The sequence below is a fragment of the Oncorhynchus clarkii genome, chromosome 15, assembly GCF_045791955.1.
Source record: "Oncorhynchus clarkii lewisi isolate Uvic-CL-2024 chromosome 15, UVic_Ocla_1.0, whole genome shotgun sequence".
NCBI classification, from domain to species: domain Eukaryota; kingdom Metazoa; phylum Chordata; class Actinopteri; order Salmoniformes; family Salmonidae; genus Oncorhynchus; species Oncorhynchus clarkii.
Window position 1 is genome coordinate 28159775 of NC_092161.1, and position 144179 is coordinate 28303953.

Consider the following 144179-nt stretch of genomic DNA (forward strand, 5'->3'; position numbering starts at 1 on the left):
TTTTTGAGGGTTTTTTTACACCTTAAAATGCCTTATGGGTAAAACCACATATGGGCAGATTGGTATAAGATACAGTATCTGCTCTGTTGTCAGGGCACATATTGACACGATGCTGGGGAATATATGGACCAGCTGAGCATTTGTGAACAGTCACCTCAGTGTAGCTCAATAAACAAACTAGGCGTTTTGTTATATTTCAGTCTTCTGTGATGTATATAAAGTGTAATATTGGGTTGCAAACTTACATTTCAACTCGACCATACATGGTACATATGTATTTCATTTAAACCCATAACCATGTGTGTGATGTGTATACTTTTGTCTCAAAGTAGATTTGTTAAAGAATACCAAGTAACGTTCTGTGTGGACCCCTGTTTAAGCCACAGGTTAATGGGACAATTCATGCTTATCCGCAGGGGCTCTTGGAAACGTAGCCCCTAATCTGAGTCAGGACCAAAAAACTGTGCCTGACGTTGCAGCAATATGTCCTCATTAAAATTCCGCGGCTGTACTCACGCCACGAAAATCCAACAGTCATTTAGTTCCTTGTGCACCCGCACAGTAGCCTAATCACATATGATGCGCCTCATATTTGCGAAGCCTGTTACCTCCACCAAGTGGTTATTTGCTAGCGTTGTCAGGTCCACGGATTTCAGTGGAGGCATCCCCGCCATCCTATTGTGTTGAAAAAAACTGAATGGCTCCTCCTGGGCAGCAACATAGAGCTCCCTCGGATTGAACATGGAGCTCATGTGACTTTCTGGTTCGGAACCAGACACGTGCGCGCGGCTTGTGTGACTGGAGTGGTGACACAGCGGCTTTTGGGGATTCATTTGACTGGGATACGCGGAGTGCCCGACGTACCGACGCACCTTGTGTAATAGGTAAGCCGAATCATTTGTGTGGCCCCTAGGCTATTATTTGCTCAAATTGTAACACGTTTCGTGCATTCGTGAGTCGATAGTCGATATATGCATCACTGGGTTATTAACCTCTTGTGTAGATGTAGCTACTCTGGCATTTGTTGTTACATTGTTACAACCGCGGTACAGTTATTTTCGCGCGCGTAGCCTATGTGAGTGCGATTGTCTGCGACTCTTGAATGTTTTCAGGAGACTCACTCTATCGGAGTAATGATATCAATAGGCCTCCAGGCTACTCGGGCAACTCTGTCTAATCAATTAATAACCCATTCATCAGCTATTAATTACAGTTCACGGTTGTGAGAGCCAAGGGAATACAATACACGAGTCATGGTTTAGAAACAAAGACGCTCAATAATTGGCTAAAAGACAAATTGTTGAGTTACTGTATCTGACTGTGGTGGTGTTGCCTCCGGTGTAAATCGGTTCTATTTCTAGTAGACTGTTGCAGCACTTGGCCTGTGGGAAGACGAACCTGATGTTCCACAGTATGAAAATAATTGGGGAGAGATACTGTAAAAGTACTGTACATTCCTGTTAAAAAGGATGCAGAGCAAACAATTGTGGGTATATTTCCACCATCATCAAATGCAATCGAACCATTTTATGTCGTATCATTGCCATTTCTTAGCCAAGTTAGAGATTCATCCATGCACGTGGCGACTTTGGGAGGTGGGGGGCACATGGACGTTTTCGTAATTGACCCTGAACTAATGACCAACCGGTGGTCTCAAGTATACACTGAATGCCGGACCTAAAACCCAACAGGAGTGGTGACAACCTACAGTAAGATCTAAAAGTACTGGGACAGTGCCTCTTTTTGTTGTTTTGGCTGTGTACCCCGGCACTTGGGATTTGAAAATAATACAATGACTATGAGGTTAAAGTGCTTTCATTTCAGGGTATTTTCACCCATGTTGGGTGAACGTTTAGAAGTTACAGCATTTTTTTTAATACATAGTCAACCCATTTTAGGGGACCAAAAATATTGGGACAAATTCATTTATCTGTATTAAAATAGTAACAAGTTGTATATTTTCTGTATTAAAATAGTAACAAGTTACATATTTGGTCCCATATTCATGGCATACAATGACTGCATCAAGATTGTGAATACACATTTGTTAGATGATGCATTTGCTGTTTGTTTTTGTTGCGTTTCAGATTATTTTGTGCCCAAAATAATTGAATGGTCAATAATGTATTAATTTCTAATGGGCACAAAATAATCTGAAACGCAACCAAAACAAGCAGCAAATGCATCCAGCAAATGTATAGTAACAAGCTTGATGTAGTCATTGTGTGCTTTGAATATGGGACCAAATACGTAACTTTCTACTGCTTTAATACACATAAGTGAATTTGTCCCAATACCTTTGTCATTGTCCCAATACTTTTGGAGCTCGCTGTAGGTCATGTTTACTGAACCCTGAACCATATTCATCATAACAATTAACACTTCATCTAATCTCGTCCCCAGGCTATTGCGTTTGGGCGAAAGTGTCTGGGAACGAGATTACACTTCATCAAACAGACTGTTTTACCACTTGACCGCTATTTCCATGTTGTAATCCATCCATTGTTGTTGTAGTTGACTGGTTGTGGAATGTATTATTCATGAAAACTACTGTGTATGTGAAACTGAGAAACCATTGAGAAGGAAGACATGGCAAAGACAGCAAGTACATTTTTCTTCCATTAAAGGGTAAATTCCCGCAGGACCGATGGAAGTGCATTATAAGCGGCACTCTCTTAAACAGCAAGACGATTATCTTCTCCCTCACATTGAAGACCTTTTTAGCTGGAAACTTTGGCTTTGTTTCCTCAGCAACAGTGAGGTAGTAAATTGTGTAGTTGTTAAGTGCGTGTTAATTGAGCCTGCTGGTCACTCTTACCATTGTTATTGGAATATTGGTCCCCAGTTCTCCACAGAACCCCCCCACCCTCTTTGTTCTGTGGATAATCCTCCACTGCTGTGTGCGGGGGAAGGGGCGGGGTCATTAAGGGGCATTGACATCTGTAACTGACAGCTTCCTTGGGGTCCATCTGACATGCTGTATGTGGATCGCAGAGACTGGTTAGTGAAATACACGAAGGACGCATCCAATCCAAGGGACTAAGTAAACAAAATAACCCGCAGGATGGCAGTCTCTTTAGAATTTAGATTGTCTGTCACCCTTGATGAGTTAGCTACATGAATTTGTCAAGTCAAAATGAACTGTTTTAGTACTGTTGTCCGAGATAAAGACCAAATGCTGTCATTGTTTACCATGACAAAGAACTAGAACCAAAATGTTGTGACTGGCTTTTATTCAACCCCAATGTTAAGCTGTCCTAACTGGAGGAGTGACATGTAGAGGACATGAACCATTCCATCTGGGAGATTTATGGGTTATCCCGGTCCAATCCCCCATGATCCTTTCTGATGTGCTTGTGATGGAGGGCAGACCTAGGAAAGTGTATCGACTGTCTGGTATTGACAGCAACTGCCTCCCACTTTATAGACCTATCTGTCTTCTCTCATCTAGAGGAGCGTCAGGGGACCAGTGTTTGGACATCCTGCGGTCTTATCAAAATTGTCAGGAAAAGTCTGCTTCAGCAGTAAAAAACACCCGGAAAGTATCTACTTTCCCATCCAAAACATCAGGCCCCCTCCAACAAAATTATCAGGGATGGTTCAGGAAAAGGAAAAATCTGGTGTCTGGCTCTGGGTTGTGGAGAAATACGGTAGTAGTGAAGCTCTGTGATTGCAAGACCGTGTGAAAGTGTTGGAATGTAGGCTAGTCACGGCACCAGGCTACATAACAGTTCCACAAGAGCCCCCATGACTGGCGGAGCATGGTACGACTAGGCCTTACAGCATGAGGTGGAATTTACCCCCCCTGAGTAAATGTGTCCCCCGCAAACTATACATGCTCAGGGTAGACTTAGAACTCACTACCTCTAGTGCTGACAAAAGCACCATGCTGGAAAAACAGGATTTCATAGAACAAGAGAGGGAAGGAAAAAACAGCCACCTGCTTCTCCTTTCCTCCATTTTCTAAATGTCACACAGCATTAGCGACTAGCGATGCGCTTTCAGACTCGGCTGCCTTAGAAATGAGTTTCGTTTAAGCCGAAAGAGTTGAGGGTTCACACACAAGAACCGCAGGAGTTGGTGACACGCTGAAGACTGTTTGTTTGGAACAGCGAAAGCGCTCTTCGAACCAGGAAGAAAAGTACATTTCCCCCTTAGCCACTTATGATCCTATCAGCTAGAGAGCGCTCCCATAGGAGATGGAGGAGCGTTGGCCAGCCAAGCAGAGCGGTTAGCCTCGCAAAAAAATGGCTCTCAATGGTGGTGACATTTCAAAAGCCATTACACTGTATAGAGACCAGTATCAGACTGAGGTCTGTCTGTGCATTGGGGGGTATCTGAGTGAACAGTGATATACCAACCACCGGACGCTTTAGGAACACAAAAGGCCAGGCCAGTGCTAGCAGAGGCCCCAGCTACACAATCACATCAGCAACTACAGGAAAAGCAGTGGTAATAGATAAGTAGCCATTATGTTGATTAAAGGGCCCGATGGGCACAGGGAGATAAGAGCGCAGGCAGCGGCCGGCCAAGCATGAAGACGACGTGTTTACATTGGGAATTCCTTACATTCCTCGGCTGCAGCCACGTCGATCCGATTCTACACCTCCACCCACTGACGCTCGGGTCGTTCATCCCCTGTGACAATGGGGTCCCCCAAGAGGAAGGGGCAGGGTCCTCTCCGGCCAACTTCAATGTGACAACAAGCTGGTCTTATGATCCTCTCTAACTTCCAATGGAAGCTCGGCTAAGTCATCTTGCGCAAGCACCCCTAGGTTAGAGAATATCTTCTTCATATGTTTTCAGTCTCTAAGGAAGTATCAGCAGCAGGTTGAAGTGATTGTGCCTTTAATTCCTCATACATCCTGTTTACTGCTTTTCAGCATGGTTGGCTGATCTTACTCTCCACAAAACACAAAAACAAGAGCTGGCTTAGATATTTAACCTGCTTATGTCAAACTCCCAGATGATCCCCAGTCCCTCTGGAGACTAAGGACCAGTAATTCCCAGTAGATTTCAACAGGTTTGGACGGTTATCTTAAAGAGCTGCGCTCAAGCCTATAAGACTATTGTCCAAGACAGTCAACAGATACTGTATATTTTCTAATCTAGCCTACATAAGGACTTTCAAAGCTAGAGTCCTTAGTTACATACATTTTTTGACTTAATTATATACAGTGCATTCGGAAAGTATTCAGACCCCTTCCCTTTTTCCACATTTGTTACATTAGCCTTATTCTAAAATTGATTAAATTATATGTTTTCCTTATTTATCTCCACACAATACCCCATAATGACAAAGTAAGTGAAAACAAGGTTTATATATATTTTTAAAAAATGTTTAAAAAAATATATTTAAAAAACTGAAATAACTTATTTGCATAAGTATTTAGACTCTTTGCTATGAGACTCAAAATTGAGCTCAGGTGCATCCTCTTTCCATTGATCCAACTTGATTGGAGTCCACCTGTGAAATTAAATTGATTGGACATGATTTGTAAAGGCACACACCTGTCTATATACAGTTGACAGTGCATGTCAGAGCAAAAGCCAAGCCATGAGGTCGAAGGAATTGTCCGTAGAGCTCCGAGACAGGGTTGTGTTGAGGCACAGATCTGGGGAAGGGTACCAAAAAATGTCTGCAGCATTGAAGGTCCCCAAGAACGCAGTGGCTTCCAACATTCTTAAATGGAAGAAGCTTGGAACCACCAAGACTCTTCGTAGAGCTGGCCGACCGGCCATACTGAGCAATGGGGGACAAGGGCCTTGGTCAGAGAGGTAACCAAGAACCCAAAGATCACTCTGACAGAGCTCAAGAGTTCCTCTGTGGAGATGGGACAACCATCTCTGCAGCACTCCACCAATTAGGACTTTATGGTGGAGTGGCCAGACGGAAGCCACTCCTCAGGAAAAGCACATGGCCACCTGCTTGGAGTTTGTCAAAAGGCACCTAAAGGACTCTGAAGCATGGTCAAATCAAATCAAATTTTATTTGTCACATACACATGGTTAGCAGATGTTAATGCGAGTGTAGCGAAATGCTTGTGCTTCTAGTTCCGACAATGCAGTAATAACCAACAAGTAATCTAACTAACAATTCCAAAACTACTGTCTTGTACACAGTGTGAGGGGATAAAGAATATGTACATAAGGATATATGAATGAGTGATGGTACAGAGCAGCATAGGCAGATACAGTAGATGGTATCGAGTACAGTATATACATATGAGATGAGTATGTAAACAAAGTGGCATAGTTAAAATGGCTAGTGATACATGTATTACATAAGGATACAGTCGATGATATAGAGTACAGTATATACGTATGCATATGAGATGAATAATGTAGGGTAAGTAACATTATATAAGGTAGCATTGTTTAAAGTGGCTAGTGATATATTTACATAATTTCCCATCAATTCCCATTATTAAAGTGGCTGCAGTTGAGTCAGTGTCAGTGTGTTGGCAGCAGCCACTCAATGTTAGTGGTGGCTGTTTAACAGTCTGATAGCCTTGAGATAGAAGCTGTTTTTCAGTCTCTCGGTCCCAGCTTTGATGCACCTGTACTGACCTCGCCTTCTGGATGATAGCGGGGTGAACAGGCAGTGGCTCGGGTGGTTGATGTCCTTGATGATCTTTATGGCCTTCCTGTGACATCGGGTGGTGTAGGTGTCCTGGAGGGCAGGTAGTTTGCCCCCGGTGATGCGTTGTGCAGACCTCACTACCCTCTGGAGAGCCTTACGGTTGAGGGCGGAGCAGTTGCCGTACCAGGCGGTGATACAGCCCGCCAGGATGCTCTCGATTGTGCATCTGTAGAAGTTTGTGAGTGCTTTTGGTGACAAGCCGAATTTCTTCAGCCTCCTGAGGTTGAAGAGGCGCTGCTGCGCCTTCTTCACAATGCTGTCTGTGTGAGTGGACCAATTCAGTTTGTCTGTGATGTGTATGCCGAGGAACTTAAAACTTGCTACCCTCTCCACTACTGTTCCATCGATGTGGATAGGGGGGTGTTCCCTCTGCTGTTTCCTGAAGTCCACAATCATCTCCTTAGTTTTGTTGACGTTGAGTGTGAGGTTATTTTCCTGACACCACACTCCGAGGGCCCTCACCTCCTCCCTGTAGGCCGTCTCGTCGTTGTTGGTAATCAAGCCTACCACTGTTGTGTCGTCCGCAAACTTGATGATTGAGTTGGAGGCGTGCGTGGCCACGCAGTCGTGGGTGAACAGGGAGTACAGGAGAGGGCTCAGAACGCACCCTTGTGGGGCCCCAGTGTTGAGGATCAGCGGGGAGGAGATGTTGTTGCCTACCCTCACCACCTGGGGGCGGCCCGTCAGGAAGTCCAGTACCCAGTTGCACAGGGCGGGGTCGAGACCCAGGGTCTCGAGCTTGATGACGAGCTTGGAGGGTACTATGGTGTTGAATGCCGAGCTGTAGTCAATGAACAGCATTCTCACATAGGTATTCCTCTTGTCCAGCATCATGCTGTGGGGTTGTTTTTCAGCAGCAGGAACTGGGAGACTAGTCAGGGTCGAGGCAAAGATGAATGGAGCAAAGTACAGAGAGATCCTTGATGAAAACCTGCTCCAGATCGCTCAGGACCTCAGACTGGGGTGAAGGTTCCCCTTCCAACAGGACAACGACCTTAAGCACACAGCCAAGACAATGCAGGAGTGGCTTCGGGACAAGTCTCTGAATTTCCTTGAGTGGCCCAGCCAGAGTGCTCCGCATCCAACCTGACAGAGCTTGAGAGGATCTGCAGAAAACAGTGGGAGAAACTGCCCAAATACAGGTGTGCCAAGCTTGTAGCATCATACCCAAGAAGACGCGAGGCTGTAATCACAAAGGTGCTTCAACAAAGTACTAAGGGTCTGAGTACTGATGTAAATGTGATATTTCTGTTTTTTAATACATTTGCAAACATTTCTAAATTTGAGCTTTTTCATTATGGGGTATTGTGTGTAGATTGTTGAGGGTAAAAAAACAATTTAGTTTTTCACAATTGTTAACACACGTTTGCTGGAACTACATCTCAGGTACTCAACTCTAAACACACAACATTTAGCCAATTTCCACAAGCCCCAAAGACATCTTGCAAAATGAAACACAGCAATCAAAATCATGTCCTCCCTGCATACAAATGAGACACACACATCAAATGAATCTAACTTAGTGACGAACGAGATCACACTAATGTGACATACTCAAAACCTGTTTCAGTGTAAAGACTAAGATTGTTGTTATACTGTATATTGTTTTGTGTGTACTCAAACAAGGAACGCAAAAATGTTTGTTTTATATTTCAACCTGACTCAGTACATGTCAAACCGCAAACATACAGTAAATATATTTAGCATATGCAAAATAACTACTGTACGTTAGATCAATTGTACGGAATAGATAAAGAAACTGTCAAAATACTCCATTGCGAAAAAACAAAATCAGTGTTGGAAAAAGGACCCAATTGTCATACTTGAGTAAAAGTAAAGATACCTTAATAGAAAATGACTCAAGTAAAAGTGAAAGACACCCACTAAAATACTACTTGAGTACATTACTTTCTTTAGGAAATAAAAGTTGTGAGAAATATTAAATGGTAATGTACAGATTCCCAAATAAACTACTTAAGTAGTACTTTAAAGTATTTTTACTTAATTGTTTTACACCACTGCAAAATCAGTCATGTCTGTTGTTTTGGTCCGGCCACAGATTTTCATCAACATCACAGGCGATATTCTCCTTGGCCAGACAGTTTGGAAAATAGCTTCTGGCATGACTCATCCACCCCTGACAGGACTCTGCTGGAATGTCACCACAGGCCTCCTCCATTGCCTGGAGAAGGGCCATACGTTCATGAGGTTTGCGATCATACACCTTCCTCCGCCATGCTGAAAACTACTCTTCAATGGGGTTGAGAAATGTGGAATATGGGTGGGAGATAGAGAATTGTAAACCTGGGATGGTCATGGAACCTGTTGCGGACCTGAGCAGCCCGATGGAAACTCACGTTGTCCCAAATTAGAACATGCATTTGCTGTTCAGGATCACCTGGCCCTCTCTGCTCTGTCTGAAAAAGATTGTAATTTAAGATGTTCAGGAAATTAAGGAGGTGGGCAGTGTTATATGGTCCAAGGGTGGCATGGCGGTGGAGGACCCCATTGTGGCTCATAGCTGCACATATAGTGACATTTACCCCACGCTGGCCATGTACCTCAATGATAGCGCATTGACCAATGATGCTCCTTCCTCTCCTTGTCTTCGCTAAATTGAATCTATGAGTATGAGTTCCTGGGGGATGGGACTTGTATCCAACTCCATGATTCTCTGAAATGACAGTAAATACTATAATTGCTGTATAGTAGAGTTCACTGGCAACAATGAGTCTAATGTTTCAGAGTGTAATACTAGTTAGTACATTACGTACGTGCACATATTCGTACCGTTTAACCTTCACTCTTTGAAAATTCCTTTCAAATGGGACTCTGTAGATTTGCTTCATCCTGGAGATGGTTTTTAAGGATGCGGGCTATGGTTGATAAGTTCACTCTGATGTTATGGAATATGGCATAGTTTTCAATAGCCTGTTGTTGGATTTCCCCACAGTCTTATGGCATTATTTTAAACTACCATTTGCCCAATGACAGCCTCCTGTTCATCTGTGAACAGACACGTTCTACCACCAAGTGGGGGTCGTCTTTCAGTTCTACAAACACAAAATAGCAGTAGTTCAGTAAACACTACAGTAATACAGTATACAAGATGAACATGTTACAAAGTAGTTTTGCTCCCAATTTCATACATACAGTAATACATTAAACATTTACTTTGTTTCCCCTTACAGTGTGTATTGGAATCTATGGTCTTTACTGTGCTTTATGTTGTTCTACTGTCAAGTAGTAAAAGTAGTAGAGAGGTTCAATGTATGGAGTACATACAGTTGAAGTCGGAAGTTTACATGCACTTAGATTGGAGTCATTAAAACTTGTTTTTCAACCACTTCAAATTTCTTGTTAACAAACTATAGTTTTGGTTAGGACATCTACTTTGTGCATGACACAAGTCATTTTTCCAACAATTGTTTACAGACAGATTATTTCACTGATAATTCACTGTATCACAATTCCAGTGGCTCAGAAGTTTACATACAAAAAAGACTGTGCCTTTAAACAGCTTGGAAAATTCCAGAAAATGTCGTCATGGCTTCAGAAGCTTCTGATAGGCTAATTGACATAATTTTAGTCAATTGAAGGTGTACCTGTGGATATATTTCAAGGCCTACCTTCAAACTCAGTGCCTCTTTGCTTGACATCATGGGGAAATCAAAAAAAATCAGCCAAGACCTCAGAAAAACATTTTGTAGACCACAAGTTTGGTTTATCCTTGGGAGCAATTTCCAAATGCCTGACGGTACCACGTTAATCTGAACAAACAATACTATGCAAGTATAAACAGCATGGGACCATCCGGCTGTCATAACGCTCAGGAAGGACTCATGTTCGGTCTCCTAGAGATGAACGTACTTTGGTGCGAAAAGTGCAAATCAATCCCAGAACAACAGCAAAGGACCTTGTGAAGATGCTGGAGGAAACAGGTACAAAAGTATCTATATCCACAGTAAAACAAGTCCTATATTGACATAACCAGAAAGGCCTCTCAGCAAGGAAGAAGCCAGACTACGGTTTGCAACTGCACATGGGGACAAAGATCATACTTTTTGGAGAAATGTACTCTGGTCTCATGAAACAAAAATAGAACTGTTTGGTCATTATGACCATTGTTATGTTTGGAGGAAAATGGGGGACGCTTGCAAGCCGAAGAACACCATCCCAACCGTGAAGCACGGGGTGGCAGCATCATGTTGTGGTGGTGCTTTGCTGCAGGAGGGACTGGTGCACTTCACAAAATAGATGGCACCATGAGGATGGAAAATTATGTGGATATATTGAGGCTATATATATATTGGATATATCAAGGTATTGGAGTGCCCATCACAAAGCATTGACCTCAATCCTATAGAAAATGTGTGGGCAGAACATAAAAAGCGTGTGCGAGCAAGAAGGCCTACACACCTGACTCAGTTACACCAGCTCGGTCAGGAGGAATGGGCCAAAATTCACCCAACGTATTGTGGGAAGCTTGTGCAAGGCTACCCAAAACATTTGACCCAAGTTAAACAATTTTAAAGGCAATGCTACCAAATACTAATTGAGTGTATGTAAACTTCTGACTCACTGGGAATGTGATTAAGGAAATTAAAGTTTAAATAAGTCACTCTACTATTATTCTGAAATTTCACATTCTTAAAATAAAGTGGTGATCCTAGGATTAAATGTCAGGAATTGTGAAAAACTGAGTTTAAATGTATTTGGCTAAGGTGTATGTAATCTTCCGACTTCAGTTGTACCTTTTCTCATTTTGGAACATCCGAATGCTATGGTGAAGTGGCTCAGATTGGGCTGCACTCTCTGCCCAGGCTCTCTCAAAGTCAAACCATGGTTCAGATTGGGCTGCACTCTCTGCCCAGGCTCTCTCAAGGTCAAACCATGGTTCAGATTGGGCTGCACTCTCTGCCCAGGCTCTCTCAAGGTCAAACCATGGTTCAGATTGGGCTGCACTCTCTGCCCAGGCTCTCTCAAGGTCAAACCATGGTTGACCACAGTTGCCTGATTTTCATCAGAGATTACTCTCCTTGTTCTTGATCTTGTTCTTGTTCTTCCTCCACCTTTTTCTGCCAAGTTTGCTTCCATTGTTCTCCAAACACAGGAGTATTCACCTGTGGCCTTTTTATCCAGACCAAAGGTTTGATTGCAAAGTGAACATTTACACGATTAGTGTTTGCACATGTGAAAGTGATTAATTGGTCATTGAGTTTAGCTTGTTATTAAACAGTGTTGCTTTTCAGTTGCTCACAAGATATTTTAGTTGTGAAGGTAGGCGCCAAAGGTAGAGAACTGTGTGTTGTGTTTTGCGAAACGTTTGTTATGAAATTGCAATCTGAGTGTAAAGCCAAACATATGCCAGTAGTATTGCAGATTTGGTGTATGGTTCTGCTAAATGAGTTACTGGTTTGGGTCCTTGTGCCTCATGGGCCAGTTTTAGTTCATAAACAATTAGGAAAACTTTAGTCCGTTTTAGAATAAGGCTGTAACGTAACAACATGTGGGAAAAGTCGAATGGGTCTGAATACTTGCCCGAATGCACTGTATACCCATTGATTCTTGAAGAATATAACTTTTGAATGCCCCAGGAGCTTATTTCAACAGTCGTACCACATCAGAACTCAACATATAAGCTTTTTTTACTCCACTGTTTGCAAACAATGTAAATGTAAACAAACAATGTGTAGTTAAAACTATAATTTCGACATGATGGATGGTGATTCCTTGCATCAATAGCTCTGTCTATGAGTTTGAGAGTGGTTGCATTTCTCCAGGCCCATCCCTCAGATTTTTACCGAAACAAGTGAGGTGACCACTTTGTTATTGTTTCAATTGAGGTAATTATTTAGCCAGTTTTAAGATTGTCCTGAAATAGTCATGGCCCTTCTTTCTGCTGTCTTTTTCAATGATTGTAGAGAGAGTTGTTTTTGCAGATCACGTGGACACAATTTGAGTCCAATTTGGTTATCGGAATTCGGCATTCCATGCCATATTGCTAAATCCCCTCAGGGTTAAGGGGTGCACAAATCTCTGGTACCCTTTGTACAAGGAAGTCATAAGGCTGGGCTTAACACTAGACTTTATCCCCCAGTTGTCTGAATTTTTCACCAGCTCAGTCTTTGTCACCCAGTTCATTGTTAGTTTGACAGGTGTTGCATGTTTGCCCTGAGAAACTCTAGACTTTTTTAAACCATAGATTCACTACTCAGCTTGAAGAGTTGATACCAAGCTTTGAAGTCAACCTGGTCTCAGAGCATTTCGTATTATTATAGCTGGCTAACGTTAGCTAGGCTAGGGGTTAGGGTTAGGCTTAAGGGTTAAGGCTAGGGGAAGGGTTAGCTAACATGATAAGTAGTTGCAAAGTAGCTAAAAAAGTAAGTAGTAAGTAGTTGAAAAGTTGCTAATTAGCTAAAATTGTCCGTGATGAGATTTGAACTTGCAGCCTTTGGGTTGCTAGACTTTCGTGTTATACGACCACCCATCCACCTCAACCAATGTTTTTGCCTTAAGTAACCATCTGTTTTATATAACCATACTAAACGTAACATATCGTTTTAATGTGAGTGTCCCGGATTTACGTTTACCATGTTACCTCTGAGACAGCTTCTCATGGTCAGTAATGGTCAATAATGGCTGCCTAAGTGTGAAAAGTGAAACGGAAAGACATTTGGAGGCATTTGTGAGTGAAGGCACAGCGAGGGCTCGTGTTCAGGATCGATCTGACCTTTTAATGTGGTACAGATGAATAGGACTAATAGGATTATAAAGAGGGCCTGGTGGGTGGAGAGGTGAAGGGGGACACATGCCAATCCTACCCCTGTGCTCTGGCCCAGGATGGTCACCCAGGGTCATGTGATGAAGGGGAACATGCTGGCAGGTGTCGCCCTCCCGATTTATTGAGGCTGGACTGGGCTCAAGCAGGAGGATTACTCCGACAGACCCACTAATGGTGGACAGGTTGTGACCCCTGTTGACAAGCAGTGCAATTAATGCCCTCATCACCTTTCTAAAGTGGCTTTCAATCTGAAGTTTTAAAAGGGTTAAATGGGCACTTCTGTTTCCTTGTAAACTCCTTTGGATAGATCTCTTTCTAGTGAGCCTGAAATACTGTGGCCGATATACAAAAGGAACAACATTTCTCTTTTCTCCGCTTTACTTCAGAACATTTAGCTCCTTTCGACAGCAAAACTCAAGCCATAGCAGCGGTGCCCATGCAGGCCGGGCTCATCAGAGACGGGCTAAAGATTAAACCATGCACCATATGCTGAGGAGCCAGCCCAGGGTGACTACTGATTAGTGTGCTCCCATGTCACTGTCGCCTGCTAATCGGTTGGGGAGATGCCCCTCTCTTCCATCTTTACCCTTAGCAGTGTCCTTCCACAAATCCCAGCTTTCATCCTTCCTCCCCAACCCAGCTTTGGCGTTTTAGACGGTTGCCGGTTTTGCTATTGTGGGTTAACTGAGAGTTCCCTGGGCTAAAGTGATGATAGCCTGGCTGTCTATAGGATACAATGGATAATGGTAGCCATTTCTCTTCTCGTCGTTGCTTGGTTCATAAAACATTCCTTTTCTTCTGACAGTAAGTATATGCTGCTCGTCCTTTCTCTACTACACGTGGCTCATTTCATGATTGAGCAGCCATCTGATTAATTGGCTCAGAAGGAGCAGGCTGATGTTAGCTAGCTAGGGTCACCTAAGGGAAATTAGACGATAGCAGAGGATGAAGGGCACTGAGAGTGCCTGCAGGAATGGCCTGAGCAAAAAGCTCTTCAGGAGAGACAGATTGAGAGGGATGAGGGTCTTCAGAAGGCTGGTTTTAGAAGAGTATCCAGGTTTAGAGATGAGTTTGTTTGGAAACCCAGAGTCTATCCTGTTTTAATAGTATGGATTATTAACTGTTCTCCTCATGTTATTGCTCTCAATGTATCACTCGGGCTCCCGAGTGGCGTAGTGATCTAAGGCACTGCATCTCAATGCTAGAGGAGACACTACAGACCATGGTTCGATCCCGGGCTGTATTACAACCGGCCTGTGATCGGGAGTCCCATAGTACGGCGTACAACTGGGTTAGGGGAGGGTTTGGCAGGGGTAGGCTGTCATTGTAAAATAAGAATTTGTTCTTAACTGACTTGCCTAGTTAATTAAAAAGTAGCTGACATTTCACCAAAATCCCTGAATTAGCCACCTTCGCAAGCACAGTACTAGTCAAAGGTTTGGACACACCTATTCATTCCAGGTTTTTTCTTTATTTTTACTATTTTCTACATTGTAGAATAATAGTGAAGACATCAATACTATGAAATAACACATATGGAATCATGTAGTAACCAAAAAAGTGGTAAACAAATCAAAATATATTTTAGATTTTAGATTCTTCAAAGTAGCCACCCTTTGCCTTGATGACAGTTTTGCACACTCTCGGCAGTCAATCAACCAGCTTCACCTGGAATGCTTTTCCAACAGTCTTGAAGTTCCCACATGCTGAGCACTTGTTGGCTGCTTTTCCTTCACTCCGCGGTCCAACTCATCCCAAACCATCTCAATTGGGTTGAAGTCGGGTGATTGTGGAGGCCAGGTCATCTGATGCAGCATTCCATCACTCTCCTTGGTCAAATAGCCCTTACACAGTCTGGAGGTGTGTTGGGTCATTGTCCTGTTGAAAAAAAAATGATAGTCCCACTAAGCGCAAACCAGATGGGATGACGTATCGCTGCAGAATGCTGTGGGAGCCATGCTGGTTAAATGTGCCTTGAATAATAAATAAATCACAGACAGTGTAACCAGCAAAGCACCCCCACACCATCACACCTCCTCCTCCGTGCTTTATGGTGGGAACCACACATGCGGAGATCATCCGTTCAACTACTCTGCATCTCACAAAGACACGGCAGTTGGAAGTAGTTAGTAGTGGTTTCTTTGCAGCAATTCATGAAGGCCTGATTCACACAGTCTCCTCTGAACAGTTGATTTTGAGATGTGTCTGTTACTTGAACTCTGTGAAGCATTTATTTGGGCTTCAATCTGTGGTGCAGTTAACTTTAATTAACTTATCCTCTGCAGCAGAGGTAACTCTGGGCTTCCTTTCCTGTGGCGGTCCTCATGAGAGCCAGTTTCATTATAGCGCTTGATGGTTTTTGTGACTGCACTTGAAGAAACTTTTAAAGTTTTTTACATTTTTCAGAATTGACTGACCTTCATCTCCTAAAGTAATGATGGGCTGTCATTTCTCTTTGCTTATTTGAGCTGTCCATAATATGGACTATTTGGTAAAATACTATCTTCTGTATACCACCCCTACCTTGTCACAGCACAACTGATTGTTTCAAATGCATTAAGAAGGAAAGAAATTCCACAAATTAACTTTTAACAAGGCACACGTGTTAATTGAAATGCATTCCAGGCAACTACCCCATGAAGCTGGTTGAGAGAAGGCAAAGAGTGTGCAAAGCTGTCATGGAGGCAAAGGAAGATTTGAAGAATATAGTATTTTTTTGGGGGGGGGGTTACCACATGATTCCATAAGTGTTGTTTCATAGTTTTGATGTCTTCACTATTATTCTACAATGTAGAAAATAAAGAAAAACCCTGGAATGATTAGGTGTGCCCAAACTTTTGACTGGTACTGTATGTCTATTCAAATAGAGACTTTTGGCACTTGTCTTTGTCAATTAGAGAGTACTTTATATGGTTCTTTCTCTCGCTCTCTCTCTTTCTGCTCTAAAGAGATCCCAACTCCCTGGGGGTTGGAGTAGAGCCGTCTGGTAATCTGAGGCGGCATTAATATTGAATAAGATGGAGAGAGGCGTCAGCCCCACAATTAATTTCCATATACAGAGCTGCTGACAATAATGAATAAAGCCTCAACAGAGTAGGGAAAAAACACAGACACTGCAAAACGACACACTGGGATATTGTCTAGAGAGAGAGTGTGTGTGTGTGGGGGTGGGGGGTGGGGGGGGGGGGGGGGGGGGGGCATCTGTACAAGCCACATCACCATGGAGACAGTGGATTCAATGGATCTTGGGAGGTCTCTGGAGTGGACACAGCTTGGAAACAACACAGGAGGGGGCATCCAGATAATAAACATAGTAACACATGAAACAAACTCCCAGTCACACAAACACAGCTACTCCCAGTCACACAAACACAGCTACTCCCAGTCACACAAACACAGCTACTCCCAGTCACACAAACACAGCTACTCCCAGTCACACAAACACAGCTACTCCCAGTCACACAAACACAGCTACTCCCAGTCACACAAACACAGCTACTCCCAGTCACACAAACACAGCTACTCCCAGTCACACAAACACAGCTAATCCCAGTCACACAAACACAGCTACTCCCAGTCACACAAACACAGCTACTCCCAGTCACACAAACACAGCTACTCCCAGTCACACAAACACAGCTACTCCCAGTCACACAAACTACACCGTAACTCATTGGCAGAAAGAACAACTGGGCAGCCATTGGGATATGTCTGCTTAGTAAGCTGTCCTTCGCTGTGTCTGCCTTCCTGGCTGCTGGCTTTTATGTTATGGCTGAGAGGGGGGGGTGGGGGGTTACGACACATGAGTTATGGATATGATTCTGGACTTGTTTCCATCGCCCATATGTTCTGTGTTCTCTCCCAGATTTCCTAGCTAAGTGTTCCGACTCTATGGAAGATAGACTCTGTTCTGGATGACAGCCCTGAGCCAAATGAAATGGCCCTACTGTAGCTGCTGCCTGCCTGCTGGACAGTCCGTCTTCTTTAGCCGCGTCTTTGAGACAGAGATGGAAGCATTTCAGGTTCATCTGAAGGTGCACCTAAATTGGACAAGTGGTTGTGGTGCAGACTGTTTGTGCCAGTAAAATCACTGCAGTTCATTGCAGTGCACTACAAGTCAGACATGCCTCAGAAACGTTGATGATTTATTCTCTGTGTGTTTGTGTATAGAACATGTACTGTCTGTGACACTACTTTTAAACTACTGGTATTATGGTGTTAGCTTCTTCTTCCTTTCACACACACACACACACACACACACACACACACACACACACACACACACTCTGTTGTCCGCGGTGCTGCAGTCATCCCCTCAGGAAACTGTCACCACAGCAGCTCTTAAAATAATGTTGTTGAGGAGGCTTGGCTCTACTCCTCCAATCTTCCACCCTCCCCTGCTCCATTAACTTCATTTTTCACTCTTTCGCTAATAATAGATCCTGCTGATCATACTGCCTCGTTGTCCCGCGCACAGCACTTCACAGGAGAGCGTGATAAAGGAACAAGAGAGAGAGCAAAGAGACACCTGCGAGTTTCTTGCTCTTTGTCTGCAAACTCTCCCCTGGGCCAAGCGTTTGACATTTAACTACCACAGCCATAAACTGGCGCTGGAATGCCATTGACATTCATTTTGTCTAGCACGCACGGTCTCTCGCTGGGTGCGTTTTGTCTCCTTACCTTACTCTACCAAGATCCATCACAGCTCAGGACAATTTCTAGTGCACACAATGGATCTCTCTCAAGTGTTGGGGGCTTACCATTTTTTTACTATTTAACAAGGCAAGTCAGTTAAGAACAAATTCTTATTTACGTTGACGGCCAAACCTGGACAATGCTGTCACCCTATGCGACTCCTAATCACGTCCGGATGTGATGCAGCCTGGATTCAAACTAGCGACTGCAGTGACACCTCTTACACTGAGACGCAGTGCCTTAGACCGCTGCCCCACTCGGGAGCCCATTCACCAACACAACTGTGTAGAGGAGGACATTCACCCTATAACATGTTTTATTAACACGGTGAATATCAAGACGGGATGTAAGTGAACTTTCATTGGTGGGGCACAATCGTAATTTGTTCAAATCTTCTCTCAGCCGACACGTCTGTCTTCCAAGTAGAGCAGCAAAAAAAACATCACCTTCCACCAAAGCAATGTTGCCACTGCACATAAGCAAAAAGACTGAGAATAATACACTTCAAGCAAGCTTCGCCTCCAGCCTAGCGCTGGACCGTGCGCTGCATTCATCCATATTAATAAACAGTTCTGACTGTGTGGGTTTGTGATCTCTCATGTTATTTCTGAGCCGCTGGTCCTTCCATCCACTATACAAACCATGCTGGGGGCCTGCTATGCTAGGTACCTCCTCCTCTGTTTACCTATTCATTTATTCAGCCGTGACTGATGACACGTACAGGCCAACCGTAGCTCTCGTCGTCTTTTGGTAATTAAACATCTGTTGGGGGTCGTTTTCCGCCTTGAAATCACTCTAAACACAGACACACACACACACTCACTGCGTCGGTGCCGGCAGAAACAACTTGTCCCGGTCGAGCAGGCTAGCGTTTGGTCATTAGTGTGTTGAGTGGTCGCATTGATTACTTCATTAGTTGATTGATGCTGCGAGTTTGACAGTAATACATGCGAAAGCTCCTTGAAATTGCACTATGCAGAAATCGCTCCGCCCTTTGCTGTTTGCTAAAACTCATAGTTCGCCTGATTTCAGTTTATGTGACAAAATAGTGTAGAGCAGTGGTTTCCAAACTTTTTATAGTCCCGTACCCCTTGAAACATTCAACCTCCAGCTGTGTACCCCCTCTAGCACCAGAGTCAGTGTACTCGCAAATGTTTTTTTTGTTGCTATAATTGTAAGCCTGCTACACACACACACACATACGATATATTTATTGAACATAAGAATGAGTGTGAGTTTTTGTCACAGCCCGGCTCATGGGAAGTGACAAAGAGCTCATATAGGACCAGGGCACAAATAATAATATAATAATAATCAATAATTTTGCTCTTTATTTAGCCATCTTACATATAAAACCTTATTTGTTCATCAAAAGGTTAATAAGAAGGGTGTGCTTGAAAGGATGCACATAACTCTGCAGTGTTGGGTTGTATTGGAGAGAGTCTCATTCCTAAATAATTTTCCACAAAGTCTGTGCCTGTATTTCGTTTTCATGCTAGTGAGGGATGAGAATCCACTCTCACATAAGTACAGTTGAAGTCGGAAGTTTACATACACCAGTCCACAGATTTCTTGTTAACAAACTATAGTTTTGGCAAGTTGGTTAGGACATCTACTTTGTGCATGACACAAGTACTTTTTCCAACAATTGTTTACAGACAGATTATTTCACTTATTATTCACTGTATCACTATTCCAGTGGGTTAGAAGTTTACATACACTAAGTTGACTGTGCCTTTAAACAGCTTGGAAAATTCCCGAAAATGGTGTCATGACTTCAGAAGCTTCTGATAGGCTAATTGACATAATTTGAGTCAATTGGAGCTGTACCTGTGGATGTATTTCAAGGCCTACCTTCAAACTCAGTGCCTCTTTGCTTGACATTATGGGAAAATCAAAAGAAATCAGCCAAGACCTCAGAAAAATAACTGTAGACCTCCACAAGTCTGGTTTATCCTTGGGAGCAACTTCCAAATGCCTGAATGTACCACGTTCATCTGTACAAACAATAGTATGCAAGTATAAATACCATGGGACCACACAGCCGTCATACCGCTCAGGAAGGAGACGCGTTCGGTCTCCTAGAGATGAACGTACTTTGGTGCGAAAAGTGCAAATCAATCCCAGAACAGCAGCAAAGGACCTTGTGGAGGACACAAGTACAAATGTATCTATATCCACAGTAAAACTAGTCCTATATCGACATAACCTGAAAGGCCGCTCAGCAAGGAAGAAGCCACTGCTCCAAAACCGCCATAAAAATGCCAGACTACGGTTTGCAACTGCACATGGGGACAATATCATACTTTTTGGAGAAATGTCCTCTGGTCTGATGAAACAAAAATAGAACTGTTTGGCCATAATGTTATGTTTGGATGAAAAGGGGGAGGCTTGAAGCCGAAGAACACCATCCCAACTGTGAAGCACGGGGAGGGCAGCATCGTGTTGTGGGGATGCTTTGCTGCAGGAGGGACTGGTGCACTTCACAAAATAGATGGCATCATGAGGCTGGAAAATTATGTGGATGGAAAATTGTGGATAAATTGAAGCAACATCTCAAGACATCAGTAAGGAAGTTAAAGCTTGGTCGCAAATGGGTCTTCCAAGTGGTCAATGACCCCAAGCATACTGCCAAAGTTGTGGCAAAATCGCTTAAAGACAACAACATCAAGGTATTGGAGTGGCCATCACAAAGCCCTGACCTCAATCCTATAGAACATTTGTGGGCCGAACTGAAAAAGCGTGTGCGAGCAAGGAGGCCTACAAACCAGACTCAGTTACACCAGCTCTGTCAGGAGGAATGGGGCAAAATTCACCCAATTTATTGAGTGTATGTAAACTTCTGACTCACTGGGAATGTGATGAAAGAAATAAAAGCTGAAAAGTCATTCTCTCTACTATTATTTTGACATTTCACATTCTTAAAATAAAGTGGTGATAACTGACCTAAGACACGGAATTTTAACTAGGATTAAATGTCAGGAATTTGTAAAAAACAGAGTTTTTAAATGTATTTGGCTAAGGTGTATGTAAACTTCCGACTTCAACCGTACTTTAAAGTACTACTTAAGTAGTTTTTTGGGGTATCTGTACTTTACTATTTATATGTTTGCCTACTTTTGCTTCACTACATTCCTAAAAAAAATATGTTTTATTTTACTCCATACATTTTCCCTGACACCCAAAAGTACTCGTTACATTTTGACAGGAAAATAGTCCAATTCACACACTTATCAAGAGAACATCCCTACTGCCTCTGGTCTGGCAGACTCATTAAACACACATCTTTGTTTGTACATTTTGTCTGAGTGTGTACCCCTGGCTATCCGTCAATAAAAAACAAAAATGAGCCGCCTGGTTTGCATAGGAATTTGAAATTATTTATACTTTTACTTTTGATGCTTAAGTACATTTGAACAATTACATTTACTTTGATACTTAAGTATATTTAAAACCAAATACTTTTAGGCTTTTACTCAAGTAGAATTTTACTGGGTGACTTTCACTTTTATTTGAGCCATTTTCTTTTAAGGTATCTTTACTTTTCCTCAAGAATGACAATTAAGTACTTTTAATTAGTAGGCACTCAACGTGCTTTGCTGTTATTACTCTACAGTAGGGCTACCGTCCTATAGGTTTTCACCCCAAGCCTAATCTAGCCCACCTGATTCTAACAATTAGCTGGGTTGATGACATGAATTAGGTAAGTTACAACTGGTGCTGGAGTGAAAACCTAGAGGAAGGTAGCTCTCCAGGAACAGGGTTGGAGAGCCCTTCTCTAGAGTAATGGCGATGATACCATCACAATTAAAGCCTGAATTCAATCCTCAGATAGAAGCCTGGCTGGGAGGAATGAAATTAAAGTTTTTTTTGGGGTTCATCATGGCCTTATTGCTTTGTTAAGACCATTTACTTCAAAGTACGTCACCTGAAGTTATTGGCGTGTTTGCCCATTGCTAGCTAAACACGATGATGCTTGCTGGACAATGTCTTGGTAAATCCTCAACTTTGAAATCAATGTTTCCGTGATGGCGGAGCTTTCAACGTTTTCAAAGCACTCAACAGAAACCCATAGATAATGGAACTAACAAACAGTAAACTATCCAGGGGTGCAAATAAACCTTGAATAAACGCCCGAACAGCATGGAGTCACGCTCACTTTAACATGGCCAGACACCAGAGAGATGTAGGACAAAGAGGTTTAGATATGATCTTCAAATCAATTGATAGGAAGTGCAATCTCCTCTTCCGATCCAGCCAAGTTATCTGTGCTGATGCGCTCTAAAGGGCGTAATGAATTTGTAAAGTGCATGGCAGACCCTTTGTGTTGCTTCAGGCACTGCCAGTCAGATGAGGCCAATCACTGCTAGGCATGCTCTGATTGAGCAGTGCCTGTATGGATGTTTATTAGCTGCTTATCCAATAATCGTGTTCCACCCTTAGATTGCTCTCTGGGCTGGGTTATAGCACCTAATATGTCTGAACTGAGCCCATCCGACACCTATTCTACTGGTCTGAACTCCCAGCAGAATCACATCTCCTATAATAACCAATCTGCCTAGACAGAGTCCACACCCTATATGCCCTCATATCTGCTGTCTGTCTGTCTGTCTGTCTGTCTGTCAGGTCAGGTAAACAAACACCTCTCCATACCCACAGGGACTGGCTCATTCACTAGCTCCATGCTGGCCTAGGATGCCCTGCTCCCACTCATTTGTCATAAACTAGTACAGCCAGGGTTCTCCACAAATTGCAACTGCTTTAATCATGGATCTCCTTCAGTGGATGTGGGGAAAGGTCATCTCTAGCCTAGTAGTACCCAGGCAGTGGATAAGGCTGCAGGGTATAAGAATTTTAGTTCTGCCACTTCCAGCTCTGGTGAATTACTCTCAGTGGGTGTCAATCATGAACACCCTCGGTCAGCCAAACCACTCCAACTCAGACCCACTCCACTGTATGGGAAGAATCCGACAGATGAAGGACCAGTAGGATGTAAATAGAACACAGTGCAACCAGCAACCAGACAATGACACTGCAGCCATGAGTAAGGGATCCTCAGTCATCATTACAATCCTCGTGTTCTCATACGCAGACTGTCTAGCATCTGCCTTTGACTGTCATGTCATAATCATTGTGTAATTAACCAAGCTTACAGTGGCTGATTGTGCACATGTTTGGAGTGTTGTGCTTCCCTATGGGTGTGGGTGAGTGTCTGTTTGCATGTGTGTGTGTTTGTGTGTGTGAGCGCCGAAGCCAGACATGCTTCCATGGGCAGCCGCTTTCTTGGAGTTAATCCGCCTCACTAATAGCGGGGGTTGGAGTAGAAGGAGAGGGGGAGAGAACAATGCAGCATCTCTCCTTCTTAGACGCTCTTGGATGCTCTCCCGGCCGATGCCTGTTCTCCCGCTCATCTCACAGCTGTGTCTTTAAAGTCCCTGGTTCGTGTTTCGACAGTCAAGGAAATCCCCCCCACCGCCCACTACCCTGCGTTCCTGCCATTGTCACCATGACAAGCGCAGTCTGCGTCAAGAGGTAAAATGTTGTGTGTGTAGAGTATGGAACTTCCTGGACTTGTCGTTCCTGCATTTCTTCGTTACTTTATGTGTGTATCTGTGTGTGCCAGACAGATTTTAAAGAAGGAAGAGAGAGGAAGTGTAGACACATTGGAGAGTTGTTATTTCCCACACAATGCAGGTTATTTTGGTTATCTCCACAGACAGGCTTGCTGAGGCACCCTCATGGAAATACTTGGGCTTTCAAGAAGGTCTTGTACCGGACATAGCATTGGAGTGGGTCATAGTTTCAAACATGGAGAAAGAATAGAGATTAAATCCAGATCAAATCTCTCCGTAAAGTACAAATACCATAGTTGGTCATCATTGCTTGTTCTTCCAACCATCTTGGATACCATGTTTTTGACTCATACTAATAATTCACATGAGCTTTAATAACAAATACTGTTGCCTCATGCTGTATGTCTTTACAGGGGCGTTTATCTAAGCCTAGTCTGTATGGTGTGTGTGTGCTGTGTCACTCCTGATGCCTTGTGAAAGAGAGCATTAGTCCATGAGACTGGTTTTGAGTCACCCCCTTTGTGGTAAATATTTAGCATGTGTATGTCAAAACCCATCCCCATGTTGAAATTAACATGGTGACATGTTGTCTGTCATCTGTTTATCTGAGCAATTAAGTATGTTGGTGTTATTATGTTCACTCTGTTGGTGTGTATTAGACCTTTTATGGAGAAACATCAAACGCAACCCAAGTAGCATGCTTCAGTTCTATGGCTGCATAATCTATGTTAACCCAGAAGTAAAATATCACCTAATTTGGTCAGCTGCGTGATGAACTTCTGTGTTCATACGTGTTAAAAATGGAGAGTTCCAGCAAAAACTAAGTCACCACCCTCGCAAAAAGAAACTCTCAGCCAAATAACACTACATGACCAAAAGTATCATTGAACATCTCATTTCAAAATCATGGGCATTAATTAATATGGAGTTTCTCCCCCCCCTTCGCTGCTATAAAAGCCTCCACTCTTCTGGGATGGCTTTCCACTAATGTTGGAACAATGCCGCGGGCCCTTGCTTCCATTCAGCCACAAGAGCATTAGTGAGGTCGGGCACTGATGTTGGGTGAATAGACCTGACTCGCAGTCGGCATTCCAATTCAGCCCAAAGGTGTTCGATGAGGTTGTGATTAGGGCTCTGTGCAGGCTAGTCAAGTTCTTCCACACTGTTTCTCGACAAACCATTTCTGTATGGACCTTGCTTTGTGCACGGGGGCATTGTCATGCTGAAACTGTAAAGGGCCTTCCCCAAACTGTTGCCAGAAAGTTAGAAGCACAGAATCCTCTAGAATGTCATTGTATGCTGTAGCGTTAAGAATTCCATTCATTGTAACTAAGGGGCCTAGATCGAACCATGAAAAACAGCCCCAGACCATTATTCCTCCTCCACCAAACTTTATAGTTAGCACTATGTATTCGTGCAGGTTGCGTTCTCCTAGATTCTGCCAAACCCAGATTAATCCGTCGGACTGCGAGATGGTGATGCGTGATTCATCACTTCAGAGAACGCATTTTCACTGCTCCAGAGTCAAATGGCGGCGAGCTTTATACCACTCCAGCCGACGCTTGGCTTTGCAGATGGTGATCTTAGTCAGGTGTGCAGCTGCTTGGCCATGGAAAACCATTTCATGAAGCTTCTGACAAACAGTTATTGTGCTGACGTTGCTTACAGAGGCAGTTTCGGTAGTGAGTTTTTAATGTGCTACGCTGCGTACTTCAGCACTCGGCCATCCCGTTCTGTGAGATTGTGGCGCCTTTGCGGCTGAGCCGTTGATGCTCCTAGACTTTTCCACTTCACAATAACAGCACTTACAGTTGACCAGGGCAGCTCTAGCAGGGCAGAAATTTGACAAACTGGCTTTTGGAAAGGTCTCATCCTTTGACGATGCCACGCTGAAATTCACTGAGCTCTTCAGTAAGGCCATTCTACTGCCAATGTTTGTCTATGGAGATTGTATGGCGGTGTGCTCTATTTTATACACCTGTCAGCCACGGATGTGACTGAAATAGCCGAATCCACTCATTTGAAGGTGTGTCCACATACTTTTGTATATATAGTGTAGTTTAAGCGTGGCCTTCCCCCAATCCTGATACGTCCAAATAACCCCAAAACCGGAACTAATGTTGGTTGGATCTCACCCATCGCATTAATTCTGGTAGATTCTCTTACACGCAATCTGCCCACGGGAGATTAATGGCAGTAGAATACAGCCTTTATAGCATATTACACCATTACATTATTAATCTCTCATGCAGATAGATACCCTAAGGGCCACTAAAATTGTGTTAATGTTAATGCATTATACTTTATCATTGCATGAATCATTTAGACAAGCAGCAGGATACTTCCACTGTCCTCCCAATCTTAGAGGAATTCTCAATGTGTCTGAAACTTGAATGTGTCTGGATACAAGGCCAAGTCCCCTAACCACTACACTTTGCTATCCTCTACACACATGACTCACCTCTCCTTCATTGATGAGCAATAGGACCACGGTTACCATGGGTACCTCATAGGCTCATAAAAACATCCAATTGACAAACACCTTGACAAACCTTCCGACTCAATTACATGCTCTCAACTGCCAGTATTACGGTCCTCGAGTGTCACTTCTCATTTGGTTTTGTCAGGGAAAAGCATTGTTTTTCCTTGTACTACTTCTCCCCATCCATCACGGCTGGCTGTGTCAGGCTGTGTATAACAGTGTGCACCACAGTGTGTCAGGGCAAGAGGTGCCAGGGGAGGGCTCACCGGGTAACTGCAATGCCCACTGGGATGTTGAAGGATAGATAGTCGTTGACAGGTCCCCTGGCGTTGTGGCGCCAGCCGCTGCTGCTTTGTCATGCTACAGCGTGGGCCATGGGACGCTGGGTTGTTTGTCTCCATTTGACATCACTAGTGAGAAGACTCATCTGATACTGCTGTGTCTCTGGGGCAAAAAATATCCCGCACCGGGTTGTCCGACCAATCAGAGTTGAGGAAGGGCTGGACAGTGAGGTCTCATTGGTCAGGACATTGTCCCTCCCATGGTGCTCTCTGACTTACCACTGTCTGTCCCCACGGTATTGAACTATGTGAGCTCAACTGAATCTAACACAGCTGGATCTGAGAGTTTTTAATTCCCTCATTAATATGACCTCCACACTCTTAGAAAAAAAAATGCTATCTAGAACCTTAAAGGGTTCTTTGGCTGTCCCCATAGGAGAACCCTTTTTGGTTCCAGGTAGAATTGTTTTTGGTTCCAGGTAGAACCATTTTGAGTTCCATGTAGAACCCCTTCTACAGAGGGTTCTACATGGAACCCAAAAGGATTCTGACTGGAACCAAAAAGGATTCTACCTGGAACCAAAAAGGGTCCTCCTATGGGGACAATTAAAGAACCCTTTTGGAACCCTTTTTTCTAAGAGTGCAGTGCATTTGTTTAACATAAATTGTGTTGTCTTTCAACCACCTGTCTGCTTTCAAGTGAAATTTGAATGAGCCAGCACCCTTTACCAGTAATACATTCCTTATTATTGTGCTAAACTTATTCCATGCTGCATTGAGTTCTGTGCTAAAACCTTGAAGACAGTAAATAAGTTCCTAGCCTCCTGCATGCTTGTCTGTGGTGTGGACCTTCAGTAATGTTCCCTTGCAGTTGAGTTGATGATTAGTTTACCCCGCAAGTGCTTGTTCTCAGAACGTGTCAGACGGTGCAGAGAGACAGACACCAACGGGGTTAGCTGTCACACACAGCTGCAGCCGGAGACAGGGAGGAGTGACAGGTGTCGGGCCCGCCGCACATTGACTGTCAGATCATTCGGGGACACACATGTTCGTGGTCTTACAGGAAGTCTCATTCGTTGACACACACGCACACGCACACACACATGCACATACACTGCATTCAGACAGTATTCAGACCGCTTGACTTTTTCCACATTTTGTTACGTTACAGCCTTATTCTAGAATGGATAAAATCCAAATATTTCCTCATCAATCTATACACAATACCCCGTTAAGACAAAGCGAAAATAGGTTTTTAGAATTTTTTGCTAATTTATTTACAATACAAAAACTGAAATCCCTTTACCTTTACAAGTATTCCAACCCTTTGCTATGAGACTCAAAATTTAGCTCATGCATCCTGTTTCCATTGATCATGCTTGAGATGTTTCTACAACTTGATCCATCTGTGGTAAATTCAATAGATTGGCCATGATTTGGAAAGGCACACATCTGTCAATATAAGGTCCCACAGTTGAAAGTGCATGTCAGAGCAAAAACCAAGCCATGAGGTCGAAGGAATTGTCCGTAGAGTTCCGAGACAGGATTGTGTCGAGGCACAGATCTGGAGAAGGGTACCAAAAAATTTTCACAGCATTGAAGGTCCCCAAGAACACAGTGGCCTCCATCATTCTTAAATGGAAGACTCCTAGAGCTGGCCAAACTGAGCAATTGGGGGAGAAGGGCCTTGGTCAGGGAGGAGAATAAGAACCCGATGGTAACTCTGACAGAGCTCCAGAGTTCCTCTGTGGAGATGGGAGAACATTCCAGAAGGACAACCATCTCTGCAGCGCTCCACAAATCAGGCCTTTATAGTAGAGGTGCCAGAAGGAAGTCACTCCTCAGTAAAAGGCACGACAGCCTGCTTGGAGTTTGCTAAAAGGCACGTAAAGGACTCTCAGACCATAAGAAACAAGCTTCGCTGGTTTGATAAAACCAAAATTGAACTATTTGGCCTGAATGCCAAGCCTCACGTCTGGAGGAAAACTGGCACCATCCCTACGTTGAAGCATGGTGGGGGCAGCATCATGCTGTGAGGATGTTTTTCAGCGGCAGGGCCCGGGAGACTAGTCAGGATCAAGGGAACAATGAACAGAGCAAAGTACAGAGAGATCCTTGATGAGAACCTGCTCCAGAGCACTCAGGACCTCAGACTGGTGCGAAGGTTCACCTTCCAACAGGACAATGACCCAAAGCACACAGCCAAGACAAGGCAGGAGTGGCTTCGGGACAAGTCTCTGAATGTCCTTGAGTGGCCCAGCCAGAGCCCTTACTTGAACCCGATCGAACATCTCCGGAGAGACCTGAAAATAGCTGTGTAGCGCAATCCCCATCCAACCTGACAGAGCTTGAGAGGATCTGCAGAAAACAATGGGAGAAAGTCGCCAAATACAGGTGTGCCAACATTGAGGCGTCATACCTAGGGCTGTGGCAGTCACAAAATGTTGTCAGCCAGTGATTATCAAGTGATTGTCAGTCAAATAACTGTTGGGCTCACAGTTATTGACCGTTAATTAACATAAACACATTTAGCCTCTTCCGGCATCCACACATAACCTACAAGCCACTGATGCAGACCTTTGGAACATCTACTTTTAAAGTCTTCCTAAATCCATGTAATATAACCTACACCTTCACAATAAATCCATTGTTTATTTTAGACAGGTCTAAAAAAGCATGATATGAAGAAAATGTAGTCTATTTCAGAAGATCAAAATGGCATACTCTGAGTTGTCCTTATGTTAGGTCCTAATCTGGCTATTCCAAATGGCTTTGGGCTACACTAGTTCATTTAGCAGACATAATTTGCTTAGAATTCCGTGACATTATTTTATAGTATGAAGAATACAATTGAGCAAAGCTGAATAAAATAGAAAGGATATTTTCTCCAAACGATTTGAGGGAATGTGCACCTAGAATATGTGGACATCTATAAGTACCTAGGTGTCTGGCTAGACTGTAAACTCTCCTTCCAGACTCATATCAAACATCTCCAATCCAAAATCAAATCTAGAATCGACTTTCTATTTCACAACAAAGCCTCCTTCATTCACGCCGCCAAACTTACCCTAGTAAAACTGACTATCCTACCGATCCTCAACTTCGGCGATGTCATCTACAAAATAGCTTCCAATACTCTACTCAGCAAACTGGATGCAGTTTATCACAGTGCCATCCGTTTTGTTACTAAAGCACCTTATACCACCCACCACTGCCTGTATGCTCTAGTCGGCTGGACCTCGCTACATATTCGTCGCCAGACCCACTGGCTCCAGGTCATCTACAAGTCCATGCTAGGTAAAGCTCCGCCTTATCTCAGTTCACTGGTCACGATGGCAACACCCACCCCTAGCACGCGCTCCAGCAGATGTATCTCACTGATCATCCCTAAAGCCAACACCTCATTTGGCCGCCTTTCCTTCCAGTTCTCTGCTGCCTGTGACTGGAACGAATTGCAAAAATCGTTGAAGTTGGAGACTTTTATCTCCCTCACCAACTTTAAACATCTGCTATCTGAGCAGCTAACCGATCGCTGCAGCTGTACATAGTCCATCGGTAAATAGCCCACCCAATTTACCTAGCTCATCCCCATACTGTTTTTATTTATTTACTTTTCTGCTCTTTTGCACACCAGTATCTCTACCTGCACATGACCATCTGATCATTTATCACTCCAGTGTTAATCTGCTAAATTGTAATTATTCGCCTACCTCCTCATGCCTTTTGCACACATTGTATATAGACTCTTTTATTTTCTCTTTTCTTTTTTTCTACTGTTTTATTGACTTGTTTATTGTTTACTCCATGTGTAAGTCTGTGTTGTTGTCTGTTCACACTGCTACGCTTTATCTTGGCCAGGTCGCAGTTGTAAATGAGAACTTGTTCTCAACTAGCCTACCTGGTTAAATAAAGGTGAAATAAAATATATACAAATATTCTGTGTTGCGCAGTTAACAAAGAAATAGGTATTCCTATATGCTTAATTTAGAGTTGTTAATGTAACTTTAGTTGATCTACAAACGTTGGGCTATATGATTAGATTTTGAATACATTGTAAGGCTGCATGATGTGACTCTAATGAAAGGCTTGAGCTTTGCTTTGCATCAGTCACTCATTCACAATTTCACAAGCACTTGATAATGCCTAGAATTTCTCAGCGGCATCCCCTTTGTGTGGCCTTAATGCACCCTAAAAAAATCCATGCCTTTTTCGGGCCAGTAGGCCATTGTGCGCGCTCCATCACCTTCACTTCTCACAGGCTACAAGTGAAGACAGGCACATCGGGGACGCAACTGTGCGTGTTCTTATTCAATTCCGAGGTGCATATTGAAGATAACTGTCCACATTTACTTTTCGTCAGCCAACAAGATGAGTAGGCCTAACGAACAGCAAAAGCACTAGCCTATGTCAATCTACTATCCCCCATAGTACAAAGGTCAACCTATTCTGTGTGAGAAATAAATATTCCAAACATAGTCTGGGACAGTTGTAGGATGCAATAGATAGCCTACTACCATGTGTGCAATGTGGCTGATGCAACAGATCAGAACGTTTAGCTTAAAATGTTGATAAACTATTAGGCTATTTCTTCACATTATACACGCAGCAATGCACACATGGCAGTAGGTTATAAGTGCCAATGTTCCATTAGCGGAAAACACCATTATCAAAAGTGACCGCAAATGCAATTATGCATGTAATGCTTTTATTATAAAAGGTGCATTTTTAAAGTGGAAATGATCATCCCCAAACTTGAAACTCACTCGCTGCTTATGTATGCCAGTTAGGCTCTACACCTCTTGTAAAGCGGATTAATGTGCTTCATTTTAAGAAGTTAGTTACTTTAGTTGTGATGCAAACCTTATCAAAACATATAGGCCTATGGGCTAGGCTACATTATAATATATAATTCACAAGTGATAGGCTAATATTGTCACCCATCAGACTATTCTTGATCTTGTCTTTACATATATGGGGTGGCAGGGTAGCCTAGTGGTTAGAGCGTTGGACTAGTAACCGGAAGGTTGCAAGTTCAAACCCCCGAGCTGACATGGTACAAGTCTGTCGTTCTGCCCCTGGAACCCACTGTTCCATGCCGTCATTGAAAATAAGAATTTGTTCTTAATTGACTTGCCTAGTTAAATAAAGGTTAAAAAAAATACTTTTACTTGCTATATTGTATTCACTTTGCCACCATGGCCTTTTTTGCCTTTACCTCCCTTATCTCACCTCATTTGCTCACATCGTATATAGACTTGTTTATACTGTATTATTGACTGTATGTTTGTTTTACTCCATGTGTAACTCTGTGTCGTTGTATGTGTCGAACTGCTTTGCTTTATCTTGGCCAGGTCGCAATTGTAAATGAGAACTTGTTCTCAACTTGCCTACCTGGTTAAATAAAGGTTAAATAAAAATAAATAAATAAAAAACTCTGTTTTCTCGCGCAATTGCATAGCCTATTGAAATATTGTGCAAAATGAGCTCATGGGCTCTCATGAAGTGTTTGATTAGATTTTCTAAAACAATTTGCATTGATGTCAGAGTGATTAGAGGGACAATAGAGTGCTGAGTACCAGGCATTTTGCAGGCTACTAATGACCATCAGCAGCATCAGAGCCTAATTACCGTGACTAAACGGTCACATGGAATTTGACTGCCTTCATGACTCGTGACCGCCGGTGTGGCGGTAACACGGTCACCGCAACAGCCCTAGTCATACCCAAGAAGACTTGAGGCTGTAATCGCTGCCAATGGTGCTTCAACAACGTACTGAGTAAATGGTCTGAATACTTATGTAAATGTGATATTTCCGTTTTTTATATTTTTTATATATACATTCCCCTAAACAGGTCAAATAGCAGATAATACATTATAATAAAATGTGTGAAGAAGTTCAGGAGTCTGACCAGAGGCTGACATATAGTTCCTCTTTAGGACATCCTTGTGATTCCATGATTTGGTATCGCCAGACAGTTATGAAGAATGAACTGCACATTTCAAAGAGGATTTTTCTGTGATGTTTGGTGCTGTGATGTTAAAGTCCCAGAAGTGGTGCATGTCCTAGTATGATAATTGTTTAAGCATTGCTGCTGTACATGTCAGGTAATGATCGTTTCTGAGCGTCAATACAAGTCAATACAAGTCAATACAACAGAGAGTTAGGACATGGAGTCATCAATCTTGTCTATGGAAGATAGAGAGCGAGATAGAGAGAGCAAGAAAGAAGGCGGTCGTACGGATGAAAGTAGGAGTTCTAAAGGAGAGAAGACCAAGGGGAGATGGGAGACGGCAACTTTAAACCATGTTTACCGCTATAAGATCAGATCATGGTGAAGCGCTATCAAACCTCTCACAGTAGGTTTGTGAGTGGAAGCAGTCCCACTTCAGATACTCCGTCACCCACAGCCCCCCACTAGCTAAGAACCAAGCTTGAGGAACATAGCATAGAAACTACCGGGCTTATGCAGCTAACCAAGCCTCAAATGTCAACTCTAGCTCAAGCTTAACACCTCTAACAGTCAACCAACCGTTGCATACGAAGTACAACATCTACACCAAACCGCTGGGTTGTTGCATAAAGGATATTCAAAGTGCCAATCAAGCAGTTGTCACAGCTGAGTAGCTGCGGACACTGGGCGGCCAGGCGTTGGATAGATCAAGGGTAAATGGTTACATGCTTGCTCGTTATCTCCTACTAAGGTCTCATTGAGCGACCTAGTCAAATAATCCATTTTCTGACATGTCTGTCTGGCAGATCCAGCCAACGCTATGAACTTTAACGATTAGACAATCTGGGTGTAAGGGGGCTCATCTTGAACTAGACTAGAGCTGAAACGTTTGCCCTTTGCTTCAGAAATCTTTACACAAGGGACAAGAGGAAACACCATCTGTTCTAATCGCTGGTTGATGCTTTTGTTAAAGGTTGAGAGCTGTTGGAAGCATCCGTCTTCTGGTTCCTTGAGTTATTTGTCTGGAGATTTGAATTATTTCTCTCCTCTTTTCTTTTCTCTGGAACTTCATCTTTCACTTGGATGGGAGAAATTAAGTCAATTAGATTATCAACATAATTCTTATTCCCTTCATCATGAATCGACAGATACAGCATGAACAGTGGGGGGAATAAAGCAAAAGAGAGCAAAATACCTCACAATAAGCACAGCAAGTTCCCCAAATCGAGTGATTCTCTCTAGCTATATCATTCTGAGAGCGTTTTGCAGACAACATATACTTAAGCAATAAGGCCCGAGGAGGTGTGGTATATGGCCATATATCACAAACCCCCAAGGTGCCTTATTGCTATTATAAACTGGTTACCAATGTAATTAGAGCAGTAAGAATACATGTTTTGTCATACCCGTGGAATGCATTCTGGGCTCAAACCACCCAGTTTATAATTGTACTTTTTCCTCTCGACTGAAGCAGACCGCTTTTTTGTGGATGTTGTTTATTTTTTAGCGCGCCACCCTCTGCCCCCATGGGAGCCTTCTTATTACAAGCCTCCCTTTGGTGATCAAAGATGAAGATATTAATATCAGACGACTCTATGATGCGGTGGGGCAGCTGTAAAATTCCACTGCTAGCTAGGCTATTCCCACAGGGAGCCTCATATCAGACACAAGTGTTTGCTAGCCTATATAGCGATGCTAATAGCTAGCTCCTACCCAGGCTCTCTGTCTTTCGATGTTGTCATTCTGCCTTTTGCTGAGCTATAATACACTCATGTTCACTTCACTCCTGTCTAGTGTAGTCTCAGAAGTAGATTCGACTCTGAAATACTTCACTTTAAATGCTCCTGTCTTCACACTCTCCAGGGTGCATGCTGTGCCTACCGATTCAGGGACAGACTACTGAGTCTCCATCCCAAATGACACCCTATTCCCCACATAGTGCAGAGGGCTCTGGTCAAAGGCAGTGCACTATGCAGGGAGTAGGGTTCCATTTGGGATGCTACCAGACACTCCAGGAAATTCTGACAGGCGTCATCACGCTTTGTGTAAAGTGGTGAATTTAGGTGTCAGCCCCACGCTCTCTATTTTTCTGTGGTATTACTTTCTTAGTGATTGTGACAGGCGTAGCGGGACGTGGCGCGCTGCTAGCTTCACTTTACTGTTAGTCAGCAGCACCAGCACAACACAGCAGCAGTCAATTGTATCATTACTGTCTGCAGGGTCACACAAGGACAGATACAAGGTGGAGGAGAGGGAGATAGAGAGAGGGGGAGAAAGATGGGGATAGAGAGAGATGAAAGAGAAGGGAGAAAGAGAGACCGATCGAGGGAGAGAGATATTTACGATTGAGACGCTGCCAGAGAGAGAGACGCCCTGCATCCCGATCTCTGTCTTTACCGCTCGGCCCAGTAACTCCAAAGGGACAGAAGGCATGTTTGTGAAAATACATTTTCCCTTTAAATGACAGCCATGCTATGTCTGGATGTTGGGCGTCTCAGATTAATGTCAGAGATTGATAATAGGACTAGCACACTGAGTGTATGTGTGTGTGTGTCTGTGCACCCTTGCCTATATCTATATATATCCCATTATTGGTGTTGGCAATGTGCCTGCAGATCATTGCGATTGTTTGCCATTCTGTGGCATGCAGTGGGTCTGTTATTCACTCAGTCAGTGAGTCAGGGAGGGTTGACACCTTATGTAACGGTAACTCAGAGTGAACCTCCCATGGCCCCATATGTGTGTGTCACCTTGTGGCCCCTGTACTAAAGTGTGTGTTCCAGACAAACTGCAGCCTGTGTCACTCACGATGACACCCTGTTCCCTGTATAGTGACACTGTCCGTCTACACTCTGGGGGAGCCCCATCCTTCCCAATTGAATGCCCTATTACCCTGCTTGGTCATCTTATTAAGGTCCACAGCATCATCTTTGTGGCTAACCATAATACTATTTGAAGTCTATGGGAGCTGTACCTTACAATAGAATAAAACGTTATTGTCCATCCAGGATTACAAGTTTTCTTTGCCATCACCTTACATTAAAAAGGATCAAATACACATATATTCTCACATAACACACATTTAAACCAGTCAACCCATCATACTGCATAACCTAAAAACATAGAGGACTTTGATACATTTACTCACAACTGACCGCTGCCCTACACTGTTAAAATAGAGAAATAGATAAGTGCATATGCCGATACATGTTATGTTGCATTTAGTCGTCCAACAGCACAAGGAACGAATGAATGTTTGAACGCGTTCTTCTTGGCCATGGGCATTCTGAAGTGCCGGCCAGAGGGAAGCTCTCGAACGTGAGGGTGTGGGTGGGAGGGGTCGTCAACGACAGCCAGTGCCTTCCCTTTTGGTTGCCTGGTGGAACAGACTGCTCAACTGGGCCTGTGGTCGACCGATTACTTTGCTGGCTGTGTTTACTATTTTGGGCAGTTTGCTTTTGCTCCTCACGCTCAGATTGCCATACCAGACTGTCATATCGAACGTGAGGATGCTCTCCACCAGACTGCTGTACAACTTCTCCAGAACATCCCTTCAACCCGTCAATTTCCTGTTTAAAACAGGCGCTGGCATGCCTTAAAAAAATACATTCTGCATTCTCTGTAAATCCCAACTTTTAATCAATTTGTGTCCCTAGATATTTAAAACACTCAACCACCTCTACTGGTTGCTTGTTCAGAGAGAGTTGTTGGGACATTGGCAGGTCCTTGCCATTGATGATCAGCTCCTTTGTCTTGTCCACATTAATGTGGAAGGCAATTAACCGGCACCATTCTTGAAGGTTGTTGGCGCCTGTTTAAAACAGCTGTCCCCGTCTGACGTAGCATCTTTAAAAAATAGTCCCACCACAGCCATGTCATCTGCGTTCTTGAAAAGGCTCACATTGTTTCCTTTGGGTCTTTGTCTCGTTAGTGTAGATAGAGAACAACAGCGGTGAAAGGACACACCCCTGGGGCGCCCCTGTGTACAGGGTCAGTTCACCAGAGAGGGCCCCGTTCAGGAGAACCCTCTGTGGGCGGTCAGTTAAAAAGTCCTTGATCCAACCTGCGAGGCCACTGTTGACGTTCAGGTCCAGTCGTCGTTTCAGCAGTGTGTATATTTGCATTGTATTGAAAGCTGAACTAAAATAAATACATATAATGTGTGCATATGATTTAGCATGTTGAAAGTGACTAGACACCATGTTCACCAAGGTCAGGGTACTATCCTACAGTCCCACTCTGTGCCTTATAGGCAAACTGTAGCAGGTCCAGTTGACAGGGTGATAGGGTAAGGTGCTCCCTGACAACCCTCTCCATGCATTTGGCCAGCAGTGGCATGAGGGCAACGGGTCGAAAGTCATTTGGTGATTAGGCACCGGTATAATGGTTGACAGCTTCCAGGAGTTTGGCACTGTGCAGGTGCTCAGCAAGAGTTGAAACCATAGTGTGAGACGAATCAGACGCACCCAGGACCATGGTCACAGTTCCCCTGATGAATGGTCTTAGTCAGAGGACAGGCTTGGCTAGTGATTCATGGGGAGGATGAACATGTTGTTGTTGCACTCCCCTTAACTTTCCTTTCTACTGCAGGCAAGTACCGCTGTGGCTTTTACTGAGTGGAGGCAAGTGAATGAGTAAGAGACACATTCAGGTTGAGGTGTGTGTGTGTGTTTGTGTGTGTGTGTGTGTGTGTGTGTGTGTGTGTGTGCGTGTGCGTGCACGTGCACGTGTGTGGGGCGGGGGGGTATGTGTGGGTGGGTGGTTATGAGAGCTCAGCTGGCAGAGTCAGCCTGAGGAGCAGACCGCACACACACTGACACACACACTAAACAGGTGCCCACTCACTATTCTGCCATGCTCCATGTCACACGCATTGCTTTTGGCAGGTGTGTCATCTCTGGTGCTACACTGCTCTGCCTTGCATTACTGATGTTAACTTAGCCTCTAACCCAGGGAGAGGAATGGGAATTGACAGCCACAGCTCCGTGAATGTGGAACAGGGTTGTAACGGTTGTGTTTTATGGCAGTGGTGTCTCTTGGTGATTAATGTTCGTGCAGAGGCATTTTGCGCACTAATTACTGTGGCTATTACGATACGCTTCTTGTACGATTAGGACAGAGTTGCTACGTACGAGCCGCTGAGGGGACTATAGCAACGTTATAAAACAGCTGTTTCTACTCCTTTCTATCCATTTACTCTAAAGGGTGTGGACTGGTTTTGGAGATGTGCAGACAGACACACAGACAGACAGACAGTACAGCACAGTATGTGAGAATCCCCAATGATTAGGTAAGAGACTCATGTAGCCAGACCAGTTAGTCAGTAAGGGTGACAGGAAGTAATGATGTGTTCCCACCTCCCCCCCGTGGTGAGGTGAACGTCATGCTGACACTCCTTTTAATGGCCTGCCATGTATTAGCTGGGCGGCAGGGGTGGGGGGGGACTTGGTGGCGCTGATTGATGACCCGCGCAGCCGACACCAACCGCCACCAGCCTGCATGACACAGCAACCGCAACTCATGCTGCCATCAGGGCCATGGACGGCAGCGTCTACTCACAGCACTGACAGTGACTCAGCACCATAGCATCCTGCAGATACACATTTGGCGTGGTGGAGAGGAGAAATGGGATACTGAAGAACCAATACTTTCTTTCTATAGAGCTTGCGGTAAATACCTGGTGCTATATCACCAGGGACCGTTATTGGAGCAAATCGATACTGTAGTAAACATTACATTTGTTTTGTCTGACTGGCCAGCCAATTAAGTGATCGCAGCAGTACTCCAGGGGCACCAACAACCAATCGGCTGCTCTGTGGTTGAGTCACTGCTCACTGGCCCCAGCTGTTGTTGTGGCTCATGCTTGAAGAATAAGTGTTATTTGTTTCATAATGGAATTGTTCATTGTAATCAGGCCCCTGGTCTATTGCCCAGTGGGGATCAGCCTCAGCAGGGTCTTACTTGAATTCCTGTTATGAAAGCCCAGCAGCCTTTGGTCTACTGTGAGGTCACCAATAGGACAAGTAAGACTGAGGGGAGGAAGGCGAGGGAGGAGGGGCCCCAGAGATATCACTGCTCAGCACTACTAAGTCACCACAGCCCAAACGGAGGCCCTCTGAGGCCCCAAAGCCCCAACAACAACAGCACAGGAAACACATGGAGAGACAAGGCCTGATGTGTGAGGAGGTATCAGGAACTGTTTACTGATTCCCATCAAAGGAGCGAAAGAAACATAATCAAAGGGTGAATGCCATGAAGGCGCCTCACTTTTGTCTGGTCTGCTGGGAGGAGGAGATCGAGATAGACATCACGGTGTTGTTGCAATCACCAAATCCCTTGAGATTATGCCAATGAGGTCCACTGTAAATCCACTCCTCTAATGTTAACTGGTCTGTTTTCAAAATGTCATGCTATTCCCTTTATAGTGCACTACTTTTGACTAGAGTCCTATGGGTAGTGCACTGTAGAGAGTGTACTATATAGAGAATAGGGTGCAATTTGGGATTGAACCATTGTTTGTCCCTTGGGGCTGCCATGGTGGCCTTACTGTAAATGGACCTATTTATAACTCCACAGTGAGTTTGGATATTAAAATGGTGGAGAAATGGGAAAGTTGTTACCTCTATAACGTTTTTCAGCTATCTGAAAGAAAGAAAGAAAGAAAGAAAGAAGTCAATGTAACACCTCCACATTTTCTCAGATTTGTCTTACTTTATGACTGAGATTTGACTCAGGAGCATGTCTCCATTTCCCGACCGCCTTCACAGTGCCTGCGTCCCAAATGGCACCCTATTCCCGACACAGTGCACTACTTTTGACCGAACCCGTAGGGCCCTGGTCAAAAGTAGTGCCCTTAGGGTGCTATTTGAGACAGTGTGTTCATTCAAATACAGCTGGAACCAGCAGATGAACCTAGCCGTGAGAACATCGCATTGGAGGGAGGAAAATATCAGCTCCCATAAAAGAGTGTGATTAGGTCTTTGGGTTATCTGTGGGTTGTTATGAGAGCACAGCCCTGTCCACTCATTCAGTGACTCCCTTACTCCCTCCTTCCTTGCCCTCTTTCCTCCTTCGTTAGGGAAGGTGCAGATTCATGCAGGCGCCGAGCCAGATCCTTAGACGCTAGACCCCTACAGTAAAATAGAGGGAAGTCCAAAATGTAAAGGCATTGTTATCCTTGCGCGCTTGCACCCTGGTGGCGACAGAGTGACAGATTTATTTCATTAACCCGTCTCGAGTGACCTTGGCTGGGGCTTAAACTCTGTGCGCCCCTCCAGGTTCACTATTCAGAGCTGCACTCTCCAAGTCGCAGCAGCAGCAGCAAAGGCATTTTGGGGACCCAAAGGGCTGTCAACATGAGCCCAAACACAAAGACCGCTGCGTTGCTATGAGGAGAGGGATTGTTTCTGAAAGTCATATTCTCCCAGTCCCAATGGTGAGTGCTTTATTTAGTCTTTCTCTCTTAGAAATGATGGGATTATTGAATTTTTTTCTCTCTGATGGAGTCCCATTTGTCCTCGGCAAGGAGATTTGAATACAATGTACTATTAGTGTTGTCATGGCAATGGCCACGCTCTGCGTGTGTGTGTGTGTGTGTCAGTTGCCATGCAGTGGTTTGTTTGTTATTCTCCTGTAAAATGTTGGAATACCATGGAGCTGCTAGCTCTCCCTGACATAGGACACAGACCAACAGTATCTGTGTTGATCGGTGATTTACTCACCGTGTTTACATCTTTGGGTAGGTATCTTGAGTCATATTTCAACCCGGACGTAATCCTCTGTTTCTGGACTATTTGTCCTATCCAGCTCCTGGACTTTAAGGACATAATACATCATCTCTCTCTCTCTTACTCTCTGTGTCTAGCTGAACTCTGCCCGGGGTCTGAGGGGCTTTTCCCATACTCTCCTTTCCTCTATCGTAGTTAAATCCACAGCCTCTCCACATATCTCGCTCTCTCGCTCTCCCACTCTCTCTGTGTATGGACAAGTCGTGGCACGCACCTGTAGCTAATGTGCCATCATAGCAGGTGGATATGATTCACCGCTCACCCCTCCTCCCCCTCCTCTTTCTCTTCCTCCCCCTCCTCCTCCTCCTCCTCTTCCACCTCCTCTGCCCTGTGTGAATGAAAGGTAGTCTGGTAGCCAGTACAGGTGATGATGTGTAATCACTGTGGACACTGGAGAGGTTCAGCTGTACTCCTTAAACACTCACCACCACTCCGCTCATTAGCCCTGGAGCATGATGCTAATGCACCTAGAAAGAGGTAGAGAGCGGGGGGGGGGGGGGGGGGAGCAGGGGTTAGAGAGAGAGATGAGGGAGGTGAGAAGAGAGAGAGGGGGAAAGGAGGGAGAGAGAAAAAGAGGAGAGGAGAGAGACAACCCCCAGTAAATTGCCCAAAATGGGCATTCTCACAGTGGGCCAGTCTCTTGTTTTGGCATTCGACTGGCCAAATATCAATATGACTGGTAATTGAGTTGCAGCCTGCAGCGTGCGTATTTCAATCCAGTCTTTTATGAAAGGGATTATTTTCATAAGGAACAATACATTATGAAATTATCAGTGTTGCTGTGCTTGTTTGCTTATCCTTTCCCCTCTCATTGCGTTGCGCTTTCAGAGAAACACAGGGTGCGTCTCGAGTGGAACCTTTTTCCCTTTATAGTGCACTACTTTTGTAGTGGTGCACTATATAGGTGGTGCACTATATAGGAAATAGGGTGCCATTTGGGACGTATCCACAGGTTGCCCACATCCAGACCCCGTCGTCCTAGGGGGCACAAATCCAATTTCACACTCGCCACTGCCACCAGATTATTTATGCATTGGGGATTCACCTTAGGGGACGTGAAGGTGTGTTTATTCCCCAAAGACAGGGCAACACATGGAAATACAATCTCTCTCTCTCACATACACACACAGACACACACACACACACACACACACACACACACACACATACATACACAGGCAAGCTTTTCCAGAGGTGAAAATAATTTGTGTGCGCACAGCTCGCGCGTGTGGGCCTTTCCTTTCATTTATCAAGGTACTATCACTTCTGTCACTTCTAAAGACTACCCGTGGAAGTTAGCATACAGTCTAGTGATATATAGCTCAGTACACACTACACGCCCTACTGATCAATGTTTAACGACCCATGATTGGTTTTACTGACCAGCCTAGGCAGTGAGTGCAGCGTACTGCATTTCATACATAGCCAGTGTTCAGGAGCCAAATACACAATGACCACCCTGTACATTAATGGTCTAATCCAACCTTGATTTATGTTACTTTTCCATGGCTAAGTATTTATGCCTGTCATGGTGAATATTTATTATTGTTGTCAGAGGGGGGGGGTTTTGTTGAGTTCTTTCCTGTTTGTGACCTGACTGGGAATTGTAAACATCGTCTTGTCTGTCCTGATCTGTCACTGGCTGTATTTTTCTCTCTATATCAGTCTCTCTGTCTGTCCTCTCTGTCTCTCAATGGATATCCCCTCACCTGGCTATGTGATCAATCTCTTTCTCTCTCTCTTTCTCTCTCTTTCTCTCTCTCTCTCTCTCTTTCTCTTGCTCACTCTTCTTTCTTTATCTCTCTCTCGCTCTCTCTTCTTTCTTACTCTCTCTGTCTCTCTCTCGCCCCCCCCCCCCCCCCCTCTATGTCCTCACCTAATCACATCAGTGTCTGACCGTGCTTCCTGACCGCGGTGCCGTATCTCAGTCTGTCTCTCTGGTCTGGTTGTGTTCCACAGAGAACCATGAGCACTGTGGAGGAGGAGCCGGACCACATGATACCATGAAGAGAAGCCTGCAGGTCCTGCGCCGCCAGCTGCTGAGTGAGTAGACATGGCTGGGTCCTCATAGCTGAGATAGGATACAGTCAATATATCAGTAATGATATCAGTAATGATTTCATTACTGACACTCATAGCACACGTGACATGACTACAGTTCAGTACGAACAGCACAGCTAAGCTACGGGCTTACTGTACATTAGCCAAACTTGTAAAACTGCACATTAGCCACAGGTACGGGCCCAGTAGAATAGAGTCCAGTGAGACAGAAAACAGCTAAAGTGAAGGCACAATAACAGTGATGATAACAGCTACAAGAAAAGGACCTTCAAAACACAGTCTCAGCCGATTCCATGTAGACAGAGAACGGGTATTGTACTCGCAGTGTGTTACTCATCCTTATCTACCTCTGCGTTACATAATCATATCATACAGTATATGCTGATTAACATTCTAAGAATATTAGCAGGGCCGGGGGAGAGTGGAGTGGTGTGATTGTCTGGCAGGTGTCCAGAGCAGAATGTGGAACATGGGGTCAGGCTGAACCACTGACATTACCACAGGCTGTTAGTGGAGCAGGTTGCTCATCTCTACTATGATATGATTCACCCTGTGCCCCATGGCTCAGAACAGAGCAACAAGGTTAAAGGCTGGGCCTGACTAATCTAACTCAATCATATCACACAGCAGATACATGAAGGTTGTTGACTGCTCAGGAGGCCTCCTATAGGGTATGCTGTTGTATACTCAAGAACGGATGGTCCAGTCAAAGTGTCCCAATGCTGTACTATGTTCTCCAGTGGTGCTGGGTTGAGAACAGGGTACAGCCACGGAAATAATGGAAACTATTTCTTAGCATTCTCTGGCTCAGAAAGGTAGGATATGTGAAATCATAGAATGAGATGATTATTATTTTTTTCTAATTTTGCCGTTTGTTTTTGGTACCGCGTGGTTCTTCGTACCAAATGATCTGTCGCCTCTTTTTGAGAGGTTTCATCAGTTTTCTGTGGAACCCAACATTGACGGTCCAGGTGGTATTTTTCATTTAGATGTGCTGTGTGAGTCACAGCTGTGGCCTGCCTCTCCCCAGACTCTTCACACGCAACTCTCTGCATCCTAAATGTCACCCTATTACCTATATATTGCACTACCCTGTTCAAAAGTACTACACTATATAGGGAATAGTGTGCTATTTGGGGGGGTATCCTAGGTACCTTGTTCTTGTGTCTAGACAGAGAAGCCCACCAGAGACTCCTGCTGCCTTTCTGTAGAACAGACTATTCTCATTTCTCATTCTGGCCTGTACCTGCCAGCGGCGGCATGTAGCCTAGCGGTTAGAGAGGCGAGCTACTTTAGCAACTGGAGGGTTGCCAGTTTGAATCCCGGGTCTGGAGGGGTCTGCTGGTATCAAATCCTAGATGCCATTGCCTGCCATTGTGTCCTTGAGCAAGGCACCCCACAACAATTGCTCCATGGGTGCCCAGTGTGGGAGCCCCCTCTCCTACCTGTGTATGTGTGTCTTTCAGATAAGGTATAAGTCAAATTTAGGTTGGCCAAATAAATAAATTGGCAAATAAAATTATCGTAATATTAACCAGAGTTTGGGTCAATTTCAACTGAATTGAACAATGCTCATTGAGAATTCTTGGGAGTTAATTTTTGTTCATTTTATGAGTTGGCCTATAGCGTTGGTTGTGGAGAGGGGTTTCAGAGAGCACAGAGAGTGGGATGATATCAGGATATTATCACACTGTACTCCCATTTCCTTTGGTCCCAATCCTTCTTTCCTGTGGTGTTTTTTCTTCTCTGTTCTCTCTCTCTTTCCTTCCATGTCTCAACATGGTTGTCTGTACAGGCCCACCTGAAGCCACAGAAAACTTCCTGTTTGTTTTCAGAAAACGTTTGTTTTGCCCTCTGTCCTCAATCCAATTCCTTCCCAGTACGGCAATTCCTTCCATCTCCTTGACTCAAGTGCAAATTACATTGTGCCGTCAGCTCGTAAAATGCTTATCTGTGAGAGCGTTTAGAGTGATTTGCAAGCTATGAGAAATCTCCCTAATCTGAGTTGCAGGGCCGCGCTCCTCGCCTTTTGGTTGGGTTCTATTGTGGCACTACATTGTGCTTGTAATAATGTCATAACGCCGCCGTAATATCTTGAATAACTTATACATTACGTGTGAGCGGTACAGTGCTGCCGGTCTACTTTATTGCGTTGTTTTTCTCAGCCTTCGTGACTCAATGTTCTCCCCAGAGCCCGAATAACTTCCTAGTTTATGTCTTTCCTTCCTGTTTAAACCGACCGGACCTGGCCCTGTGGCCCAGTTGCTGTTACTGCCCCCAGTCAACCAGGCAACTACTGTCCTACTAAATCAATACCCCAGTAAACATCAGAGGGCCTTGCTATCCTCCTTGTCTCTCATTCCTCAGGTCTCTGACAGAGTGGATCTGGGATAAACATGTCCGTGTTGTAAAAGGTGTGGGGGGGGGGGGGGGGTAACCTAATCTGACAAGCTTTACAGAACATTCAAACAGGAAGATATCATCCCACTGTGTGATAGGATGAATCCCAACTGGCACCCTACCAACTGACCAGGGCCTACGGCACTAAGTAGGGAATAGGGTACTTTTTGGAACGGTACCATAGAATCTCTCAGAGCTCACGTCTGTGCCGACGTAACCCACCCCCCCCCCCCCCCCCCCCCCCCCCCCAGTCCCAGCGGTCCACAGGATGTGCCCCATCTATCCCTCAGCCCCCTGGGATAACCACTCTCCCCCATAGATTGGCAGGCGAGCCGGGCACACCCAACCAGCAGACCAGTGGAATTTGTCTGTTGACGCCACTTTTAAAGATGCACTCTCTTTACACCTCTGACTGACAGTTTGTTTAATTCCCGGCTGAAAACAATTGTTGTTCAAGAATAGTTCCTAATCTGAAAACAGAGTTCATTAAGGGTGATTGCACGTAGCTGCTAGAAATAAGTATGTTTGAATAAATGTATTGGACTTAAAGGAGAGATGCTGTTTACATTTTTGTTTGTATGATTTGACCCTCATCCCATTGTATATCCCCCGGACCCATACTGGGGATTAAACTGGAAATGGATGGAAAACCAGTCCCTTGTTTTGATGAGTCAAAATGTTTTTCTTATCCAGAGTGACTTACGAATACCAATACAATCTCCTCACCAATCAACTGTCAGATCACATACTGTATTGTAGGTGACATCAGTAACACCTATTGACTACTGCAGCTAGGTCATAATTGGATTAGCATGGACAGGCTTGATAATCAAATCCCGCCACAGGTCTGACTGGGGATAAGGGGCTTTTTGTGCCCCTGCTGTGAAGAATCTCATCAGTTTGATCTGTTGATCTGGTCTGTTCAGATTGCATGTTAAAGATGAGGTGAAATGCACAGGCTCTTCTCCACAAATCACATCGTCAAAAGAAGCCCAACATCTACCATTCATTCGACTCCGTCAAGCTTTATTTACAAATATGAGCTGAGTGTTTGTGTGTTTTTATTTAACCCTTATTTTACCTGGTAAGTTGACTGATAACATTCTCATTTACAGCAGCAACCTGGGGAATAGTTACAAGGCAGAGGAATGACCAATTGTAAGCTGGGGATGATTAAGTGACCGTGATGGTATGAGGGACAGATTGGGTATTTAGCCAGGACACCGGGGTTAACAGCCCTACCCTTACAATAAGTGCCATGGGATCTTTAGTGACCACAGAGAGTTAGGACGCCAATTTAACGTCCCATCCGAAAGACGGCACCGTACACAGGGCAATGTCCCCAATCACTGCCCTGGGCATTGGGATGCCCTTGGCATTGGGAGGACTGACCAGGACCAACCCTGCTTAGCTTCAGAAGCAAGCCAGCAGTGGGATGCAGGGTGGTATGCTGCTGGCTATGTTTGTGTGTGTGCGTGCATGTGTAGTTTGAGTTTTTTGAGATTTGAGATGGAACCTTATTGGTATTCTGATCGATGCTGTAGAGACAACCCTCCTAACTCCCGTGTGGACTCACAGAGCATCCCATGGACTTAGCATCCGCGGCGCACCATATTAGCAATTAGTATAAACGAGCCTTAACACAGTCCATAGGGGACTGGGCGGTGAGGGCATCCTTAATCGCTAACTGCTATGCATCAGTGCCCACAGTGTTTACAATACAATATCAACCCATGCATGTTTAGCCTATACACCAGCAGCTAATGATGTGATAATATGATTATTTGCACCTGTGGCATCACAGTGAATGATGTGCGTGTTAAGCTTGGAGAAGATGCCCCTTAGACACTGATCTTAGGTCAGTTTAGTGATTTGACCTACTAATGGTGAAGGTGAGGATTTGTAGAGGGTAAACTGTGCTGTGCAGTTTAGAAATAGCGCCTACAGAACAGCCACCGGGGATTGAATGTTGTCGATGGATGATGCTGCGTATTATAGGACCTATTTTGGGGAATGTCAGATTTCCTGGGATTTGCTAAATGAAACGCTGTGACTGACCGACCGACTACTGATGATGCAGCACAACTGGGCTCCTGCCACATAGGCAGACTGGAGATTTCTCCTTCAGAGAGCGAGAGAGAGAGTTAGAGAGAGAGAGAGAGAGAGAGAGAGTGAGAGTGTCTCTCTCTCATGATTGATTACATAGGTAGGCGAGGGATATCCACTGATCTGTTCTCCACTACACACACTAAGTGGATTCTCTTCTATGATTGATTAGCCTGGTCTGGTGGATATAGAATGCAGTACTGTAGGCTACATCTCACACTATTATCCCCCTACACCAGTTGGTACACTCTGTAGAAAAAAGGGTTATTTGGGCTGTCCCCATCGGAGAACCCTTTTTGGCTCTAAGTAGAACTCTTTTGGGTTCCACATCGAACCCTCTGTGGAAAGGGTTTTTACATGGAACCCAAAAGTGTTCTACCTGGAACCAAAAAGGGTTCTTCAAAGGGTTCTGCTATGGGGGACAGCCGGCCGAAAAACCCTTTTAGGTTCTAGATAGCACTTTTTTTTTAAAGAGTGTGGGCTTGGTAGCTTGAGTAAAGACTGACCAATGAGGATGTGGCAGAATGTAGAGGATTTGATCATTTTCTTCATTAGGATGCATTCATTTCACTAGGCCTCAAACTCAATAACATCCTATGCCCCGAGCAGCCATCTTGGCTTTCTAGGCCCTTGACTCTAATACTGAATGATGGAACGGGGACAGCAAGATGGGGGACAACGCTATTGGATCAAGTGCACAAGACGCAGCAGCCAGCCCAATGATTTATTAATGTTCCATTTCCCTCCATCTCATCAATGGAGGACTTATACATGAATATCACTAGCTTCTTATGCAAGTTTACTGCATAAATTGCCCATCCCCATGATAAATCTCTGGACTGGGTTAATGGAAATAGGTTTTTGGTTAATATCACTGACATAAATCAGAATGTCATTTTAACAGTCATATTTACCTTGTCTTTTTTTTCTAGCAGGCTGTAGCTTGCGATAGTGGCGTTAGCTGCCCACTTCCTAGACCTGTAGATGGTGTTGGTGTTGAGACAAGGTCTTTCACGCAAATGTACTAGCAACCTTAAAGCGAGTCAAGTACCTATGTGTCCTTTGTCTTGTGTTAGATGGAGTCAAGATGTACTGTATTTCATCTGAAACAGTCATTCGTCTCCTCAGCCACCTTACGTTTTACATGTACAGTTGAAGTCAGAAGTTTACATACACCTTAGCCAAATACATTTAAACTCAGTTTTTCACAATTCCTGACATTTAATCCTAGTAACAATTCCCTGTCTTAGGTCAGTTAGGATCACCACTTTATTTTAAGAATGTGAAATGTCAGAATAATAGTAGAGAGAATGGTTTATTTCAGATTTGATTTATTTTATCACATTCCCAGTGTGTCAGAAGTTTACATAAACCCAATTAGTATTTGGTAGCATTGCCTTTAAATTGTTTAACTTGGGTCAAATGTTTCGGTTAGCCTTGCACAAGCTTCCCACAATAAGTTGGGTGAATTTTGTCCCATTCCTCCTGACAGAGCTGGTGTAACTGAGTCAGGTTTGTGGGCCTCCTAGCTCGCACACGCTTTTTCAGTTCTGCCCACACATTTTCTATAGGATTGAGGTCAGGGCTTTGTGATGGCCACTCCAATACCTTGACTTTGTTGTCCTTAAGCCATTTTGCCACAACTTTGAAGGTATGCTTGGGGTCATTGTCCATTTGGAAGACCCATTTGTGGCAAAGCTTTAACTCCCTGACTGATGTGTTGAGATGTTGTTTCAATATATCCACATAATTTTCCATCCTCATGATGACATCTATTTTGTGAAGTGCACCAGTCCCTCCTGCAGCAAAGCACCCCCACAACATGGTGCTGCCACCCCCGTGCTTCACGAATGGGATGGTGTTCTTCGGCTTGCAAGCCTCCCCCTCTTTCCTCCAAAGATAACGATGGTCATTATGGCCAAACAGTTCTATTTTTGTTTCTTCAGACCAGAGGACATTTCGACAAAAGGTATGATCTTTGTCCCCATGTGAAGTTGCAAACCATAGTCTGGCTTTTTATGGCGGTTTTGGAGCAGTGGCTTCTTCCTTGCTGAGCGGCCATTCAGGTTATGTCGATATAGGAATCGTTTTATTATTATTATTATTTTTTTTAATTTTACCCCTTTTTCTCCCCAATTTCGTAGTATCCAATTGTTGTAGTAGCTACTATCTTGTCTCATCGCTACAACTCCCGTACGGGCTCGGGAGAGACGAAGGTTGAAAGTCATGCGTCCTCCGATACACAACCAACCAAGCCGCTGCTTCTTTAACACAGCGCACATCCAACCCGGAAGCCAGCCGCACCAATGCGCCGGAGGAAACACCGTGCACCTGGCCACCTTGGCTAGCGTACACTGCGCCCAGCCCGCCACAGGAGTCGCTGGTGCGCGATGAGACAAGGACACCCCTACCGACCAAGCCCTCCCTAACCCGGGCGACGCTAGGCCAATTGTGCGTCGCCCCACGGACCTCCCGGTCGCGGCCGGTTACGACAGAGCCTGGGCGCGAACCCAGGACTCTGATGGCACAGCTGGCGCTGCAGTACAGCGCACTTAACCACTGCGCCACCCGGGAGGCCCTGTAAAATTATTTTCTGAGGTCTAAGCTGATTTCTTTTTTTATTTTCCCATGATGTCAAGCAAAGAGGCACTGAGTTTGAAGGTAGGCCTTGAAATACATCCACAGGTACACCTCCAATCCACAGGTACACCTCCACCTCCACCTTCAATAAGAAGCTTCTAAAGCCATTTTCCAAGCTGTTTAAAGGCGCAGTTAACTTAGTGTATGTAAACTTCTGACCCAGTGGAATTGTGATACAGTGAATTATAAATGAAATAATCTGTCAGTAAACAATTGTTGGAAAAATTACTTGTATCATGCACAAAGTAGATGTCCTAACCTGCTTGCCAAAACTATAGTTTGTTAACAAGAAAATTGTGGAGTGGTTGAAAAACTAGTTTTAATGACTCCAACCGAAGTGTATGTAAACTTCCGACTTCAACTGTAAACCAAATCCTCAATAACTTAATGAAATCTATCTAGTAACCATTCCCAAACCATCTGTTCCAATGCAATCTCTTTGTGGACAAGTCCAGACTAGCTTGAGGATCTCAACCAGAGGGATGAGGAAAGAGAAGACAATAGACTATTTCCTCTGGAGTTTTGGAACAAAGGGGCTATTTTACACACACGCACACACGCACACACACACACACACACACACACACACACACACACACACACACACACGATATATTGCCTGAACATGTCTTTGTCCCACACCAGTTGGCTTTCTTTGCCTGACCACTGTTGCTTCAACCTCATCCATCAACCACCACACACATCCACCACTATTCTCCCTCTCATCTTCTCCTCAGCTACCTCCTTTGCATCTCCTCCTCCTCCTCCTCCTCCTCCTCCCTCTCTTTCTCATGTTACCATCTTACCTCAGCCCGCTCAATAATAGATGTTAATAAAATCCTGTTCACTCTTCTTGGCCTCTCGATCATCTCACTGGTTCATTTACTCCCAGTTCATTTCCTCTCACTGTACCACAGTGGAGAGAGCCAGGTTCTCTGTCTGTGTTTGTCCTGCTTGCTCATTCACTTCATCAGCCAGCCAGAGGAGCTCTGTGACAAATTACATGGCTCAATCTGCCACACCCAGCTCAACCCACTGCCGCATACAAACACACACATTAGTGGTACACACACATATCAGCAAATAGAAACAGAAACACACACAAGCCCATACCGGTGAACACGCACGCGCACACACACACGCACACACACACACACACACACGCAAAAACCCACCCGAAAGAAACAGCATTTACATTTGAGTAATTTAGCAGACTTATCCATAGTGACCTACAGAGCTCCTCTGCATTCATCTTAAGACAACCAACTATCAGAAAAGTGTTGGTTCATGATTTTTCATTGGGGGGGGATTATTTAAGATACTCTTTGAAGAGGTAGGGTTTCAGGTGATTTCGGAAGGGCAGCGACTCTGCTGTCCTAGTTTCAGTGGGAAGCTGGTTCCACCATTGGGGTGCCAGGACAGAGAAGAGCTCGGACTGGGCTGAGCGGGAGCTGCCCTCCCGTGAGGTCGGGAGGACCAAGAGACCAGCCGTGGCAGAACGGAGTGCTCGGTTTGGGATGCCATGCTTGGGGAGCTGTTTTATTCCATTCTGTATTGTAATGTACTGCTGTTTGTATTAGGTTCATGCCTCACCGTACCGCCTTCCATGACATAAACAGCACCATACTTTACACATGCTGCGTCCACTCTCTTAGAGGCCAGCAGTTTAGTTGACCACGGCTGAGTCCCAATTGACACCGTAATCCTTACATAGTGCACTGGGACCTGGTCAAAAGTAGAGCACTATATAGGGAATATATTGCCATTTTGGGATGCGGCCTTGGACACTTAGTCACAGTCTTCATAGGGAATCTTTAGAAGCAGGACATGGGTTATGAGTGGTGAAGGGCTCTCCCAGATATAACTGGAGGTCCATCGTAGTTGTCCTTGGTATTCACTAACCTTCAGCCCTGTGTGCAGTCACCAGTAGGCATACTCACATTTACCTTACTGTACGGAAGAGACACACATTTCAATTCAATTCAATAGATCTTTATTGTCTGAGAAGGAAAATTCACAATGAAATGGAAGAGGGAGGGAGAAGGGGAGTTTGAGATTATGGAGAATCAATACCATTTTATTCCTCTGATTCAGAGGGGCTGGGTTAAATACGCAAGACACATTTCAGTTGAAGGCATTCTGTTGTACAACTGACTAGGTATCCCCCTTTCCCATCTGTTTTTTAGTGTGTGTGAATGCATGTGTGTGCATGTGCTTCTCAAGATTAGATGTATTTCATTGATTGATTAACTCAACCACACATACTGTAGCCTTCCACACAAGTAATCTAGACACTTCACAAAATATTGACTATTCCTCGGGCTGACAAGGAACATCATGCAACATGTTTTGATGTTACCAAACTTAAAAAGTGTTTTGCCTCCTTTAATGTTTTAGATATGCTGCTCAATAAAACATGATGATCAGCAAGTTCCCAGATGAATATTAATAAGTATGTTTATTGCAGATGAGGAGGAGCACACCAGGGCTCTGTGTGTGTGTGTGTGTGTGTGTGTGTGTGTGTGTGTGTGTGTGTGTGTGTGTGTGTGTGTGTGTGTGTGTGTGTGTGTGTGTGTGTGTGTGTGTGTGTGTGTGTGTGTGTGTGTGTGTGTGGAAGTGTTTAACTATTCTTCAAGAATAGTAAACTAACAAAAAGTTGATCAACTGGGGACATTAAGTTAGCCCCCACAAGGTCAAATGCTATTTCCAGGGGGTTAAGGGTTAGCTTTAGGGTTAGGAACTAGGGTTAGGGTAAGAGCACAGGTTAGGGGTTAGGGAAAATAGGATTTAGAGTGGGACTGAATTGTGTCCCCACAAGGTTAGCTGTGTGTGTGTGTGTGTGTGTGTGTGTGTGTGTGTGTGTGCGTGTGCGTGCGTGTGCGCGTGCATGCGTGTGCATGTTTGCGTGCGTGCGCACCACTTTGTTGCCAGTGGAGCAGGAGCTCATGTATTATTCAGACTTTTCTGACTGACCGGGCCAGGTTGCCAGGTTGTGTTGTGACAGGGGGGTTAGATCCTGATTGAGGGTGTGACTGAGGCCAAACCACAGCATGGCAAACAGTGTCGCTATCACAATCACACTCTATTGGCCTGTAGTACAATGCTTTAGTCTATAGCAGTAACACAGTAGCATAAGCTGTCTACTAACAGCCTCCCACCATCAACATTATAGTTATCAACTCTACTCTGCGTGGATGGAACTATAGCTATATGTCACAGAAAAACATGCAGAGTATGATTATAATGTTTGTGCGTGTTGGAGGATTGAATACAGTAACAATGGGCTGGGGAGATCGGGGGTCAACATACCACCATCAGAGATCAACAATGGGTCTAAATATGAGGTTACAAATCCTAGGGTGAGTTGGGCTATTTCTGAGAGAGTATATGGTCTCCCTGCCTTGCGGCCATCTCTCTTGAGAGCACTAGTCATAAATCAAACTATCCCGTCTTTGTTATCTCCCGGTTATGGGTCTGGAGTGTCTGGAATAGGCTCCTCTCTGCATTAGGGACGTGACAGGCTTGGTAAATAGAAGGCAGAGGAAAGAGGACCCTCTCATACAGTACCTAGCGAGCCGGAGAAGCTTTGATAGCGTCTGTGTCCCAAATGGCAGCCTATTCCCTATGTGGGGCATTATTTTTTGGACCAGAGCCCTGTGGGCCCTGATCAAAAGAAATCCACTATATAGGGAATAGGGTGCCATTTGGGACGCAGACTAAGTTAAGATAACGTTTAAACGGCCTATGCTTCCAGGCCTTTGCATGGTATTGGATCACATAATGGACTGAAGGAAACGAGTGTATAGGGATGTGTGATGCTGAGTATTGGTATATGATGGAGTTAAGAGGGGGTACTATTCTATCAGTACAGTGTTTGAGATTGTGGATGTGTGCTGTTACCCTCATAATACTATTCTTTCTCTTAATGCTATTCTTTCTCCTTGATCATACTTATCTTCTGTGATTTATTTCTATATTTTATTTTCTCCATCTGTACATACAGTATTACAGTATATGTAGTAGTTTTCCCACCTCTCCCTGGCTCTGTCGCCCATCTCTTCATTCGTTTGGAAAAGGGAAACTTGGTTTCCATAGTTACCGAGGCAGCACCATGGTGATACGATAGCTTCAACACCTGGGTCATATGGGTAGCATTGAGAATCAGTGTGTGTGTGTGTGTGTGTGTGTGTGTGTGTGTGTGTGTGTGTGTGTGTGTGTGTGTGTGTGTGTGTGTGTGTACGACTGATTGTGTGGGTTGGTGGTGTGTTTCCAAAGCGTAGATAAGCCAGGCACCCCAGCTGCTTTCCTGTGTGTGGGTTGTCTGACCTAAGGTGAGGCACATCTAAAGGTGTAGCAGCTCAGTGAGACTAAGAATAAGGCTAAGAATCTGACTAATACTAAGAATAAGGACAGAATAAATAGCCTTTCGTAGTCAATAGTCGTAACTGACTTGTAGAACAGATTCAAGAGGAATGACTGTAGGTCTAACACTGTTCTGTCTGTCTTTTCAGCTCCTTTAACATCCTCTCTTTTTCTTCTCTCTCTTTCACTTTCTCCCCAACACTCTTCCATACACAGAGATTTCATCTCTACTCTTAGAAGAAGAAAAATATAGTTAAAAAGAGGGTTCTTCGGGACTCCCGAGTGGCGCAGCGGACTAAGGCCCTGCATCGCTGTGCTTGAGGCGTCACTACAGACCTGGGTTAGATCCCAGGCTGTGTCACAGCCGGCCGTGACCGGGAGACCCACGAGGTGGCACACAATTGGCCCAGCGTCGTTCTGGGTTAGGGGAGGGTTTGGCCGGTCGGTATTTCCTTATCCCATTGCGCTCTAGCGACTCCTTGTGGCGGACCGGGCGCCTGCAAGCTGACTTTGGGCTGCCGGGTTAAGCGAGCAGTGTGTCAAGAAGCAGTGCGGCTTGGCAGGGTTGTGTTTCGGAGGATGCATGACTCTTGACATTCGCTTCTCCCGAGTCTGTAGGGGAGTTGCAGCTACGGGACAAGATTGTAACTACGAATTGGATACCATGAAATTGGGGAGAAAAAGGGGTAAAAGTACACAAGAAAAGGTTATTTGGCTGTTCCCACGGGAGAATCCTTTTTGATTCCAGGTTAAACCATTTTGTGGAAAGGGTTCTACCTGGAACCAAAAGGGTTCCATCTGGAACCAAATAGGGTTATTCAAAGGGTTATACTGTGGGGACAGCCGAAGAACCCTTTCAGGTTCTAGATAGATCCTTTTTTTCTACAAGTTTATGTTTCATTCTCTTTTGTCTCTTTCATATCAGTCCTTTCTTCCTTCCCGCTAACCACTGGGTAGCCTTTGAAAAACACACTATGAAGTATCTTATTCCTCTTCTCATGTAAAACAACGGCTTTGCTAGCTAGCGCTTTGGTGCTACCGCCTGCCTGCCTTTGTGCTAACTAACACAGTGTTCAGTGTAGAACACACCGGCCGGTCGGTATTGATGTGTTCACAGTAGCCATGTTTAACTGTGTCAATAAGACAAGGTAGGAAAGGAGCAGAGGGAAATGAATTAGCTCCCGCCGGTCTCCTCTGAGTTTCTCCCTCTTTCTTTCTCTCTCTCTCTCTCTCTCTCTCTCTCTCTCTCTCTCTCTCTCTCTCTCTCTCTCTCTCTTTCTCTCTCTCTCTCTCTCTCTCTCTCTCTCTCTCTCTCTCTCTCTCTCCCTCTTTCTTTCTTTCTCTCTCTCTCTCTCTCTCTCTCTCTCTCTCTCTCTCCCTCTTTCTCTCTCTCTCTCTCTCTCTCTCTCTCTCTCTCTCTCTCTCTCTCTCTCTCTCTCTCTCATTCTCTCTCTCTCTCTCTCTCTCTCTCTCTCTCTCTCTTTCTCTCTCTCTCTCTCTCTCTCTCTCTCTCTCTCTCTCCCTCGTAGATAATGTAATAGTATGACATGGTTCTCCCCCAGGTAGCTTCTAATAGCTAGTTGCTACATTGCCTCCCTATGGGTCCTGGCTGGTTAGAGTGAAGCTGTCAGGTTTTTGAACATATGAAAACATCATAAGCTTTTTGAATCTTTGTCTGTCATCCATCTCTCTATCTGTATCTTTCTTTCGCTGCAGACCTCTCAGATGTGGCCTAGCGTCACCTCAGGATCAACACAATAACTGCTGCGTGTTTCTGTTGTGTTGAAATAGAGACGCTTCGTCGGGATGCCTTCTTGCATTTGATGTATGTGTGGCAGGCTCAGTCATGCTGGCACAATTAGAGCAAGTTTCTCGACAGACAAGAGGTGCCACTAGTCCTCAACCTGTCTGCCACACACACACACGGACGCATAGGCATGCACACAGACTCGACACAAACACGCATACAGACACACACGAACACACACACATTGACACAAACACACACACACACACACTGACACAAACACACAGACACAGCATTATGAGGTTAATAAAGCAATCTAGTTAAACCAGGCGAGTGACAAACACAGTGCAGGCAGTTGATTAAGGCGTGATGAGTTTTAATGGATGCAAGACAAGGTTGTAAGGTTCCTCCCTGACTCATAAACAGCCTATTGCAGCTCCTGAGCCTCAGTGTTTGTGCCTCAATATGCTAAGCAGGGAACCTCAGGAGAAATGGTAGACAGACCTGCACACACACACTCAGACACACACACACACACACTCAGACATGCATACTTGCACGCACACACACATTCTTTCTAATAATTCTCCCTCCCTCTCTCTCACACTCTCTCTCTCCTTCTGTCTTTCTCCCTCTCTCCCTCCATCTCTGTAGATGTCCTAGTGATCCTGGCTGTACCAGTGGGCCTGGTGTCTTCTACCCAGGAGCTGTACCCCAGCCGGACCCCCCAGGACCCTGTCTCCATGGCAGCGCCCCACAGCAGCCCCCCTAACCCGCTCTCGGCCCTGGCCCCCCCAGACTGGCAGCAGGAGGGCTCCAGCAGCGGGGATTCTTGGTCCCCACAGGGAGGGGCAATGCCCACGGGCATCATCCAGCCCACCGCATCCCACAGCTCTTGGGGCTGGCATCTAAACCACAACACCAGCCTGGCACACATTATAACACCACCCAGTAGAGACAGCCTCATTCAAGCTGTAGCTACTGTCAGTCCTAACACTGTGAGCTCTGTGAGAGTTAACCAAGACCCTGGCCTTAGCTCTGCCAGCCCCAGCCCAGTCAAGCAGGCCCACTCCCCCAGCTCTAGTGCTCTCAACCCGGGCCACAGCTCCAGTTCTCTCAGTGCAGACCAGGGCCTCATGCCCAACTCGTTCAGTGTAAATAAAGCCCGTAGCCCAGATACTGTCAGTGTTAACCAGGGCAACAGCCCTCCTAGCCTTACCAGCTCTGGTGGCCCGCATAGTGAGGTGGCTCCAGACTCTGGGTCTGCCCTGGCTCCTCCAATGCCCAGCCCACTCACAGAGAGAGGGCATACTCTTGACCCGGAGCTTGGTGGTCTCCCGTCCCCCACACACACGCATGCCCCTCTGGTGGGGAATGACGAGGAGGCCACAGACCCCAGTCAGCAGGACTTCACCAGTGAGCTGCAGCCTTCCTCCCTCTCCTCCTCCTCCTCTTCCTCAGTGGATGCTGCTCTAGATCAGACCCTCAGGGAGCATGTTGAAGCCACGCCCGAGCTCTCCCAACCCCACGCCATCACCCTACGGGGGGTGCACCCATTGGTCAACGAAAGGCCCACCAGGGAGCTCAAAACAGAGGGGCCTGCCTCTCCAAAAGAGAGCCCACCAGACAAGCCCCCCTCCCCCTCCCCGGCCCCCACCTCTCCATCTCCCCCCTCCCTGACCCATGCCAGTCTGGCCCCAAAGTCCAGCCCTGTCTCCACCAATGGTACCACAACCAATGACACCGCAGCCCAGGAGACAGGCAGCGGCAGGGCCCCCCCTCCCCCCCCTCAGGGTACAACAACAGACGATGCCCCCCTTGGCCCACAAAGCCCACCTGGCAATGCCACTTTTCATAACGGCAGTGTGGAGGGCAGCCCTAGCAAGAACCCCTCCTACCAGTGGAACAGCTCGTCCCCTACGGAGCCGCCCTCCACGGCCAGTGGGAACTTTCTGAACCGCCTGGTCCCCGCCACCACCAGGGACCCCTGGGCAACAGGCAACGGCTCTGGCCCTGCTATGGACTCGCCGCTGTCCCGCGCCACCATCTGCCTGAGCAAGATGGACATCATGTGGATCGTGTTGGCTATCAGTGTGCCTGTGACCTCATGCTGTGAGTATCAAATAGCAACCTGAGGAAGGCTCTGGTGACAAGAGGTTAGAGAAATTGTGTTTGTGTCAGTGGGAGGCTAACCAACACTTGTTGGCGGGTGAGACCACTTTCATACTGACCACCGTATCCACTGAAACACTGTGATACATAATGAAAGACCCTGGATTGATGTATTAGAGGTTATATCATTTTAGAGTATTACTGACTTTGCCCCCCCCCTTCTCCCCCTCTCTCCCTCCCCCTCCAGCTGTCCTGCTGACTGTGTGCTGTATGAGGAGGAAGAAGAAGTCTTCAAGCCAGGAGAACAACCTAAGCTACTGGAACAATGCCATCACCATGGACTACTTCAACAGGCACGCGGTGGAGCTGCCTCGGGAGATCACGTCCCTAGACAACGCTGAGGTACACCTATTCCTGATGTCACTGACAACCTTGTTATAAAGCCCAAAGAGGAATTCCTGTAGGAAATTAGAAATGTTTCACTTCAGTGGAAGGGCCTGTATGTAAGTTACAGCCCCCCAATCTGGCACCAAATTGCTCTACGGGGGATGTATTATATAGAGTGAAAGGGCCGATATGTACGGTTGTTGTGAAGCCTGGACTCAGCATGGTATAATGGACATTTGGTCAAATTGACATAATCTGTGTGATGGCATAGACTGGAGTTTAGAAATAAGCTATTTTCTGAATATACAGCTTATGTTTGTACAGGCATTACAAATGTGGGCTCCTCCAATCCTCCAAGTTAGGCTCCTCAACTAAATGTTCTTCAGAATTCACTAATAATACAAAACATGTAAATAAGTGAAGAGTGTTGTTGCCAAGTAGCTAGAGTACTTTAGCAGATGTGAGGTCAACATGTTGGTTACAGTGGACTATATATGTGGACTATAGTGCCCTCTGCTGTAAAATTACAGCCAAAACTTAAACGAATCATTTTGGGGTCATTTTAAACCGTCAGATTATCCTTTGTATAGTTCAGGGATGGGCAACTGGGTGGGTAGTGCTTAGGGCCCACAAAACACTGTATGTGTGGGTATAGATGTGGGTAGCAGACCCGCAAGCCACTGCAGCCCCTCTTGATGATTACACATTTTTTTCTGACCCCCATCAAAGTTGCTTATCCCTGGTGTTGTCTATCGCATTTCAATTCACTCTACGGACATATTTTTGTTGCTATGAAATCAGCACGTCTCATCGGCTCTCCACATAATTTCTCATCTGCATACTGACCACACCTCTATTTCTGATTTGTCCTCTCTTTTTGCTCACTCCATCGCTCACTCTCCGCCAATGCCTCCTCCCGTGGTGCAGGAGGGGAATGCCGTGGTTGGAACATGTTTAGGGTGTTTGTGGTGACACACAGGTGTTGTCTTGCGTCCCTATTTTATTCCTCCCACTGTAGCGCTGCCTCGTCCCTCCCTCCCTCCCTCCCTCCATCTTTGTCTTTCCTTATAAATCCCCTAAAGTGCTTCTAGCTTTGCTGATGCTGTTACAATAGAGATAAATTGTGAATTGATTTATCTATATGGCTGTTACGGTCAATATCTATTTTTGCCAAATAGCCTTTTTCCAGTGCAACCTAGTGTATCTTCCATACAATAGTTCAAGTACTATATACAGTGAAGTGTTAATGTTAGGGTTAGGGGTATTGCCAGCCAGAATGTACCTCTTCCCGTCCCCTCTCTTTCTGTAAGGCTCGTTCTTCTGAATCACTCTGTTTTTTTTCTGCTTTTTCTCCCCCACCCACTGTTGTCTTTTTAGCTGAGTCACTGCCACGATTTCTCTCTCTCCCTCTCCCTCTACTAACTCTCCTCTGTCTCTCTCCCACTCCTCCCTCTTCCACTCTTCCCTCCCTCTGCTGTGTTGCTGTGTTCTGCTGAATCTCCCCTTCCCTTCTTTACTTATTTTCTCTGTTGTGTAGCCTGTTCAACTCCCCTCCCTCTTTCCCTCTATTTTTGTCTCTCTGTGTTCTTTCTGCTAGCTTAATCAGTCAGCCATCTTTTGTCCTCACCTTTCAACTACATACGTTTCAGACCCCAAGCACAGAGAATTGTTTGTGTCTCCTAAGTCGCAAAACACTCTGTCCTGAATCTCACTAGCCTTTGTGTGTTGTGTGTTTCGTATGTGCGTGCGTGCATGTGTGCGTGCATGTCTGTGTGTGTTTCAGGAGCAGGAGACGTGCCTACCTCCTAATGGAGACTACAGCGACAGCGGGGTGGTGCTGGTTAACCCTTTCTGCCAGGAGACCCTGTTCATCAACAGAGAGAAGGCCTGTGACATCTAGAGCAGACAGATGCTGGTCTGGTGGCCATGTCCTGATACCACCGGTACAAGACTGTCAAAAATAAAAGTCTGACTTTCAAAATAAATGTCCCCTGCCCTTTTCTCCCTGTCGTTGTCATTTTTATACATGTGGTTAACTTCAGAGACACCCACTTTATACTGTATATTATGAATACATAAACGAGACGAAGAGAAGAGCTAAAAACAGACACTATTTACTATGAGGGTTTGCCTGCATATTTTTCTGATGTACATTTTCTACAAAAGCTTAATTGTGATAATGGTTTTTATGTCTTTATAATCTACGGAGTATGTGTGATTTGCCTTTTGTTACAGTGGCTTGATGGTGAGAGCATTGTGGACGTGGCCACTTGAATTCTGCTTTAGAGAAAATATATTATGTAAGAACGTTATGTTTCATTTTCTTAAAAATCAAACCCAAAATACTTACTGAAAAGCCTGTTGAACTTGAATTCTGTACCTACGTACTTGAGGGGATATGGAGGTTTAGGGCAAGGTTTGTGAGGCCAGGTTTTAGTAGAGAGTGCCCAAAGGGTATAGGTTTGTATCTGAATAGACCAAATGGACTTTCCCCCTCACGTGTCACCAGCCTCTCTGTTGAGGGACCACGTACATGTCTTAACTCCCTTTGTCTGTCTGTCTGTCTGTCTGTCTGTCTGTCTGTCTGTGTCTGTCTGTCTGTCTGTCTGTCTGTCTGTCTGTCTGTCTGTCTGTCTGTCTGTCTGTCTGTCTGTGTGTGTGTGCGTGTGTGCGTGCGTGCGTGCGTGCCTGTCTGTGTGTATCTCTGTCTGTATGGATTTGTGTTTTGAAGTGGGTTCTGGTTTTGGCAGTCAATGATGTTTGTTTAACGTTAGCCCTCTCTAACCCTAAATATTTTGAGACCAAACATATCATAATCTCCCTCCATAAGTACAGTATTTGTCCATGAGAGTAAATTGTGTTTATTACTGTAATGTACAGATACTGAATGATATTTGATTTAATTTCTGGATGTAAAAATAAAAAATGCCGTAGAAATCATGACCAATGAAAATACTGAGATAATATTTTATCCTGAATATTTACTGTGAGCACATACAGTGGCAGAGTTTAATCAAACATACATATTTTGTTTCATTATCAAATCGATTTGTGTATCATGCTTTACTTTTGCTTTGCCACATGTTTGTAGTTGCTAAATGCTGCCTTTTGTTACTGCCTCTACTTGTCACATTGTGAAACGCTTATCTGTTCAATCATACTACTCAGTGTTTGAAAATTTTGTTGAATTAGTGTTTTGTTGAATATGTTATCAATCTACTGGATGTGCACTGAGTATACCAAACATTGGGGACACCTTCCTAATATTAAGGTGCACCCCTTTCCCCTCAGAAGACACTCAATACATCAGGACATGGACTCTACAAGGTGTCGAAAGCGTTCCACAGGGATGCTGGCCGATGTTGACTCCAATGCTTCCCACAGTTGTGTCAAGTTGGCTGGATGTCGTCTGGTTGGTGGACCATTCTTGATACACACAGGAAACTGTTGAGTGTGGAAAAACCAGCAGTGTTGCAGTTCTTGATACAAACTGGTACGCCTGGCCCCTACTACCAAACCTTGTTCAAAGGCACTTACATTTTTGTCCTGCCCATTCACCCAATGAATGGCACACATACACAATCCATGTCTCAATTGTCTCAAGGCTTAAAAATCATGATTTAACCTGTTTCCTCCCCTTCATTTACATTGATTGAAGTGGATTTATCAGTAAGGGATCATAGCTTTCACCTGGATACACCTGGCCAGTCTATGTTATGGAAAGAGCAGGAGTTCATAATGTTTTGTATACTCAGTGTTGCTGCAATGGGCACGAGGTGCCATACCAGAGAATGGGTATTTTGCTAAATGTAGAATGGAGAGGAGGGGCAGTGTCTTGTGTCCAGCGTCATGTATTTTTTGTATCGTAACATACACTGTCATTTTTACTGCTGAGCAATAAAAGAGAAAAGCTTTGAACATTCTCTGTGTCTTACTGACTATTCATCTATTTGACTTCTTCCACTCATCCATGAAGACTGTTTTAGTTGCATATTAACTGCATAGTAGATGCATAGTACTCCTGAGAAATTGTGCCACTGCCAATTGGTATTTTATATGATCAACCTTCTACGCTACACAAGGCTATCTTAATTTTAATTGTCCATTAACTAAAAAAAGAGAAGAATCATTACCACTTGCTGCAGACAGATGTACAATAAACCTCTGGGACAAAGCAATGTCAGTGCCTTGCTGACCCCAGCTAAACCATTGACTAGAATGTTCTCTGTTCATCTCTGCTGGATCTGGCTAGTGGCCATTCTATACATGGCCTCACTGTCATTGGATAAAACCTACACTTTGCTAATGCTTAACTAGAGAGCTTCACTACTTGGGGTGCATTGACGACCTACCACTTTCTCCTATCACTAATAAATACGCTAATATTCAATGTCATTTGTTGTCATTGTTTGACTATAATGTAAGAGGTTTCAACTACCCTAGGATGGGACCATGTAGGCCCTTTACACAAAATATACTGGTGGGCCTGGATGTGTGTTGGGTCATTGTCCTGCCCAATAGTCATAGTAGGCCTAATAGAGGAAATCTGCTCGATGGACAGCCCAGTCCCATGCTAAGCTCATAGTTTCACACGGTGGCATCACGCCTGTAGAAAGCACACAATATATAAAGTGAAGACTATCATTGAATGGAGAGCAGGAATAAGTATGTTTTCATCGAAGGTCGCATCCAGGCTCCCACAATACTTCTAATCTTGATGTGATTGACCTGACTGAAACATGGCTTAAGCCTGATGAATTTGCTGTGTTAAATGAGGCCTCACCTCCTGGTTACACTAGTGACCATATTCCCTGTGCATACCGCAAAGGCGGAGGTGTTGCTAACATTTACGATAGCAAAGTTCAATTTACAACCAAAAAAAATGACGCTTTTGTCTTTTGAGCTTCTAGTCATGAAATCTATGCAGCCTACTCAATCACTTTTTATAGCTACTGTTTACAGGCCTCCTGGGCCATATACAGCGTTCCTCATTGAGTTCCCTGAATTCCTATCAGACCTTGTAGTCATAGCAGATAATATTTGAATGTTTGGTGACTTTAATATTCACATGGAAAAGTCCACAGACCCACTCCAAAAGGCTTTCGGAGCCATCATCGACTCTGGGTTTTGTCCAACATGTCTCTGGACCTACTCACTGTCACAGTCATACTCTGGACCTAGTTTTATCCCATGGAATAAATGTTGTGGATCTTAATGTTTTTCCTCATCATCCTGGACCAAGTGAGGATGGCTTTCATTTCAGCAGTAATAAATTCATGAACTTCTTTGAGGAAAAGATCATGATTATTAGAAAGCAAATTACGGACTCCTCTTTAAATCTGCGTATTCCTTCAAAGCTCAGTTGTCCTGAGTCTGCACAACTCTGCCAGGACCTAGGATCAAGAGAGACACTCAAGTGTTTTAGTACTATATCTCTTGACACAATGATTCAAATAATCATGGCCTCTAAACCTTCAAGCTGCATACTGGACCCTATTCCAAGTAAACTACTGAAAGAGCTGCTTCCTGTGCTTGGCCCTCCTATGTTGAACATAATAAATGGCTCTCTATCCCCCGGATGTGTACCAAACTCCCTAAAAGTGGCAGTAATAAAGCCTCTCTTGAAAAAGCCAAACCTTGACCCAAAAAATATAAAAAACTATCAGATCGAATCTTCCATTCCTCTCAAAATGTTTAGAAAAGGCTGTTGCGCAGCAACTCACTGCCTTCCTGAAGACAAACAATGTATATGAAATGCTTCAGTCTGGTTTTAGACCCCATCATAGCACTGAGACTGCACTTGTGAAGGTGGTAAATGAACTTTTAATGGCATTAGACCGAGGCTCTGCATCTGTCCTCGTGCTCCTAGACCTTAGTGCTGCTTTTGATACCATCGATCACCACATTCTTTTGGAGAGATTGGAAACCCAAATTGGTCTACACGGACAAGTTCTGGCCTGGTTTAGATCTTATCTGTCGGAAAGATATCCGTCTGTGAATGGTTTGTCCTCTGTGTTCCTCAAGGTTCCGTTTTAAGACCACTATTGTTTTCACTATATATTTTACCTCTTGGGGATGTCATTCGAAAACATAATGTTAACTTTCACTGCTATGCGGATGACACACAGCTGTCCATTTCAATGAAACATGGCGAAGCCCCAAAATTGCCCTTGCTAGAAGCCTGTGTTTCAGACATAAGGAAGTGGATGGTTGCAAACTTTCTACTTTTAAACTCGGACAAAACAGAGATGCTGGTTCTAGGTCCCAAGAAACAAAGAGATCTTCTGTTGAATCTGACAATTAATCTTAATGGTTATACAGTCGTCTCAAATAAAACTGTGAAGGACCTCGGCGTTACTCTGGACCCTGATCTCTCTTTTGACTAACATATCAAGACTGTTTCAAGGACAGCTTTTTTCCATCTACGTAACATTGCAAAAATCAGAAACTTTCTGTCCAAAAATGATGCAGAAAAATTAATCCATGCTTTTGTTGCTTCTAGGTTAGACTACTGCAATGCTCTACTTTCCGGCTACCCGGATAAAGCACTAAATAAACTTCAGCTAGTGCTAAATACGGCTGCTAGAATCCTGACTAGAACCAAGAAATTTGATCATATTACTCCAGTGCTAGCCTCCCTGCACTGGCTTCCTTTCAAGGCAAGGGCTGATTTCAAGATTTTACTGCTAACCTACAAAGCATTACATGGGCTTGCTCCTCCCTATCTCTCTGATTTGGTCCTGCTGTACATACCTACACATACGCTACGGTCACAAGACGCAGGCCTCCTAATTGTCCCTAGAATTTCTAAGCAAACAGCTGGAGGCAGGGCTTTCTCCATTTTTATTGAATGGTCTGCCTACCCGTGTGAGAGACGCAAACTCGGTCTCAAGCTTTAAGTCTTTACTGAAGACTCATCTCTTCAGTGGGTCATATGATTGAGTGTAGTCTGGCCCAGGAGTGTGAAGGTGAACGGAAAGGCTCTGGAGCAACGAACCGCCCTTACTGTCTCTGCCTGGCCGGTTCCCCTCTTTCCACTGGGATTCTCTGCCTCTAACCCTATTACAGGGGCTGAGTCACTGGCTTACTGGTGCTCTTTCATGCCGTCCCCAGGAGTGGTGCGTCACTTGAGTGGGTTGAGTCACTGATGTGATCTTCCTGTCTGGGTTGGCGCCCCCCCCTTGGGTTGTGCCGTGGCAGAGATCTTTGTGGGCTATACTCGGCCTTGTCTCAGGATGGTAAGTTGGTGGTTGAAGATATCACTCTAGTGGTGTGGGGGCTGTGCTTTGGCAAAGTGGGTGGGGTTATATCCTTCCTGTTTGGCCCTGTCCGGGGGTATCATCGGATGGGGCCACAGTGTCTCCTGACCCCTCCTGTCTCAGCCTCCAGTATTTATGCTGCAGTAGTTTATGTGTCTGGGGGCTAGGGTCAGTTTGTTATATCTGGAGTATTTCTCCTGTCTTATCCGGTGTCCTGTGTGAATTTAAGTATGCTCTCTCTAATTCTCTCTTTCTTTCTCTCTCTCGGAGGACCTGAGCGCTAGGACCATGTCTCAGGACTACCTGGCATGATGACTCCTTGCTGTCCCCAGTCCACCTGGCCGTGCTGCTGTTCCAGTTTCAACTGTTCTGCCTGCGGCTATGGAATCCTGACCTGTTCACCGGACGTGCTACCTGTCCCAGACCTGCTGTTTTCAACTCTCTAGAGACAGCAGGAGTGGTAGAGATACTCTTAATGATCGGCTATGAAAAGCCAACTGACATTTACTCCGGAGGTGCTGACTTGCTGCACCCTCGACAACTACTGTGATTATTATTATTTGACCATGCTGGTCATTTATGAACATTTGAACATCTTGGCCATGTTCTGTTATAATCTCAGAAGAGGACTGGCCACCCCTCATAGCCTGGTTCCTCTCTAGATTTCTTCCTAGGGTTTGGCCTTTCTAGGGAGTTTTTCCTAGCCAACGTGCTTCAACACCTGCATTGCTTGCTGTTTGGGGTTTTAGGCTGGGTTTCTGTACAGCACTGTGAGATATCAGCTGATGTACGAAGGGCTATATAAAAAAAATATTTGAAATTTGATTCTACTGTAACGACTTGGAATGCCGGCTTTGAGAAAACAAGAAAACTCATTAACAAAATAAAGATTTGTTTAAGTGCTGCTCTCTGGTTCCATGATCAACTGGTCAATGATCAATACAATCAATTGATCAGTGAGGACCACACTACTAACAGTAGACCTCATGGTGTGGTATCAGATTACTACCAGGCTACTGTGATAGGGCGATAAAAAAGACATGCAATTTCATTGGTTAAAGTGGTTTTTATTTGCAGTTAATTGGTTCTTCAGCATGTCCATTGTGTTTCTGTTCATGTTCATCCGGGGCATCCTGGAAAGTATGTATTGGCTGTACATCCGGTTTGCCTGTCAAATAGCAGTGAGCGAGCGCAGCCCCCAAAGATTGGTAATGTGGCACATTGAAAGACAGGCGGTCAGACAGTAGCTACATTTTCTTTTTTACGCTAGAAGGGAAATTGTTTGATTGCTCTGGTCGAATAACAATTTAATCCCTCCCCTTCAACTGAATTATAGAGACGTTGTGAAATTTACGATTGTCCTTGCATAGCGTTTGTTTCTGAAAGAAGATGGCGGATGTAGAGACTTGTGGTGCTGCTCCGGAGAAGAGCCTGGATGATTTCTTTGCCAAGAGGGATAAAAAGAAGAAGAAAGAAAAGGGAGGTAAGGGAAAAGAAGCGCCAGTTGGGCCCACACCAATTGTCTTGAAAAAGAACAAGAAGGAAAAGGAGAAGTCGGGCACGAAAAACGAAAATCAAGATGCGCAGCCGGAGAAGGTAACGTTAGCTAGCGCCGCGCTAGTACTAGTTAGCCAGCAAGCTACTTGCTACTACTAGCCAAGTCAATATGTTTGCTAGCTAATTTGCCTGATAACGATGATGACTCATGCCATGACTGTTTGGTAATACACAATGACTGGCTAGTTATTACACCCGCCTCACACATGATTTATGGAGAGAAATATGTACGTTTTAGTTAGCAACTAGCCAATTGGTTAGCTACTTAAAAGACCAATCCAATAATTGAGTTCGCTAACTTAGCTAGACTGCAAACTCACGATGTATTCCAGACGGTGAGCAGACATTTCTCGATGACTTTAGGCCGCGCCAGTGTCGGCTTTCTCGATTGATCAACGATAGCTAACTGGCAAACAGTGTGGCTAGAATGTTTTCGACAGGTGAAAACTGGCACACATTGGATTATATGACTGGCGTAACATTAGTTAGCTAGCCAGCAACATGGCTCGTGAAGAATTTGAATATTATTGGAAAATATTGCCAGCGTTGTAGTAACATGCGTCATGACGAGTGCAAATATAACTAGCTTACTAACTAGCTAATTAATTTTGACATCTGTAAAATTGGAAGACGAGTAACGTTAACGTACTAGCTATTTGGCCTCATTCGCTAGATGCTTAGGCCTGCAATATTCGTCTGAGGGTTCAGGTGGTTGGGCCTGGAAAATGGGGACTGGACTACAGCTGTTAAACTTAGAACCTTTCTTTGTGCAGACAAAAGCACAAAGAGTAGAACCTACTGGCGATAACGTTACTAGTAGCTAGCATTTTATGCAGGTAACATGGTTCTGAGGTTGACACGTTCCAGGGATGTTGTAATAACGTTTTGAGTCTGCCAAATTAGGGCGTGGCCAGTATCTAGATCCACGTTTCTATTTTATTTGTACCCTTGACAAACGTTCCTTTTCATGGCCAAGTTTGCATGATCAATTGAGATTGATATGACACATGTATGAGTCCTTGGGGTGCGTTGGCAAATTCACTCTGGCCATCTACTCCAATTTCCAAGCACTCTTGTCTGAGTCTGCCAGAGCGCATAATAACTGATGAATTTAAGAACGCACAACACCCGTTGAATATGGCCAGTGTCTGCAAAAAAAGCATAATTAAATTGTTGCCAGCAGCACAGTTAGTCACCAACGCTCTGAATAATGTGAAAACAGCCTAACCAGCTCTGCAAGGGCTTGTAAAATAGTCTGAGGTGTTCTCATTTGTTTGGAAGTAGCTAGCCAACGTTAACCATTTGGCTTGACTGCTGTTGTGAGGTCTGAACACTCTGTTCAAACCTACTCCTCAGCCAGAGTGTCCAGTGTACGCTCTGGAGCGAAACGTTGTGAATTTACAAACAATCTGACCACGCTCTGAATGTATGAACGCCCAGGGCGCACTCTGGCACTCAAGATTGAATTTACGAACACACCCTTGGATTGCTAAACCATCAGTCAGTGGGTTGTGTAACTGATGAGCGTTGCTCTGTCTGCAGGAGGATGAGGAGTGGAAGGAGTTTGAGGCGAAGGAGGTGGACTACAGCGGACTCAGGCTGCAGGCTCTCCAGATAAGGTAAGGCTGAATGGGGGGGTGTATTGCATTCATTCAGTGGGCTGAAAACAGTAGGCACTACCCTAATGACATGTTAAACGTTTGTACTAGTTGCATGTTTTTGTTGACTGTTTTCTCTGGCGGTTGTGGCAGTGATGAGAAGGAGGAAGAGGAATATGAGGAGGAGGTCGGTGAAGATGGCGAGATCATCCTGGTCAGTGGAGACAAAATGTCTGGGCCTTGGAACAAGTCCGGTGCCCCGCCACCTGCCGCTGCCTCTGTTGGTGGGTATATCTCACTCCGCAGTGTGTATTAATTCCACACCCTTAATTGTAGTATTTTTTTTAAAAAAATTTTTAATTTTACCTTTATTTAACCAGGCAAGTCAGTTAAGAACAAATTCTTATTTTCAATGACGGCCTGGGAACAGTGGGTTAACTGCCTGTTCAGGGGCAGAACGACAGATTTGTACCTTGTCAGCTCGGGGGTTTGAACTCGCAACCTTCCGGTTACTAGTCCAACGCTCTAACCACTAGGCTACCCTGCTTAAGTGTCCCTAAGTGTTACTCCCATACAGACACTGTAGTTTTGACAATTCATGTGGACTACTAATGAGCCTTGCCCCCGTTTTCACTGACTGGTTCTCTTCTCTGCTCTCGTCTCTACAGAGGTGGAAGAGGTGCTTGAGTCAAAGCCTTCTGGGGTGTACCGCCCCCCAGGGGCCCGACTGACCACCACCAAGCGTGGCCCCAACCAGGGGCCCCCTGAGATCTTCAGCGACACACAGTTCCCCTCACTCGGGGCTGGCTCCAAGCATGTTGAGACACGCAGGTCAGTGCACCTCTAAATATCACTCATCTTACACGCATGCATAGGTGGGCACACATAGTGTAGAAGTGTCTTTGTTTGTTTAATTAATATATCCAATGCTCGGGTTTCAGAGACAGGGAGATGGAGAAGACCTTTGAGGTGGTGAAGCACAAGAACCGTGGCCGAGAGGAAGGCGGCAGTGGGGCCTCCCTGCAGCAGTTGGAGCTCGGTAACCAGTACGCCATCTTGGGGGACAAGTAGCACACCCCAACCCCCCCTCCCCTCCCCCGCCCATCCAGCGTGGTCTTGCCCAGCCGCCAGAGGGAGCTGAACTACAGCTGTGTGTACCTAACTACAGCGCAGTCCTGACAACGAATGCTGGCGCTGCTGCCACCACCACACTGGACCTTCTCTCCCTCACACCACCGTACAATACATACATTATACATACAAACACACTCTCATACACCTCACACAGTGAACCATATAAACTGACACACTTTACATCTACATGCATTATATACAGTACATACACAAAGCACCTGGTTGGCAAAACTGAAGGACTACATCCAAAAGTGCTGTGGCAAGTGATTAACTGAAACAAAAAAATATAAAATCTATATGATACACCCATATGAATGACACTGCAGCATCAACAACAGCAAACGACAACGTACGGTTGTCTTTTGTGGATTGTTTTCAGAGCAGCAGTTGTGTGGTACAACTTCTCTCTGGACTTCAACTTGCTTTGATTATAAAGCCACAGAGGATCGAAGAAGACGAAAAAAATAGTGCGAGATGAATTTACGAACTGTTGCGAATAGATCTATTTTTTTGCGAGATCGTTATAACCCAAACTGCACATGGTTGGTTGGTGTGTTTGAGTTATGGTTTGGGCACGTGAGGGGAGACTACCTCAGTCACAGCTGTGGTGACCATGTTGAGCGGGCTTTGGCTCTTGGTGGTGAGTGGGGCAAACACCAGGCCTGCAGACGAGAAGACCACCAGGCTCTTTCACTTAGAAACTTGAAGATTTTGTTTTCCTCAAGAATGGGACTCCTGCAAAGATCTGTGGACACAGGAGAGAAGTTATGGTCCTCATTTAGAATGACTATTTAAAAGTGGCCTTACTGTAAAGAGCGAGAGAGGGAAACTGCTTCGTTCTCTAGAGAGAAACTTGCTCGTTGTCTCATGGTATGTTGCCAGCCTCCTGGATCTCGCAACTTAAAGATAAACCAACCTCCTTTCCTCTTCAAGAATGTAGTGCTGAGTTGTAGTTTGTCAGAATATTATACTGATTAACTGTCCTTCATATCCACTGTTTGACTTGCGCGCCCCATCTCTTTTAAAATGTGATTGTTAACATTGGCAAACCGTTATTAAAGCTCCTCCTTTCTAATCTGAAGTCATTCCTTTGGTAGATGTTTTGACTTTTTACAGGATTCTGAGGATTCTGCCCTTTTTGTTTTTACTTTTGAGGGTTTTGTTTCCACCAGTGTTCGTGAACTTACGTCATTGTGTAGAGGTGGGATATGAAAAATAGACTGACATATTGTTACAGGTGCAAAGAGATACTAGCTACAGCGTCCCAAAAATGACCCTTCTGTACCCAATGCCTGTAATTGACCACAGTAAGTATGGCCTGTCATACTGCTGTCCATTTTTGAGTACATATGTTTGCTTTTGCCTATATTCATTGAATTGCTTCAGTGCAAGACATTCAAGTTTACCCTATTCTGCAGAATGGAACTCAACCCCCTTTCTCCATCCTCCCCATAGTTAGTTGCCCTCAAAGCTCCTTCTCCAAATATGAGGTGTATTGTTTCTGTACTTATTGAAATCTTTAGAGCAGATCGATGACATGTATCCCTGTTCCTGGAGAGCTTCAGTCAGTGCCTGCTATCTTTCCGCTTGGGCTCCAAACCACCTGACCACTGTCTCCTCTCATGAACCGATGCAGTAAAATAGAAAGGTCAGGTGGTTTAGATTTAGAATAACCATGTTTGCATTTCCTTAGGTTGAACAGAGGGTTAGAACTAAGAATTGCTGGAGTTGTGTTCAGATATTTCTGTTGAAGTCATTTGAAATGTAATGGAACTTAAAATTTGCAAATGGATGGCCAGAGTTGTGGAGGGCACTGTAGCACACAAAGCATCCTGTGGACCCCTGCCTAAATGTTGTGGGTGGAAGTAGCGAACATTTCTACTGAGAACTGTTATCGAAGACTAGTTTAACACAAAATAAACAGTGATCTTTGTGATGGGTGTCTTTGTCTGAGTTCTTAACTTAAAAGTGACTGTTTATTTCACGGGTAGGCTAGATGTTCACATAAGGCCACACTGAGAAACTATTCTGCATTAGAATTAGCAACAGGTAAGTATTACATTTCAGTAGGCACAATAATGCACTGATAAATGACCTTTCAGAGCACCATCTGGGGTTGAGCTTTAAATGTAATTGCAGTTTAAAAGCTGATAAAAGTGCACACTACTTTAGATACAGTTGTATCTAAAGTGGTGTTTTGAGATCTAACTATCTTAAGTAATTCAATGTTTTTGAGGGTTCACCTCACCAGCTGTGATTTGTTACCTGAATCGGTATGTTACTTAACGTCGCAGGTTAAGGTTGGAAAGCTGTGCTCTATCTAGCCACAACTGTACCGAGCCAAAGACTGCGACAGGTGTAAAGGATAAGTAAATCTCTGGCTGTGTCAAAGTTTACATCAGATGCAAATGCTTAACTAATGTGGAAAACCCTGCTGTGGCTCCCCCAATGGGCGTGTTTGAGTGGTAAACAGAAAGTCAAGGAGTGAAGTTGGGGGAGACACAGACGCACCAGTGGATGCTGGTGGGAGGAGCTACTGTAATGTCTGGAATGGAGCAGGAGCGATTGTAATGTCTGGAATGGAATAAATGAAAAGGTATCAAACATGAAACCACGTTTGACTCTGTACCATTAATTCCATTCCAGCCAGTACAATGAGCTCGTCCTCCCACCAGCCTCAATGACAAGGATCAGACTATATGTACATGAGTTCACATACATTACCTTGTAAACACCATGCCAAGCAGTCAAATGCACCTGACATTGACCCCACGACTGGTGTCTGGGTTACTTGCTCATTAAGGTTCTGTTTCTCGGACACAGATAATACCTCTAAAATTGCAAGCTTAGAAATCCCCTACAATAACCCATATGTAGCTAACAATATGTATTACATTTTACTCACACTTAATAAATAATCAACAAATGAAGTTCAATGTGTTTCCATCACATTTTCAACTGTACTGATAGTTGTCTCAAAAAAATAAATAGCAAATGTGTCTACTCTGGTCTTGGCACGTTCACTAGCCAACAGCTCGCAGCTACAGCGCGAGTAGGCTGTGTGGGTATGGGTAGGCTAGTCTACATCAGCCTTTCTTAAAGTATGGGTTGGGTCGCGACGTGTCAGAGTTAAATTGTATAATTATTTCATTAATTACTGGAATTGATTTGGCCAAGTGCATCTGCGCTCTCTGCTGTTTGCCAGCTGAGCGAGTGTGAGAGGGTGATGCGTTTCATGACAATTGATGTGCTTCGCGGGTTTAACGGATATTTTTTCCTGCAGTTTTCTTGGAGATCAGTCCGCGTCACACACGATGCAACCCTGTCGTTCAACAGATGATGCAATGTTTGCCATTCCCACTCGCCATCACTCACCGCTGTCCTCAAGCTAGCTACTGATAGTCCCAGTAACAGTACAGATGAAAATGAAAAAATGATCAGGTCTACGGTACATCTTACTGTAGAAATTATTGTTGAAAACTAGTCTAGGTTGGAACTGTTTCTGTTAATTGTTATTTTTAACCGGAACAAACTGGTTGAAGCAAGATGCTTTTTGAGGCAAACACACTCACACAGTTCTGGGTTGCTCATCTACAGCATGAAGCGGTCTCCTGCCTGACTGAGAAAGCAGTAGATGTTCTGGTCCAGTTTGGCACTACATACCTATGCGAGTCAGGGTTCTCAACTCTGGCATACTTTAAAAAAACAAGTACATAAGCAGTTTCAATGCTGAGCAGTGTTGTACTGTCAAAAACAGAGCCCAGAATAGACATACTCTCATTAGGACTGTGTGTGTTTTCTGTTCTACATCTGTGCGATGTGATCAATCAGTTTATTCCAGTTCAGAATAAAACATATGTATTGTGTTTTAACAGCAACAGTTCCAACCTAGACTTTCAACAATAATTTATACAGTAAGATTACAGTAGGCCTGATCATTTTTCATCTGTACTGTTACTTAGGGTTGCACTATCAAAAAGCCTGTGTGTGTTCTGTGATGTGATCAATCCGTTTATTCCAGTTCAAAATGAAAATGATTTATTGTATTTTAACAGCAACAGTTCCAACCTAGATGGATATGTAAGAATGTTTTTAATGGGGGATAAAAAACATTAATATATATTTATATGGATATTTAATTTAATTGTTATTTGTTTTTGTCTATATTACTATACATAAATATTGGTACATTTCATTGCCCTTATGCCTAAAACATATTTTCCTAAGCTTGGGTCCCAGGAAAACACAGAATTTCTCATTTGGGTCCCAGGCTGAATAAATTTAAGAACCCCTGGTCTGCATGATGAGATTATTATGAGAGCGAGACTATTTTTTTTGTCAAACGGCGGTCAAGCATCGATCATCATGTCACCAGAATAAGACCTTCCATATTTATTGGAACTAAGCATCAAGCTCATCAACGTGCACTTTCACCACCCTGTGAAGTTCATTATCATTTATTTCACTGCCATTTCTCACATAATTCATTTTACAAACTCAAGTTGAGTTCCCTTCTCTATATGCATGCTGAAAGTCAGTAGTTAACTTGTTCTCTTAAAAATAGCATTGTATTTGGTCAAACACAATTCTCTCCATTAGTTTAGTAAGAACAGGCAGCAAACTAATTGGTCAGCTGTTAGAGGCAACAAAGGATGCTTTACTATTTTTAGGTAGTGGAAATGATTTAGCTTCCTTCCATGCCTGTGGACAGACACTCCTTTAGGCTTTGGTTAAAGACATAGCAAATAAGGGTGGCAATACAGTCTGTTACCATTCTCTATAGTTTCCCATCAAAGTTGTCTGTACCTGGTGGCTCATCATTATTGATGGTTAACAATAGTTTTTCCACATCTCCCACACTAACTTGACCATATACAAAACAGCAATCCTCTTTTTTTATTAGATATTTTATTCAAACCATTGTTCACTGTTCAATGTTGTCATTTTCACTTTACCAGTGAAATAGTCATTGAAACAAATGGCTATATCGAAAGGTGCTGTTATAAATGACCCATCAACTTCAATGAACGACGGAGATTCATTTTCTGGCCAGGGTATGATTTATTTGTTTATTTAAAACAAATAAATAGACATCACTTGATTTATATACATGCATAAGTGGGCACACATACAGTACAGTACATACAGATTGTAGAAACATATTGTTTATTTAATTCATATATCCAATGCTCGGGTTTCAAGGACAGGGAGATGGAGAAGACCTTTGAGGTGGTGAAGCACAAGAACCGTTGCCGAGAAGAAGGGGGCAGCGGGGCTTCCCTGCAGCAGTGGGAGCTAGGTAGTGGCACATTAATGGCATGAGTAAGACCACATATTATTTTCATCCCAACACTCTTTATTGGTCTCCTTTGGTTGTCTCCTCAACTTCATGACTACTAACCACAAATAACTTGACAGGTTTAGTGTAGGTCCTTTCTCCCATCAGTATCCACAAGAAAGAGGAGGCAAAAGCGTTGTTTATACCTGGCTCTACCATGCATCCTGTGCAGGGCCAGCCCTAGGCATAAGTGACCGCTTAATGCCCTGTGGCCACTAGAGCAAACAATTGGGCAAAATATCAGAATTTGGCTGCCTGTGGAAACACAGACTACTCGTCTACGTGTGTCTAAAAATATGGATACAATCAGAATGTGGACAGGATCAGGACAAAGGACGCATGTTAGAACCAGGTATAAACTGGGCTAAAGAGTATTGACCCTGACCAACAACAATTAGTTTTTTGTATTTTAGGAACTCAGTCGGTGTCTCAACTTACTGTTGAGAGTAAGAATAGTAGGTGCAATTTTTAATTTTGGTTATGTCAGTCATTGACAGTTACTCAATTAGCCCATGTCAGCTAACATTTTCTAGATTGGCAAATTAGTCTAGCCAGCTATCTAAACTTGTAGTAATTATGGTTGCATTACCGACTGGGCACGCAAGGGCACATGCCCAGGCGGGCCCCATTGATTTTGTTAGTCACTTTTTGTTTGTTTTGTTAGTAACTCAGATAGCATATTAACATGGCATAAGTCATAGCAAAATGGGTAGAATTGCAGGAAATTAGCTTCAAAACTGCAAAAAAGTCTCCACCCTATGGCAAAATGTACAATTTCAGGAAATCAGCTGTAAAACTGCATATTTTTCTCTTCACCCCATGGTAAAATGAGTAAAATTCTATGAAATGTGTGATACAATACAAAATGTGTAGAATTGCAGCAGACTTGCTTTAAAACGGCCACATTTTCATTACGCCCCATCGTAAAATTGTAGAATTGCAGGAAATTAACTTTTACATTTTTCTTCTCTCCGCCCAACAAAATTTAGCTTAGGGCCCCAAAAGGCTAGGGCTGTTCCTGATCCTGTCTTGATCTTGCCTACATTCTGATTGTGCCCACATGTTCAGAAATGCGTCTACACATGGTGTTCTAATGTGTCTTTTATCCGTCCGCAAACTGCTACAGACCTATATCTATCCTACCCTGTCTTTCTAAGGTCTTCGAAAGCCAAGTTAACAAAGAGATTACTGACCATTTCGAATCCCACCATACCTTCTCCACTATGCAATCTGGTTTCAGAGCTGGTCATGGGTGCACCTCAGCCACGCTCAAGGTTCTAAACGACATCATAACCGCCATCGATAAGAGACATTACTGTGCAGCCGTATTCATCGACCTGGCCAAGGCTTTTGACTCTGTCAATCACAACATTTTTATTGGCAGACTCGACAGCCTTGGTTTCTCAAATGATTGCCTCGCCTGGTATACCAACTACTTCTCTGATAGAGTTCAGTGTGTCAAATCGGAGGGCCTGTTGTCCGGACCTCTGACAGTCTCTATGGGTGTGCCACAGGGTTCAGTACTCGGGCCGTCTCTCTTTTCTGTATACATCAATGATGTTGCTCTTGCTGCTGGCGATTCTCTGATCCACCTCTATGCCGACGACACCATTCTGTATACTTCTGGCCCCTCCTTGGACACTGTGTTATTAACTAACCTCCAGACGAGCTTCAATGCCATACAACTCTCCTTCCGTGGACTCCAACTGCTCTTAAACGCAAGTAAAACTAAATGCATGGTATTCAATCGATCACTGCCTGCACCTGCTCGCCCGTCCAGCATCACTATTCTGGACGGCTCTGACTTAGAATACGTGGACAACTACAAATACCTGGGTGTCTGGTTAGACTGTAAACTCTCCTTCCAGACTCACATTAAGCATCTCCAATCCAAAATGAAATCTAGAATCGGCTTCCTATATCGCAACAAAGCATCCTTCAGTCATGCTGCCAAACATACCCTCGTAAAACTGACCATCCTACCTATCCTCGACTTCGGTGATGTCATCTATAAAATAGCCTCCAACACTCTACTCAACAAACTGGATGCAGTCTATCACAGTGCCATCCGTTTTGTCACCAAAGCCCCATACACTACCCACCATTGCTACCTGTACGCTCTCGTTGGTTGGCCCTCGCTTCATATTCGTTGCCAAACCCACTGGCTACAGGTTATCTACAAGTCTCTGCTAGGTAAAGCTCCGCCTTATCTCAGCTCACTGGTCACCATAGCAGCACCCACACGTAGCAGCAGGTATACAGTGCGGCAAAAAAGTATTTAGTCAGCCACCAATTGTGCAAGTTCTCCCACTTAAAAAGATGAGAGGCCTGTAATTTTCATCATAGGTACACTTGAACTATGACAGACAAAATGAGAAAATAAAATCCAGAAAATCACATTGTAGGATTTTAAATGCATTTATTTGCAAATTACAGTATCAGGCCAAGGACCTATTCTGGCCAAGCCTTACCAAATATGTTAAAGTCTGAAATAACCAGGGTAGCTTTTTTCCCCCACAGCCCTACAATATCCTAGAATTATTCCTTAGTGTTGTACTTGTCTTTCTTGCTCACGAACACTCACACTTGTCTCTTCTTACTAGCACTTGTTTTACTACTGCTTCATTGAGGAAAGTTCTTACTTGCAATGACTGTAATACATGATTGTTTTATCTACAATGTACCTTAGTTGAATGCACTGACTGTAAGTCGCTTTGGATAAGACCATCTGCTAAATGACCAAAATATAAATGTAATGATCTTCTCTGAAGTACAATGCCTTTGGAAACTATTCAGATCCCTGGACTTTTTCCACATTTTGTTATGTTGCAGCCTTATTCTAAAATTGACTAAATTTGTTTTTTTCCCTCATCAATCTACACACAATACCCCATAATGACAAAGCAAAAACAGGATTTTATAAATAAAAAAACAGAAATATTACATTTACATAATTATTCAGACCTTTACTCAGTACTTTGTTGAAGCACCTTTGGCAGTGATTACATCCTCGAGTCAAATCAAAGTGTAGACCTTATACCGTGAACTGCTCACTTACAGTTGAAGTCAGAAGTTTACATACACCTTAGCCAAATACATTTAAACTCAGTTTTTCACAATTCCTGACATTTAATCCTAGTAAAAATTCCCTGTCTTATGTCAGTTAGGATCACCAATTTATTTTAAGAATATGAAAAGGTCAGAATAATAGTAGAGAGAATGATTTATTTCAGCTTTATTTCTTTTATCACATTCCCAGTGGGTCAGAAGTTAACATACACTCAATTAGTATTTGGTAGCATTACCTTTAAATTGTTTAACTTGGGTCAAACATTTCGGTTAGCCTTCCACAAGCTTGCCACAATAAGTTGGGTGAATTTTGTCCCATTCCTCCCGACAGAGCTGGTGTAACTGAGTCAGGTTTGTTGGCCTCCTTGCTCGCACACGCCTTTTCAGTTCTGCCCACACATTTTCTATAGGATTGAGGTCAGGGCTTTGTGATGGCCACTCCAATACCTTGACTTTGTTGTCCTTAAGTATGCTTGGGGTCATTGTCCATTTGGAAAACCCATTTGCGACCAAGCTTTAACTTCCTGACTGATGTCTTGATATGTTGTTTCAATATATCCACGTAATTTTCCATCCTCATGATGCCATCTATTTTGTGAAGTGCACCAGTCCCTCCTGCAGCAAAGCACTATCATAACATGATGCTGCCACACCCGTTTTTCACAGTTGGGATGGTGTTTTTCAGCTTGCAAGCCTCCCCCTTTTTCCTGAAATCATAACAATGGTCATTATGACCAAACAGTTCTATTTGTATTTCATCAGACCAGAGGACATTTCTCCAAAAAGTATGATCTTTGTCCCCATGTGCGGTTGCAAACCGTAGTCTGGCTTTTTTATGGCGGTTTTGGAGCAGTGGCTTCTTCTTTGCTGAGCGGCCATTCAGGTTATGTCGATATAGGACTTGTTTTACTGTGGATAGATACTTTTGTACCTGTTTCCTCCAGCATCTTCACAAGGTCCTTTGCTGTTGTTCTGGGACTGATTTGTACTTTTCGCACCATAGTACGTTCATCTCTAGGAGACAGAACATGTTTCCTTCCTGAGCGGTATGATGGCTGCGTGGTCCCATGGTCTTTATACTTGCGTACTATTGTTTGTACAGATGAACGTGGTACCTTCAGGCGTTTGGAAATTGCTCCCAAGGATGAACCAGACTTGTGGAGGTCTACAATGTTTTTTTCTGAGGTCTTGGCTGATTTTTTTTGATTTTCCCATGATGTCAAGCAAAGAGGTACTGAGTTTGAAGGTAGGCCTTTAAATACATCCACAGGTTCACCTCCAATTGACTCAAATGATGTCAATTAGCCTATCAGAAGCTTCTAAAGCCATGCCATAATTTTCTGGAATTTTCCAAGCTGTTTAAAGGCACAGTCAACTTAGTGAATGTAAACTTCTGACCCACTGGAATTGTGATACAGTAAGTGAAAACATCTGTCTGTAAACAATTGTTGGAAAAATGACTTGTGTCATGCACAAAGTAGATGTCCTAACCGACTTGACAAAACTATAGTTTGTTAACAAGAAATTTGTGGAGTGGTTGAAAAACGAGTATTAATGACTCCAACCTAAGTGTATTTAAACTTCGACTTCAACTGTAAGTCTACTGTAACCTTTTTTTGTTTACAGATGAATATTTAAAAATATATACATATTTCACCTTTATTTAACCAGGTAGGCCAGTTGAGAACAAGTTCTCATTTACAACTGCGACCTGGCCAAGAGATAGCAAAGCAGTGCGACAAAAACAACAACACAGAGTTATACATGGGATAAACAAACTTTCAGTCAATAACACAATAGAAAAAGCTATGTACAGAGTGTGCAAATGTAGTAAGATAAGGCAATAAATAGTCCACAGTGCCAAAATAATTACACTTTAGCATTAACACTGGAGTGATAGATATGCAGATGATGATATGCAAGTAGATACTGGGTTGCAAAAATCCAAAAATAAATAATAATATGGGGATGAGGTAGTTGGGTGGGCTATTTATAGATGGGCTGTGTACAGGTGCAGTGATCTGTAAGATGCTCTGACAGCTGATGCTTAAAGTTAGTGAGGGAAATATAAGTCTCCAGCTTCAGTGATGTTTGCAATTCGTTCCATTCATTGGCAGCAGAGAACTGGAAGGAAAGGCGGCCAAAGAAGTTGTTGGCTTTTGGGATGACCAGTGAAATATACCTGTTGGAGCGCGTGCTACGGGTGGGTGCTGCTATGGTGACCAGTGAGCTAAGATAAGGCGGGGCTTTACCTAGCAAAGACTTATAGATGACCAGGAGCCAGTGGGTTTGGTGACGAATATGTAGCGAGGGCCAGCCAATGAGAGCATACAGGTTGCATTGGTGGGTAGTATATGGGGCTTTGGTGACAAAACGGATGGCATTGTGATGGACTACATCCAATTTGCTGAGTAGTGTTGGAGGCTATTATGTAAATGACATCGCCGAAGTCAAGGATCAGTAGGATAGTCAGTTTTACAAGGGTTTGTTTGGCAGCATGAGTGAAGGAGGCTTTGTTGAGAAATAGGAAGCCGATTGTAGATTTAATTTTGGATTGGATATGCTTAATGTGAGTCTGGAAGGAGAGTTTACAGTCTAAGCAGACACCTAGGTATTTGTAGTCGTCCACATATTCTAAGTCAGAACCGTCCTGAGTAGTGATGCTAATCGGGCGGGCGGGTACGGGCAGCAATCGGTTGAAAAGCATGCATTTAGTTTTACTAGCATTTAAGAGCAGTTGGAGACCACGGAAGAAGTGTTGTATAGCATTGAAACTTGTTTGGAGGTTTGTTAACACAGTGTCCAAAGAAGGGCCAGATGTATACAGAATGGTGTCGTCTGTGTAGAGGTGGATCAGAGAATCACCAGCAAGAGCGACATCAATGATATATGCAGAGAATAAAGAGTCGGCCCGAGAATTTAACCCTGCTGCACCTCCATAGAGACTGCCAGCGGTCTGGACAACAGGCCTTCTGATTTGACACACTGAACTCTATCTGAGAAGTAGTTGGTGAACCAGGCGAGGCAGTCATTTGAGAAACCAAGGCTATTGAGTCTGCCAATAAGAATGTGGTGATTGACAGAGTCGAAAGCTTTGGCCAGGTCAATGAATACGGCTGCACAGTACTGTCTTTTATCAATGGCGGTTATGATATCGTTTAGGACCTTGAGCGTGTCTCGAAGCAATGGGTGGTGAAGAAAGTGTACGAGAGGCTTGTCCACCTGGCTGTGGAGTGCAGAAATGACCAGATGGTTGTCTACAAAGAGAGAGTCACAGCCCCCCAAACCCAACATCCCTGCCAACAAAGCCAAAGCTTGCTAAACCAACTGCCATTACCCAACACAAGAGGTTCAGCTGCTGAAGAGCATTCTGGAACCTGCCTGCAACATTCAACCAACACAGCATCCATATTCAGTTAGACTGATGTAGTATAATTAAGCAATAAGGGCAGAGGAGGTGTGGTGTATGGCCAATATACCACAGCTAAGGGCTGTTCTTATGCACGGCAGAACGCGAGACGCCTGGACACAGCCCTAAGCCATGGTATATTGGCTATACTGTAGATCACAAACCCCCAAGGAGCCTTATTGCTATTATAAACCGGTTTCCAATGTAGTTAGAGCAGTACAAATACATGGATTTGTTATACCGGTGGTATACGGTCTGATATACCATGGCTTTCAGCCAAATCAGCATTCAGGGCTTGAACCACCCAGTATAATATAGAATGCCTAGTATGCTCACAACTGCATTGTGGTACAGATATTGCTAGCTGTTGTACATATGTATACAATGGTGTTTTAGATCATCTCTGTTTTACAAGTGTACTGACAAGTGACTAAATGATTCCCGCTTGATTTAAACTTCTTGATCAATTCATTGTGCTATTCATTAAATGTATTTGGATAAACTAGTTTTAGGCTTACTGCTAAAACAATTGATGCAGGGAGTTGGTGTATCATTTAAACTTGTTGGCAAGTAAACACGTTTTAATAAAACAGTAGATTAGTCTATCAACATAGCAAATAAGTAGACATGGCTTGTATTCAAGACTGTTCCAGATTCCCTCTGTCTACCCAAGGATGCCAGAGGACAAAAATCAGTTAACCACCTAACTGAGGAACTCAATTTAACCTTGCGCAATACCCTAGATGCAGTTGCACCCCTAAAAACTAAAAACATTTCTCATAAGAAACTAGCTCCCTGGTACACAGAAAATACCCGAGCTCTGAAGCAAGCTTTCAGAAAATTGGAACGGAAATGGCGCCACACCAAACTGGAAGTCTTCCGACTAGCTTGGAAAGACAGTACCGTGCAGTACCGAAGAGCCCTTACTGCTGCTCGATCATCCTATTTTTCTAACTTAATTGAGGAAAATAAGAACAATCCGAAATTCCTTTTTGATACTGTCGCAAAGCTAACTAAAAAGCAGCATTCCCCAAGAGAGGATGACTTTCACTTTAGCAGTGATAAATTCATGAACTTCTTTGAGGAAAAGATTATGATTATTAGAAAGTAAATTACGGACTCCTCTTTAAATCTGCGTATTCCTTCAAAGCTCGGTTGTCCTGAGTCTGCACAACTCTGCCAGGACCTAGGATCAAGAGAGACGCTCAAGTGTTTTAGTACTATATCTCTTGACACAATGATGAAAATAATCATGGCCTCTAAACCTTCAAGCTGCATACTGGACCCTATTCCAACTAAACTACTGAAAGAGCTGCTTCCTGTGCTTGGCCCTCCTATGCTGAACATAATAAATGGCTCTCTATCCACCAGATGTGTACCAAACTCACTAAAAGTGGCAGTAATAAAGCCTCTCTTGAAAAAGCCAAACCTTGACCCAGAAAATATAAAAAACTATCGGCCTATATCGAATCTTCCATTCCTCTCAAAATGTTTAGAAAAGGCTGTTGCGCAGCAACTTACTGCCTTCCTGAAGACAAACAATGTATACGAAATGCCTACACTGGCTTCCTGTCAAAGCAAGGGCTAATTTCAAGGTTTTACTGCTAACCTACAAAGCATTACATGGGCTTGCTCCTACCTATCTCTCTGATTTGGTCCTGCCGTACATACCTACACGTACGCTACGGTCACAAGACGCAGGCCTCCTAATTGTCCCTAGAATTTCTAAGCAAACAGCTGGGGGCAGGGCTTTCTCCTATATTTTTATGGAACGGTCTGCCTACCCATGTCAGAGACGCAAACTCGGTCTCAACCTTTAAGTCTTTACTGAAGACTCATCTCTTCAGTGGGTCATATGATTGAGTGTAGTCTGGCTCAGCCTCCAGTATTTATGCTGCAGTAGTTTGTGTCGGGGGGCTAGGGTCAGTTTGTTATATCTGGAGTACTTCTCCTGTCCTAATCGGTGTCCTGTGTGAATCTAAGTGTGCGTTCTCTAATTCTCTCCTTCTCTCTTTCTTTCTCTCTCTCGGAGGACCTGAGCCCTAGGACCATGCCCCAGGACTACCTGACATGATGACTCCTTGCTGTCCCCAGTCCACCTGACCGTGCTGCTGCTCCAGTTTCAACTGTTCTGCCTTATTATTATTCGACCATGCTGGTCATTTATGAACATTTGAACATCTTGGCCATGTTCTGTTATAATCTCCACCCGGCACAGCCAGAAGAGGACTGGCCACCCCACATAGCCTGGTTCCTCTCTAGGTTTCGGCCTTTCTAGGGAGTTTTTCCTAGCCACCGTGCTTCTATACCTGCATTGCTTACTGTTTGGGGTTTTATCGCCCCCGTTTTGAAAAGCCTGCCTTCGAAGGTGGGAATAAGGAAGCATGGCTCCCGTCAGGTTGTAGTCTTTACAAAGCCAGGGAAAATGAGTCAACCTAGATATCCTGCAACATCTTTAAGACAAGTCCAATCGCTCTAATGAACAAGGACAACCATATATACTCACGTGATGAGCAACCGCAGATACACAAAGGCCACAATAATTGCTACAAAACATGACTCCATTTTTTTTTAGATCAGACTGCAGGCTCAATCAACCAATGACTTCATTGGTTGAACTCTCCCTGGACGAAAATTAAAAATTTTAAAAATACAGCTATAGTGCATAATTATGACTGAAACACCCTCTCATCACTCAACACTATTTAGGGAGACTGTAAAAACACCACAAATAGTGTCTAGTGGTGAAGTTTCCCTTTATGGAACTTTGCGATGATGCCCCCTTGGTTTGCTGCTTGGACTGCCTGTTCGATGTGCTCATTCAATTGTAGGAGCAAGTGTGAAGTTCTGCTGGCCCAGTAGTTGTGGTATTACCTTTTCCAGGAATTATTTCATTCCGGTTGTTCCACAGCTTTCGGGGAAATGTATGAAATTAAGATTTGAACGTCGACTGAAATCCTTGATCCCGTTTAATCTTTCAGTAAGCCCTGTAATTATGTATTTTTGTTAATTCGTGTTTTTCTGGAGCTTTTCTTGCGCGATTTCCACGCGTTTAGATTTTCTTTTACATCCGATATTTTCTTCATCTGCTTAGACAGTTTCTCATTGCCATTGTGAATTTCTGTTGGTAATAGTGTCTCTAAACTCACTTTAGTCGAGTCGTCAGCTACTTGGTTAATGGTCACGTTGTTTCGCTGTTTGTTTGTCTCTATTTTTACGTAGAAATTGTAGTATTTGCCATTACATGCTGTTGCCAACATAACGTTTCAGATATGTCTTAACTTTAGAGTCAAGTTTTTGTAAAGAAAGGGAATGCTAAACGGATCACCTTCACCTGACTACCTCACGGTCGCCATACTGGACTCCATCATTTGCAACGAGTTTCTGTGAATTATTTGTTATAGCATTTCTATGTTGAAGATTCAAGACAAATGTAGTGAATTGTTTAAAAAACAAAAAATGTTACATCTAATTTGCTTTATTTTTGTTTAAATTACACTTGATCATTCTTGAATATGTTCCTCCATTTTTTCCCGCTAATTGAATTACTCTTCTAACTATATAGTAGTCTTTACCACCACCTGTGTTGTTAGTTCCTCTATTTATTTTGTCTAGTCTAATCTCTTTTGTTCAAAACTGCTTTTGTTTTAAAGATGAGTATAACATTGTATAAAATGGAAAGTGTCCAATACAATAAGGGGATCTGCTGAACAGGAAAAATTAAGTTATACATTATTTTGGCTTCGTTAAGAACAAATTGTCATCCAATTTGATAACATGTTCTGTCTCCTATCAACTTTTGGTGCCAGAGAGAATGACACAAGACGGCTAGCTGCATTAAGCCTCCTCCATGTGCTATATATATGTATATATATATATTTTTTTACCTTTGTTTAACTAGGCAAGTCAGTTAAGAACAAATTCTTATTTTCAATGACGGCCTAGGAACAGTGGGTTAACTCCCTTGTTCAGGGGCAGAACAACAGATTTTTTCCTTGTCAGCCCAGGGATTCGATCTTGCAACCTCTCGGTTACTAGTCCAACGCTCTAACCACTAAGCAACCTGCCGCCCCAATATCTCACTAGGTCAGAGATTTTTAGCCTCCATAAATCTACAATTGTTCTAATGTGTCTCTGATATTATGATCTCCTTAAAGGGATTCTACAGTACTTTTGTATACTGAAAATTGTGCAGATATGTGCACCACATCATTGCACTCTCTCTCATTCTGGGTGCATCATGTGCCTCTTGCCAGCTGTCACTCATGTGGTGAGGGGCTGAAGCTCATTGGGTGACAGCTAGTCATATGAGTGACCTCCAAGCAAGAGGCACGTGATGTTCCCACAGCAATGCAAGAGAGAGCACTTGAATTGCTGAGGGCTGGCCAATTTGGGGGATGATGTAGGGAAAATGGCGCAGCACAGCTTCCAGAGAAACACTTGCTTTCAAACTGGGAATTTTGTGGTTAATTGAGGTAAAACAGTAATTCTGCTCATAGATTATGCATGTATGAACTACACATTGACACATCCAGCCCAAAGCGGAGGTTTAAAAAATACTTAGTTGTTGCCAAAGTTCTGGAGTATGTCTTTAAGTGCATGAGGGTGATAGTTTGTAGTGTGATTTCCTTTATGGTCCATTAAAGTACTTAAAACCGTGTTATAATCTCCCACCATAATAATAGGATTATTTGTTGCTTGTGAGCTCAATAGATTGTTAGAAATATTTTTGAAGAAGTGTGGATCATCATTATTTGAACCATATAGATTAATGAGCCAAATCTGTTTATCATCCAATAGCTTATTCAAAGGGATCCACATCTCTTGCAGATTTGGTTGGACAGTTTCACATTCTGATCGAAATTACTATGAATTAATATCATCACCCCTTTTTAATTTTTTTGCTCATGACAGAAGTACATTTAGTTTCTAACACAACTTAATCTGGCCTATAGATGTAGAGTGAGTTTCCAGTAAACAATATATATGATATTCCTTCTCTTTTAGCCAGGTAAAGATGAATCGTCTTTTCTTATTATCTGATAAGCCATCACAATTATAACTAGCTATACTTATTTCACCAGTTACCATAATGAAATACAAGATTCAAGTATACTTACCATAATTCATGCTTGTAAATTTACTACAAAATGTACCATGATGACATAGCTGTACCTAAGAATGACAATGTATCTAACTGTCCTCCATTGTCCCCTAAAAAGTATCCCCCTATCCTCCATCCCAGAATTGCACGTCTTGCAGTTGCACCTGCATGACACTCAACCTGTCCCATTCTTAATAAGGATCCAACCTTTTTTTTCAATTCTAAAATGACATACCCAAATCTAACTGCCTGTAGCTCAGGCCCAGAAGCAAGGATATGCATATTCTTGGTACCATTTGAAAGGAAACACTTTGAAGTTTGTGGAAATGTGAAAGTAATGTAGGAGAATACAACACAATAGATCTGGTAGAAGATAATACAAAGAAAAAGCCAACTGTTCTTTTGTATTTTTTTGTACCATCTTTGAAATGCAAGAGAAAGGCCAAAATGTATTATTCCAGCCAGGTGTAATTTAGGCCACTAGATGGCAGCAGTGTATGTGCAAAGTTTTAGACTGATCCAATGAACCATTGTATTCATGTTCAAACTTTTGTATCAAAACTGCCCAAATGTGCCTAATTTGTTTATTAATAACTTTCCATGTTCAAAATTATGCTCTCTCCTCAAACAATAGCAAGGTATTCTTTCACTGTAATAGCTACTGTAAATTGGACAGCAGTTAGATTAACAAGAATTTAAGCTTTCTGCGAATATCAGATATGTCTATGTCCTGGGAAATGTGTCTATGTCCTCTACCATTTATCCTCACTTCTTGGACAAACCAGAGCCTTAGATATGCAGTCTTAGAAACTGTTCTTCATCCTGTGAGCATTTTTGGAACCCGAGTGGCACAGCGATCTAAGGCACTGCAGCTCAGTGCTAGAGGCGTCACTACAGACCCTGGTTCGATTCCAGGCTGTATCACAACCGGCCGTGATTGGGAGTCCCATAGGGCGGAGCACAATTGGCCCAGCGTTGTCCGGGTTAGGGCTTGGCCGGGGTAGGCCATCATTGTAAATAAGAATTTGTTCTTAACTGACTTGCCTAGTTAAATAAAATTAAAATAATTTTGAGAGCTGCACAGGTCTGCGGGCCAGGAGGTTGTGGGTTCCCAGTCCACCGTGGACTGCGAACACCATAGGTTCATGTGTTCATCTTATCATATTTCTCCAATGCCAAATCAGTGTGTCTTGTTTGCAACGAAACTGTCCCTGTTTGCAAATAATTAAATTGAGATATCATTAGGAATATGAGCATCTTACGTTCAAAAGTGATGCGTATTTTTTCACCCTAGACAGAGTATGCCTACTGATGCAGAAAAAGTTCAGCTTTAACTGCTGGCTACTTTTCCTCTGTGGCTTAACCCAACGAGAGAAGGTCAGAAGTGATTCCCTAAAAACTGTCTGGGTTTCAACATCTTCCATTGTACAGAAAGTGAATAGTTTAATCTATTGATAGTGACAGAATTAGATTACTTCCCAAGCAAAGTCTATGTTTTGTCTCATCGGCTACAGAAGGTTGTGGCTCAGCGTATGACTGTCAAAGAAATTAAACAATGTTATCCCCATATACATCTGAGTATCATTTTTCCGGTTTATTTTACAGCTTGTTTCTAGCATAACGTATCGCAGACCAAAGCGCTGTTATAGATCACTTTATAGAATTGGATCCGTTTGATTTTCTTCTTTAAGCTATTAGGCCGGTGCTTTTTATCATTTTCTTTAACAAAAGGTAGGCCTATGGCATTCCCTTTTATACCCCCCCCCCCCAATTCAAGTCTTGGTTTTAACTTAACAGCCCTTCACTGACAAGGAGGGAGGTGTAATATTCATGTGTAAACATACTGAATTGTAATTGGGATGCATTTTACCGTCATATCATACTGTGCTATGATTGGTTAAGACCACCCAAATGGTTAGGTCATGATCGGTTTGATCCTGGTTGGCGATACGTGAACATGCCAGTTATAGCTAGCTAATAAAGAGCTACTTTAAGAAATATCATGTAGTACTGCATTTTATTATTTTGTACAAAGTGTGCAAACCAAGACATGGTGTCAGAGTAAAAGGTATTTAAATATGGATTTTTCTGGAGTTCCTTCACCTCGAATGGACTGGGAGTCTACAAACTTACCCGATGAATGGCGTAAGTACAAACAGCATGTGGAGCTAATGTTCACGGGTCCTCTGAAGGACAGAGGAGAAGAGGAAAAATGCAGCTACTTGCTCCTCTGGATCGGTGAAAAAGGGAGAGATATATACAACATATGGACACTTACCGTGGCTGAATCAAAGGTACTGGAAACATACTACGATCGTTTTGAAGCATATGTTGCGCCGAAGACCAATACGATTAGGTACAAATTCCATGAGAAAGTACATGGAGCTAGCGAGTCTTTTGAACAGTTTGTGACAGAGCTGCGTCTGCTTGTGAAAGACTGATTATGCAAACAAGGATGAGATGGTCAGGGACCGTATTGTATTTGGAATACACTCACCGCGAGTGAGAGAAACTTTTGAATGTTGGGTCTGAGGTAACGCTGGACAAAACTATCGACATCGCTAGATCTCACGAGCTAGCACAGGCTCAGGTGAAAACCATTTCGCGCAGCAGCACGAGCGCATCACGTGAACAAGCAGTCAGGTAGACATCAAAGCACACCTCCGGTGCACAGAGAGCGCGTTTTAGAATGGAGAAAGACATAACTCCAAAACAGAGCGACAGACTCAAAACATGTGGATATTGTCGATACAAAGTGCATGGCGAACAAGGAAATTGCCCAGCTAAAGGCAAACAGATACTAAATCTAGTAAATGGAATCACTTTGCAAAAGTGTACAGAGCTTACCGTGGAGAAACAGTACACACAGTGAGTGAAGATGAAATGTCAATCAGAGTCACGTTGATTAACTGTTTATTGATTCAGTGACACAGAAAAGTCAAATATCAGAGACAGAGCAAGCCTTTGCTGTCATTGAGATAGGAACACAAGGCACAGAGCTAAAGTTCAAACTAGACACTGGGGCACAAGTAAACATTATTCCTCTGAATAAGTACCACAGCTTGACATCTGAATGCGAGCTACAGCCCACCACGTGCAGACTGACTGGTTATGGTGGTGAACAGCTCCCAGTACTTTTATGTTGTTGACACTAGAGCACCTGCAGTGCTAGGTCTTAAAGCATGTTTAGACATGGACCTCATCAAGCTAGTTTTATCAGTGACAGCACCAGTAGAGACAGACAATGTAATGGAGGAGTTTGCTGATGTTTTTACAGGAATAAGATTATTCCCAGGAGAATGTACCATTCACCTTGACCCAGATGCAACCCCTGTGGTCTACCCACCGAGAAAGATTCCCCTTGCTCTCCGTGCCCGTCTGAAGAAAGAGTTGGCGAGCATGGAGCAATCTGACATAGTCACCAAGGTTACAGAACCGACTGACTGGGTAAACACGTTAGTGGTGGTGGAGAAACCACGCACAGGCAAGCTCCGAGTATGTCTCGACCCAAGAGACTTGAACAAGGCTATCAAACGCCCCCATTATCCTTTACCGACGCTAGATGGCTTCACACACAAGCTAGCGGGAGCACACTACTTCAGTGTCATGGACTTTAGATCAGGCTACTGGGCTATCAAGCTGACAGAAGAGTCATCTAAGCTCACAACATTCAACACAACGTTTGGACGCTACAGGTTCCGTCGCCTGCCTTTTGGGATTATCAGCCCAAGACGAGTTTCAATGAAAGATCGACGAAGTGTACGAAGGCCTCGACGGACTTGTGGCAATTGTGGACGACATCCTTGTCTATGGTCGAACCAAAGAGAAGCACGATCGAAACCTCCGCATGATGCTGCAAAGGTCCCGCGAGAGAAGAGTCCGGCTCAACCCCGAGAAGAGCACAGTCGGCGCTACAGAGGTCAGCTACTTCGGACATCTTCTCACAGCAACTGGAATCAAGCCAGATCCACAGAAGATCTTAGCTATAAAATAAATGGAGCCACCAAAGAACCGTGCAGAGCTGGAAACAGTGCTTGGCATGGTCAACTACTTAGCCAAGTTCGCACCCAGCCCCTCCAATGCTAATGCACCCCTGCGTCAACTGCTAAAGCAGTCCAGTGAGTTTCTCTGGGACAAGCAACACGACATTGCTTTCCAGAATGTGAAAGACTTGATCCTGAGAGAACCAGGACCAATCCTTACCTACTACGACCCCAACAAAGAGCTCAGACTCCAAGTGGACGCGTCGAAGTATGGACTAGGTGCAGTGCTACTGCAAGAAGGAAAGTCCATCAGCTACGCTTCCAAATCTCTCACAGACTGTGAAATCAACTACGCTCAAATCGAAAAGGAGCTCTACGCCATTCTGTTCGGATATAAACGTTTCCATCAGTACATATATGGACGACAAGTCATTGTGGAATCCGACCACAAGCCCCTTGAGTCAATTATGAGGAAACCACTAGCCGCAGCCCCGCCAAGGCTACAGAGAATGATCCTTCAACTACAAAAATACGACTTCACAATCACTCACCGTCTAGGCAAAGACATCCCTGTCGCAGACACGCACTCCAGAAAGTTTCTTACCTATAAGGACAGCAGCCTCAGTGAAGGCATGGACATGCAATTGCACACTGTGTACAGCAACTTACCAGTTAGTGACACAAAACTGAAGGAGATCCAAGCAGAAACAGAAAAGGACTCGCACAGCTGAGGAAAGTCATACAGGATGGATGGCCTGAGGAGAGGAGAAAATGCCCTCAGAGCGTCTCAGAATTCTGGAACCATCATGATAAACTATCACAGATCAACGGAAACATTTTCAAAGGAGAGAAAATCATTATTCCTATCAGTCTCAGAGAAGAGATTTTGACAAAGATCCATGCTGGACAGATGGGCATGGAAAAGTGCAAACAGAGAGCACGGGACATTTTGTTTTGGCACGGAATGTGCAAACAAATAGAGGACATTGTTGGTAAATGCGCCATATGTCTTGAACGACGCTCCTCAAACACCAAGGAGCCAATGTTACCTCACTGTATCCCAGACCGACCCTGGCAGGTCGTGGCAACGGATCTGTTCACCTGGAACAACGAGGACTACATCGTAACAGTGGACTACTACAGCAGATACTTCGAACTCTACAAGCTTCACAGCACCACATCTGCAGCTGTGATACACAATCTGAAAGCAGCCTTTGCCAGGCATGGCACTGTAGACTTTAATATCTGATAATGTGCCCTGTTACAAATCAAATGAGTTTGAATCCTTCACAAAAGAATGGGAGTTTACACATGTCACCACAAGCCCACATTACCCTCAAAGTAATGGCCTTGCTGAAAAATCTGTGCAGATTGATAAATCCCTCATGGACAAAGCAAAAGCAGACAAGAGAGACCCCTACCTCAGTCTCCTTGAATACCGCAACACTCCAGTTGACAACTTCAAATCACCAGCCCAGCTGTTGATGAGCCGCAAACTTCGCTCAATCCTTCCCAGCACCAACCAGCAGCTGCAACCTGAGGTCGTCAGCTACAAGGAAATGCATGGAAAACGTGCACAGAGACAACAACAACAAAAGTGATACTACGACAGGTCAGCTAGACCACTGTCACCACTGATCGACGGAGAGTCAGTTAGAATCCAGGAGCATGGGGCCTCCCGGGTGGCGCAGTGGTTAAGGGCGCTGTACTGCAGCGCCAGCTGTGCCATCAGAGTCCCTGGGTTCGCGCCCAGGCTCTGTCGTAACCGGCCGCGACCGGGAGGTCCGTGGGGCGACGCACAATTGGCCTAGCGTCGTCCGGGTTAGGGTCGGTAGGGATCTCCTTGTCTCATCGCGCACCAGCGACTCCTGTGGCGGGCCGGGCGCAGTGCGCGCTAGCCAAGGTTGCCAGGGGCACGGTGTAGCCTCCGACACATTGGTGCGGCTGGCTTCCGGGTTGGATGCGCACTGTGTTAAGAAGCAGTACGACTGGTTGGGTTGTGTATCGGAGGACGCATGACATTCAGCCTTCGTCTCTCCCGAGCCCGTACGGGAGTTGTAGCAATGAGACAAGATAGTAGCTACTACAACAATTGGATACCACGAAATTGGGGAGAAAAAAGGGGGTAAAAAATATATAAAAAAATAAAAGAATCCAGGAGCATGGCCTCTGGAAGCCATATATATTTTTTTACCCCCTTTTTTCTCCCCAATTTCGTGGTATCCAATTGTTGTAGTAGCTACTATCTTGTCTCATATTTAAAGAGTGCATGGTGGGTGGAGGAATTGACCTACAAATCTATGGATATAGCAGCCTATAGCCTAATTTAATCTGTCAAACAGGTATTATTTCTTAAATAGGAAGAAATAGCCATCAACACAAAGTCCTCTTGTTGTTAGTAAAATGTAATTAAAATGAAGATGTTGAACTAAATTATGCCTACTCGAATTTGCCTACTTTCAGCATCATGAGCTGTCCATTTCCGATTGTTTGTGGTGCAGCTGCTGCTTCAAGTTTCAGCACCACAATGTAAATGACTCAAATCTGGCTTATTGTGAGGTCAATAACTCGGATAAATAAATCATGGGCGTGAAACATTGTTTTTATTCAAATCAATTATAGTAGTAGCAAGCTATCAAAAATGTGAGTCCTCTTTCTCATCTTCGCGCTATCCTTCGCAACCTAAACAGAACATAGGCTATAGGCTAGTCTGCACGCAATGATTATTAATAATCAAAAATGATGTTCAGAAAAAACATTTGACTCTCCTGAACTGCCATGGTAGGCCTACGCAGCACATCCATTAGTTAGGCAGCACACAAAATAGTTTTTAATCAGCAAATGCAGAGCAGGCCAGGGCTCAGGGTTTGAATATCCATTGCAGTGTGTAGTGCAGCCTAGTTTTATTTAGACCATCCCAGCAGCTACCTCAGAAATAGAACTTTGCTCTATGCTTCTCTGAGCATGCACGTCGTAGCCTATAGGCTGTGGATCATTTGATTGAGACCACAATAAATAGCCTATAGGCACACTCAGGGACGCAACTTTGGTTTTAGAAGTGGGGGGGACATAATTATTATTTCATTTTTTTATCCAGTCAGATAAACACTCCAAACAGCCAGTTGCCTCATTCTGTATCACATTCCAATGATAAAACTGGGGGGGACAAAATGCAATTTCAGAATGTGGTGGGGGGGACATGTCCTCCGTCCACATTCTGAAATTGCATTTTGTCCCCCCCAGGTGGGAGGTGCATTTACTTTATGGTCATTATAGCGTAGATCAGTCTTTCTTAAAGTATGGGTCGTGGACCTGTTAATGGTGGGTAGAGACGTGTCAAAGTAAATGTATAATTATTTCATTAATTACTCGAATTGATTTGGCCAAGTGCAATGGCGTTCTCTGCTTACCAGCGGTGTCTGCTCAGTTTGGCAGCTACAGGAGTGGGGAGGGAGATGTGCGTGTGCTTTGTGGTTTAGATTACTCGATCACTCGATCCACACGCGGCAGCGCTGTCGTTATTAAGCAGCAGATGAAGTGCTGTCAGCCGCTGGCTTCTCATTCCCACTTACCGCTGTCATCGAATTGACTCCAACTAGCCACAAGTTCTGACTGAGCTCAATCGTCATGAAACGCAAATACAGCGACGAGTTCTTTCTCTCTTGGTTTCATACAAACTTTTAGAAATAACTAGGAGCGCCCACAATGTGTTTTGTGCGGGGAAGTTAACAGTCACAGTTCCAACTTCTACTTTTTTCCAACAATAGTTTCTACAGTAAGATGTACAGTAGGCCTGATCATTTTCATCTGTACTGTTACTTAGGGTTGCACTATCAAAAAGCCTGTGTGTTTTCTGTTATTCATCTGTGTGATGTGATCAATCCGTTTATTCCAGTTCAGAATGAAAATGATTTATTGTATTTTAACAGCAACAGTTCCAACCTAGACAGATATGTAAGAATGTTTTTAATGGGGGAAAATAAACATTGATAGATATCTATATGGATATTTAATTTCATTGTTATTTGTTTTTGTCTATATTGCATTTGTTTTAGGCATAAGGGCAATGTACCATATTTACGTATAGTTGCGTGTTTTCGTAAACTTGGGTCCCAGGAAAACAGAATTTCTAATTTGGGTCCCAGGCTGAAAAAGTTTAAGAACCCCATGCCTCGATAGCTGATAGAAGTGGTCAATAGCAACTAAACAAAAAAACTGGCCAATAACTAGAAAAGTAGAATAAAACGAAAAAAAGAGCAACTGGCAAAAAAAGAGACAATGACTAACAATTAAAAACACAGAAACCAACCAAGGATATTAACATCGGCAAAACATTAACTGACAGTAATACCAAAAATCGAGAAACCACAACGAGAAGGATAGTAGAAATATACAGTATCCCATCCAAATTAAGATATTCCCTTCAGATTACATAATCCATGCAATCAATTTCATCAGAACTTTAATTGTGAGATCCCCATAACCTGCCTATATTAGGGAGATAAAATATATAAAAAACAGAAATCCACTCAAATCATGGTCCTATAGGCCTAGACCAGATGTTAACCAATAACCGCCATAACGATAATGGGGTGCTGCTACATACAGATCTACTTTCCTAATTCTCTCCCGTTTTTCACAGCGGGAAAATAATCCTGCTGCAACAGGACAAGTTAAACATTATGTGGATAAACATTTAATGGAAATCTCCGTAGGAGTTGACACGTTAGGGAAAATCAAGTCTGACATTTTAAAGTCAAATCACAAATCCTAGAGGCATCTTTAAACCTCAAATACACTAGCCTACAATTTGCGATTCCTGCTGTACAGGAAAATAATTTGCCACAACACAATGATCAAGTGAAGACAGCACACCCACAGGCTAGCTATTAAAAATGAAAGTAGAAAACGACATGTCATCAGTCCGATTAGTCCAGAAGATGCAGAACAGAATAAGCAATTCGTTCAGCAAAAAAAAGTGGGGGGGAAATTGTCCAATCCATAGTCCAGATATCGCGCAAGATCCGTTTGGAAATGTTTATGATATGATATACACGGACAGGAAAGGTAATTGTTTTTGTTTGTATACTGCAGAATAATAATATCGGAGTTATAATTTTGGATTATAACAGCGGAAAATAGTTGTGCTTAGCTCACAATTAAATCATAAATTGGGTCGTTCATAAATTGCAGTGGCATTTGAGTCCTTCACCTTTGCAACCATAAAAAAAAAACCATTTTAAAATTACAAATAGTTACACGTCAAACAGTTTAAGTCGGAAGTTTACATACACCTTAGCCAAATACGTTTAAACTCAGTTTTTCCACAATTCCCGACATTTAATCCTAGTAAAAATTCCCTGTCTTAGGTTAGTTAGGATCACCACTTTATTTTAAGGAATGTGAAATGTCAGAATAATTGTAGAGAGAATGATTTATTTCAGCTTTTATTTCTTTCATCACATTCCCAGTGGGTCAGAAGTTTACATACACTCAATTAGTATTTGGTAGTATTTGTTTAACTTGGGTCAAACATTTCGGTTAGCCTTCCACAAGCTTAACACAATAAGTTGGGTGAATTTTGGCCCATTCCTCCTGACAGAGCTGGTTTAACTGAGTCAGGTTTGTAGGCCTCCTTGCTCGCACACGCTTTTTCAGTTCTGCACACAAATTTTCTATAGGATTGAGGTCAGGGCTTTGTGATGGCCACTCCAATACCTTGACTTTGTTGTCCTTAAGCCTTTTTGCCACAACTTTGGAAGTATGCTAAGGGTCATTGTCCATTTGGAAGACCCATTTGTGACCAAGCTTTAACTTACTGACTGGTGTCTTGAGATGTTGCTTCAATTTATCCACCTAATTTTCTGTCCTCATGATGCCATATATTTTGTGAAGTGCACCAGTCCCTCCTGCAGCAAAGCACCCCCACAACATGATGCTGCCACCCCCGTGCTTCACAGTTGGGATGGTGTTCTTCTGCCTTTTTCCTCCAAACATAATGATGGTCATTATGGCCAAACAGTTCTATTTTTGTTTCATCAGACCAGAGGACATTTCTCCAAAAAGTACAGTCTTTGCCCCACGTGCAGTTGCAAATCGTAGTCTGGCTTTTTTATGGCGGTTTTGGAGCAGTGGCTTCTTCCTTGCTGAGCGGCCGTTCAGGTTATGTCGATATTGGACTCATTTTACTGTGGATATAGATACTTTTGTACCCGTTTCCTCCAACATCTTAACAAGGTCCTTTGGTGCGAAAAGTGCAACAGAACAACAGCAAAGTACGTTCATCTCTAGGAGACAAAACGCGTCTCCTTCCTGAGCAGTATGACGTCTGTGTGGTCCCATGGTGTTTATACTTTCGTACTATTGTTTGTACAGATGAACGTGGTACCTTCAGGCGTTTGGAAATTGCTCCCAAGGATGAACCAAACTTGTGGAGGTCTACAATTCTTTCCTGAGGTCTTGGCTGATTTCTTTTTATTTTCCCATGATGTCAAGCAAAGAGGCATTGAGTTTGAAGGTAGGCCTTGAAATACATCCACAGGTAAACCTCAAATTGACTCAAATGATTTCAATTAGCCTATCAGAAGCTTCTAAAGCCATTTTCTGGAATTTTCCAAGCTGTTTAAAAGCACAGTCAACTTAGTGTTTGTAAATTTCTGACCCACTGGAATTGTGGTACAGTGAATTAAGCGAAATAATCTGTATGTAAACAATTGTTGGAAAAAATGACTTGTGTCATACATAAAGTAAATGTCCTAACCGACTTGGCAAAACTATAGTTTGTTAACAAGAAATTTGTGAAGTGGTTGAAAAACGAGTTTTAATGACTCCAATCTAAGTGTATTTAAACTTCCGACTTCAACTGTACATGTTTTTGCTTATATTTAAATGTTTATCAATGATAGTCATTTATACTGCAAAACTTTAGGTTTATGCATTGTTTAAAGTACTTAGAGTAAGCAAATTGGCTTGTCCCAGTAGTGACCCGGTAAAGTTATAGTGACATCCTATTGGACAAAAAGTGGTGGAATCAACTTTGTTCAAACATCATTTCAACAGCAACAAATCAATGTGTTGACATTGAATCAATGTGGAAAACTGATTGGATTTGCCAGAAGTCATCAATGTAAGGGAATTGTATTTTTTTCACCCAACTATTAACCTAAATCCAATTGTGAAATGTTTTGTTGATTTCACGTTTACGGAGGCCCTACATGTTAGTTGACAACTCAACCTAATTGAAATCAAAACTAGAGTTGACCAGATGTATGTGCTCTTATAATAGTCTCTTCCATGCAACACATTTTACACAAAGGGCATTGTTTTTTTGTTAATATTTTTTTAATTTTTTTAAATAAATTTTACCCATTTTTCTCCCCAATTTCGTAGTATCCAATTGTAGCTACTATCTTGTCTCATCGCTACAAATCGCTACAAATCCAATTGTAGCTACTATCTTGTCTCATCGCTACAACTCCCGTACGGGCTCGGGAGAGACGAAGGTTGAAAGTCATGCGTCCTCCGATACACAACCAACCAAGCCGCTGCTTCTTTAACACAGCGCACATCCAACCCGGAAGCCAGCCGCACCAATGCGCCGGAGGAAACACCGTGCACCTGGCCACCTTGGCTAGTGTACACTGCGCCCAGCCCTCCCTAACCCGGGCGACGCTAGGCCAATTGTGCGTCGCCCCACGGACCTCCCGGTCGCGGCCGGTTACGACAGAGCCTTTGCGCGAACCCAGGACTCTGATGGCACAGCTGGCGCTGCAGTACAGCGCCCTTAACCACTGCGCCACCCGGGAGGCCCCACAAAGGGCATTGTTATGTGTTCTTAGTCATTGTGCATTTATTTTGTGAGTTCGCAGATGTCTCTTCAGACTTGATGCTAACTTCAAGTGAGTTCCACACAAATGACATTGAACGCCCTCCCCTGTATGAACCTTCATATGCACGGTCAGGTTTCCCTTTAGACTGAAGCATTTGCCACATTTGTTGCAGCGATGTGGTTTCTCCTCTGTGTGAGTCATCATATGCTTTGTAAGGGTTCCCTTGTCACTGAAGCACTTGCCACATTCTTTGCATCGAAATGGTTTCTCCCCTGTATGAGTCCTCATATGCAATATCAGGCTTCCCTTAATGCTGAAGGATTTGTCACATTCTTTGCACGGATACAATTTCTCCCCAGTGTGATTTTGCTGATGCTGTTTCAGACTTCCTTTTGTTGTCAAGCATTTTCCGCACAAATCACATTTAAAAGTCGGCCCTGTATGTGTACCCATATGATTTTTCAGGTTATTCTTGTGATTGAAACATTTGCCACATACAGTACAGCAATGTTGTCCCTCCTCAGTGTGAGTCTTCATGTGTCGGATCAGGTAGCAGTTCAGGACAAAACCTTGGCCACATATGTCGCACATGTATGGTCGCTCTTCACTGTGCCTATTTTTCTCATGCATTCGTAGACCACCTCTTGTCACAAAGCATTTTCCGCAAACGTCACATTTCAGATCATGCAACTCACTGGTTTCTTTCCTTGGCCGTCCTCTTGGTCTCTCCTCAAGATGCCGATTTTGGTGATGCCTTTTCAGACTACGTGCTGTCGCCAAGCATTTTCCGCACACATCACATTTCAGATCAGGCAACGCCCCAGTTTCTTTCCTTTGCTGTCCTCTTCCTCGCTTTGATTTAAGAGGGTGTAACCCTGACAATCGTATTCTATTCTCCACATTTACCTGATCACTTTCACTGTTGTCACTGTCAGAGGGGGGCTCATAGTCACTGGTTGATTCGGACTCGCTGTAGCTCTCGCCATCAGATTTTGTCCGGTTCTCTACGGTTATGATGTTGATAGAGTTCCACATAGACTCTTCAGCATCAGACTCCTGCAGCCCCAGATTGGCCTTCCATTCCTGCTCACAGTGCTGCTGCTCAGGGTTAACCTCTTCAGTGAGAGTGAGCAGCTGGAGGTCTGAGGGTAAGGAGAAAGGAAGAAATTTGATGAAAACTTAAAATGCTGAAAAGAGACAAATAGGGCTAGTACCGAAAACGGTGGGACAATGACTGTCTTTTCCCCTTTCATTGAGGGTATCTAGTCCCGTATTGTTTTCAATGCGATTCAAAATTGTATAATCAAATTAATGAAAAACGGGGTCATTTTTAGATAGGCCTATATCTAAAAAATAAAATGTGGATGCATTTATAGTCGATGCCTGTTATAAAAATATGTGATGCTCAAGCAGTAAGACATCTCAGAAAGTAAAAAAAAAAAAAAAAAGTATCATGTGAACTACAACTCCCACAAGTTTTGTTTGCGTGCTGGATTTACATGTCACCCTCGAGTTGTTTGAGCAGAACACTCACAGGGAAGGACCGTCGGCGGTAAGAACATATGATATTGATATTTTACTGAACATCGCCTGCATTGTGGGATGCACTATTTGTCAATATTTCGTTTTTATTTTATTTTACCCACACTAACGTGACCAAAGAGGTGACTGAAACGGGAAACAACTCTGCAGTGATTCAAAAACTACAATGGATACAAATGAATGTTATTCCAATAAAGTAACTGTGTAAGACTAAGGAAAACATGTTTTCAACCTGATAATCCTTAAATAGCAACATTGTTACCACATCACACACCATTAGAGCTTTGTGAACAGACTAATGCCAGTAGCCTAGCTGTCCTGAGTCACTCAATCATAACACGTTCTATTTATTAGAAATTAAAGTGACATTTCACTGAACTGAAAAGTTGAGATATGTCAACATCTCAGGCAATCTGCTGTGTTAGATCCAACTATATACCTAAATCCCAAATAAATGGAACATATCGCCACCATAATTTCCTGGTTTGATTTGATTGTTATATTTTCCATTCATTTGGAGTGAAGGCATATAGCTAGATCTAAAAAAATTGGTTCATCTGGTTAGAGTTCTGATAATGTCTGATGTAACGGAGGCTCCCCTGAAGGTGGAGGTTTCAGGGAGGAAGCAGACAATAAGTAGCAGTGCAATGTCCAGGGGGGATGTTTATTTACAGTGAAGTAGAGTAGTTGCCAAACTGTACACTCTTTACATATGTACAACGGAAAATAACAAGCCGAGGAAACAAACTGGGGGCAAATCAAATAAGTGGAGAGCTCAAAATAAACCAGGCCTCCATCATGCCTGGTTTATGCAAGCGGGAAAAACTTTTTACGACACTGACGTGACTTTTCCGCAGCAGGTTAGGAGATTGAGGTTAAGGTTAGGGAAAGAGTTAGGGTTAGAGAAAATGCTCTCCTAACCCGCTACGAAAATCACTTTGTATCAAAGTGTCGTGAAAAGTGCGTCCCCTACGGCCAGCATGGAACCTTAGCCCTGTCTCTGTCTGGCCAACAATGAAATGGCAAGGTTTAAGTACAAGTCCCTCAAGCCTCACCTTGGAATGTACCACTTTTGATCGATCACAATTAATGGTCAAAATACATTAATGAAATGATCAAAAACCATAAGAAGGTAATCACATTGACAATTCATAAATACACACACACTTCAATAACCGTGTTTGCATAAAGTCCCCTGGGATTCAACCACATTACAGAACCCAGTAACACAGGGTAAGTTGCGCTTCTCTGTTGGACACACCTCCAGATGCAGCGGATCATCAGCCTGGTCTCTGAGCATTTTGTAATATTCTGTATGTAAATCCGCAACACTCCATTTAGTGTGTTACGTTTCGCATGGTATGTATTGATTTGTGGATGTCCATCATACATTTAGTGTAATATGCAAATTTGCTAAATGTACAATATGTTATGAATTTGCAAAAATCTATGCGTTACAAATTCCAATTTTGTGTGGCTAACTTTAGCTAAGCTGCTAATGTTAGCTAGCTGGCTTGCTGGGTTAGGAGTTACGTTTACTATAATACGTCTAGTCTATGAGACCAGGCTGGGAGCATGACAGAGCGGAACAAACGATTCTCCTTTCAAATTACCCTTACCAGGTTAAGTTTGCAAACAATTTCTACCTTTACATAACCAAAACATGTGCATTTGAATGGTAAAACGAATAAGCAAAAGCATGACTAGACAAAGTAAATTAGCAGAGCTTCAAGCAAATATTTGGCGTGCCCAAAACCAACTGAATGTTGGCGTCTGACAACAAACTAACATGCGTTTCTCCTCACAACATTTAATACATTCATTTCATAAGCCAATAGGCCTAAACCGTTTCAATATGACAAGTCAGAACGCAGGCACGGACTGACCTAGCTCCGTGACATCTGACAAACTTGAACTTGAAAGTGTAACGTCTCTTAAAATGACCATTGAACAGATTTCCAATGGCAGACTGTGCCCTTAACCAAGAGCAGTGATCAGAGAGCTGTCCTCTTGATACTTCCTCTACCTTCAATTTAACACAAAGTGCATTGATACGTGTTCTTAGTCTTTGTGAATATTTATTCTGTGAGTTCGCAGATGTCTCTTCAGACTTGATGCTAACTTCAAATAAGTTCCACACAAATGGCATTGAACTCCCTCCCCCGTATGTGTCCTCATATGCACGGTCAGGTTTCCCTTTAGATTGAAGCATCTGCCACATTCGTTGCAGCGATGTGGTTTCTCCTGTGTGTGAGTCATCATGTGCTTTGTCAGGCTTCCCTTCTCGCCGAAGCATTTGCCACATTCTTTACACTGAAATGGTTTCTCCCCAGTGTGAGTCCTCATATGCTTTATCAAGCCAGACTCGCAGTCGAAGGCTTTGTCACATTCTTTGCAAGGATGAGATTTCTCCCCAGTGTGATTTTGCCGATGCAGTTTCAGACGACCTTTTGTTGACAAGCATTTTCCACACAAATCACATTTAAAAACCAGCCCTGCGTGAATATTAACCATATGATTTTTCAGACTTTCTTTGTGAAAGAAACGTTTGCCACATTTGGTGCAGCAATGTTGTCTCTCATCAGCATGAATCTTCATGTGCCGGATCAGGTAGCGGTTCAAGGCGAAACATTGTCCACATGTGTCGCACATGTATGGTCTCTCTTCGCTGTGCCTGAGTTGCAGATGCCTTTTCAGACTACGTGCCGTCGCCAAGCATTTTCCGCAAACGTTACATTTCAGATCCGACAACTCACTGGTTTCTTTCCTTGGCAGTCCTATTGGTCTCTCTTCACTGTGCCAATTTTGCAGATGCCTTCTCAGACCACTTGCTGTCGCAAAATTTTTTATGCACACATCACATTTTAAATCAGGCAACGCCCCAGTTTCTTTCCTTGGCCGTCCTCTTCCTCGCTTTGATTTAAGAGGCTTTAACCCTGACAATCGTATTCTATTGTCCATATTTACATGATCACTTTCACTGTTGTCACTGTCAGAGGGGGGCTCATAGTCACTGGTTGATTCGGACTCGCTGTAGCTCTCGCCATCAGATTTTGTCCGGTTCTCTACAGTTATATTGATAGAGTTCCACATAGACTCTTCAGCATCAGACTCCTGCAGCCCCAGATTGGCGCTCCATTCCTGCTCACAGTGCTGCTGCTCAGGGTTAACCTCCTCTTCAGTGAGAGTGAGCAGCTGGAGGTCTGGGGGTAAGGAGAAAGGATGAAATATGATGAAAAGACGTAACATAGTAAACCTAAATCCGGGAGGTTTGGTATGGTTACATAAGACAAAAGGCTACTTAAGGCAAAAAAAACAAAACAATAAAGGAATCGTCTAGCAACCCAAAGTTTCGAATCACAGACAATTTTAGCTAATTACCAACTTTTCAACGACTTACTACTTTTTAGCTACTTAGCATGTTAGGTTAAACTGTTAGGGTTAGCTAACTCCAACCCTTAACACCTAGCCTAGTTAACATTAGCTTAGTCACATAGCCAACATTAGCCACAACAAAAAAATGGAATTCGTAACATGTCATGCGTTTTGCAAATCTGTAACATATCATACAAATGAAAACATACCATAAAAAAACGTAAGATATCATACTAATTGAAGTGTCTCTGATTAACGTAAATAATCATATGAAATGCTCTGAGACCAGGCTGGTTAAACATGCATAATAGTCATTTCAGCGTGAATTAACTTGAATGCATGTACAATGGTATATCCTGAAACTGTAACTCTGCACACAGTATACAGTATGCAATCAAAATGTGTTCTGCAACAGTAAAATACTCATTAAAATTTAAGACAAAATGGCCTAAAATATAGAAAACGATTGACAATCACTTTGATTTTGATCACTTTTTGACCAGGTCAACTTAGAGCACCTCTAATATTGAGTAGCACCCCTATTTGCCCTCAAGACAGCCTCAATTCATCGGGGCATGGACAGGGATGCTGGCCGATGTTGACTCCAATGCTTCCCACAGTTGTCAAGTTGGCTTTGGGTGGTGGACCATTCTTGATATACACGGGAAACTGTTGAGCGTGAAAACCCCAGCATCGTTGCAGTTCTTGATACACTCAAACCAGTGCACCTGGCACCTACTACCATACCCGTTCAAAGGCACTTCAATCTTTTGTCTTGCCCATTCACCCTCTAAATGGCACAATCCATGTCTCAATTGTCAAGGCTTAAAAATGATTTTTTTAGCGTGTCTACTCCCCTTCATCTACACTGATTGAAGTGGATTTAAGTGACATCAATAGGGGATCATAGCTTTCACCTGGTCAGTCTGTCATGGAAAGAGCAGGTGTTCCTAATGTTTTGTACACTGTGTATATTGGCACCGTTGCACTTTTCTTAGATAATTCCCCTAATTTTCACAAAAGCAGTTGGAGGGCACCCCTCAAACATGAAAGAATTAGAGCAGTTTGCTTTTGAAGATTGGGACAGATTGCTATTAGAAAGGTGCAGCAAGCTCATTGATGGTTTTGAGAAGCATTTGTCTGCAAGTTGTCTTCAATAGAGTCTGGCTACAGCAGACAACTTCTCAGGACACAGACCCTCTGAGGCATACGAGCTCAGACAGGTCGAATGCTGCCAGAGAGGATGGTGTGTTACCGCCAAAGACAGTACAGTATGAACATAGGCAGAAACTGCTTGCTTCTACAATAGAAATCCCCGATTACGCTTGTAGGCAATGTCATGGCGACGTTGGCTAGCTAAACTCATGCACAGAAACACGTAATCGAGTCTAACGATCGTCTCGCATGTGCAGGCCATCAAATGAAAGGCACTCCTTGGATATAAAGTTGTCAGTTTGCCACTTTCACAAGGTTGTAATAATAACATATTCAACTTCTTATGACATTGTCTCAAATTAATGTTGTGCCTTTAGATTGAGAGAACCAACTAAACAAGTATTTTTTTTACTTCGCTCATTGACTTCTCCAAACCTAAACGCCAGCCTAGTCTGCTTCGCAAGTGTTCCCAGAAGTCTCGAGATGTTGCGCCTCTGGGATTAGAAACTCTGTGTTAACGCCACCAACAGCTAGTGTGTACCAGCTAGCTAGTGTGTACTACAGCTAGTGTGTACTACAGCTAGTGTATACCAGCTAGCTAGTGTGTACTACAGCTAGTGTGTACCAGCTAGCTAGCGTATACTCTAGCTAGCTAGTGTGTACTTGCCATAGAGACAGAGGACTCATCTTCGTATACCGTCAAATGTAAATTAATAGCCCTTTATTTGCTTAAATCACTGAACAACCTGTGCTTATTAGAGACCGGCTTCTATTTGAGCCAGGTGTCTGTTTCCTTAATGCACACAGCGTTTGCTCATTTGCAAAGTCAATTTTTTAAATTCCAGCATTCACTTTTTGTTGTACATTTACCCCTTTTTCTCTCCAATTTCATGAAATCCAATTGGTAGTTAGTCTTGTCCCATCACTGCAACTCCCCTATGGACTCGGGAGAGGCAAAGGTCAGTTCCAGCATTTTCATCCATTTCTTAATTTGCTGCACTGATGTGTTATCCTTTACACAGTGTTACGTTTGTTTTGTCTTAGTATGCCTCTATTTCAAAACAAACAAATTCCTTGACAGAATAATTATTCTCCTTTGACTGTGCATTTTTGGCAGTTTTTAGTTTCACCACTAGAAGGTGATCAGACGCACTCCAGAAGTTGCTGACTGTTTTTGTGCTTGCCAGTTGTCTAGCAGTTATCTGCTGTTAGCAGCCAAGGGCTAGCAGTTTCTTATTGGTAATAAAAACGGAACGATAGCCATTTTTCCAGTCATTTCTTAATTACTCAATGTAACAAATCGAACATTTAAACCTCAAAACAATTCATGGTAACCTCGTAAACAATTCATTTAGACTAGGTGTTTATTTGAAACAGCTGTTTATTTGTTGAAATGTGTGCCATATTAAAAGGGACAGGCGTTTAATCTAAGTTTTACAGTATGTACCATTTATAATGTCCGACAGCATGGGCAGCGCTATTGAAGTAGTACATTTTCTTCATGATTGGCTGATCCATCCTGATGACCTGGTTAGACATGACTCCAACAGGGTCACCAGGAGGGATCAGCCAGTGAAGTTGAAAGTCCCACCCAGTTGACTACATTAAAATGGTGGAAGCCCTCAATGGCGCTGCCCATGATAAATATGGCCTTTTGGCCTGTATCATTCTCTGTGTACTCTTGCCACAGATATAACAATGAGACACATATTTCACCTAATGTATAAAATGTGAAGCATATGCTTGGCGGTTCCACTCACCACCAAATATGGTGAGGAAGCCCACTTGCGGGCAGTGGGAGAAGATGGAACGAAATGGATTTTGGCCTAGATTCTGCAAATTTTCTCATCGATGAAACATTTGATCTCAATAGTTTTCTGTTTCTAAAACTAAAATCTGAACAGAGTGGACTAAAGTTTGCAGACTTTATCCTTTGCAAAGTCTTTAAAAATATTTTGTTTGGAAGAAGAGCAAAGACGAATTTAGTTATTTGACAGGCGCACTTCAGAGTCGGTGTTTCCTAACGGAAATATCCAGATGGAGCTAGAACGCGCCAATAGGATCTTGCTAGTTGGTGCTTAGCTCTGCCCCCTCCCTCGCTTGTTCTGCCCATATGTCTCATTTGTTCCCATTGGAAACGACAGGCTGTGGTCTCTTGGTTTAGTTATACAAATCTTTGCTCGAGCTAGCTTCACAAGTAACAATGGTTAACGTAACGCCCTGGACCAGAGACGAGGCGAGAGGCCCAACTCTATAGATAATCTCTTTCCATCCAGCAGATGGTTATGCGTATTGATAGCATGAGTTTAGTAGCATAGCGTTTCTCTTGATTGAATAAAGGCGGTTGACGTTAACAACCCTCCTCGAATATTCAAAAAAGGAATACATTAATGAGAGAGCCCGCCGTGCCGTTTGTGGACAACGACTTCCATTGTTTGGGCGGAGAGACATATTTTATCAGTATATCCAGCCTTTGGCACACTTGACACCCTTGAACAGAGCCACGGACTCACGCGACCAACAAACATCTGCAGGTGGCGCTCACACGTTCCATCTGAGACGCATGCGTTTTGATGTTCGCAGACCAGAAGGCTGTAACGTGCATAATCTAAAAACTGAATGCTTCTCGTTATTTTGGCCAAAAGCTATGCAACCAAGTACTAGCTCCTGGGGTTCCAATCATTTGTTGCTATTTAAGCAGGAAATCGACACCTTGCAGCTTAAATGGGGGATGTTTTATGTACGAGCCGGCGCGGAGGGACACGAGTCTGTCATCTGCATCCAATTGGAATGTATGTAGCAGGCTAATCTACGTAATAGGAATAATAGCGCCGTCTGCCGGACGGAATTGTAATTTGGCCGCAAATGTGTATGACTAGGCGAAATTATGTATTACTCAAAGCCCCTCAAATTTAAATGACTATAATTAGGCTACAATGTCAAATGAATGTCAAATAGAGAGACGTAGTCACAAACCTGCTAATCTATGCAACTTTATCTCTGGTTTGAAAACCAAATCCAGCAGTCTTCGTAGACGTGCATTCGCCCGTTTCAAACGGGAGATTTCTTCCTGGTGCTCTGCGATAGTTTTTTTTACTAACACGGATATCTCCAAAGGAACTGCTGTTAATTTTTCGTTGAGAAATGCATTGATCTGCTGCAGTTTAGACATTTTAGGGAGGAAAGGGATAGTTGAGAGAATGTATTGTTATTTTGCTGTCACTACGGATCCGTGTTTAAGGAACAGGAAATTAGGTGCTACTTCTTTTTTAAATTTGTATTGCGGATCGCAACCAACTGAAAGGTGCATACACTGCCACTTACTGTACTGGAGTGTGAGGCCGGTCCCAGCCTACCTACCCCACTTACTGTATGTTACCCATTAACTCCTGTATTTCTAATAAAATAAAGCCCCGATCTAAATCATAGCGTAAACAATGCTCAACAGTTTCCTCTATCATACACATTCCAGTATCATGTTTTAATATACATTTTAAAGAAGTTAAATCAAATCCAAACCAATTTTATTGGTCACGTACACATGGTTAGCAGATGTTATTGCAAGTGTAGCGAAATGCTTGTGCTTCTAGTTCCAACAGTGCAGCAATATCTAACAATTCCACAACGACTACCTAATATATACAAATCTAAGTAAAGGAATAGGAATGCATAAATATATGGATGAGCAATGACCGAGCGGCATAGGCAAGATGCAATAGATGGTATAAAATACAGTATACACATATGAGATGAGGAATGCAAGATATGTAAACATTATTAAAATTACATTATTAAAGTGACTAGTGATCCATTTCAAGTCTGTATGTAGGCAGCAGCCTCACTGTGCTAGTGATGGCTGTTTAACAGTCTGATGGCCTTGAGATATAAGCTATTTTTCAGTTTCTCGGCCCCAGCTTTGATGCACCTGTACTGACCTTGCCTTCTGGATGTTAGCGGGGTGAACAGGCAGTGGCTCCGGTGGTTGTTCTTGATGATCTTTTTGGCCTTCCTGTGACATCGGGTTCTGTAGGTGTCCTGGAGGGCAGGTCGTTTCTGGCCTTCCTGTACGACCTAATCTCATCCTGCTCAACACAACTTTCTCCCTTTTGTTACCATTATACAACATTTACCATATAGGGAATTAAAAACAGAAGATGCAACCAAAGTTCATTACCAGTTAATTCATCCCCTGCAACCTTTTGGGGGTCTCTTTTTCAAATCAAGATGAGCATAGCTCTAGATTAAATATGTATACTGTTTAAACAGGCCAGAGACGTGGAGGAAAATTAACCGGTTTAAAACCTGATCTGTCTACGCAACCTGACTGAATTTCACCTCCCTGTTGTCCTGCATTTTATGTTCTATGGTTCCTCTCACCTCTTATCTGGCAATAGATTACCACTGTATGAGTCATAATTACCCATAAAACTAGAGGTCAAACAGGGAAATGGTTCCATTCATTTTACACCATTCATTTTTCCCATAGGGGGATTTTAGAAACACTTAAAATAAGGTCTGTTTTTCGTGTAGGCTTACCAAGGCAGATATGAGTGTTAATCAATGTTTGATTTGTTTTCCAATTCTTTGTAGGTCTGTGTGATCTGTGGGAAATATGTATCTCTAATACATTTGGCAGGAGGTTAGGAAGTGCAGCTCAGTTTCCACCTCATTTTGTGGGCAGTGTGCACATAGGCAGACCTGGCTCTCAGAAGACAGGCTATGGCGGCCTCTCAATAGCAAGGCTATGCTCACAGTCTGTATTTTCTTAATTTTGTGACAGTCACGTGGTCAGGTATTCTGCTACTGTGTACTCTCTGTTTAGGGCCAGATTGCATTCCAATTTGCTCAGGTATTTGGTTGCTTCCTTCCAGTGTGTCAAATAGTTATCTTTTCGCTTTCTCATAATTTGGTTGGGTCTAATTGTGTTGCTCTGTGGGGTCTGTTTGTGTTTGTGAACAGAGCCCCAGAACCAGCTGAGGGGACTCTTCTCTAGGTTAATCTCTCTGTTGGTGAGGGCTTTGTGGTGGAATGTGTAGGCATTGCTTCCTTTTTTAGGTGGTTGTAGAATATATATTTTTTGTCCCATTTTGTGAATTCTTGGTTGGTAAGTGGACCCCATACCTCACAACCATAGAGGGCAATGGGTTCTATAACAGATTTAAGAACTTTTTAGCCAGATCATAATTGGGATGTCGAGTTTGATGTTTATTTTGTTGGTGTAGAACAGGTATTATCAAACTGCGGTACACACGCAATGCCGTTGTGGGTACGCCAAATAAAAATGTGATTCACATTTAAAGAATAAAATAAAACATTTCACATTTTCAAACGGTACATTTATATTTCCCTACGGGGCTATACATTTGGGTGAGGTTCAAATTAAACCATATAGTGTTCGGCGAAATAACAACACAATGTCAAACACAGGTAGCCTAGTCAAATCATTAACATCTAATCACATAACCGTTTCTCGCGGGAAACCTTCACTCTTGCGCAGACATTTAGAAAAGAAACATGACAATTTGAAAAATAAGCCACAGTAGTTTTTTGAGCGAGAATTAAGATAAGTTTCGAGTAGTAAGACATGTATAAAAGCAACAGGCAACAGATACCATCAATAAGAAGGGTCTATAAGAGTCTTATATGGTGAGCTACCGAGTGGCTAGGACAGGCAAGCCCCATACTATTGGGGAGGATTTGATTCTTCCTGCTGCCGCAGATATGGCTGGGACAATGCTGGGGGAAAAGGCCAAAAAAACTATACAGACAATACCTTCATCAAACAACACTGTTTCATGACGCGTTAGTGACATGGCAGGAGATGTTTTGAAACAATTACTGAGTCGCATACAAGCCAGTGAATTCTATGTGTTACAGCTGGATGAGTCAACAGACGTGGCAGGCCTGGCACAGCTACTGGTATATGTCCATTACTTTAATGGGTGGTCAATTAAGGAAGATATCCTCTTCTGGAAACCAGGACAACATGAGAGGATATTTTTTAAAGTACTGGACAGCTTTGTGACATCAAATGGACTTTGGTAGCCAAGTTGTGTTGGTATCTGTACTGATGGCGCAAAAGTCATGACAGGGAGACATGTTGGAGTGGTAACGTGTGAGCAAGCAGTTGCTTCCGACGCCACTTGGGTACACTGCAGAATCTACCAAGATGCTCTTACTGCCAAGGGAATGCCTGACAGCTTGAAAGACATTTTGGACACTACAGTGAAAATGGCTAACTTTGTTAAAGCAAGGCCCCTAAACTCTCAGGTATTTTCTGCATTATGCAATAATATGGGCAGCGACCATGTAACGCTTTTACAACACTGCATCGCAGTGCTAGCTGTGACACTAGAGATTCTGGGTTCAAGTCCAGGCTCTGAGACCCATGGGACGGCGCACAATTGGCCCAGAGTTGTCCGGGTTAGGCCACTCCTGTGGCGGGCCTGGCGCAGTGCACGCTGACACGGTTGTCGGGTGTACGGTGTTTCCTCCTACACATTGGTGCGGCTGACTTCCGGGTTAAGCGTGCATTGTGTCAAGAAGCAGGGCGGCTTGGTTGGGTTGTTTCGGAGGACGCATGGCTCTCAATCTTCGCTTCCCAGTCTGTACGGGAGTTACAGCGATGGGACAAGACTGTAACTGACAATTGGATACCACAGAATTAGGGAGAAAAAGGGATTTTTAAAAAGGGCACTGGTTATAATTGTTTTTTTTTTAGTTTTTTTTTTAAAAACTTTACTGACCATAATTTTCACTTGTCTGACCTCTTGTCTGATGACGAGTTTCTCACATGACTGGCCTATCTGGTTTATGTTTTTTCTCACCTGAATGATCTGAATCTAGGATTACAGGGACTCTCTGCAACTATATTCAATGTGCGGGACAAAATTGAGGCTATGATTAAGATGTTGGAGCTCTTCTCTGTCTGCATTAACAAGGACGATACACAGGTCTTTCCATCATTATATGATGTTTTGTGTGCAAATGAACTCAAGCTTACGGACAATGTCAAATGTGATATAGCGAAGCACCTCAGTGAGCTGGGTGCGCAATTACGCAGGTACTTTCCAGAAATGGACGAGACAAATCCCTTTCATGCCCTGTCTCCAGTCCACTTACTGATATCTGAACAAGAGATCCTCATTGAAATTGCAACAAGCGGTTCTGAAAATTTAATTTAATTAGAAGCCTCTGCCAGATTTCTGGTTTGGGCTGTGCTCAGATTTTCTTGCCTTTGCAAATCGCACTGTTAAGACACTGATGCCCTTTGCATCCACGTACCTATGTGAGAGTGGATTCTCGGCCCTCACTAGCACGAAACTAAATACAGGCACAGTATTTAGTGGTCAATTATTTAAGACTGAGACTCTCCAGTACAACCCAACATTGCAGAGTTATGTGCATCCTTTCAAGCACACCTGCCTCATTAACATGTGGTGAGTTATTCATCATTTTTGATGAACAAATAAAGTTTCATATGTAAGATGGCTAAAGAAAGAGCAAAATTATAGATTATTATTTGTCCTATAAGAGCTCTTTGTCACTTCCCATGAGCAGGGTTGTGACAAAAACTCACACTCATTCTTATGTATAATAAATGTATTGTATAGTGTGTGGCAGGCTTACAATGACGGCAAAAAAACAACATTTGAGAGTGTGCTGACTCTGGTGCTAGAGGGGGTACGCAGCTGGAGGTTGAATGTTTGAAGGGGTACGGGACTATAAAAAGTTTGAGAACCACTGGCCTACATCATTCTTAAATGGCAGATGCTTGGAACCACCAAGACTCTTCCTAGATATGGCTGCCTGGGCAATCTGGGGAGATGGGCCTTGGTCAGGGAGGTGACCAAGAATCTGGTGGTCACTCTGACAGTGCTCCAGAGGTCCTCTGTGGAGATGGGAGAACATTCCAGAAGGACAACCATTTCTGCAGCACTCCATCAATCAGGCCTTATTGGTAGATTTGCAAGACGGAAGCCACTCCTCAGTGAAAGGCACATGACAGCCCACTTGGAGTTTGTCAAAAGTCACCCAAAGGACTATCAGACCATGTGTAATGCTCCGGGTGTCGTGGGTGTGGAGTCAAATGCAGGAGACAGAGAGTTCAATGCTGCGCGTCTTTTAATCGCACCAATGCACCACAGGGTGCTCACAAAAAAGTTACGTTCCCAAAACACAGGGAATCAAAATGTACAATGGGAAACAATCCCGACCGGACACTAACACGTGCCTATACCACAGAGCTGAAGGTTACATAGAAATAATCCCGCACAACAACCAGGCGGGCCGGCTGTCTAATAAAGACAAACTAATTAAACATTCACAGGTGCTACCACTCAACATACAAGGAGGGGAAGGAAAAACAATCAGTGGCAGCTAATAGGCCGGTGACGACGACCGCCGAGCACCACCTGCCCGGGAAAGGGAAACACCCTCGGTCGGACTCGTGACAGTATCCCCCCCCTGACGCGCGGCTCCCGCAGCGTGCCGACACCGGCCTCGAGGTCGCCCCGGAGGACGAGGCGCAGGGCGATCCGGATGGAGGCGATGGAAATCCCTCAACATGGAGGGATCCAAGATGTCCCCCACCGGTACCCAACACCTCTCCTCCGGACCGTACCCCTCCCAGTCCACGAGGTACTGCAGGCCCCTCACCCGGCGTCTTGAGTCCAGAATGGCCCGGATCGTGTACGCCGGGGACCCCTCGATGTCCAGCGGGGGGGGGGGGGACCTCCGGTACCTCACTGTCCTGCAGGGGACCAGCTACCACCGGCCTGAGGAGAGACACATGAAACGAGGGGTTAATACGATAATAGGAAGGGAGTTGTAATCGATAACACACCTCGTTTATCCTCCTCAGGACTTTAAAGGGCCCTACACACTGCGGACCCAGCTTCCGGCAGGGCAAGCGGAGAGGTAGGTTTCGGGTCGAGAGCCAGACCCTGTCCCCCGGTACAAACACGGGGGCCTCACTGCGGTGGCGGTCAACACTCCTCTTCTGCCGTCCACTCGCTTGTCGTAGAGATTCCTGGACGGCCCTCCAGGTCTCCTTGGAGCGCTGTACCCATTCCTCCACCTCAGGAGCCTCGGTCTGGCTCGGATGCCATGGTGCCAGGACCGGCTGGTACCCCAACACACACTGAAAAGGGGACACGTTAGTAGAGGAGTGGCGTAGTGAGTTCTGAGCCATTTCAGCCCAGGGAATGTATCGTGCCCACTCCCCTGGCCGATCCTGGCAATACGACCGCAGAAACCTACCCACCTCCTGGTTCACTCTCTCCACCTGCCCATTACTCTCGGGGTGATAACCGGAGGTCAGGCTGACAGAGACCCCCAAACGTTCCATGAACGCTCTCCATACCCGGGACGTGAATTGGGGGCCCCGATCAGAAACGATGTCCTCCGGCACCCCGTAGTGCCGGAAGACATGGGTGAATAACGCCTCCGCAGTCTGTAGGGCTGTAGGGATACCGGGCAACGGGAGGAGACGGCAGGACTTAGAGAACCGATCCACAATCACCAGAACCGTGGTGTTCCCCTGAGACGGCGGGAGATCGGTTAGGAAATCTATGGACAGATGTGACCATGGCCGCTGTGGAACAGGGAGGGGTTGTAGCTTCCCTCTAGGAAGGTGCCTAGGAGCCTTACTCTGAGCGCACACTGAACAGGAGGAGACATAACCCTTAACGTCCTTAGCCAACGTAGGCCACCAATACCTCCCCTGAAGGCTCCCCACTGTCCTCGTCACCCCAGGGTGACCCGAGGAGGGTAGGACGTGAGCCCACCGAATCAGTTTGTCCCGAACACCAAGCGGCACGTACCTTCGCCCCGCTGGACACTGAGGAGGCGCGGGTTCAGCCCGTAACGCCGCTCGATGTCCGAGTCCACCTCCCATACCACTGGGGCTACCAGCTTCGAGGCGGGAAGGATGGGAGTAGGTTCGGTGGACCCATCCTCCGTGTCATAAAAGCGGGACAGTGCGTCAGCCTTCACGTTCTGGGAGCCCGGTCTATAAGACAAAGTAAATCGGAACCGGGTGAAGAACATGGCCCACCTTGCCTGACGTGGGTTAAGTCTCCTAGCTGCCCGAATATACTCCAGATTCTGGTGGTCGGTCCAGATGAGAAAGGGGTGTTTACCCCCTCAATTCAGTGTCTCCACACCTTCAGAGCTCTAACCACCGCTAGCAACTCCCGGTCCCCCACATCATAGTTACGCTCCGCTGGGCTGAGCTTCCTTGAGAAGAAAGCGCAGGGTCGGAGTTTTGGTGGCGTACCCGAGCGCTGTGATAGCACGGCACCCACCCCAGCCTCGGACGCGTCCACCTCCACTATGAATGCTAGAGAGGGGTCCGGATGCGCCAACACGGGCGCATCAGTAAATAGCGCCTTCAACTTGTTGAATGCTCCGTCCGCCTCTGCTGACCACTGCAAACGCACCGGGCCCCCCTTCAGCAGTGAGGTGATGGGAGCCACTACCTGGCCAAAACCCCGGATAAACCTCCGGTAGTAGTTGGCAAAACCCAGAAACCGCTGCACCTCCTTTACCGTGGTCGGTGTCGGCCAATTACGCACGGCCCTAATGCGGTCACCCTCCATCACTACCCCCGAGGTGGAAATGCGATATCCCAGAAAAGAGACGGCTCGTTTAGAGAACACGCATTTCTCAGCCTTGACGTATAGGTCATGCTCCAGCAGTCTACCAAGCACCTTGCGCACCAGAGACACATGCGCGGTGTGAGTGGCCGAGTAGATCAGAATGTCATCGATATAAGCCACCACTCCCTGCCCGCACAGGTCCCTGAGAATCTCGTCTACAAAGGATTGGAAAACGGCTGGAGCATTCTTTAACCCATACGGCATGACGAGGTACTCATAGTGGCCTGATGTAGTACTAAATGCGGTTTTCCACTCGTCTCCCTTCCGAATACGCACCAAACTATACGCGCTCCTGAGATCCAGTTTTGTGAAGAACTGCGCTCCGTGGAACGATTCCACCGCCGTAGCGATGAGAGGTAGAGGGTAACTATACCCCACTGTGATGGCGTTTAGACCTCTATAATCGATACACGGACGCAAGCCTCCCTCCTTTTTCCTCACAAAAAATAAACTTGAGGAGACGGGTGAAATGGAGGACCGAATGTACCCCTGTCCCAGCGCCTCCGTGACATATGTCTCCATTGCCAACGTCTCCTCCTGGGACAGCGGGTACACGTGACTCTTGGGAAGCGCAGCGTCTACCTGGAGATCTATCGTACAATCCCTTCCCGGTCGATAAGGTGGTAATTTAGTCGCTTTCACTTTACTGAAAGCGATTGCCAAATCGGCATACTCGGGGGGAATGCACACCGTGGAACCCTGGTCTGGACTCTCCACCGACGTGGCACCGATGGAAACTCCCAAACACCTTCCAGAACACTCCTCTGACCACCCCTGGAGAACCCCCTGTCTCCACTAAATTTTAGGATTGTGCCGGGCCAGCTAGGGGGTCCCCAGCACCACTGGAAACGCAGGCGAATCAATAATAAAGAAACTGATACGCTCCCTATGATTCCCCTGCGTCACCATGTCCAGTGGGACCGTGGTCTTCCTGACCATCCCTGACCCTAATGGCCGGCTATCTAGGGAGTGCACGGGGAAAGGAGAATCTATCGGCACCAGCGGAACCCCTAACTTAAGGGCGAGTCCGCGATCCATAAAGTTCCCAGCTGCGCCTGAATCGACTAGCGCCCTATGCTGGGAAGAGGGAAAAAAGCGAAGGAAAAAAGTTAAGACAAACATGTGGCCAACAGGGGGTTCTGGGTGAGTTTGATGCTGACTCACCTGAGGTGACCGAGAAGCGTTCCGCCTGCCATCTCTACTCCCAGACGGACCCCCCCAGCACCGATCAGACGTGTGTCCTCTCCGACCACAGTTGGTGCAGGGAAGGCCTCCTCCTCCGGTACCCCTCGGCGCAGCCCCTCCCAACTCCATCGGAATGGGAGCGGAGGGGCTGGGTGGTGGAACGCACAGGACCCTCTCTGAACGCCCGCGGGCAGCCAGCAGATTATCCAGTCGAATGGACATGTCAATCAGCTGATCCAGTGACAGAGTGGTGTCCCGACACGCTAACTCCCGGCGGACGTCCTCTCGGAGACTACACCTGTAGTGGTCCATGAGGGCCCTGTCGTTCCACCCAGATCCGGCTGCCAAGGTCCGGAACTCCAGCGCGTAATCCTGGGCGCTCCTCCTCTCCTGCCTGAGGTGAAATAGTCGTTCTCCCGCCGCTCGGCCGTCTAGAGGGTGATCAAACACGGCACGGAAGCGGCGGGAAAACTCTGGGTAGTGCTCCCGCGCTGAGTCTGGACCATTCCAGACCGCGTTCGCCCATTCCAGGGCACGACCCGTGAGGCAGGAGATGAGGACACTCACCCTCTCTTCTCCTGAGGGAGTGGGTCTGATGGTGGCCAGGTATAGCTCCAGCTGGAGCAGAAACCCCTGGCAACCCGCCGCCGCTCCATCATAAGCCCTCGGTAGCGTCAGACGGAGGGTGCTGGAGTCGGGAGATGGGGAGTCCGGAACCGTGGGTGCCGAAGGTGGAGAGAGGAGCCCACTCCTCTCCAATCTGTCCATTCTCTCCATCACTTGATCCATCACGGATCCGATCCGATGAAGGACGGTGGTGTGGTGGAGAACCCGTTCCTCCATCGATGGGAGAGGGTTGGCTGCTGCTCCTGCTGACTCCATTCAATTTGATAGGTGCGGGATTCTGTAATGCTCCGGGTGTCGTGGGTGTGGAGTCAAATGCAGGAGACAGAGAGTTCAATGCTGCGCGTCTTTTAATCGCACCAATGCACCACAGGGTGCTCACAAAAACGTTACGTTCCCAAAACACAGGGACTCAAAATGTACAATGGGAAACAATCCCGACCGGACACTAACACGTGCCTATACCACAGAGCCGAAGGTTACATATAAATAATCCCGCACAACAACCAGGCGGGCCGGCTGTCTAATAAAGACAAACTAATTAAACATTCACAGGTGCTACCACTCAACATACAAGGAGGGGAAGGAAAAACAATCAGTGGCAGCTAATAGGCCGGTGACGACGACCGCCGAGCGCCACCTGCCCGGGAAAGGGAAACACCCTTGGTCGGACTCGTGACACCATGAGAAACAAGATTCTCTGTTCTGATGAAACCAAGATTGAACTCTTTGGCCTGAATGCCAAGCGTCACTTCTGGAAGAAACCTGGCACCATCCCTACGGTGAAGCATGGTGGTAGCAGCACCATGCTGTGGGGATGTTTTTCAGTGGCAGGGACTGGGAGACCTAGTCAGGAGTGAATGAAAGATGAATGGAGCAAAGTACAGAGAGATCCTTGATGAAAACCTGCTCCAGAGAGCTCACGACCTCATACTGGGCTGAAGGTTCACCTTCCAACAGGACAATGACTCTAAGCACACAGCCAAGACAACGCAGGAGTGGCTTCGGGATAAGTTTCTGAATGTCCTTGAGTGGCCCAGCCAGAGCCCGGACTTGAACCCGATCGAACATCTCTGGAGAGACCTGAAAATGTGCAAAGACGCACCCTATACAACCTGACAGAGCTTGATAAGAGAAGAATTGGAGAAACTCCCCAAATACAGGTGGGTCAAGCTTGTAGCGTCATACCCAAGAAGACTCGATGCTGTAATCGCTGCCAAAGGTGATTCAACAAAGTGCTGAGTAAAGAGTTCAAATACTTATGTAACTGTGATATTTCCATCAATTTTTGTTTATACATTTGCAAAAATGTCTAAAAACCTCTCTGCTTCGTCATGATGGGGTATTGTTTTTTTTGTTTTTTTTAATGTATTTTTTATTTCACCTTTATTTAACCAGGTAGGCTAGTTGAGAACAAGTTCTCATTTGCAACTGCGAGCTGGCCAAGATAAAGCATAGCAGTTCGACACATACAACAACACAGAGTTACACATGGAATGAACAAAACATACAGTCAATAATACAGTAGAAAAAAAAGAAAAAGTCTATATACAGTGAGTGCAAATAAGGTCAAATAAGGGAGTTAAGGCAATAAATAGGCCACGGTGACAAAGTAATTACAATATGGCAATTAAACACTGGAATGGTAGTTGTCAAAAGATGGATGTGCAAGTAGAGATACTGTGGTGCAGAAGGAGCAAAATAAATAAATACAGTATGGGAATGAGGTAGATAGATGGTGTAACGGTTTTCTTGGTGAGAAGGAGAGTCGGACCAAAATGCAGCGTGTCTATTGCGATCCATGTTTAATGAACAACGTAAACACGAATGAACACAAACACTACAAAACAAAAGAACGTAATGAACGAAAACCGAAACAGCCTATACTTGTGTAAACAAACACAGAATAAGGACATCAAGACACTAAGGACAATCACCCACCACAAACTCAAAGAATATGGCTGCCTAAATATGGTTCCCAATCAGAGACAACGATAAACACCTGCCTCTGATTGAGAACCACTTCAGACAGCCATAGACTTAGCTAGAACACCCCACTAGCTACAATCCCCATACATACACACCACATACAAAAACCCATGCCACACCCTGGCCTGACCCAATACATGAAGAAAAACACAAAATACTTAGACCAGGGCGTGACAGATGGGCTGTATACAGATGGGCTATGAACAGGTGCAGTGATTTGTGAGCTGCTCTGACAGCTGGTTCTTAAAGCTAGTGAGGGAGATGGGAATCTCCAGCTTCAGTGATTTTTGCAGTTCATTCCAGTCAGTGGCAGCAGAGAACTGGAAGGAAAGGCGACCAAAGGAGGAATTGGCTTTGGGGGTGACCAGTGAGATATACCTGCTGGAGCATGTGCTACGAGTGGGTGCTGCTATGGTGACCAGCGAGCTGAGATAAGGCGGGGCTTTACCTAGCAGAGACTTGTAGATAACCTGTAGCCAGTGGGATTGGCAACGAGTATGAAGCGAGGGCCAGCCAACGAGAGCGTACAGGTCGCAGTGGTGGGTAGTATATGGGGCTTTGGTGACAAAACGGATGGCACTGTGATAGACTACATCCAGTTTGCTGAGTAGAGTGTTGGAGGCTATTTTATAGATGACATCGCCGAAGTCGAGGATAGGTAGGATGGTCAGTTTTACGAGGGTATGTTTGGCAGCATGAGTGAAGGAAGCTTTGTTGCGAAATAGGAAGCCGATTCTAGATTTAATTTTTGATTGGAGATGCTTAATGTGAGTCTGGAAGGAGAGTTTACAGTCTAGCCAGACACCTAGGTATTTGTAGTTATCCACGTATTCTAAGTCAGAGCCGTCCAGAGTAGTGATGCTGGATGGGCGGGCAGGTGCGGGCAATGATCGGTTGAATAGCATGCATTTAGTTTTATTTGCATTTAAGAGCAGTTGGAGGCCACGGAAGGAGAGTTGTATGGCATTGAAGCTCGTCTGGAGGTTAGTTAACAGCGTCCAAAGAAGGGCCAGAAGTATACAGAATTGTGTCGTCTGCGTAGAGGTGGATTAGAGAATCACCAGCAGCAAGAGCGACATCATTGGTGTATACAGAGAAGAGAGTCGGCCCGAGAATTGAACCCTGTGGCACCCCCATAGAGACTGCCAGAGGTCCGGACAACAGGCCCTCCGATTTGACACACTGAGCTCTATCAGAGAAGTAGTTGGTGAACCAGGCAAAGCAATCATTTGAGAAACCAAGGCTGTTGAGTCTGCCAATAAGAATGTGGTGATTGACAGAGTCGAAAGCCTTGGCCAGGTCGATGAATACAGCTGCACAGTAATGTCTCTTATTGATGGCGGTTATGATATCGTTAAGGACCTTGAGCGTGGCTGAGGTGCACCCATGACCAGCTCGGAAACCAGATTGCATAGCGGAGAAGGTACGATGTGTTTCAAAATGGTCAGTAATCTGTTTGTTAACTTGGCTTTCGAAGACCTTAGAGATGCAGGGTAGGATAGATATAGGTCTGTAGCAGTTTGGGTCTAGAGTGTCTCCCCCTTTGAAGAGGGGGATGACCGTGGCAGCTTTCCAATCTTTGGGAATCTCAGACGATACAAAAGAGAGGTTGAACAGGCTAGTAATAGGGGTTGCAACAATTTTGGTAATTGATCATTTAAGATAGAGAGGGTCCAGATTGTCTAGCCAGGCTGATTTGTAGGGGTCCAGATTTTGCAGCTCTTTCAGAACATCAGCTATCTGGATATGGGTGAAGGAGAAATGGTGGGGACTTGGGCGGGTTGCTGTGGAGGGTGCCGGGCAGTTGACCTGGTTAGGGGTAGCCAGGTGGAAAGCATGGCCAGCCGTAGAGAAATGCTTATTGAAATTCTCAATTATAGTGGATTTGTCGGTTGTAACAGTGTTTTCCTAGCCTCAAAGCAGTGGGTAGCTGGGATGAGGTGCTCTTATTCTCCATGGACTTTACAGTGTCCCAGAACTTTTTTGAGTTTGTACTGCAGGATGCAAATTTCTGTTTAAAAAAGCTAGCCGTAGCTTTCTAACTGCCTGTGTATATTGGTTCCTAACTTCCCTGAAAAGTTGCATATCACGGGGGCTATTCGATGCTAATGCAGAATGCCACAGGATGTTTTTGTGCTGGTCAAGGGCAGACAGGTCTGGAGTGAACCAAGGGCTATATCTATTCCTGGTTCTACATTTTTTGAACTGGGGCATGCCTATTTAAGATGGTGAGGAAGGCGCTTTTAAAGAATAAACAGGCATCCTCAACTGTCGGGATGAGGTCAATGTCGTTCCAGGATACCCCGGCCAGGTCGATTAGAAAGGTCTGCTCGCAGAAGTGTTTTACGGAGTGTTTGACAGTGATGAGATGAGGGGTGGTCGTTTGCTCGCAGACCCATTACGGATGCAGGCAATGAGGCAGTGATCGCTGAGATCTTGGTTGAAAACAGCAGAGGTGTATTTGAAGGGTGAGTTAGTTAGGATGATATCTATGAGGGTGCCCGTGTTTACGGATTTGGGGTTATATCTGGTAGGTTCATTGATAAATTGTGTGAGATTGAGGGAATCAAGCTTAGATTGTAGGATGGCCGGGGTGTTAAGCATGTCCCAGTTTAGGTCACCTAGCAGCACGAGCTCAGAAGTTGGATGGGGGGCAATCAAATCACATATGGTGTCGAGGGCACAGCTGGGGGCAGAGGGTGGTCTATAGCAAGCGGCAACAGTGAGAAACTTGTTTCTGGAAAGGTTCATTTTTAGAAGTAGAAGCTCAAATTGTTTGGGTACAGACCTGGATAGTAAGACAGAACTCTGCAGGTTCTTTTTGCAGTAAATTGCAACACCGCCCCCTTTGGCAGTTCTATCTTGTCGGAAAATGTTATAGTTAGGAATGGAAATTTCAAGGTTTTTGGTGGTCTTCCTAAGCCAGGATTCAGACACTGCTAGGACATCCGGATTGGTGGAGTGTGCTAGGGCAGTGAATAAAACAAACTTAGGGAGGAGGCTTCTAATGTTAACATGCATGAAACCAAGGCTTTTACTGTTGCAGAAGTCAACAAATGAGAGAGCCTGGGGGGTGGGAGTGGAGGTAGACACTACAGGGCCTGGATTAACCTCTACATCACCGGAGGAACAGAGGAGGAGTAGGATATGGGTACTGCTAAAGGCTAACAGAACTGGACGCCTAGTATGTTCAGAACAGAGAGTAAAAGGAGCAGATCTCTGGGCACGGTAGAATATATTCAAGGCATAATGTACAGACAAAGGTATAGTAGGATGTGAATACAGTGGGGCTAAACCTGTGCATATAGTTACAAACCAGAACAGCAATCGACACGGCATGGTGACGTTAGGGAAAGGCATGCGTAGCCGGGTGATCATACAAGTCCAGTGCGTGGCTTCAAGCAGCTAGCGGCACGGGGCTAGCAGGCTAACAGAAAGGCCTTAGAGGGATGACGCGACGGAGGGAAGTCTGTTGTGCCCCCATCATGCAGTTACATCAGCTGACGGATCAGCAGGGCTCCGTGTGGTAAACCAGGCCAATTGGCAAAATATGTATAGTGGCCCGAAGAAATATGTCCGAAGGGCCTCTTAAGTCAGCAGTCCAATGTGCTGAAGATAGCTAGCAGGACGCAGATTAGCGGCTGTGCGTTCAGGGGTCGTTACTGCTATAATTCCAGGTGGGAAAAAAATATAAAAATATCATAAAAATGTTTAACATTTTATTTATTTTTTTAAATAGGTTCAGAGTTTGCGGTAGGAATCCGGAGATATCAAGAAGAACAAGTCCGACTAGCTCTGGTTTGAGTCACGATGTACAGACTGGCCAGAGTTGTCCGGGATAAAGGTAGCTGATGACCGCTAGCAAAGGATAGCTGACTGCTAGCTCGTGGCTTTGGAATGTATTTGATGGGCCTCGTAAGCCAACAGTCCGTTGTGCTCTAGACAGCTAGCATTCAGGGGACGTTAGCTGCGAAGGTAAGAAGGTTCAGAGCTTGCGATAGGAATCCGAGGATATGGAGAGAAAAAATAGGTCCGGAATGCTCTGGTTGAATCGCGTTGTACAAACTGGGGAGAGCTTTCCGAGCTAAGGTTAGCTGATGACCGTTAGCTGGCTAGTTTATGTTGGAGAGATTCCAGTAAGAGGCAAAGAAAAATACGTTAGAGAAAAAGCAAGTCCACACCACATTGGGTGAGGCGGGCTGCAGGAGAGTATTTTGAAGTAAGGGTTTAGAAAAATATAAAAAGATATGCAAAGAAAAATATATAAAAATATATATACATGGGACACGACAAGACGAAGGACAAATACGTCTGACTGCTACGCCATCTTTGATGACACGAATATATTGTGTGTAGATTGATGAGAAAAAAAACAATTTAATCAATTTTAAGACAAGGCTGTAACATTACAAAATGTGGGAAAAGACAAGGGGTCTGATTTACTTTCTGAATGCACTGTATATGATGTTACGAAACCATCTAGCTAGCCTACTGATATTTTTTCACTCTCGAGTCCTACAGTAGGTCAAGCTAAACGGTCTGTAACCTGATTTGACTTGTACATTTATGTGCGAAGTCAGAGTATCCGGACCATGTTGTACGCATGTGCCCAGGAGACGGCAAACTTACCAGGGTCCAGGGCCAGCTCCGTCTTGTCCCCTTGGTCGGCCAGTCCAAGTGGATTATTATTTGTTCAAAATTTATGGTGACGAAAATAAATACATACAAAAAGGAACTTGCAAAATAGATGTACAAAATTAAATATAATTCCAAAATCAAAAGGCCATCAAACACTAGCAGACTCACAGCTCTGCAAGCTGCCACGCTGATTGACTCCACCCTTGTGCACAACCAACCCTTAACAAGGCTTCCTGGCAGAGCATCTGACCCGGTTGCTGCTGCCACCTGGGGATGGAGTGTGGAAATGGTAGTGTCTAATTGTGTTCCTACTACCTACACTTCATAACCTATTCCATAACAATGAAAATGAATTGTCTTGACACGTTTCACTAGGTCTAAAATCTTAAAACTGTATGCATGATTAGTGAGGAAATTCACATCATCCACCACCAATTTAGGCTGGGATTCAATCGGATCGCAGATTTGGACAATGAGATATTTAAAGGTAATTCCCCATTGAGCTGACATACGCAGCTTTTACCATGAATATGGTCTCCACAAACACGAGAACATTGCCTTTTAAAATGTGCATTGTGGACAAAGCGTGATCGGATTGATTCCTGGCCCAACGTGTTGCTATTCTAGTTCCACAAAAAGAGGTGCATATCTGTAGTCTGGTTTGGCTCTTCATCCTCATGCTCTCCTTCATCATCACGTGGAGCCCCCATCTTCATCATCACCTTCGTCATCCTTGCCTAGCTTTCCTAGATCACCTTTTTGTCTCGCTCACCATGTTGTTCTGGGTGATTAACTTTCAGACACGGCTGGCGGCGGCTCGGCTGTGTTGCCGGGGTTGCCCTGTTGAAGAGGGCTCCCAGTGACAACAGGCAGGGGAAAGGAGCAAAACCACCACACATTCACAATCAACACAGCAATATAGTCCAGGGGAGAGACTGACACTAACCCTTAAGAAGAATCCTAGAGTGTCAGATAAATAATTACAGAAATCTCTGGGAGATGCTAACATCTCTGTTGATGAGTCTACAATACGTAAAACACTAAACAATAACGGCTTTCATGGGAGGACACCACGGAGGAAGCCACTGCTCTCCAAAAAAACCATTGCTGCATGTCTGAAGTTTGCAAAAGTGCACCTGGATGTTCCACAGCGCTACTGGCAAAATATTCTGTGGACCGATTAAACTACAGTTGAGTTGTTTGGAAGGAACACACAACACTATGTGTGGAGAAGAAAAGCCACAGCGCACCAACATCAAAACCTCATCCCCACTGTAAACTATGGTGGAGATAGTATCATGGTTTGGGTGATGAGATACTGTGGCATGACCTCAAGAGACCGGTTCACACCAGACATCCCAAGAATATTGATGAACTGAAACAGTTTTGTAAAGAGGAATGGTCCAAAATCCTCCTGACCGTTGTGCAGGACTGATCCGCAACTACAGAAAACATATGGTTGAGGTTATTGCTGCCAAAGGAAAGTCAACCTGTTATTAAATCCAAGGGTTCACATACTTTTTCCAACCTGCACTGTGAATGTTTACACATGTGTTCAGTAAAGACATTACAAATTATAATTGCTTGTGTGTTGTTATTAGTTTAAGCAGAATGTGTTTGTCTATTGTGACTTTTTTATGACCAATTTTTATGAATTTTATGACCAATTTATGCAGAAATCCCAGTAATTCTAAAGGGTTCACATACTTTTTCTTCCCACTGTACATGTAGCACAGCATCAAACATGAAATCCCAGCCTACTTGCCATTTCCCAGTTAGGAAACCTCAACATATCAGTCAAGCCACAGAGGCCACACTGTTTAAAACACAAACCTGTAAGGGCAGGTACAGTGGGGTACGAAATGATTGACACCCATGATAAAGATGAGCAAATATAACTGTATAAAATTAATAATTCAAATAGTGAGCTATATTGTACGCTCAAACATTTGGAATACTAATAGAATTAAATCAGAGAAAGAGATTTTGTTTAACAAGTACGTATTTTTTTCTCAAAGGTAGTGGTCAAAATGATTGACACCTGTTTTCAATACCTCACCTTGCAAGGATAACGGCACTGAGCCTTTTTCTTAAATGTTTATGAGTTGAAGAACACATTGGGAGGGATCTTAGACTTTTCGTCCATACAGAATCCTTACATATCCTTGATATCCTTCATCTGCACTTATGAACTGCCCTCTTCAATTCAAACCACAGGTTTTCACTGGGTTTTAAATCCGGAGACTGAGATGGCCATTGCAAAATATTGATTTTATGGGCAATTCATAATTTCTTTGTGGATTGTGATGTGTGTTTGGGGTTATTGTCTTTAAGTTTCAGCCTCCTGGCAGTTTTGAGCTAAAATGTCCAAGTACTGGGTCAAGTTCATGATGCTGTTGCCCTTTACGAGGGCCCCAGGACCAGTGGAAGCAAAATAGCCCCATAACATCAAAGGTCTAGAACCATATTTTACAGTAGGTATGGGATCATTTTCTGCTCAGGCATTCTCATTTCGACACAAAACCCATCACTGTTGTGCGTGACCAAAGAGTTCTATTTTTATGTCATCCAACAAATGCCGTTTGCTAAACGGCATTGACACTTGGATTGGAACCAGTGCTTTGGTCAGATGACATGAAAATAGAGCTCTTAAAAGCCACCGACACAAGTGGTGGGTTTGGCGTCAAAATGAGAATGCATGAGCAGAAAATAACTCTTAAGTATTTGAATTATTTATTTGACATAGTCATTTTTGCTAATCTTTATTAAAACGTGTCAATTCCAGACCCCACCGTATATATTCAATATAGTTTTATTGAGTTTACAATAATACTTTTCAACGCCAGTAAATAAAGATGTAGGGATATTATATATGATGGGAAACATTTCCGTAGTGCAAAATAGCACAGTAAACCTCAAATATGGCAGGAAGATTTAATCAGAAACCTTTCTTCAACAATATTATTTAAAGGTATAGTCGACGAAATGACGTTGCACAAGCTGCACCGCAGATATTACGATGAGCAAGATCCAATACTTCACTCTCACACAGTATCTGCACACGGGTTCGAGTAACTCTTAAAACGTGGTAGCCACGGGACTAAAACAGTGGAGAAATGTAGCCTTGCGCACCAACACTCTTGGTTGTTGCAGAAATTAACCCACTACGCGGTTTACTTTGTGCAGCTACATCATATCGCGGACTAACTAGAGTTTAGTAAAGGGAGTAATGATTAAATATTCACCTCCTTATAACACACATTGTAGAAAAACATGTCCTAATTAAATCACACTGCCAGATTGAGGTTTGCAGTATTTTTTCACTGGTCTGTGCTCTTTTGCACCACGAAAATGTCGCCCGATGTGTTATATACATCATGTATTATACACACGTTATATGAGATACAGTCGCACTGTGTAAACATTCATGAATATGAATCCAAAGGCAGTACCTGCACTGCACACTTTCACAAGTGTCAGTCTTTCCCACTAGATCGTGCCATTGTGGAGTGGAGCTATACAGGTTGTCAGGGCTGTGTCAAAAAATCTTTCCAGCCTACTGCTTACTAAATGTACTAACGATACATTATACTAGTTAGAACAGACTAAATAGTATGCAGTAAGCAACAAATATGAATATATTCAATACCGTGAGTACAATCATTTGGTCATGGCCCAGGTCTCAGTTTCCCTCCCCTTGATTGTGGAAGTACGCAGGGTTAACTTTATTGAGCATTCTGCGCTGTGTTCTTGCAGTCCTTCCAAGGCCATTCCTAGGGAGAATAGCAACAGTGCTGAAATTTCTCAATTTATAGACAATTTGTCTTACCGTGGACTGACTTTTAGAGATACTTTTGTAACCCTTTCCCAGCTTTATGAAAGGCAACACTTCTTAATCTTAGGTCTTCTGATATCTCTTTTGTTCGAGGCATGGTTCACAATCAGGCAATACTTCTTGTGAATAACAAACTCTAATTTTGTGAGTGTTTTTTTATGGGGCAGGGCAGCTCTAATCGAATTCTCCAATCTCGTCTCTTTGATTTGACTCCAGGTTAGTTGACTCCAGACTCTAATTTGCTTTTGGAGAAGTCATTAGCCTAGGGGTTCGCATACTTTTTCCAACCTACACTATGGAATGTCGTATTCAATATAGACAAGAACAAATACAATAATTTGTGTGTCATTAGTTTAAGCACATTGAGTTTGTCTTTTGTTGTGACTTAGATGAAGATCAGATCAAATTTGATGTACAATTTATGCAGAAACCCAGGTAATTCCAAATGTTTCACATGCTTTTTATTGCCACTGTACATGCAATGGCAGAAATAGACAGGATTCCAGGGTTGGGGTCAATTCCAATTTAATTTGAAATTCCAATTCAATTTTGTAATGTAAGGATGAAGTGGATAATTTACTTGGAATTGAATTGGAATTGAAAAAGAACCAACCTTGGAATGGAATTAGAATTTAATTGGAAAAACCATACTTTTTGGAATGGAATTGGAATTTCGACTGTCTGAATTGGAATTGAAGAAAAAAAAACATCCTTGGAATGAAATATAGATTTGTAAAACTTGAATTGATGCGTTTAATATTTTAACATCCAGGCCCGGACTTTTCTACTCATTCCATTTCTGTGTCTCCCATGCAGGATCCCACATACACGCCCACTGTTTCCATGACAATCGATGTCAACATATGGGAACATTTTGATTTCGTCTACACAAGCCACTAAACAGCTAATTTATTTACTAGCTAGAAAAACACGTTTGATGTTTACAAATTATCAACAAATACGGGTAAGTAGATGTGTTTTTGCCTAAGTTTTTAAGTTGGTATCTAACAGTAGCTAGCTAACTTAGCTAAGTGGCCCACAACATGACCATGACTTTTGCTTCGGACCTGTTGTCGTTCTAGAAGTGCCATGATGATTGCCCAACCCCGCAGTGAAGTGAGGGTGTTAATTCGAAGCCGACCGACTGCTAATTTTGCTCAAGAGCTCATTGAATACCTACCAGACGGACAGGTATGTTTTACAGTGTAATGTTGCAGTTTCCCCCCCAATCTCATTTGCATTATGTAAACGTGACATTTTTAACTCTGAATTTGAGAGTGGTGAGTAATTTAACGAATATTACTAAACAATGTTGCAAGGTTATAGGTTGTTGAAATTACAGATTTTGTCATTCATTTAAAATAACACAGCCTTAATATGCATAAATGAGACACATCATATTGATCTCAAACCACATTATTAACCCTAAACAGGTTAGTTTGTTGAAGGAGTTGATGAGCAGATTCTTATAATTGCTTCAACATGGCTATCTGTGTGATGATCTCTCAGACAGTGAGTGTCCACCAGAGGAAGGACTCCAGGAAGGGAGTGGTGAACAACCAGCTGAGCTCCTGGTCGTTCCGGCTGGACGGGGTGCTGCATGATGTGTCCCAGGAGGAGGTATATGGCCGCGTTGGGCGAGGGGTGGTGCTGGGAGCCCTGGAGGGGTACAACGGTAGGCTAACTCTGTCCCCATGTTTTACACTACCATGGTCATAATTTGATTGTATACCAGTCTGATTCTGCTCAAAGCCAATGGCAATGCAAGAATGTAGCGAATGTTGAATGCAGAAACAGTCAGGTGGGTACACAGGCTAGGTATTTAGTTCTGCCATGCAGCTAGAAAAACTGAGGTGAACCCCCCCCCCACCCCAAATCTTGCTTGTTTTACTCTTAGGCACTGTGATGTGTTTTGGGCAGACGGGGGCAGGAAAGACGTACACCATGACTGGAGCCACAGAGAATTACAAACAGAGAGGGATCATTCCACGGGCCCTACAGGAGGTAGACCAGGACAACTTGTCACCCGATACTTACTGACAATTTACGCCACGTGGCGCACTTGAAGTCATTCAACCCTGGATTACATTGGCTACCAGTTGTTTTCCCTGCCCAAGTCTAATAGACCAAAGTGAATGGCTTTTCAGTCCCCACACATTTTCTGTTCTTCTCACCCTGGTCTCTCTGATCAGGTGTTCCATGAGGTGGAGCAGCGTTCGGACCATGCCTTCAGTGTCCACTTGTCCTTCCTGGAGATCTACAATGAGACTCTTGTGGATCTGCTGGCGTCTGTACGGGGTTGCCCAGGGGTAGGGCCAGGGGGCATGGCGGTGGTGGAGGAGGCAGGGGGAGGGGTATCAGTCAGGGGGCTGTCCCTGCACCCCGTCCACAGCGAGGAGGCGGCCCTTAACCTGCTCTTTGAGGTGAGTGCTAGATACCTGTATGTAAGCCTCCCGAGTGGCGCAGTGGTCTAAGGCACTGCATCGCAGTGCTAGCTGTGCCACTAGAGATTCTGGGTTTTCGCAGCCGGCCGTGACTGGGAGACCCATGGGGCAGGGATGTCCTTGTCCCATAGCGCACTAGCGACTCATGTGGCGGGCCAGGCGCAGTGCATGCTGACACGGTCGCCAGGTGCACAATGTTTCCTCCGACACATTGGTGAGGCTGGCTTCTGGGTTAAGTGGGCATTGAAACAGTGCGGCTTGGTTGGGTTGTGTTTCAGACGACGCACGGCTCTCGACCTTCGCCTCTCCCGAGTCCGTACGGGAGTTGTAGCGATGAGACAAGACTGTAACTACCAATTGGATACAACAAAATTGGGGAGAAAACTGGGTAAAAAAAAAATAATATATATATATATATATTTTTTTTTACCCAGTTTTCTCCCCAATTTTGTATACAGTGTGGCAGCCATATATATATATATACCTGTATGAAGTGTTGTACATCTGGACAGGTGATGGATATTTGTGTGACGAAGGGTCTTCTTTGCTCTACATTCAGGGAGAGATGAATCGCATCATCGGAGCTCATGCCCTGAACAAGAACTCCTCCCGATCTCACTGCATTCTCACTGTCCACATTGAGGTAAGGGTGGCTTAGACACAACTCACTGCTTCACTGCATTTCCCCCAGCCTTATTAATGCATTGTATAATGTTGTCTTGTATATTGCAGTGTATACAGTGTGGCAGCCATTCCAGAGTTCTGTAATGTGTCAATTCATGTTATCAATTTGTGTTTTACAGTCTCGCTCCCGTACTCTGTCCGATGCAAAGTATGTCACTTCCAAACTGAATCTGGTGGACTTAGCCGGGTCAGAAAGGCTGGGCAAAACCGGAGTGAGTTTCAAAGTGGCATCATACCTGACTTTTTCTCATAGTGTTATTTTGTCACTTTATGTATTTATTGCAATGAGCGCATTTAAAGTTTTCATGACTAAAGACCCCAGTTCCTGCCAGTTCTTAGCGCTAACCCCCATGTCCAACTGTGTTCTCCTCTCTGTGACCAGTCTGAGGGCCAGGTGCTGAAGGAGGCCATGTACATCAACAAGTCCCTGTCGTTCCTGGAGCAGGCTATCCTGGCCCTGGCAGACCGACGCAGGGACCATGTCCCCTTCAGACAGACCAAACTCACCCACGCCCTCAAGGACTCATTAGGTGAGCCAAACTCACAGAGACTGGGGGGGGGGGGGGGGGTTAGGAGATCAGTACCAGAAGGAAATACTGTCTCTGTCAAAGGGTTCAATAGTTTTTGAGTGTTGGCTGAGGACATTGGTACTACATCCACCAAAGCCAAATCAGTACAGAGACGAGAGCAATGGTCAAGTTATCAATTTGTAGTCCGAGTGATTTAAAGGCCCAGTGCAGCTGTTTGTATCTTAATATCATATCATTTCTGGGTAACAATTAAGTACCTTACTGTGATTTGTTTTCAATCAAAATGGTCCAAAAGAAACAGAGCAAGAGCAATTTCTAGGGCTGTCTGGGAGTGGTAGTCATAAAATCAATATAATCCGCTCTCCTCTCTATAGGTGGGAACTGCAACACAGTGCTGGTGGCCAACATCTATGGAGAGGCTTCTCAGATAGAAGAGACAGTAAGTATGGAGCCGTGTGAGAACTGCTTCTTCCTGTAGTCCTAGTGTAGTGTCGTTTCCTAGAGTAAAGTGGAGACCTGTGATGTGTGACCTGCTCTGTCTCTACCGTAGCTGTCCACACTGCGCTTCGCCAGCAGGATGAAGTGTGTGCAGATGGGCCCTGTTGTCAACGAACACACCGACCCTGTGGTGAGATTATTATACCTCAACTTCACACACCAGAACACATTTGGATTATGAAAGTGGATTAATTACTATATCATATTGATTGTTGTTTGTCCATTGATTATATTCCTTTTGAAAAAACCTGTTTCAAAGGTCATTTGTACCTTGAAGGAATCCTGTAGGATTGTTTTTTGTTAAGGTTATACATTGACGATAACACTGCCTACAGATGAACAGCATTGTAGAAACTGAAGTACTGGTATTGAATTGATAACTGTATTGTTATGGGGGCAAGACATGTGCAGTGATTAGCCAGGGTTGAATGGTATCTGATTGGATGTGTGTGTTGTTTTGTGTAGCTCCAGGTCAGGAAGCTGGAGAAGGAGATCCAGCTGCTGAAACAGGAGCTCAGCATTCACAACACACTGGTGAGTAACCTCAAGGAAGAAGAGAAGAGTTCAATGTTGAAGTATTAAGTATTGCTTGGTTTAGCCTGAGTCCCAGATTTGTCTGGCGAGACAACACAAACAGGTCTTAGACCCAGGCTATGGTTATATTAGAGAATAAGACCAGGATATGTGATTGTGTGCTGGTGCGCAGGCGAACCGCATGGGCATGTCCTACGACACGCTGTCAGAGACCCAGGTTGCAGAGATCCAGAGTCAGGTGCGGAGGTATCTGGAGGGCAGCCTGGACGAGATCAATGTGAGAACACCCTGAGGCAAACATTCTCTCCCAGTAGAGAGATCGATTTTTGATATGATTTATTAGGATCCCCATTAGCGACAGCTAGTCTTACTGGGGTCCGACACATTACGAAAAATACATTGCAGACAAAATACTTTACAATTAACATACTACATGTTCATAAATGTGTGTGTGTGTGTGTGTGTGTGTGTGTGTGTGTGTGTGTGTGTGTGTGTGTGTGTGTGTACCTATCACGTACACATACATGCCAGTACATACACACAACAAGTGAGTCACGTAGGTCACATGGCGGAGATTATCACGCCACATATGGTTGGTTATAAGGCACAGTGTAATAACTAAAATGGTATCCCTCTGGTTATAACTAAAACTGTATCCTTCAAATAAACCATTATTTCTACATATTAATATATTTATTTTATATAGCGCTTTTCATTTCAAAGAGAATCTGACGCTTTAAAAACATAAACAAAACAAATGTAGGGTTCTGGCAGTGGCATGTCTAGACTTAGACGATGGTCTTCTACTGTTGATAGGGCACTGGGGCAGTTCAGGAAGGCAGTGGTGGAGGGAATGTCGAGGGGTCAGTGTCATGGAACTAACTTCTTCTAGCATGGCTGATTTTCATACTGTTTTATCTCCCCCATGTCTGACTTCTCTCCACAGATTGTGAGCATCAGACAGATCCAGGAAGTGTTTGCCCAGTTCAAGCAGGCCGTGCAGTGAGTAACTGAGTCCCTAGATGCTGATCTAAGGACAATTTGACACATTTCACACTCATGGTTAAGGTCAGGATTGGGGAGATTTAAGCTAATACTAGATCTTTGCCTACAGGAAAAGTTCTACCTGCTGCGTGAGTATTACTCACCAGGCAACCAAGGATAGGATCAGCTTATGTTATTGGTGTTGAGGTCAGTTTGGCATATGTGTTGAACAGGCAGCAGGAGCAGAAGGTGAAGGCCCAGCTGTGTCAGAACTACACCTTGGTGGAGAAAGCCCAGAGTACAGCTGGCTCCACTGCAGCCAAGGTCAGTCTCTGCCTGATGCTTGGACCAGTGGCCATCAAGATGGTGCTGCTTCAAACCTCTTGCATATGTCAGTGGTGAATTTGTTTCTATTGTTTAAGCAGGAGGGTCAATTGCAAACCAGTTCTCATTTTCCGTAACGTTGACTTAGCCAAAAGGCTCAAAAGTTGTTCGTACAGTTTTTAAACAAATGCTGTTGTGTCATAGTCACAGGGCTCCCAAGGCACGGTGGGAGTGGTGGAGGGCCATGGGTTTGGGGTGGGGCTGGCAGTTCCATCAGATAGGCACATTCGGCTCCTGTCTCCAGGCAGGACCAAAGCCATTAAGACCAAAGAGCTAGCAAGGTCAGTGTCCTGACCCCATGAGTATGGTCCATTCATGCTGCCTGAGTAACATCACTGTCATTTCCTTCCCTTCTCATTGAAAGCCAATGTCAAGACCATCTTTTAATGTAACCCCCCCAACTGTGACTGTCCAGCCAGGGGAGAAAGGAGGCTGTGGAAGGAAGGAGTCCTGGTCCAGGGAAGCAAGTGGAATCTGTGAACCCGGTCCAGAGAGACCGTGAGGGTCGCGAGCATGACCCCCAGAGCCAGGAGCCTCAAGGACCACAGGAACCCCTTAGGACTGAGTATACACACACCTATGTCCTGTATATTACATGTGTTATTATATGCACAGGGACAACATGTCTGATCTAGTGTTTCTCCCCTCCAGCTCCCCTCCCCCTAAGGCAGAGGCCTTTGAGGACTTCAAGGCAGAGCGGGGCAGCGAGATCAACCGCATCCTGAAGGAGAACAAGGTGGTGCTGCTGGAGCGCCGCGCCCGCCTCCGGGAGCTGACGGAGTGCGTGAACACGGCCAAGAGGGAGATTGACAGCACAAGCACCGCCCTCCACCAGTGGAGAGACAAGAGACAGAGCCAGGGTATGGGAGCTCAAAACTGTGTCAAATCAAATCAAATAAAATTTTATTTGTCACATACACATGGTTAGCAGATGTTAATGCGAGTGTAGCGAAATGCTTGTGCTTCTAGTTCCGACAATGCAGTAATAACAAGTAATCTAACTAACAATTCCAAAACTACTGTCTTGTACACAGTGTAAGGGGATAAAGAATATGTACATAAGGATATATGAATGAGTGATGGTACAGAGCAGCATAGGCAAGATACAGTAGATGGTATCGAGTACAGTATGTACAAATGAGATGAGTATGTAAACAAAGTGGCATAGTTTAAAGTGGCTAGTGATACATGTATTACATAAGGATACAGTCGATGATATAGAGTACAGTATATACGTATGCATATGAGATGAATAATGTAGGGTAAGTAACATTATATAAGGTAGCATTGTTTAAAGTGGCTAGTGATATATTTACATCATTTCCCATCAATTCCCATTATTAAAGTGGCTGGAGTTGAGTCAGTGTCAGTGTGTTGGCAGCAGCCACTCAGTGTTAGTGGTGGCTGTTTAACAGTCTGATGGCCTTAAAATAGAAGCTGTTTTTCAGTCTCTCGGTCCCAGCTTTGATGCACCTGTACTGACCTCGCCTTCTGGATGATAGCGGGGTGAACAGGCAGTGGCTCGGGTGGTTGATGTCCTTGATGATCTTTATGGCCTTCCTGTGACATCGGGTGGTGTAGGTGTCCTGGAGGGCAGGTAGTTTGCCCCCGGTGATGCGTTGTGCAGACCTCACTACCCTCTGGAGAGCCTTACGGTTGAGGGCGGTGCAGTTGCCATACCAGGCGGTGATACAGCCCGCCAGGATGCTCTCGATTGTGCATCTGTAGAAGTTTGTGAGTGCTTTTGGTGACAAGCCGAATTTCTTCAGCCTCCTGAGGTTGAAGAGGCGCTGCTGCGCCTTCTTCACGATGCTGTCTGTGTGAGTGGACCAATTCAGTTTGTCTGTGATGTGTATGCCGAGGAACTTAAAACTTGCTACCCTCTCCACTACTGTTCCATCGATGTGGATAGGGGGGTGTTCCCTCTGCTGTTTCCTGAAGTCCACAATCATCTCCTTAGTTTTGTTGACGTTGAGTGTGAGGTTATTTTCCTGACACCACACTCCGAGGGCCCTCACCTCCTCCCTGTAGGCCGTCTCGTCGTTGTTGGTAATCAAGCCTACCACTGTTGTGTCGTCCGCAAACTTGATGATTGAGTTGGAGGCGTGCGTGGCCACGCAGTCGTGGGTGAACAGGGAGTACAGGAGAGGGCTCAGAACGCACCCTTGTGGGGCCCCAGTGTTGAGGATCAGCGGGGAGGAGATGTTGTTGCCTACCCTCACCACCTGGGGGCGGCCCGTCAGGAAGTCCAGTACCCAGTTGCACAGGGCGGGGTCGAGACCCAGGGTCTCGAGCTTGATGACGAGCTTGGAGGGTACTATGGTGTTGAATGCCGAGCTGTAGTCGATGAACAGCATTCTCACATAGGTATTCCTCTTGTCCAGATGGGTTAGGGCAGTGTGCAGTGTGGTTGAGATTGCATCGTCTGTGGACCTATTTGGGCGGTAAGCAAATTGGAGTGGGTCTAGGGTGTCAGGTAGGGTGGAGGTGATATGGTCCTTGACTAGTCTCTCAAAGCACTTCATGATGACGGATGTGAGTGCTACGGGGCGGTAGTCGTTTAGCTCAGTTACCTTAGCTTTCTTGGGAACAGGAACAATGGTGGCCCTCTTGAAGCATGTGGGAACAGCAGACTGGTATAGGGATTGATTGAATATGTCCGTAAACACACCGGCCAGTTGGTCTGCGCATGCTCTGAGGGCGCGGCTGGGGATGCCGTCTGGGCCTGCAGCCTTGCGAGGGTTAACACGTTTAAATGTCTTACTCACCTCAGCTGCAGTGAAGGAGAGACCGCATGTTTTCGTTGCAGGCCGTGTCAGTGGCACTGTATTGTCCTCAAAGCGGGCAAAAAAGTTATTTAGTCTGCCTGGGAGCAAGACATCCTGGTCCGTGACTGGGCTGGATTTCTTCCTGTAGTCTGTGATTGACTGTAGACCCTGCCACATGCCTCTTGTGTCTGAGCCGTTGAATTGAGATTCTACTTTGTCTCTGTACTGGCGCTTAGCTTGTTTGATAGCCTTGCGGAGGGAATAGCTGCACTGTTTGTATTCGGTCATGTTACCAGACACCTTGTGTGTGTGGTTGTGTGTCAGACCTACAGTACCAGTCAAAAGTTTAGGACACACCTACTCATTCAAGGGTTTTTCTTAATTTTTATTATTTTCCACATTGTAGAATAATAGTGAAGACATCAAAACTATGAAATAACACTTATGGAATCATGTGGTAACCAAAAAAGTGTGAAAAATTTAAATATATTTTATATTGGAGATTTTTCCAAGTCCACCCTTTGCATTGATGGCAGCTCAAATAAGAAAATAGAAATGACAGTCCACCATGAAGGTCAGTCAATCCGGAAAATGTCAAGAACTTCTTTCTTCTAGTGCAGTTGCAAAAACCATCAAGCGCAATGATGAAACTGGCTCTCATGAGGCCCGCCACAGGAAAGGAAGACCCAAAATTACCTCTGCTGCAGAGGATAAGTTCATTAGAGTTAACTGCACCTCAGATTGCATCCCAAATAAATAACAGACACATCTCAGAGTGAAGGAAAAGCAGCCAACAAGTGCTCAGAATATTCCTCACGAAGCTGGTTGAGAGAATGCAAAGAGTGTGCAAAGCTGTAATCAAGGCAAAGGGGGGCTACCTTAAATAATATAAAATATACTTTGATTTGTTTAATACTTTTTTTTACTACATGATTCCATATGTGTTATTTCATAGTTTTAATTTAATATATAATAAAAATTAAAATAAAATACTCGGCAAGTCGGTTAAGAACAGATTCTTATTTACAGTGATGGCCTACACCGGCCAAACCCAGACGACGCTGGGCCAATTGTGCGCCGCCCTGTGGGACTCCCAATCATGGCCGGTTGTGATACAGCCTGGATTCAAACTGTCTGTAGTGACCCCTCTAGCACTGAGATGCAGTGCCTTAGACTGCCGCGAAACTCGGGAGTTTTCATGTCTTCACTATTATTCTACAATGTAGAAAATAGTAAAAATAAAGAAAAACCCTTGAATGAGTAGGTGGGTCCAAACTTTTGACTGGTACTGTCGGTTCAAATACTATCTAGGATACTTCAATTACTAAAGCCTGGTGGCATTGGGGTGTCTGGTGATGGGGGCAGGAGTGAATGCACAGAGAGCCTTTAATCAGACCCCTTCATGTCAGCGGGACAGAGCTATTATGATCGCCAGCAGCTGGGACTTGAGTGGCAGCTGCTCTCAGCAGAGCCCTGTGTGACTGAGCAGCCTATTTAGGAGCCACACTGCTCACCCCAGCTGGGGAGAGGCCTAGAAAAGGTGGCCTAAAAATTGCCCACTCACTCCTTCCTGGATTGACTACCGCACCTATCGGGAGTTCCACTCAGCGGTCGAAAAATGCACAAGAAAATAATTCCCCTGAAACTGGCAACATGGCACATCAGAACTCTTTTTGGATACTGACAACGATAACGATAGACCCCATCGGAGAACAGCTCTTGATTGCCGCAGAATTAAGGCGCTACAACATTGACATCGCTGCCCTGAGTGAGACCAGGTTCCTGGATGAAGGGTCCCTGAAAGAGGAGGGAGAAGGCTACACCTTCTGGAAAGGTTATCCTCTGGGTGAACAACATCAGCACGGTGTGGGACTGGCAATTAAGAACAGCCTCTTCACCGAAACACCTTCACCGAAACACCTGTCGGCATAAGTGAAAGACTCATGTCTCTCCGTATCCCTCTAGGCAAGATTCACTATGCCACTCTTCTTAGTGCATACACATCGTTACCATCTGAAAATGAGGCAAAGGGCTGCTTCTACCAGTCACTAGTTGAGGCACTTCACCACATCCCCAGGAATGACCAGAACTTTTTGCTGGGTGCCTTCAACGCTAGGGTGGGAATGGGACAGAACAACAGGATATGGAGCGGAGTGCTGGGTAGGCATGGTGTTGGCCAGGTCAATGAAAATGGCATGAGACTGCTAACTCTGTGCCAAGCATGATCTCATCATCACTAACACCTTGTTCCAGCAGAAGAACAAATACAAAACATAATGGATGCATCCACACTCCAAACACTGGCACCTGATCGACTTCGTCATAGTGAGATGTTCTGACACCAATGACGTTTTGCTGACTTGTGCGATGAGGGGCGCAGAATGCTGGACAGATCACCGTATGATACTGGCTAAACTGCAGGTGAGTATACCCTCCCCAACTCCTGCAGAAGTCCAGTAAGAAGCGTCTGCACTGTACCCGGCTTAAGCTGCAGTAAGGGATGGGTTCCATCCCTCTCTCGCTGAGAGAGATTGAGCCTCTTCTGAGCTCAGAGGACCCCATTGACCAGAAGTGGGTATCTATCAGCTCAGTGCTCTATCAGGCAGCGGCCCACTCCATTGGCTACAGAGGTAGGAAACATCAGGACTGGTTCGATGAGAACTTGGACACAACCACAAAGCGCACAGGGCTACTCTCAACAGCCCCACATCTGCTACCCTCCGCCAGCAATGGTGAGCATCACGCAAGGAAGTACAAACAACCTTGCTTGCTTTGCAGAACGAATGGTGGACGAATAAGGCACAGGAAATCCAAATTGATGCCAACAAAAACGACATGCACAATTTCTACAACACAGCTAAATCTAAGGCCCTAGAAGTTGCTCAATCACCCCCCTGAAATCAGCCGACAATCTGACTCTCTTGAAGGACCAAAACCAGATTCTGTTGAGGTGGGCTGACCACTTTGAAGCACTACACAACCAGCGCTCTCCAGCAGACAACTCCATCCTGGAAGAACTGCCTGTCCGTTCACCTATTCAAGACCTCAACCATTCGCCAACCTTCCAAGAGGTGTTATCAGCTATCTGTTCCCTCAAGAGAAACAAGACTTTTGGCGCTGACAGCATCCCGGCTACTTAAGGAGGTTACTTCTGCACCAGAACTCTCCACCAGTACAACACTGAGGTTTGGGACCGGGAGATCATCCCCCAACAGTGACGGGATGCAATTATTGTAACCATCTATAAGAACAAGGGTGACAAGTCCATCTGTTGGCAACAGCCGGGGGATATCCCTTCTTGTCGTTCTGCCCCTGAACAAGGCAGTTAACCCACTGTTCCTCGGCCATCATTGAAAATAAGAATTTGTTCTTAACTGACTTGCCTAGTTAAATAAAGGTAAAATAAAAATAAATAAAAATTGCTGTTGCTGAAAAGGTCCTGGCCAAGGTGATGCAACATAGGCTGGTGAATAACATCACAGAAGAACTGCTGCCAGAGTCACAATGCGGCTTCAGAAAGAACAGGAGCACGGTCAACATGATATTCACTGCACAGCAACTCCAGGAGAAGGCCTTTCCTAACCTTTGTTGACCACTCCAAGGCTTGACACTGAGCAGGGAACTATTATGGGGGATTCTACCCAAATTTGTCAACATCCTTTGCCAGTTCCATGATGGGATGATGACTCGGGTGGCCATAGGAGGGTAGGAGTCAGTGCCCTTTGGAGTACGCATTGGTGTGAGGCAGGGGTGCGCGCTGGCACCTGTACTCTTTAACATCTTCCTCCTATGTGTCACCCAGCTTGTCCACAAGGAGCTTGAAGACAGCAGTGGGGTTGCGGTGGACTTCAGGTTGGATAGAAACCCATTCAACATCAGAAGGCTCCAAGCAACCACCAAGGTTTTGATGGAGCAGGGTCTTGAGCTGCGGTATGCTGATGACTTTGCTCGTGGCCCACACTCCGAAAGACCTCCAGTCCGTCCTTGTAACGGCTGTCAGAGTCAAGAAGGATGGGACTGTCTCAACACCACCAAGACAGAGGTGGTCGGCCAATGGAGATCCAGCCATCTACCCACCATGTCTTCACCATGGAACACACATCACTGGCAATAGTCCCGCCATTCAAATACCTGGGCAACATCCTCTCGGAGGACTGCAGCATCGACTACGAAATTCAAAACTGGATCAAGCTAGCCTCAGCTGCCTTCCTAAACAGGGATCTCCACCTCCACACCAAAGTCGCCATGTATCAAGCCGTCTGCATTAGCACACTACTTTCTACCTGTGAAGCCTGGGTCACCTACAGGCCCGTGTGTACACAGTGCCTTCGGAAAATATTCAGACACCTTGACTTTTCCCATATTTTTTTTACGTTACAGCATTATTCTAAAATTGATTAAATAGTTTTTCCCCTCATCAATCTACACACCCTACCCCATAATGAGAAAACAGTACATAAGTATTCAGACCGTTTACTCAGTACTATGTTGAAGCACCTTTGGCAGCGATTACAGCCTCGAGTCTTCTTGGGTATGACGCTACAAGCTTGGCACACCTGTATTTGGGGAGTTTCTCCCATTCTTGTCTGCAGATCCTCTCAAGCTCTGTCAGGTTGGATGGGGAGCGTTGCTGCACAGCTATTTTCAGGTCTCTCCAGAGGTGTTCGATAAGGTTCAAGTCCAGGCTCTGGTTGGGCCACTCAAGGACATTCAGAGACTTGTCCTGAAGCCACTCCTGTGTTGCCTTTGCTGTGTGCTTAGGGTCATTGTCCTGTTGGAAGCTGAACCTTCGCCCCAGTCTGAGGTCCTGAGCACTCTGGAGCAGGTTTTCATCAAGGATCTCTCGCACTTTGCTCCGTTTATCTTTCCCTCGATCCTGACTAGTCTCCCAGTCCCTGCCGCTGAAAAACATCCCCACAGCATAATGCTGTCACCGTAGGGATGATTCCAGGTTTCCTCCAGACGTGACGCTTAGCATTAAGGCCAAAGAGTTCAATCTTGGTTTCAACAGACAAGAGAATCTTGTTTCTCATGGTCTGAGAGTCCTTTAGGTAACCTCCAAGTGGGCAGTCATGTGCCTTTTACTGAGGAGTGGTGTCTGGCCACTCTACCATAAAGGCCTGATTGATGGAGTGCTGCAGAGATGGATGTTTTTTGGCTGGTACTATACAGTTGAAGTCGGAAGTTTACGTACACTTAGGTTGGAGTCATTAAAACTCATTGTTCAACCACTAAACAAAGTTTAGGACATCTACTTTGTGCATGACACAAGTAATTTTTCCAACAATTGTTTACAGATTATTTCACTTATAACTAACTCATTGTATCACAATTCCAGTGGGTCAGAAGTTTACATACACTAAGTTGACTGTGCCTTTAAACAGCTTGGAAAATTCCAGAAAATTATGTCAGGCTTTAGAAGCTTCTGATAGGCTAAATGACATAATTTGAGTCAATTGGAGGTGTACCTGTGGATGTATTTCAAGACCTACCTGCAAACTCAGTGCCTCTTTGCTTGACATCATTGGAAAATCAAAAGAAATCAGCCAAGACCTCAGAAAAAAATTGTGGACCTCCACAAGTCTGGTTCATCCTTGGGAGCAATTTCCAAACACTGTGCGTTACAGGGAAGACATCCTCATGTGGTACCCTTCCTGCAGGCTCATCCTTGCATGACAATGCCACCAGCCATACTGCTTGTTCTGTGCGTGATTTCCTGCAAGACAGGACTGTCAGTGTTCTGCCATGGCCAGCGAAGAGCCTGGGTCTGGGACCTGTTGGATCGGAGAGTGAGGGCTAGGGCCTTTCCCCCACAGAAATGTCCGGGAACTTGCAGGTGCCTTGGTGGAAGAGTGGGGTAACATCTCACAGCAAGAACTGGCAAATCTGGTGCACTGCAGTACTGCAGCTGGTGGCCACACCAGATACTGACTGTTGATTTTGACCCTCCTTTGTTCAGGGACGCATGATTACATTTTTGTTAGTCACATGTCTGTGGAAGTTGTTCAGTTTGTCTCAGTTGTTGAATCTTGTTATGTTCATACAAATATTTACACGTTAAGTTTGCTGAAAATAAACGCAGTTGACAGTGAGAGGATGTTTCTTTTTTTGCCGAGTTTATATTTATACACACACACACGTGTGTGTGTGTGTGTGTGTGTGTGTGTGTGTACAAAAATGTTTTTAAAGTGCTTGAATGTTAGAATGTATTTGGAAATACACTTGGAAAGTACAGGCATGTACTTTTGGAAATACTCAAATAGAAACAAGGTGAAAAGTAAGCCGGTACAACATGAGCCTATAATTAAAACAAAGAGGGCAAGAAAATGTAGGCTATTTTACATTCACATTAAAGTAGAAACGCATGCCAATCAGACAAAAGGTCCATTCATTTGATTGCTGTAGCTACATTTGTATCTTGTGTGTGTGTCTTCCCGTAGGTCAGTTTGTAAGTGCGGAGGGGATCCCAGTGCTGGATGAGGCAGAGCTGTCTCTGACCCTGCGTCTGAGGGAGTTGAAGACTCAGTACCGACAGCAGTACGAGGAGCTGCGCGGCACCAAGGCAGAGGTCAGCTACTGCCAGCACCTAGTGGACCAGTGCAGGACGCGCCTACTGACCGGTGAGCATTCAAACTCTGGCATCACACCCACTACTACTATTCTTCACACCAACTGTCATGACGTATCATGGGAGAAGACAGTTGTTCCATGACTGATTCTGAATAGACCGAGATAAAGTTAGCATGAACCAGGAGGACTCTACAAGCCAGTCCCAAAATGCTCCCTACCCCTCCACCTTGGCCCCCTGACCCCTAGATGTTTGCAGATCTGTAGGGGCTGGATAGGTTTAAGCAGTGCAGTGGTGGAGTTTCCACCATATATTGCTTCCACCTTACAGATCTGCAGGGGGAAAAAAGGGGCCAAAGGGAAGAGGTAGGCAGTGATCTGGGACTGGCTGTACCTCTCAGAAAGCCACAGGGTGATGGTGCCACATTGACAGCCTGTCCCTTGTGTGTGTCAGAGTTTGAGAGCTGGTATAATGAGTCCTTCCTGCTTCCTGAGGAGGTGCAAGCCATGCTGAGATCTGGAGGACCCATCAGGCCTGGACTGGTGCCTGTGTACAAGGCATTGGCACTGGTGAGTCTGACCAGCCCATAGGGGTCTGGTCAAAAGTATTGCACTATATAGGGTGCCATTTGGGACATAACTGTGGTTTTAACAGGAGACAAGTCATTCATATTTCATGGTTACAACTGTGGTTTTAACAGGAGAGAAGTCATTTATATTGCATGGTTCCAATGTCGATCTTAATATCTTATGGTGTTTTGTCCTTAGGAGGAGGATGAGCAGGAGCACTTTGAGCGTCTGCGCTATGAGCTGCTAGCAGACAGTCCCAGTGCCATCTCCTTCTACAATGCTCAGAACAGGACTGTACAGAGGGTCAGTCTCGCGCAAACAAACACACTCTCATTGTGGGTAATGAATGAGTAACATTGTCACTTGTTCACACACAGACCAATACAGCAGTATGGCTATACAATACTACTATTGCAGTTGTCACTCACACACTAGAAGCCTGTTAATTACCCCACCCACAAACAGAGACTTCATCCCAAATGGCACCCATATTGCCTGCACTCCTTTTGCTCTGAGGCCTACAGGCAGTGGTCAAAAGTGGTGCACTATAAAGGAACTATGGTACCATTTGGGAAGCATCCAGAGAGTAAATGTATGTGTTCTGTTTGCCTTCTGGTCTCTCCTATCTGTGCAGAGGAACTACAGCAAGGCCATGTCTCAGACGCCAGTCCAGAAGACTACACCAAGGGGCTCTGGGAGAACCAAACTGCCTGCCATTCTCTCTGTCATCTGAAGGAGAACTGCTTGATTCTATCCATTTCACCAATAATTATTGCCTCGGATTTGTCCTGAATAAAGACACACTGGCGACCTAACATTGTTTTTAATTTGATCTACAAGTGATTGATTACTTCTATGGCAGTAATTTTAAAAATACACACCAGGATTCAAACCAAGGTATTGCTGCATGGCTACCCTCAT

General features: G+C 44.3%; 4 protein-coding genes across 5 annotated transcripts; 3 read left to right on the plus strand and 1 right to left on the minus strand.

Annotated features, from left to right (window-relative positions):
- The first annotated feature begins 654 nt into the window (after positions 1 to 654).
- Positions 655 to 61931, plus strand: LOC139367154 (transmembrane protein 108-like). Of its 2 annotated transcripts, none has more exons than XM_071105266.1 (5): positions 655 to 884; positions 42156 to 42239; positions 56167 to 57624; positions 57872 to 58026; positions 59795 to 61931. In XM_071105266.1, exons 2-5 carry the CDS (start codon positions 42200 to 42202, stop codon positions 59909 to 59911), a joined length of 1770 nt encoding a protein of 589 aa, XP_070961367.1. In that variant the 5' UTR covers positions 655 to 884; positions 42156 to 42199; the 3' UTR covers positions 59912 to 61931. The 2 variants fall into 2 exon arrangements, with proteins under 2 accessions (XP_070961367.1, XP_070961368.1); XM_071105267.1 differs by lacking the exon at positions 655 to 884 and adding an exon at positions 39610 to 39844.
- Positions 61932 to 66407: 4476 nt separating this feature from the next.
- On the plus strand, positions 66408 to 71495 carry LOC139367155 (protein CDV3 homolog). The gene is made up of 5 exons (XM_071105268.1): positions 66408 to 66866; positions 68370 to 68446; positions 68579 to 68709; positions 69094 to 69256; positions 69367 to 71495. The coding sequence occupies exons 1-5, from the start codon at positions 66660 to 66662 to the stop codon at positions 69494 to 69496; spliced, it is 708 nt and encodes a 235-aa protein (XP_070961369.1). The 5' UTR covers positions 66408 to 66659; the 3' UTR covers positions 69497 to 71495.
- Positions 71496 to 98300: 26805 nt separating this feature from the next.
- Positions 98301 to 107585, minus strand: LOC139367156 (zinc finger protein 260-like). Its single transcript, XM_071105269.1, has 3 exons — positions 107340 to 107585; positions 102590 to 103036; positions 98301 to 99433 (listed from the first exon to the last, which is right to left on the minus strand). Exons 1-3 carry the CDS (start codon positions 107533 to 107535, stop codon positions 98301 to 98303), a joined length of 1776 nt encoding a protein of 591 aa, XP_070961370.1. The 5' UTR covers positions 107536 to 107585.
- A 20582-nt stretch (positions 107586 to 128167) lies between these two features.
- LOC139366762 (kinesin family member 9) lies at positions 128168 to 144073 on the plus strand. Its single transcript, XM_071104465.1, has 21 exons — positions 128168 to 128259; positions 128378 to 128486; positions 128805 to 128970; positions 129193 to 129299; positions 129488 to 129718; positions 130299 to 130382; positions 130543 to 130635; positions 130806 to 130953; positions 131328 to 131392; positions 131504 to 131581; positions 131917 to 131985; positions 132158 to 132262; positions 132932 to 132987; positions 133203 to 133293; positions 133498 to 133634; positions 133769 to 133918; positions 134005 to 134213; positions 142562 to 142741; positions 143143 to 143258; positions 143457 to 143561; positions 143893 to 144073. Exons 2-21 carry the CDS (start codon positions 128385 to 128387, stop codon positions 143989 to 143991), a joined length of 2391 nt encoding a protein of 796 aa, XP_070960566.1. The 5' UTR covers positions 128168 to 128259; positions 128378 to 128384; the 3' UTR covers positions 143992 to 144073.
- The last annotated feature ends 106 nt before the right edge of the window (positions 144074 to 144179 follow it).

What these genes read in the sequence shown, in the direction of transcription:
- LOC139367154 (XM_071105266.1), top strand. Translation starts at nt 42,200, where the DNA reads ATGAAGAGAAGCCTGCAGGTCCTGCGCCGCCAGCTGCTGA. An exon ending in CCTGCGCCGCCAGCTGCTGA is followed by an intron (nt 42,240 to 56,166) that starts GTGAGTAGACAT and finishes CCATCTCTGTAG; the next exon opens with ATGTCCTAGTGATCCTGGCT. An exon ending in TGTGCCTGTGACCTCATGCT is followed by an intron (nt 57,625 to 57,871) that starts GTGAGTATCAAA and finishes CTCCCCCTCCAG; the next exon opens with CTGTCCTGCTGACTGTGTGC.
- LOC139367155 (XM_071105268.1), top strand. Translation starts at nt 66,660, where the DNA reads ATGGCGGATGTAGAGACTTGTGGTGCTGCTCCGGAGAAGAGCCTGGAT. An exon ending in AAGATGCGCAGCCGGAGAAG is followed by an intron (nt 66,867 to 68,369) that starts GTAACGTTAGCT and finishes CTCTGTCTGCAG; the next exon opens with GAGGATGAGGAGTGGAAGGA. An exon ending in AAGCATGTTGAGACACGCAG is followed by an intron (nt 69,257 to 69,366) that starts GTCAGTGCACCT and finishes CTCGGGTTTCAG; the next exon opens with AGACAGGGAGATGGAGAAGA.
- LOC139367156 (XM_071105269.1), bottom strand. Translation starts at nt 107,535, where the DNA reads ATGTCTAAACTGCAGCAGATCAATGCATTTCTCAACGAAAAATTAACA. An exon ending in AAAGTTGCATAGATTAGCAG is followed by an intron (nt 103,037 to 107,339) that starts GTTTGTGACTAC and finishes CCTTACCCCCAG; the next exon opens with ACCTCCAGCTGCTCACTCTC. An exon ending in ACTGCCAAGGAAAGAAACCA is followed by an intron (nt 99,434 to 102,589) that starts GTGAGTTGTCGG and finishes CCTTACCCTCAG; the next exon opens with ACCTCCAGCTGCTCACTCTC.
- LOC139366762 (XM_071104465.1), top strand. Translation starts at nt 128,385, where the DNA reads ATGATGATTGCCCAACCCCGCAGTGAAGTGAGGGTGTTAATTCGAAGC. An exon ending in GCAGCCTGGACGAGATCAAT is followed by an intron (nt 132,263 to 132,931) that starts GTGAGAACACCC and finishes TTCTCTCCACAG; the next exon opens with ATTGTGAGCATCAGACAGAT. An exon ending in AAGACCAAAGAGCTAGCAAG is followed by an intron (nt 133,635 to 133,768) that starts GTCAGTGTCCTG and finishes GTGACTGTCCAG; the next exon opens with CCAGGGGAGAAAGGAGGCTG.